Source organism: Apodemus sylvaticus, chromosome 7 (assembly GCF_947179515.1).
Source record: "Apodemus sylvaticus chromosome 7, mApoSyl1.1, whole genome shotgun sequence".
Classification (NCBI taxonomy): Eukaryota; Metazoa; Chordata; class Mammalia; order Rodentia; family Muridae; genus Apodemus; species Apodemus sylvaticus.
The window spans coordinates 72935994-73079622 of record NC_067478.1 but is presented as its reverse complement, the minus strand read 5'-3'; the positions used below and the strand labels follow the sequence as shown (position 1 = coordinate 73079622).

General features: G+C 47.0%; 3 protein-coding genes across 5 annotated transcripts in view; 2 read left to right on the top strand and 1 right to left on the bottom strand.

The window, feature by feature from the left end:
* Positions 1-12306, top strand: part of Rcn2 (reticulocalbin 2) — a 16574-nt gene extending 4268 nt beyond the window's left edge. The window contains exons 4-7 of the mRNA XM_052188285.1: positions 6381-6494; positions 9762-9858; positions 10698-10840; positions 11304-12306. Of these exons, the coding sequence (XP_052044245.1) occupies positions 6381-6494; positions 9762-9858; positions 10698-10840; positions 11304-11456 (507 nt within the window). The 3' untranslated portion in view covers positions 11457-12306. The remainder of the gene's footprint in view (positions 1-6380; positions 6495-9761; positions 9859-10697; positions 10841-11303) is intronic.
* A 30397-nt stretch (positions 12307-42703) lies between these two features.
* Positions 42704-84460, top strand: Pstpip1 (proline-serine-threonine phosphatase interacting protein 1). Of its 3 annotated transcripts, none has more exons than XM_052188283.1 (15): positions 42704-43190; positions 69240-69340; positions 70059-70133; positions 75617-75651; positions 75865-75971; positions 78252-78314; positions 78724-78822; positions 79412-79457; positions 80229-80308; positions 80727-80825; positions 81739-81835; positions 82219-82309; positions 83078-83133; positions 83329-83453; positions 84176-84460. In XM_052188283.1, exons 1-15 carry the CDS (start codon positions 43155-43157, stop codon positions 84305-84307), a joined length of 1242 nt encoding a protein of 413 aa, XP_052044243.1. In that variant the 5' UTR covers positions 42704-43154; the 3' UTR covers positions 84308-84460. The 3 variants fall into 3 exon arrangements, with proteins under 3 accessions (XP_052044243.1, XP_052044242.1, XP_052044244.1); XM_052188282.1 differs by having other exon boundaries at positions 42705-43190; positions 83320-83453; XM_052188284.1 differs by lacking the exons at positions 42704-43190; positions 69240-69340; positions 70059-70133; positions 75617-75651 and having other exon boundaries at positions 75875-75971; positions 78200-78314; positions 83320-83453.
* A 7233-nt stretch (positions 84461-91693) lies between these two features.
* Tspan3 (tetraspanin 3) lies at positions 91694-119924 on the bottom strand. The gene is made up of 7 exons (XM_052188281.1): positions 119674-119924; positions 107229-107420; positions 106915-106989; positions 106315-106416; positions 105580-105732; positions 105309-105392; positions 91694-92539 (listed from the first exon to the last, which is right to left on the bottom strand). Exons 1-7 carry the CDS (start codon positions 119734-119736, stop codon positions 92447-92449), a joined length of 762 nt encoding a protein of 253 aa, XP_052044241.1. The 5' UTR covers positions 119737-119924; the 3' UTR covers positions 91694-92446.
* Between the last annotated feature and the right edge of the window lie 23705 nt (positions 119925-143629).

Here is a 143629-nt window from a genome sequence, read left to right as displayed (position 1 = left end):
TGACTATTTCACTTAAGATAATGTCCTCAAAGTTTATCCATGTTTTAGCATATGTCAAAATTCTCTGTCCAGAAAGGACATATTCTAAAAAGACCAGATAGCTGCCAGGCAGTAGAGGTACAAGCTTTAATCCCAGCACTTGGGAAGCAGAGGCAGGCAGATAGATCTCTGAGTTCGAGGCCAGCCTGGAATATAGCATGAGTTTCAAGATAGTCAGGGTTACACAGAGAAAGCCTTGTAGAAAACAACAATGACAACAAAAACAAACAAACAAACAAACCAAAAAAAAAAGTTACAAAAAGACCAGATATTCAAGTAGGTAGGTAGGGGCATGTGTTTCTCGGCCATATTTTGTTTATCTTCTTGGATTCTTTCTTTTTTATTATTCTTTGAAATTCTCATATACTTATATAATGTGTTTTGACTGCCCACCAATCTTTACCTCTTCCCAACTTCATGCCCTGTTTTTTTTTTTCTTTTTAATCCTGTAATAAGTGTGGTATACAAGTCTCTCTTTTAGATCTTGCTTTTGATTATCTTGGGTAGAGAAGTGAGATTATTGGATTGCCTCTGTTTTTAGTTTTTGAAGGTACTGCAGTGCAGTTTTCCATAGTGTTACATTATTTATAATGGCTCATTTCTGAAGACCCAGTACAGTCTGTTAAGTTTTAATTCTGTTTAAGCAAATATGCAGCTTAAACAGAAATGAGAAGAACTTGTTTGTTTTTGTTTTTTGAGACAGGGTTTCTCTGTGTAGCCCTGGCTGTCCTAGAACTCACTCTATAGACCAGGCTGGCCTCCAACTCAGAGATCCACCTGCCTCTGCCTCCCAAGTTCTGGGATTAAATGTGTGCACCGCCACTGCGGTTATTTTTATTGAGTTTTCAGGAAGAACTTTTCAAGACTTCCAGGAAGTCTGTTAAACCAAAAGTATATCAATATAAATGACTATATGCTTGAGAAATTAATATTTCAAAAACATTTTAAAGGATTTTTTAGTGTAAAAAATAATAAAAATAAAAAATATTTTCTTGTAAATGATCTGTCCCAGAACTCGTTGAGGTACTTGGAAATCATTTGAGCTTTTTTTGCTTCATTTGCATCTGTGCCTCTCAATTTTTATGATGGTTATCATTTACCATTTTATATATAGTATTTATTTTAGAATTGCACTGGCTAGGTGAACTATATAAGCTATTTCTACTCCAGCTTTGTATTTGTCTGCTAATGATTTGGTTTTTGTTTAGATTTTTTGAGACAGTCTTATTTTGTAGCTTTGGCTATCCCAGAATTCCCCATGTAGACCACTCTCCCTCAAACTCACAGAGATCCACCTCCCTCTGCCCTTGAGTGCTAGGATTAAGGAGTATCCCAGCACTCCTGGCCTATAATCACTCTTAACCTGTCCGTATGTCACCTGTGTGCAGGTTAAGGTTTCTAGCCTACAAGCCAGTCTGCCTGGCTTCACGCCCAGCCTTACCACCATTCAACAGTTGCTAAACTTCCCTGGGTTCAATTTCCTCATCTCTAAAAGTGGTATAATCCCCACTGAGGATAGCAATGGTATACAATGGTGTGGGGAAACAATATACAGTAGCACTTGGAATGTTGTTCAGTTCTAGTTGAAAGAATATTGTAAAAGAAGCAGTACTTGGGAGGTGGAAGCAAGAATATCTCAAGTTTGAGGCATGACTGTCTTGGGCCAGTGAGAAGGCTCAGTGGGTAATGTTGCTTGCTGCCAAGACTTAGACCTGAGTTTACTCTCCAGGACCCACATGGTGGATGAAGAGAACTGACTGTCACAGCTGTTCTCTGACCTCCAAACATGTGCTTTGATCCCCCTTCCAAATACATAAATAAATAATGTTTTTAAAATGTAATAAAGAATTAAGATGTGGGTTGGTTGTTAAGACACTGGGTGCTCTTTGAGAGTATACAGGTTCAATTCCCAGCACCCATGTGGTGGCTTACAGCCTTCTACAACTCCAATCCTGGGGCTAGGATGTCCTTTTCTGGCCTCTGTGGATATCAGGCATGTATGTTGTACACTGATATACACGCAAACAAAACACCCAAACATATGGTTCATTTTTAATTTAATGGGGAAAAAAAAAGACCCCGTCTCACACAGAAGAAACATGTACACTTCACAGAAGTTTATATTTAATAAAAGTGTTTAGGCATTTGTTTACTGTATCAGCTTTAAATTAGTAAGAATTTAATTTGTAAGAAGAAGGTAAACTTTTTGCTTCCCTCTTCCTTATTTGAATTTTTATTTTCCAGCAGCCTGAAAGGACTGTAGGTCAGTTTCCATGCTGGATGGTACTCAGGAGAAGACAAGTGCTCAGGAGATTTGTGCACGTTCTCCTCAGCACCAGTAGAGTTCTGAGCTTTGCTAGAACCAGCATGTGCTACTGTGACCTTCCTGAAGGGAAGGGCAGAGACCTTAAATACAGTACTTTAAAATTACTCATTAGGGTATAATTTCCTGCCTGTTTCCTACCTTCCTTCCTCTCTAACTTCTTTTTACCACTCCAGAGAATTACTTTTCCACTAAAAAAGTGCATGTCCATACCACAGAAGGTATATGTGTTTCTGTATTCTTGGGAAGAATTTTATATAAGACACGATGGTCTTTGTTTAAAAGATGCTGACATTAAAGTCTTTGTTTTGAAGGTTATATTACACATTTATGGAAAATACAAATAGTCCTTTTTAAAGATGTGTTGTTCCAATGCTGTTTTCCTCATCAAGTGCTCAGTATATGTTGCTCTAAGTCTGTCTTTTAAGAATAAGCTAGGGGGAGAAATGGCTCAGAAGTTAAGAGCTCTTACTGCTTTTTCAGAGGACCCAGTGTGGGTTCCCAGCAGCCACAAAGGTTTGTAACTCTAGTTTCAAGGGATTGGGTGACTTATTCTGGCCTCTGAGGGCTCCAGCCCTAAAGCACTACACATAAATTCATGTAAGCACACACATATATAAAAATAAATATATGTTAATAAGTACAAGTTTTTCAAAGAATTCATTAAATGAATCTAAGTGTCCAAATGGAAATGATAATAGCCCCAAAGCAAACACTTAACAATAGGAATCCCATTGGTTATTATTTGACTAGGAATATCACTATTTTTTTTTCTGTTCTAGTCATAATTTTTTTAAAGATTTTGATAACTTATAACTTTCAAAAATTGGTGTAGAATATAAAGACAAACCCAGAGAAAATGTGCATTCTGGGTATGCTGGTGTATGACTTCAACCCCAGCACTCAGGAAGCAGAGGTAGACAGATCCCTGGGAGCTCTAGGCAGCCAAGGCTACACAGTGAGAACTGCCTTAACAAATAGACGGTAAAGGATGAGGAGTGACTTACAAACTGAATCAGACAAGAGTAAAGTAGTCATAAACGCATTTATACAAAATAAAGTTCTCTGTATTGAAATCTAGTAGAAAACTAAAATCAAATCGTGCCTAACTCTTATTTTTGATGAGTTACCATATAAAGAATATAGACTACATAGAGTAATTACCTCTTGTGAAATATCTGAAAAAGTGTTTCTGAGTAGTATGAAGAACACAAGTTAGTAATTTAAGCAGAGTAATCGAAGATTGGGAAGCTACCTGGCGAAGTTCAGAGTTGTAATTTTCAACTACTGAATACATGTATAAGCAACATTTATTTATATAAGATAATCATTGCATGCTTATTGTTAAGACCTAGAATTTTATCTAGGATCATAAATTATATTATATCCTCATATAAAATAACATTTGTTTATCCAAAAAATGCAGTTTGTTCTTTATAAATTTCTGTATAAAAAGAAATGATTAATACAGTTTTCTTATTACTGTATTTTATCCTCAAGTATGGATAAAATACAGTAATTTTTATCCATATGGAAGTGGATAAAAATGGAAGTGATTCTCAACTTCCTAATGCTGTGACCCTTTAATATAGTCCTCATATTATAGTGACCCCCAACCATAAAATTATTTTCATGCTATTTCATAACTGTAGTTTTGCTACTATTTTAAAATATAATGTAAATATATTTGCATTAAATAAGTAAGTAACTGATATGAGATCCCTGTGAAAGGGTCATTCATATCCAAGGGGGTCTCTACCCAAAGGCTGAGAGTCACTGCTCTAGTAGAGTGTAAGAAATTTATAAAAAGAAAATAAGAAGGTTGGATTTGTGAAACTTTCATTATTGTTGTTTTTTTAATTTACAATTCAAAAAATATATTTTGACTCATTTAATATGAGGCTCTTTTTTGATAGACTTCAGGATTTTTTAATTTTTTATTTATGGGTATGGGTGTTTTGTTTACATGTGTGTGCCATGTGCCTGCCTGGTGTCCTCAGAAGTCAGGCAAGGCATCAGATTCCCTGAACCTGGAGTCACAGAAGGACGTGAGCTGTCCTACCGGTCCTGGGGATAAAACCTTGGTTTTCTAGAACAGCCAGTGCTCTTAACCCCTGAGGCATCTCTCCAGCCTCAAGAGACATAATCTTAAACCGAAGCCCTGGCTGTCCTCAAACTTGTGATCCTCCTGCCTCAGCTTCCCAAATGCTGGGATTACAAGTGTGTGTCACCATGCCCAGCAGTATGCACTATTACTTAACTGCAGCCAAATGACCACGAAATATGACTCTTCCCAAACTGTTGGCCCTTTTTTCTCCTTCCTGTGCTTTCTCCTTCCCTACCTCTTTCAGCTTGTTGAAAGAGCTTTTCTTTCTATAGGCAAATTTGGCCGAAGTTAGCTCACTCTGCTAAAACTTTTTTTTCCCTCCAAATAGAAGGGTTCTTTCATAAGCAAATCTAAACAGATGGTGTTTTAAACAGTGACTGAGTCAAAAGACTTGGTTGATTCTACACAGGACTTCAAATTTTTATTTATCTACTTCTCCCCATGTTAAACCTGTTAAATGTAAACTACTTGATCTAAAATATTTAAAGTTATGAAACATAAAAGCAGCTATCAGAATCAGCTTTTTAAACTGTTATAATTGAGAGAATATGGCTGGCTTATGGAGTCTAGATGTTTGAAAACCAAATTCTTTAGGGGAGGCATCCAGCCTCTCCACTGGGTGTCAGTAAAATACCTACTGTTGAAGTAAATGACTGCTGACTAAGCTATTTTGGGGGGAAAAAAAACATGGTGGAACACATACAGTAAAAATGGCTAAAAAAAAATTGTTATTATGTTTTCAAAGATGAAGTTTACTACATGCAAGTTCTTTAGCACAGAAGGTGATTCCCAGAAATATTAAAAATTGAAAGTGTGTGGGTTAGTTAGCAACATCATACTGATGGTGTTCAGAGCTGGTGGCCACAGAATCATCCTGAGGCACCCTTAGGCTGAATAGTTTCTATATTTGAACACACTTTTAAAAGGAAAACAAAAAAAAAATGTTTGTTCAACTTCCAGAATAAATAATTAGTAAAGTGGGGAGCCTCCACATATGGTATCCACAGTAAATAAGGGGTCATTTTGCTGAGACATGTTAACATATTTTTGTGTGCCTATTCGTGTTTTTGTTTGTTTTTGTTTTTTGTTTGTTTGTTTGTTTGCTTTTTGAAACAGGGTCTTAATAATATGTAGCCCTGTGTGGCCTGGATCTGAGGGGCTGGCATTAAATCCATAGATATCCATGTGCCTCAGCCTTCCAGATGATATAACATATTTTTGAAAAATCATTTAGAGGACAAGAATCAATTTTTTAAAAAGTCTACCAAGATATGAGTGGTTGTCTTATGTTCATTGTTTTGGAAGCATTCCAAAATTGCTGGGCTGAATTAAATATCTGTGGCTTTTATTAAACCATGGCAGCTCAGTTATTCTGTTAACAGTCTAGGGCTTTATTGTTTTAGGGTTTGTTTGTTTGTTTGTTTTGAGACAAGATCTGGCATTTTAGCAGACTGGCCTCAGAGTCGTAATCTTCCTGCCTCAGTATCTGGAGTGCTAAGATTCCAAGTGTGTGCCATCACCCCTGCCTAATACTTATACTCTATTCAGTACACTTCAGGGTTACTATTTGGATTACATGGTAACAGCTGTCATACAAGCTTCTTAGAGATTTCTTTTTTTTCTAATTCATAGAAGAAGCCAAAGAGGTCAAACAGTTACCCTGCATGCACAGTTAGTGTCTTGCTAGAACCAAGATCAGGCTCTACCTGACTATGGTGCTTCTGTCTCTGTGATGCCTTATATGGATGTTTGTGATTAGCTCCTCCTATTTTCAGAAGGCTATTGTAAAGATAAATGAGATATAAAAATATGTACGTTAAATCTCGTGTAATGCTGCAGTCAGCAGGATCAGGTACTGAGATCCTTAAATTTGTTTTTTTTTTGTTTTTTTTGTTTGTTTTGTTTTCAAAGCTTCATCTAAAGGATAAGAAGCGATTTGAAAAAGCTAACCAGGATTCTGGTCCTGGGCTGAGTCTTGAAGAGTTCATTGCATTTGAGCACCCTGAAGAAGTGGATTATATGACGGTAAGGAACAAGCTTAACAGAATTATTGAGTGACTAAAACCTATATGCCAAGTTGTTTAAAATGAGTTGTAAAACGTCAGAGTGTGGAGACTTAACAGATTCAGAATATTCCAATACTCCCCACATAAGATAGAAGAGGTTCGAGAGGCTTCTGGTAATGGCGAGATGGTGGAGGAAGGAAGGAAGGATGTTGCTTTTCATCTCTGTGTCCGTCAGCAGTCCTGCTGTGGCTGCCTCCTCTGTCAGAAGCATCAAGGCTTTCCATCCTTTGCAGTTTTCAGACAGATCTTTTCCAGGTTTTTGAGATCGAGTCATCTGAGCTCCTGTGTGCTTTCCAGCCTCACTTACGAGAACGCTGGTCTGGAAGAGGGGATTGCATTTTGAGTGGTTTTCATAGGGCGGGAGTGGTGCTGCCATACTTTTGCAGTGTTATACATGGCAAGTCCTCATCCCCCGAGGACCTAAAGAACTGGTCTGGGAATGCCATTCAGAAGCCTGCACAAGGCTGCAGGCCCCAGCACCACAAATAAGTAATGGCTCAGCTCTTTGACCCTGAACAGTTGGATTCTAGTTTAACTATTCTAACACTTCTTGGGAAGCCTTACTTCCCATCACATAATAAGAAAGCTTTAATGGCAGTACATGTATACTGAGCTCTGCTGTGTGGTTTATTTCCTGAGTGTTTTATGGAGGGAGGTGTAGCTTTTTGTTGAGTAGGTAATGACCAGAATCTGCTGTCTTGAATAACAAGCAGTCACATCTTTCTCCATAGCTCAGTGGCAAGGCTGTGCCATTAGTGCCACTTTGCTTGTCATTGTGAAGTTTCTAATTTCTCACTTGGCACAAATGACATGACCTAGTTTAAGGCCAGTGCTAGGTGTAATTTAAATGCCAAAGCTGAGCTGGGCCAAGCTAACTGAGTTCTAGAAAGGCAGGCAGAGGATACTGGACCTTGACTTTTTAGAGAACAAGGAACAGTTGACTGGAGATGAAGAGAGCTGGGGAGAGCAATTAAAGAACAGGCATTATGCAATAGCAGCCTGGCAGGGGACGCACTAGATCATCAGTGCTTTGAAGACCTTGTAATAGCAATGGCAAGAATGTTGGTTTATGGCCGGGCAGTGGTAGCGCACGCCTGTAATCCCAGCACTTGGGAGGCAGAGGCAGGCGGATTTCTGAGTTCGAGGCCAGCCTGGTCTACAGAGTGAGTTCCAGGACAGCCAGGGCTATACAGAGAAACCCTGTCTCGAAAAAAACCAAATCCAAAAATCCAAAAAAAAAAAAAAAAAAAAATAAGTAAAAGAATGTTGGCTTACAAGTATTAAGAGAGAGCAAGGATCCTGAAGTTTTCAGCTTGTGTAAAAGTGTCACGGAGGGATGCAGCAGATGGAGCCCTCCTTGATGGTGCTGTCTGTGCTGTGGTAGAGCTGATGGCAGCACAAGCCATGTGAGCATAGTGTGGAGTCTCACTGAGAGCAGCTTCACTGATTCCTGCTTACTCACCTTGCTTGGTTTTGTACAGCCTTCTCCCCTCTTGTGTTGGGTGTGTTGGATATAGAAAAAGGCAGGGATATAGAATCAGTTACATGATTTTTTTTAATCATGGATTCAAGTTAGAATTTAGTCTGAAAGGTTTGTTCTGTTATATGTTTGTGGTACTGGGAATTGAATGTAGGCTTTTGCATGTTATTTACCTGGTCCTTATAAACTATGTCAGCTAGCCTTGAACTCATTGTGTAGTATGGACAGACCTTGAGCTTTCAATCCACCTGCCTCAGATTCTTTGGTCGCTGTGATTACAGGCCTAGCTTTGAAATATTTTTTTCAAACTAAAATTATTTTTAAAGTATGGCAACATTATTAAAATAAATCTGTTGTTCCCCAAGTATATTGCTTGAATTCATAACTTTAGTTGTATTACAAACTCGTTTCTCCTTTAAAAATATGATCTATATTTTAAAAAAGAATATGGTTTATAAATAAATACACTGTAGCACTATCCCAGAAGAAATGTATATAGACCCACCACCTAAAATATTAGCTTTATGAGATTCTCATGTTTCCTCTAAAACTAATCCTTAGATCTCTACCTAACCTCTTCTATATGCAAAATTTGTATAACTGGATTTTTAATATGTATTTTAATGTTGCTTCATACAGTTGTAGGTGAAACCCTTGGATTTGCCTAGACTGGAGATTTGAGACTGTATTTATTTTCATTACAGCTCAAATTCTAAAGTTTAGATTGAGAGGCTTAGGGAGCAGCAGGGGGTGAAGACATGAGACTAGACAGGGCAGTAATTAGAAGTAAAGCAGAGCTCTGGGGATGAGTCATCTCAGGACAGGAGATGGACCCAAGGAGGAGCGCGCCAGGGACTTGGGTGAGGCAGGAGCTGAAGGGAAGAAACACTCCACAGTGAGGAGGATTGGTTGCTCCGTGAGAGCTTGGTGTGAGTGAGGGACAGATTTAGACTGGAGAATGAATGTAGGCTTAGAAGTAGTAGGGAGACTGAGTTTGGAAATCAAGAGCTGCTTTCCACTCTGGGTGTCAGGGAGTCTAAGGTCATGTTCTTTGAGAGTTCCTACTGCATTGCAGAGCTAGTGGAGGTAAGGGGGCGGGTGGTCAGAAGTGGTATTCTTTTTCTTATATACATCTTTAATAATAAAAATAAATTACTTTTCCCCTTCCTCTTTCTCCCTCTCTTCCTCCAGACTACTCTCCCTCCAACTCCTTCCATGTCCCCCATCACTAAAATGGAAAGCTTCTTTCTTTAATGAGTTATTGTCACATATGTATATGTATGCATAAGTATATAGGTACAACCTGCTGAGTGCCTTTTGGGTGGGGGGGGGGTGTACGCGCGCACGTGCAGTCTCAGGGCTGACCACTCTATTGGATAGTGGTTAAGGTGCTCATCCTTATGAGTTTCTTGTAGCTCTCTGTCTAGCAGGAGACCCCGTGAGACTTTCAGAGATGGCATTCCTGAGAGGGAACAGAATGTACAGAAAGCAGGAGAGTGTGCTTAGTGCTGAGGGTGTTTATGGGAGTGAGATACAACTCTTCACAACACAAAAGAATAAAGATGTAACATTTGAAATTACTCAATACTTGGAGTTTCTTCTTCTGAGTTCTAGAATTTAGAAATTGTTTCCTATAAGTATGAGCGACCAGAATAATTGTTTATGAAAATTTCTGCAATGGGATCAGTCAAGGTGGGATTACAATGTTTGTGACAAGTATCTTTTCTTTGAATGAACATGAAATAGGAGTTCGTCATTCAAGAAGCTTTGGAAGAACATGACAAAAATGGTGATGGGTTTGTTAGTTTGGAAGAATTTCTTGGCGATTACAGGCGGGATCCAAGTAAGTTGCCTGAGGGTGATGGAGGAGGAGTGGGTCAGGGTTAAGTGACCGAGCTTATTGAGTGTGTGTGACAAGAGGGTTTGTCGGCATCACAGTTTATCTGACATGCTGCCTTACTTGGTTTTATTCCATGTACAGTTTCAAACATCATCCGTCCTTTTCTAGCAAATATGCCATTGTCAATTCAAAGAGGAAGGAAGGTTGTCTTTTTAAACAAACTCCTATGCCATTGCATGTAGGTCTTGAGAAAGGACATTATATACTATATATTCGGCTGAAGAGATGGCTCAGTCATTAAAGGCTAAGCTCACAACCAAAAATATACTATATATTAGTGTGTGTGTGATACACACACACACACACACACACACACACACATATATATATATATATATATATATATATATATATATATATATATATACACACACACACAACTGGAAGCAGCAGAATATCAAAGTTATCTTCAGCTGCATAGGGAGTTTGAGACTAGTCTCAACTCAGACCCTGTTTCAAAAAAAAGTTTTTAATTAAAAATAAATATTACCACTTAAAAATTAGGAAAACTGTAAATTGGGATATGTGGCAACACTTAAAAGAACTAATTAAATATGCAATTGTTTTAAAACTGAATTCTTTTATCTAACATCTCACTTTTGGAAATCTTTGCATATTTGTCCTTATTTCAGGACTGTTCTGTTAAGTAGTTCTGTTTCTTGGGTTTCCTTTATAGTAAACTTTATATTCACTTCCTTTATTTTACAGATATATGAAACTCATCACTGGTTTCATGTGATATTCTTATATATTTGTATTTGTTTTTTGCTTTTTTTCTTAAGCTGCAAATGAAGACCCAGAATGGATCCTTGTTGAAAAGGACAGATTCGTGAATGATTATGACAAGGATAACGACGGCCGACTTGATCCCCAAGAGCTGCTGTCATGGGTGGTGCCCAATAACCAAGGCATTGCACAAGAGGAAGTAAGTTATCAGAATTCCCAGTGCATGCTTTGTGTAACTGATAGGAAGGGAAACTGGAACCCGGATCCAAAGAAAGGAGAAATGGAATTATTTAAGATGGATACATTATTTTGTTTTGAATTAAATGATGAAACTCTCTCATATTATCCCCCCAAGGACACAAAGTTAAAGAGTACTAATCTTAGGACACAGTCCATAGGATGACAGCTGTGTCATATCTTTGGAGGCTGTGTTAGCCTTGTATTGACCATGTGTAGAGATGCAGAACCCAGTATAGACTAAATAAGAGAATCATGAGAGAAACAGTAGATAGACACAATGCATGTGTAATGGTTCTAAAACGTGGAACTTACTGAACTCCTATATGGTATACCTTACCTATATGGTTCTGACAAATTACACTAACATGTGAGCATTTTTCTTACAAAGACTGATTCTGGACACCTTTTGGTTTGTTTTAAAGGCTCTTCATCTGATTGATGAGATGGATTTGAATAGTGACAAAAAGCTCTCTGAAGAAGAGATTCTGGAAAACCAAGACTTGTTTCTGACCAGTGAAGCCACGGATTATGGCAGACAGCTCCATGATGACTATTTCTATCATGATGAGCTCTAGCTCCGGGGTGTGCCCGAGCAGGGTGGGCCTTTTGTAGTTTGCTACCAGCTTTCCTTTTATGATAAATATGGATGTTGTATTTTACACTCTTAAGTCTTACTACATCAGATGATCTAAATGTAGATTATAACTTTTGGCCTTTTTGAAGAAAAACAAAACAAGAACTTGTCATTTATTTCAAGACATATTGAAGGAGTAAAACATTAATATTGTGCCATGTGACCACACTCTTTCCTAAGTACTCCATCTGTGTAGCGCTGTGTTGTGGAGTGTGTGAGCTCTGTTCCTGTACTTGAAGACATGGGGGACTTAGATATGTCTCAACAATAGTATTTAAGTAGCACGTGATGAAGCTGACAGCTTTTGTTCTTGTACTAGTAGGCTTTTCAAACTGACAAAGGACAGTATGTTTAGGTTAGTGTTATATCTTCAGACCTTTAAAGGAACCTTCAGAAGGACTTAAACCTCACATAAATGTTGAGAAGTTCTACTTAATTTTAAAATGGTTTCTAAAAAGGGTTTTGTTGTATGAAATAGAACTTTATATTTTTTCATATGTATAGATAGTAATTATATTTAATGTATAACTATAGCATTATGGTGAGTGGAAATTGACATTGTCTAGAACTCTTCACTTTTGATTGACTAAAAATAAACTGTCCTATCTTTTTATATGTTTGGTTTTTTTTTTTAATTTTTTCAGATAAATCTTAAATTCAGCATGGGTTTCGTTATGTTAAACATTATTCATCCCTTTATTAGGTAGTGAATGTTCTCAATTGTTAATTATTCTTGGTACATAGTCTTATTTGCCTTTTTTTTTAATAAAAAGAATTATGTTATAATTGAATGTGCACCTGAGATATTTTCAATTACTTTTATGTTGAGTGTGATTTTTGCATTTTGGTGCTTAAAATAATGCTTTTGCTTTGTTTGAGATGCTAGGTGTCAACCCCAGGGCCTCTGGCATTCTAGAGAAATGTTCTGCTATTGAGATGCAAACCCTCTAGCCCCAGAGATAATCTTAAGCATTATGGAAGCTGAGAGAGGGCCTCACTGAGCACTTATCCACACCCAGACAATTGGGACCAGCATGCCTTTGTTAGAGTGGAGGAAAATAGGTGAGAAATTAACTTTTTGGGCTTGTGACTTAAAAGAGATAGTTCTTCTCTTTGCCTTACATCCCTTTTATTTATGGGTGAAAGTCAGTTGAGAAGTTGTTGGTTATTTTTCAGGTTATCATTCAGATGACACACGGTGTAGCTCACCAAGCCCTTGTGAGTATTTGAGAAACCCCATTCCCCGCCCCCAGCTCTTTTCTGACAGAGTTGACTACCTGCTCCTGCCTGTCTTTGCTGATGTCAGACATAGATGCAAACGGTAAAGTCAGCATTAGTGAGAGGTGTCTCACCCTAGTTTAAGGATAACGGTCTCACCCTAGTAGCTAAGGTTTTCACCCTCACCCACAGCATCACAAACCTCTAGCAGCACAAGAACTGAGTTACTGTCATCACTCGTTTTGTCACTGCTCAGCCTCCCTGACATTGCTTAAGATAGCTGCTCTGGTTATGTTAGTAGATTCTCTAAAGCCCATGTCACAGATATTAGCCTATCATATACAGATTTAACTTCAATCCTTAGCAGAACTGCTTTCACTGAGTTAAGCTAACATTGCCCATTCAGCATAGATATACAGATACAAAATTTTTGGTGATTGTTAGGGCTTACCAATATCTGTACTGTTCTCCTTAGCATAAAGGAAACTGTGATTCGTAACTCTCTTAAGGTAGGCAGTGACTGGCTCCAACCAGCTGAGTATAGTTGTTACTCCCTGACTAGTCAGGGGCAGCCGCTTTCCGCTATGTGGCACTGTGGAAATACTAGAGCCATGGAGTCAAATGTCCTTGATTGTTTAGTGGCCATATGGAGAACAAATGGACCCACAGTCGAAATAAGCTTTTTATATACATAATTTTAATTATGCTAGACTAGAGATTTGGAGAATTTTTTGCTGTTTTTGAACCACAGTAGGACTCAGCCTATCCTAAGTGAAGATTAGCATTGAAGAAGTAACTTCTATAGGCATTTAAGCAAAAAGAATCTATTAAAACAAAATAGAAGCCTGGCGGTAGTGGCGCACGCCTATAATCCCAGCACTCTGGGAGGCAGAGGCAGGCGGATTTCTGAGTTCGAGGCCAGCCTGGTCTACAGAGTGAGTTCCAGAACAACCAGGGCTATACAGAGAAACCCTGTCTCGGAAAAAAAAAAAATAGAACTTTAGTTTGTGTTTATTTTTTTGAGCGAGCACTCCCAGGTAGGCCGTGAGTGTGCCCTCCTGCTCCCCCATACAGCTACACAGGTCTTGCTATCCATGTCTTGTCCTGCAGTAGAGCAGTCAGGACAAGCCACACTTACTGTCATCCAAATCCCCTGTTGTACAGTAAGATTCGTTCTTGGTGTTCTATGTAACACAGCTGTATAGTATGTACCGCAGGAATAGTTTCCTTGTCCTTAAAGATGGTGCTGCAGCAGGGCATAGCAGCACAGGCCTGTAACCCACACTGGTTGGTGGAGTGCCTGCCTGAATATATAAAACACTGGGCTTGATTGATAGCACTACGTTAAGATTGGGAAGGTAGAGGCAAGGGGATCAGAAATTCAGTTTTTATACTCACTACATAGACTGTTCCAGGCCAGACTGGGCTACCTGAGACCTCTCTTAAAAACAAAAACAAACAAAAAAGAGGTAGAAGCCACAACTGCCATTATGAAGTAGGTGAAAGAGATTTTTAAGTCTTCTATGTAGCCTGGAACTTGCTATAGAGACATGCTGTCCTTGAATCGGGATGCTCCTTCATTTCTGCTTCCTATTGACATTACAAGTGTGCAACACCATATCCAACTTCTCACAGCTTTTAATGTTACTTTTTGGGTCTTTAAAAAATAGTCTGCTTTTGTTCTGTGTTCTACGGAGAGTTTTCTGAGACCAGATTCTAAATGAAGAGAAAGCATCAACATTTTGTTGGGTTCTGGGCTTTGCTTGCTAACACAGGGAAAGAGATGGTCCTGCTCCAGGGAAACATTGAAGCATGAATCCCACTCCTGTGTGAACTGCTGGTCTACCTGAACTCTATTTGTTTCATCTACAACAAATGATATCATGCAAGTAGTTTGTGAGCATACATTAACATAAAACATGACTCAAGTTAACCAGGGATCACCTCGATGGTAGTCAGGAGGAAGGCAAGGGAGACTGAGCTATTACTAACATTTTAGTTGATAGTCTTTTGGTCTCTGCTCCTTCAGCCATTCTAGTTTATAATCCCAGCAGAAGTAAACTACCAATAACCCAACAGAGCAAAACAGCAATCACTGGGCACTTGAAGGAGAAGAGATGGGAATGAAAGGTGTTAATGTTACTATCCTGATAACTTAAGACCTGACTTTAAAAATGCCATGTGGCGAAAACAAATAGCATAGAAGCTGAGTTAGAAGTCAGTATAGGTCCCCGTGGTAACGTGGAAAAAACACAAGTTCAACTGGAGGTTCTGCTGTCTTCGCTGTTGCATCTTCCAGGCCCAGGTCCAGGCCCACAATCATGTTTACCCTCCACCCTTGCCACCTACACCCCAAAGAAATTAAAAAATATGAAATAGAATAAAAAAATTCTTGTGGAAGCTATACTGTGTCCCACGACATACCATTTTGTTCACACTTTGCTCGCAAATGTTTGTCACATTGAGTCACTGGTCTGTTTCAAGGCCTCTGGCTTCTGCTCTGCTGTCTATACTAGATCCTCATGGGAACTCCTCCCGGATATCCTGTTGTTGCCCTGTGTCATGGAGATCCTGCAGCTTTGTTTCTGTGGAATAGCCCCTTCACGTGCTCCAGCAGATGAAAGGCAGCTGAAAGGTGGCAGGATCGGCCTGCCAGCTTTCCTTGGCCTACTCCGGAGCTCTCCAGCACCACCCTGGCTCGCTCACCAAATTCTGCAGCCAACAAGGACTAGGGTCAGTTCTGCTCTCATGTCCTCGGGCCAGCTCCCTTGTACCTCTGGTGAGAGCTCTACTGTACTGCTTAGGCAAGGTGCAGGGCCTGCTCTCCAGAATGCTGCAGCCAGAGGCCACGAAGGTTCAAAGCTGAAGGAAGGTATCTTTCCCTTGCCCAAGCCACCCCACAGGAGACTAGGGCCAGCTTTCCTGGACTCACACCTCAAGGGCCAGCTCACCCACTGTCAGTGTTCCCTCTATTGTACTGCCCAGGTGAAGGGCTGGGCCGGCTCAGGCCAGGGACATCTGCATAGCCTTTGGTGGTAACACAGGCCTGGGATATCAACACAGACCCCAGCTGCCATAGGACTACAGACCCAGTCATGGCTTCAGGTGGCAGCACAGACCACTCAGCGTATCATGTCCCTCCTAAGTGGCACAGTTTTTAGATATTCACATGGTCTCCAGTGGCAGACCAGACCACAGACATCCATCAACACAGGCACCAACTGCAGCAGGATCATGGACCTGGACATGGCGCTTGGCGGCAGTCCCCGCCAGGACCTCACCATGGCCTCCTCATATCTGCCTGTTCCTCACTGCCGCCGAGTCTCCAGTTCCACCTTTCTCCACAGTGTATGAAAGCCCTCAGCTTCACTTTCTCTTCCGTCTCTCCACCCCATCCTTCCCATCTCTCCAGCACACATTCGTCCATTGTAGTGGTACCTGCAACAGGTTCCTGGGTGTCTTTCTTCCAGCCTCCCCAGGCCAGCATGGCCAGGGTGCTTGGATGTCTTTCTTTAGGAAGCCCCAGCCAGCATAGCCAGGGCGGTGCTTTGATGTCTTTTAGGTACTGAGGGCCAGCCAGCCTGGGCCTACTATTCTAATGTCTTGGTCTCTAATTCCATGTATGTGAAATGCATAGAAACAAAGTAGATTGGTGTTTGTTGAGGGATAGAAAATGTTTGAAGAGGGTTGGCTAATGAACTTGCTTTTCTGTTGGGGTTGATAAAAATAAAATTATGTAGTGATCAATCTCTGAATGTATCAGCATTTAAAGAGTGGAGTGAAAAATCCCAGTCACTACTTTATAGACAGCCTTACACAGAAAGCCCAGCACTCCTGGTGGATGGGCATTCATATAGGTGAAAAACCTGCTTGTGAACAGCCAAGCCTACTTTAAATGAACGGTTTGGGTTTTTTTTTAAAGATTTATTTATTTTATGTATATGAGTATACTGTAGCTGTCTTCAGACACACCAGAAGATGGCATCGGATCCCACTACAGATGGTTGAGAGTCACCATGTGGTTGCTGGGAACTGAACTCAGAACCTCTGGAAGAGCAGAACGTGCTCTTAAGCACTGAGCCATCTCTCTAACCCTAAATGAATTATTTTTATATAGCTCTGATATATGCCACATTTCCAGAATTTGTCTGCTTTGTAAATCAAAAGAAAGTGACGTTTTATTCAGCCTTTCCCAGTGTTTTTCAGGAAGCCAGGTCACAGATGGCAATGCTGTCCTGGTACAACCTTGTGAAAAGATGATGCTCCAGTCCTTCCTTTGCTTCTCCTTATTACAGCTGGAGCATCGCAATGCTGGGCAGGTCCCCCACGGACTTCTATGTAACAAATGCTACACCATTCACAGATGCAGGCTCAGCTACCCATCCTCATTAGGACAGTTAAACAAGCGGTGGTGAAAGGGGGAGAAAAAAAATAAGACTTATTCAATGGCCAATCGGAAGAGGAGCAAAGAGGTTTGCCAAGGACTCCCAAACCTCCCTCGAGATCTGCAATGAGATTGACATTTAACAGAAGGCAAGAACTGCGTATAAATAAGCATCCCTGGTCAAGGTGTGGACCACTGACCCCATCATTTCTGCTCCAGTCTCTCCTTCAAGGTATGTGGAAGTTTGTCAGAACTATGCAGACTCTTTCCCAGAGACAAGTTTCTCAGCCTGGCACCAGGCTTCAGGCTTTTTCTTTTCTCAGCATGTGACTGATTCCTAGGAAAATTCCCATTACTTGGGGCCTATTATCTCAACAGTCTGCTATCCAAAGAAAGGACACAAATGCCTTTTCAGAATGTCTTCACTCTTGCCAAGACCACTGTAGAAAGATCAAGTCTTGGTTATTTAACAAGTTCCAGGCCGGGCTACAGAGGGTGGTTCTGTGTTGAATGGGGGAAAAATAACATTTTAGAAAATGCAAAGTGGAGAGCTTGGGAAACGGCTTACCAGGGAAAGTGCTTGCTGTCCAAGCACAGAGACACAAGTTCAGGCCTCCAGCACTGCATAAAAGATGGGTGTGGTGGATGTAAACCCCACGCCGCACTGGGGGCAGAAGTCTAGATGGAACTGCAAGTGCCAGGTCGAATGAGAGAACTTTAAAAAAGGAGAACAATAACCAAGCTTCGGCCTCAATATAGGCATATCTGCACTCACAGGTATACAAAAACACCACACACACACACACACACACACACACACGCAAGCGCGCGCGCACGCACGCACGCATGCACGTCTGTATGTACGTAGTACGTGCATACCTACGTGCGTAGGTACGTGCCTACGTGTGTAGGTACGTATGTGCGCGCCATGCGAAATGAAGGAAGGTCATGAGCAAGCTTACCTGTGGCAGGCTCAAGGAGCCCTTGCTTCCTAGTCTCTCTCCCATCACCCTCTTTGCTATTCCACTTCAACCCTTTGCTCTGTTCTTACAACAAATCACCACATGGCCCGGCTTGAGTGGCTCTCCCAGACTGTAAGCTCCCTGAGGTAGGGACTGTATTCACTTCTATGTGTTCTGATTTTCAGTTTCCCTCAGATGTGTGAATGAAGCTAAGCCTTGTGTCTAGTCGCTTGCTGACTTCTTTGCAGTTTGTGGGGTTAAGGAGTGAGTCTCAAAAATGGAGTGTATGAAAGCACCGGAACCGACTCCAAACCACCAGTCAGCCATCACCATTCCTGGAGATTCTGAGCCCGCTGGTCCAGTGCAGCCCAGCTGGACCCAACATGCAGCCAGGAGGGGAGAGCCTGGCTAAGGATTTCTTAGCTCTGTCACTGTAGAGCTTTTGAGCGGAATACATTTTTGTTAGGAGCGTGCAGAGAGCGCTATCTTGTGCATAGGTAGAATGCTTAGTCCCACCTCTGGCTTCTCAGTGGGCGTCAGTGGTCCTTAGCTGTGACAAAAAAGTCACCAGATGTCCAAATGAGGCAAAATCGCACTCAAGTTTTTGTGTTGAGGACTCTCCCCAGGACCTTGATCCTGCTAGGCTTGGCCACTGGTCACTGGATACGTCCCAGCCCTGTGGGGGATTTAGACCCCTGGCCTCTGAGTTGCAATTGAGTTACTCTATTGGTTCAGAAAGCCAATGATTTTGTTTTCCACATCTGCTCTCACAGGAAGCTCCTGGGCTGCCTGGAGAAAGCACTAAGGTTCAACCCCTCTTCCCTTCCATCCTACCACCCCACCCCGCCCCCTTCCCACACGCCTCTCCTGAGTCTATTTACTTAGCAGAGGGCAAGAAATCTTAACTAGTGGATCTTTAAATTTCCTTCCAACTCTGACATTCTGTCTTCATCCACTGCCATCAGCAACTGGCTGTAATAGGATTGGGTTTTGTACTTAGTACATTTATTGAAAAAAAATTCTATTTCCCAGTTAATTAAGAAAAAAAATTAATTAAAGTGCTTTACGGTTGTAACTACTCACCGCACCCCACCCTCCACCCCCAGTGAGTTCCCTGGGCACTCTTCCCCATGGCCCAGCCTCCCAGAGGACAGAGGAAAAGGGCAGCATAACATTGTTTTCATTCCTAAATTACATAACCAGTCTCAGTGCAGACTATGATTTAAACAGACAGGAAGAAACGCTGTTCTTTTGAAATGTCTTTAAAGTGATGATAATGGAATTAACTGTTTAACTTTGGGGGAGGATGGACTGGAGTAGTTGCAAAATGTAGCTTTTTAAAAGTATAATGCTAGCATTAAATGAACATAAATGGTTTCAACTTTGGGGGGTGGTGATTTTAGACAATCCAAAATATCAATTTCCTCCCTCCCTTCTCCCCTCCCTCCTTCCCTTTGTTTTCCTTCTTTTCTCTCCTGCCCTTCCTTTACTGAACTCTTAGAATAAAACATTGGCACAGCTGATGGGCTAGGCTATGAACTGAGTGTCCTGGAGCTAGGGCATCAGAGGAAGCCCTGCCTTATTCCTTGTGAGGGTTTCTTTATGCTTGGGCCAGGGAGTGGCACTATTAGGAGGTGTGGCCTTATTGGAGTAGGTGTGTCACTGTGGATGTGGGCTTTGTACCCTAGTCCTAGCTGCCTGGAAGTCAGCCTTCTTAGAGGCCTGCAGATGAAGATGTAGAACTCTCAGCTCCTCCAGCTTCATGCCTGCCTGGATGGTGCCATGCTCCTGCCTTGGTAATCATGGACTGAATCTCTGAACCTATAAGCCATGCCCAATTAAATGTTGTCCTTTAAGAGTTGCCTTGGTCATGGTGTCTGCTCGCAGCAGTAAAACCTTAACTGAGACACTCCTGTAAAGGACTAAGGGAGAGTCACTGAGGCAGCTTTGGTGAGCAGAACATTTGATGACCTTGTGCTGTGGTTTAGATGTGTGTTCCAGAGATGACCCTCTATTGAAGGACAGGTTCCTCAGCCCATAGTGCTAACCCGAGCTGCTGGGTAAACCTAGTGTATATTATCTAGTCCTATAAAGGCTTCTCTTTGAAGAGCATTTTGGGACTGGGTATCTCCTTGTTCTCATTTCCAGTCATCATGAAGTGAGAAGCCTCCTCCACTACATGTTTCTGCTCAGATGCACTATGCCACCAGACCCTAAGCAACTGGGTCAATGGATCATGGACTGAAGCTTTCAAAACTGTAAGCCAAATTAGATGGTTCTTCCTTTTATAAGTGAATTTGCCTCAGACTCCCTCTCCCTCTCCATTTTCAATCCAGCCACTGTTCCCTGTGTCCATAGCTACTACCTGGACTCATTCAGGTAGTTGCCTCCACTCTGCCCCCACTCCACTTCCTACCCACTCTTCTCTGCAAGGCAACCTCTCCATCATTTGACTCAACATAAAACCAAAACCCTTGCATTACATACAAGGCTAGTTCTAACTGGTTTCCCCCTTCCTTCCCTCCACACAGAACACCACTATGTAGTTCCTTTAAACACAACAGGACGTGTCTTTGCACTGACTGTTCCAACTGCCAAGGACTGTCTTCCCCAGGGACCCATAGGGAAACTCTTTTCCTTCCTTACAAGTAAAGGTCTCTGGTAGCAGCTGACATTAGGAAGAATGCTAATTCCATTCCCTGAAAAACTGTTTGCACAAAAATGTCTGCAAGTTTGTAGTTTCTGGGAACCTGCCCCCAGTTGGTTCTGATTGGTGAATAAAGTTAGTGGAAGCCAATGACTGGGCAGGGCAGACAGAGGCAGGACTTTTAGGATTCCTGGGCTAGGGACAGAGAGGAAGGAGAGGAGAGACACCGCACCTGAGAAGGTGCCTAACAGGGAGGCAAAGCCTTGGGGTAGGAGCCAGGAGAGTGTGGCCCAAAAGGGCTGCCCAACTGGACCCAGGGCAGCCAAGGTAGAATACAGACTGTAGTAAACTGGGGATCATGAGAGGGTTGGGATGTAGCTCAGCCATTGAGCTGTTTAAGGCATATCAAAAACAACAACAACAACAGCAAAGGCTGTGTGTGTCTTTCACTCAGGAATGCCGAACCTTGGGGTGGTAATGGGAAAAAGCCTCTGGGCTTTACTTAAATAATTAATACTACAGTTTCCTGAATTCAGCCTGCTTTCTAATAGAACCCTGGACCACCAGCCCAGGCGTGGCACCACCCACAACAGCCCGTGCCCTCTCCTGTTGACCACGAGTTGAGAAAATGCCTTACAGCTGGATTTCATGGAGGCATTTCCGCAACTGAGGCTCTTTCCTCTCTGATGACTCTAGCTTGTGTCAAGTTGACACAAACATGCCTCTGCTTCACCTCCTGTCTCCTGCTCCTGTTTGAGATCCTGAACTAACTTCCTTCAGCAGATACGCTTCCTAATGTAGAAGCGTAAGCCAGATAAACCCTTCCCTGCCCAACTTGCTTTTGGCTATGATGTTTCGTGGAAGCAATAGCACCATAAATAGGACATGTCGAATTCATCCCTTCCCACTCAGTATCCACTGTTTTGATCCTAGGAGATAGTTCAATACTAACCCTGACAGCTACTGTATCAGCCAGGCACTGTTCTCGACATAGACACTTGTTTAATCTACCCCTGGGGTAAATACATCAACCCCATCTAGTCCCTTCCTCACTAGGTATGGAGTCCCAGCCCCCTACAGATATGCTACATACTGTTCAACCTGAGAATCGAGAGGAGACAAGATCAAATCCATGATTGTCCAACTAAAGCAAGCTGTACGTTGGGAGGCACCTGAGATGGCTGTCTTACCTTAAATTAGGATTTGAAAGAGCAGCCCCTACTGGCCTCTTGAACACCCTTTTATAGGAAAGATAATGTGTTCACAGGGGTGAAAGATCTGTTAAACATTGTTAGAAAGATACAATGAAAGTGAATCATGGGTAAGAATATACATCGCGTGAATGGGGTTAGGGTTGCAAGCAGATTACATCAGATCTAAGAAACAGGAACTTCCTAATTACAAATAGAAACTTAACTTGCATGTACTTAGCACAGGACAAACAGGAACTTATTTTTGACTGTTTTAACTACAAACAGAACCCTTAACCTGCACAGAATATTGTTCCTGATTTGGTCTCCCAGTACTTATGTGTCCTACGGTCCATTTCCCTTCACTGGGATGCAAGATGAATACCCAGGAGGGGATAGCTCTCAAGCACCTATGACTGAAAGATAATAAATGTCCCCAAAAACAATGTGGAAAAAAGGAAGGGAGGGAGAGAAGAAGAAGGGGGGAGGGAGCGAGGGAGCGAGGGAGAGTTGCAGACTGTAAGTCGTTCCAATAATTCCCCTCTATCTACATACATATATAGAGAGATTCCTTCTATGATTTCTGTTACTCTAGAGAACCACGACGAATATATTCATCCTCTGTAGGGAAGCTCCATAAACTCATTATTTCACTAAACTAGACTTGGATGGAATTGTACTTTGTCTGCCATTGATGACCAATCTAAGGCAAGTAGACATTTGTTTACCTCACCACAGGGAAAGTTCACAAAATACTTGGTGTGGTGGTTTAAATAGGTTTGACCCCCCATAGACTCATGTGTGTGACTGCTTGGCCCACAGGGAATGGCACTATTTGGAAGTGTGGCCTTGTTAGAGGAGTTATGCCATTGTGAGGGTAGACTTTAAGGTCTCCTAGGCTTAAGCTCCACCCACTGTGGAATCCCAGTCTCCTCTTGGCTGCCTGCAGGAGACAGTCTCCTTCTGGCTGCCTTTGGGCTGGTGGTCCTGGATACTGTAAGAAAGCAGGCTGAGCAAGCCATAAGAAGCAAGCCAGTAAGCAGCACTCCTCCACGGCCTCTTTATCCACTCCTGCCTCAAGTTGCTGCCCTGAATTCCCACAGTGATAACATGTGACCTGAGGGCTGTAAACTGAAAAAAAGCCCTTTCCTTCTGTGGTGGTTTGAATATGCTTGGCCCAGGGAGTAGCACTATTAAAAAGTGTGGCCTTGGGGCTGGAGAGATGGCTCAGTGGTTAAGAGCACTGACTGCTCTTCCAAAGGTCCTGAGTTCAAATCCCAGCAACCACATGGTGGCTATGAGATCTGATTCCCTCTTCTGTTGTGTCTGAAGACAGCTACAGTGTACTTATAATAATAATAATAATAATAAAGAAAGAAAAAAAAGAAGTGTGGCCTTGTTGGAGTAGGTGTTGTTAGAGGCCAGCTGCCTGAGAGATTCAGTCTTCTGTTTGCCTTTGGATCCAGATGGAGAACTCTCAGCTCCATCTCCAGCACCATGTCTGCCTGCATGCTGCCATGCTCCCCACCATGATGATAATGGGCTGAACCTCTAAAACTGTAAGCCAGCCCCAATTAAATGTCCTTTGTAAGAGTTGCCTTGGTCATGGTGTCTCTTCACAGAACTGAAACCCTCACTAAGACACTTGGGAAGAGCAGCTGAAGTTGAAACAGAAGGTGAGGACATTTGAGTCACAGAACCATCAGTGAGACTAATACGACTTTAATCATTAAGAAGAAAACTTCGCACTAAGTTCCTCAAAGCGAGAGCAGGAAGGCTCTCTCTATTTTCCATCACTAGCGAAACTCTAAGCCGTACGAATCAGACTGAATCATATGCTTAGCATTTAATTTTTAAATAGTTTAATTTTTATTAACAGGCTCTTTGGGCTTATTGCTCAATAGAAGAGTAGACTGTTTTTCTCATGAGAGAATATTTAGACTGTTACCTCCTGGCTAATAAAAATGATGGGGCACTGAAGCTGTTTCTCTAAAGGTTAACATTAAACATGCAGTTCTCATTAAGGCCCCTCTCAGTTCTGATAGGAGCTGATGGTGGTTTGAAGACATTGGCATTTCCAGATTCAGCAAAACGACTTTCTACAACAAAAGGGCAAGCCTTTGATAGGACTTCAAGATGAAATGAGCTTGGAGTGCAGCTTGCCAGAGAAGCTGCCTCTTCTCCACACACTGGCCACCGGCTGACAGCTCTGGCTCTGTATGCTAAATTGCTTTTCCCCTGGGTCCAGGAAATTTCACAGTTACTTGTTAGTCTTTGATACTTAGGCAGTGTTAACTGCTTTAAAGCCTTACAGAGTCTCACACCCCTTTGCCTTGAGAACACCTCAGCTCCCTCCTCTGGTTCCCAACTGGCTTCTCCTTCTCACTAGCCTGCTTCAGGGTTGTCACAACAAGTAGTGGCTGTTGTCGTGGGGTTTTTTTGTTTGTTTGTTTTGTTTTGTTTTTTAAGTAATCGAAATCCCACAGTTCCAGGGAATCATCTTAGAATTTTGCAGGGCCAGAGAAGGGTCAATAGCAGAACACTTGCCTAGCATGTAGGGATGGATCTGGGTTCAATCTCAAGCACTAAAATGAAAGGCAAAGAGAGATGTAATTCTATATTTTTAAGTACTAAGATCTTATATGTGAGGCATATATAAGTATTTTATTTTATTATTTTGGGGGTGTTGTTGTTGTTGTTTTGAGACAAAGTCTTACTATGTAGACCAGGCTGGCCTCAAATTCTCAGAGATCCACCTGCCCCCATCTCAGTTTCCTGAATGTAAAGGCATGCCCAGCCTTATTGATGATGATGATGATACTATTGATTCAAGATCTGGTGCGTGTATGTATATGTAAATATATGTTGTTCCAGTCTCTGATTACTGCCACTTCTGAAAGGAATATCTGTTTGCCTATCCATTTCCTTAGTGGCCAAAATCAAATCCAGAGGAAAGGTTTCCTTTGCTCTTTAAAATAAAATGGCATGCCCAGTACTTCACCTCCACGCCGGAGACCACCTCTGGGGGATGCTGCCAGCAGGGCAGTGGGCCCTGTGGGCCTGTGTAGGCTCAGGCAGCTGCGGGGCATACAAGTCCAGCTACTCACTATTCTACTAGGAAAAACCCTTGTGCCCTTTGACATCTTGCCTTGCTTTTGAGACTACAGTCTTTTAATCTAGTGGTTCTCAAAGTTTAACCAGTCCTAAAATTATTAGCATCACAAGGGAAGAGATGGACCTGTAGACTCTTGGGCCAGCCCCTGACCTCTTGAACCCCCCACCCCCACCACCACCACCTCCTGTACTGGGAGATCTGCGTGACTGCCATGGAAGGTCAGAAAACCAATGTTGTTCCTTTGATGGACCCCACATGGAGTTTTGTCTTTAGCTTTTCTTAGCCAATGTTTTACCAGTAAAGTCTCCTGGCAGGGCTGCTGTGTCCCTGTCTGTAATAGCTCTGATGGGCAGGGAGAAGGCTACGGAGACCTAGGGAGGAAATCTCATACTTTCTTGGACTGCTTTGAATCTTCACACCTTTAAAAGTAGCAAGATCTAACAAATGGGGGGGGGGAGCAGATCTGCTGCGGCAAGCCCAACACCCTTAAAAGAGAAAAACAACTGCTATTTTGAAGGGCAGCACAGCAAATTAAGGTGAAGGTCATAAAACACTTTTACTTCTGAGGAAGGGAATCTCTTTAGGGTAGGTAATGGGGTGTTAAATACCAAAAGAGCAGAGGCAGGGCCTCAGGATAGAAATGTGGAGACAGATGAGGAGCAGGGAGGGAAGAAGTTGCCTCTGCCTTCAGTTAGCCACAGTCCACAGGAAGAGAACCAGGAATGAGACAAAGGCAGAGAAAGTGGTGTCTTGACGATTAGAGATGCCCAGCAGTGGGTGGCATCAGAGTCTCCATGAGTCTCCATGGCCATGTATCAGAGATAGCCCAGTAAAAGCAGTTCTTTTTAAAAACTCTTGAATCACATCCATGAACTATCTACATCTATCATCTATCAATCTATCTATCATTTATCTCTATCATCTATCTACCTATTCATCTATCTGTCATCTATCTCTACCATCCCTCTATGTGTCTGTCTGTCTGCCTATCTACCTATCTATCATCTATTGTATATATGCATGTGTATGCACATGTATGTGGATACACACATGTCATAACGTGCATGTGGAAGTCAGAGGACAACTTGCTAGAATTGATTCTCTCTTACCAAGTGGGTCTCAGGTATTGAACTTGGTTCATCAGGCTTGGCATCAAGCCCCTTAACCCGTTGAACCCTCTTGCTGGCCCAGGCAACTTTTGCATTAGGCAAAGAACTGTACTAAGGTCAATATTTTGCAGATCTTGAACAATTTCAAAACAGAACAACTCTTCTTCTGGTGAGATAGTACGCCATGGCATCTCAACTTAAGAAATAGCAGAACCGCCGGGCGGTGGTGGCGCAGGCCTGTAATCCCAGCACTCTGGGAGGCAGAGGCAGGCGGATTTCTGAGTTTGAGGCCAGCCTGGTCTACAGAGTGAGTTCCAGGACAGCCAGGACTATACAGAGAAACCCTGTCTCAAAAAAACCAAATCCAAAAAACCAAAAAAAAAAAAAAAAAAAAAAGAAAGAAAAGAAAAAAAGAAATAGCAGAACCAAGGAGAGCGATCATTCATGACTCTAACCACCTGGCCTCATCCTCAGGACACCTCTTTAGAATCAATGAGGTGGCAACCACGGGTCGGTCCCTCCCATTGTTAGTCCCTCTGACTCTTCATTTCTCTGGTGGCTTTTCAAAACTGAGCTCTGTTATCCCCTTTTCTCAGCCTTCTCCTGAGGTGCCCATCAGCTTCCTTAGGTTGTGGGGTCGCCAGGATGGCAATGCTCAAGAGGGCTGAAGTGTGTGCTCTGTTGCAATCCAGGCCTCCCAGGCCCCTGAGCAGGGGCGGCACCCAGCCAAGGATCAGCAGCAAGCGGTGGCAAAGGGGAAGGTTAAAGCCTTGATGTGCCCAGCTTTGGTGCAGATGGAGAAGGGATGAAAGAGTGGGCGTACCAAAGCCTTGCCAGCAGGTGGAGTTGGTTTGGCCGTAACTACTTTTATTGTTTGCTTGTTTGTTTTTTTTTTTGTTTTTTGAGATAGGGTTTCTCTGTGTAGCCCTGGCTGTCCTGGAACTCACTTTGTAGACCAGGTTGGCCTCAGACTCAGAAATCTTCCTGCCTCTGCCTCCCAAGTGCTGGGATTACAGGCGTGCGCCACCACTGCCCGGCTTGGGTGTAACTACTTGAAGGTGGTTCTGTGAGCTTCTTCATGGAGTCTCAGAGTGGGCATGAGAACTGTCCCAACTCTCAAGAAGGCCAATCTGAGATGGATGTCTGCAGGCTGTCCTAACAGCAGACCAACCAAGGCCCTCCCTCCCTGCTCAGAATTTGAAGACTCTTGACTTTTTAAAATCCCAACAGAAGCAGACTTTTGGCAGTAGAATTCTTATACTACTTTGAGCCTGTGGATTAAACAGTCTTTCTCCTACCCCTGGGACCACTCTAAGCAGAGAGTCTAAGAGAGGAAAACAAAAAGAATGAAACTGTGGAGATCTGCCTGTTTCCCATTACAAAAGGCCCTGCAATTAATTGCATATTGTATTTCAGTCTGAAACTATTTGGATGTAAATCCTAAACAACTGTGTCATTCCACAGAGGAGACTCCCTCAGGCCCGGATAGAATATATCCGCAGCTCCAGATCATTCTAAGGATAAAGTCCAGATAGCATCCTCCAAGGCCCAGCTTATCTGTCTGCCAAAAGGTCAATCTGATGGGTTAGTCAAACAAACAAAAAGGCAAGCTCATGCAGAAAAAGTACAAGACAGCACTAAAAAAAGAAGAAGAAAGTCTGTCTTCATTGATAACAAATTCTCACAAAAGAAAAAAGTGTGTCTGAATATGTTTAAAAGGCAGATTTGGAAAACAGACAGGGATGGAAGGATAACCCAGGAAGACACCACTATGATGGAAAGAAGGGGGAGATAGAAGTGAAGAGATGAAAAAGAAGCTGAGGGCTGGAGAGATGGTAACCTTAGCATTTTGTCTCAGCTCTGCCCCACAGTTACTTGGCAACAGCCAGGTGCACCTGACTATAGAAGGGGCTGCTTGCCCCTCAGCTCTCTCTTTCTTGTTCTTGCCCTCCTGCTCCCTCTCTGTCCCCTCACCCCTTCCCCCCTCCATGTACTTATGGCCAGCCTCTACTTCTCTGTGCTCTCTCTCTCTCTCTCTCTCTCTCTCTCTCTGTCCATACTATCCTCCTAACTCCCCTCCCCATGCCCAGAATGAACTCTATTCTATGCTATATCATGTGGCTACTCCCTCAGGGGGAAGGGACGCCTCAGCGTGGGCCCACAGAGACAACCCCTCCCCCCATACCTGACTACACCTCCACCAAACATCTTCCTCCTCTCTTTATCTTTTTATAAACACATCAGTAACCACTAGGCTACTGATGTGTTTATAAATTTAGCGGGACTAAGTTTGAATATGTATAGTTTTGTACATTTGACAATGGAACCAAGTAATTATTTTGTGTAAATAAAATTTTAAATTAAATTAGAAAGTGTTGATACCACTAGGTTGAAGAGGCAGCTCAGTGGTTAAGAACACTGTCTGCTCTTCCAGAGGCTGGAAGTTCAGTTCCTAGCACCGCATGGTGGCTCACAACTGTCTGTGAGCCCACTTCCAGGCGCCTACTCAGGCACTGCACAAAGGTACACACAGGCAACACACTCCTAGATATAAAATAAAAATAAATCTTTTAATACCACTAAAATATCCTAAATGCATTTGAGTCTTTAACTTATAAAATATGTAATAAATTGAACAAAGTATTTTGAGTCTAATCTTACGTGCTAGGAAGCCACATATCAATTTTATTAACACCAGAGATAATAACACGATGCCAGATATAAGCTTGTATCTATGCATGTATTTTTAGTGTCCAGCAGTGATGCCTGTCACGATCTCATCTGGTCTCCACCCTTCTGCTTCCATGTCTCATTCACTCCCAGGCTGGCTCGCTCCAGTTGCTTCTCATTCCCCAGCACAGGATACCTGAGTCATGAAGCTCATAAAAAAGGCGTTGGTCTGGAAACGCGTTAGCACAGCAGGCAACCCCTTCTCTGCGCCTGGAAGAGTCATAATTTTGAAAGTTTGAAGAGCCACATGGCCTCCCCATCTTCCTGTGCCTCTCTAGCCTGAACTCGATGGGATTTGAGTAGGAAGGTCAGAGCTGTAGGGCAGCCAGACCATTCCCTCTGCTCTGGAAGAGTTCACCCTGGGGTCCAGTTGAGAGCACTGAGCTCTCCAGAGGATTTGCGTGAAAGTACCAAATACTGAGCTTGCCCCGGGATGGGCAGCTCAGGTTCAGGGCGCTGAGGGCTGAAAAGGGGCGGGCGGAATACGAGGACCGGAGGACCCGGGCATGCTGGCATCATACGGTCTTCTCATCTGTTCCTATCATTTAAGTGTCGGAACAGGAGCAGCTTCACTAGTGAGCAGAAGCCACCACAGGAAGCTCTAGAGTCTTACACCAAACAAAGAATTGATGCTTCCGGGCTCAGGCTCTTGAGCCCTCGGGGTTTCCAGGGTGTTTGTGCTGATTTCCACCGCTGCATCCTATTGACCTCCAGGGGTCGCTGTTCTTCTAACAACTCAAGGCCAGCGCTTGAGCCAAGGTCATCTCCCCGGAGACAGAGACACAGAGAAAGAACAGAGAAAGAACACATAGTTAAGAGCAGAGGAAAAAAACCGTCAAGATGCTGGCTCTGCCTGACTGTAACCCTGGACAGCCTGCCCTCTGGTGTTATAGTCTGGCCGGTTCCAGCCATACTCAGTACCCATCTTTGTCCTAGACTCAGGATTCATGCAGGCCTTCCCCAGTGTGGCCTAGAAGAGATGAAACGCCCCATACCCTGCCTGGCATGGAGGGTCTATCTCCCTTTTGCCTGATTTCGTAAGAACAGAGGCACAGGTTGGCCTTAGCCACAGGTAGAAACAACCACACAACAATTGGTGATGAGGGAGAGAGGATTGTTTTATTTTGTGTGTTTTTTGAGACAGGATTTCTCTTTGCGTGTCCCTGGCTGTCCTGAAAGTCACTCTGTAAATCAGGCTGGCCTCGAACTCAGAGATCCACCTGCCTCTGCCCCCCAAGTACTAGGCCACCACCTCCCTGCTTGAAGGAGGCTTTTCTTTGCCCTCTGTCTCAAGGCCAGGCTCTTCGAATCACTCCTGTCTTTTCCTGGTTCCTAAACAGCTTCCTCTTTCCATTGGTCAGCCAGCCTTTCCTTCAACAGCAGATGCTGCAGCCACTCTCTGACACTTCACTTCCTGAAGTGACAGCTTTTTAACCTTCTGTTATTAAATCCTTACTGGGACCTCATTCTTCTCCTCTGCCCTACTGAACTATAAACTCTCTAAGGGCAAAGACTGTGTCTTGTTCCTACAGCCACACAGCGCCCTGCCTCTGGGAGCAGGGTCAGTGAACGCACAGCAGCAAACGCGCAGCAGCAAGTGGACAAGCACAGTCTGGAGGGGAGGCCGTCTGGGCGAGCCACTTAACTGCTGAGTAGTGGTAGAAAGACTCTCTGTGAGCCCCAGGGCCCCAGACTACCTTCCGGGGATTGGTGGGAGACTGTCCTGGTGAAGGCTGTTATTACAGTGATTTCTTTAGGCAGAGTGTGTGCTGGGGCTGCGGTGGGAAGGGCATATCCATTGTATTCCTTAGATCTTCTTGGTTATAATTGCTGATCAAAGCCAGTGTGAGGCCTGTCTGTCTGTAATCCTCAGATCCCAGGCCAGTGGTTAAGGCGGTGTATGGGGAGGGAGCACGCATTGGCTCCCGATACACTAGTATCTGTGGAAGACTGCATGAGAAAGCCCCAGGCTCTCTGCCAGTGTTGAGGGGCGGCAGCTTTTATCTAGCCCATGGCCACCCACAAGGCGTTAACTGGATGTGGCCTCACATGGGTGCCTCACAGTCTTCTATTCCCCAAGATCCCATGCTGCCTTCAGTGGGGAAGGGGCTATAAATAACAACATTGGGATGCTGTTATTGTCGTGAACTCTCTGGGGAAGGGAACAGCTGGATGCACGGGGCACCAGCAGCCTCGCTTCCCAGAGGGAAGACAAAACCTGACCGGGAGAGGAGACTTGTCCAGTGTCATTTCTGCTGGCCTTCTCAAAGACAAACATGGGTTTTGGAAACAGAGCTTTGAATCCTAGCTCTGAAACTTAACTGGATGTAAGAGCTAGAGCAGATCCCAAGTCCAGAGCTTCCTTTGTGCAACTGTTGGTGGAAGAGCACAGCTGACACTTCTTTGATGCGAGGGTCAGAGGAAGGGACGCACACCAAGGCCCATGACTGAGCCCAACACCGTGTCCCTGCACAAAGTGACGGTGCTGCCTCTTCTGGACGCCTGGCGGCTCAGAGGCAGGGAACAGCTGTGGCCTGGGCAGCAAGGCAGCTAAGGCTAGTGCTAGTCTGGATTACATGGGAATACTCTGTCTTTAAAAAAAAACAAAAAACAAAAAAGATCACTGGGCCTGGAGAGATGGCTTAGCGGTTAAGAGCACTGGCTGTTCTTCCAGAGGTCCTGAGTTCAATTCCCAGCAACCACATGACTGCTCACAACTATCTGTAATAAAATCTGATACCCACTTCTGGTGTACCTGAAGACAGCTACAGTGTTCTGGTGTACATAAAATAAATAAATAATTTTTAAAAATCACACAGTGAGTTCTAGCACATCCTGGAGAGACCCTGTAGAGAGATCCTGTCTTTAAAAACAAAAATCAAACTGCCAGATGGTAGTATAACTTTTTAAAAGATTCAAAAGAGGCTTTGATTCCAGGAAAATTAGTGGCTTAGGGCCTGGACCACATTCCCTGGCCCTCTTCATTCATTTTTTTTCATCTATTGTACAGAAAAGGATTGAGCATCCACACAGGGTCACGTCTGGATGCCGCTCAGAGAGGACTTAGGCCCGGTTGTCCCAGTAGCCAGGGAAGCGGCACGAAAGGCAGTATGGGGGTGAGATGGCTTTGAGCGCTGGCTCTGCTCGCCGTGTTGGGGAGGAAGCAGACCTGCGAAGGACATGCTTTCCTTTTATTTTTAATTACAGACTGTGTTTTTATGGCTGACAACAGTCCACATACATCACTTTATAAGCTAGTGTTTTTATGCGGCGGGATGTCATAAATGTCTGCACTGTCATTATAAAACTCTGTAAATCTTGTCCCTGGCTGTGATGTATTTTCAGTAGAGTGATTCCATTTTTAATTAGGTTTGGACATTTAGGTTATTTTCAGCTTTTTCCTCTGTGATAAATGTTATGGATATTGTTGTAGTTGATTGTTTCTGCTCTTTCTTGTTACTTCCTTCATATAGATTGCTCGTCACGGGGCTCTTGGACATAGTATGCTATCTTTAAAACCTTCTCAATAATTCAGCAATACTTGATGCTCTAAGCGACTTTCTGAGATGACTGCTGGGGTGCCTACAATAGCTGTGGCATTGTGAGTTCTTAAGTCTCTCTCTCTCTCTCTCTCTCTCTCTCTCTCTGTGTGTGTGTGTGTGTGTGTGTGTGTGTGTGTGTGTGTGTGTGTGTAGAACCAAGGCAAGGGTAGGGGACTTTGAATCAGAAGCCTTGGGGCACCAGGCTCAGCCCCTTCACTCTTTTATCCTAGCTATGGCCACATCAGTTCTCCCTTTCGAACCCCACCCCTTCCCCTGCGGCGGGTCCACCCTGACCACTTTTGTGAGGTTATAAGGCAATGAATGGAAACCACACAACTCCAGCTAGAATACAGTAGGAGCATAGTAATTGCAAGTTATAGAATGGCAGCTCCTTGGTTGGCACTAGCATAGATTCTGTTCCTCTGGAAGCTGATGCTTCAAGATGAAACCTTAGCCTATCCGACCCAATGCTGGAAGATCCCAGAAGCTCTGTAGATAATGGGACAAATGGCCAAGATCAAGTCCCAAAGACAGAGAAGACAACAATTGGTTCAAGGTGCAGAAGAGTAGATTGTCAAGCTGTCTGGGATTTAGAGGAAGGAGGAAAATGGAGAGGTTAAGGAAGAGGGGTTGGGGAGCTGTGGAGGAGAGCCAGAAGAGAGGGCTGCCTCTGTCAGTGTCGGGAGGGAATGTGGATGCTCCCAGAACAGGCTAGCTGGAGGGTCTTCTGGTAATCAGCTCAGCACCTAGGTCTGTGACTAACTCACTGTGTGGTACTGGACAGGAACCTTGGCTGGACACTGGTACACCCATCTGTAGAAGAGCCTAGTACCTGTCCATCTTAGGAACCCTCTGGGCTGGCAATGGCCTAAGAAATTAAATTGCTCCTGGGCTGTTCCCCAGAGAAGTGTAAATAAATATACCGACCCAAATGGTTTCTCTTCTGGAGACAGAAGACAAGATCTGCCCTGGGGCTCTTCAGATAGTAGGAAGCCATTTCTAGGACTTAGTAGAACAATTCATTCAAGGGGAAGGGACTTGCTTAAGGAGACAGACCATGGGCAATGCAGGGGACAGGGGAGCACAGAAGTTGCAAGTCAGGCTGGGACACTCCCCCTCCCCCGCCCAGGTCAGGGGTGCTGTTCATATGGACATCAGCCAAGACCACAGAGTGGTAGCCGAGTTAGCAGTCCAAGTTCCTCTCACGGGACTTAAGGGATAGGACCTGGAATTCAGTCCTTGCTCATGCTCATGGCTAGATGTCCTGATGTTGCAGGCTGGGTTCAGTGAAACCAGCACTGACAATGCTGGGAGCACTCAATGCCTGTGAAGGGAGGAGGGTGTTGGGAGCACTTGATGCCTGTGAAAGGAGCTTGCCTTTGTAGCAAAGGAGAGCCAGTCAGGAACACAGGATCCTCAGCGCCTGTCAGTTCCTGGTTTCTGGCCTGACAGTTTGCAATGCCTGGCAGCCTTCTCTCACCACTTCCCTCCCCACCTCCTGCTTTAGCTGTGCTTCTGGTAATGTGCTCTCTGCTGGGTCATAGTGATGGCACGACTTAGTTCTATTTAAGGAAAGGAACACAATTTCCCTTCTTCCACTATTTCTGTGTGATTTGGCTGTAAGGCTTATAGAGTAGAGAGACAGCCGAAAAAGAGACAGGGGCTGAGTCCTTGTAAGGCTCCTTAAGCCAGATGGTGGGGCAGGCCTTTAATCCAGCACTGGGGAGGCAGAGGCAGACAGGTCTCTATGAGTTCGAGGTCAGCCTGGTGTACAGATCAAGTTCCATGACAGCCAGGACTACACAGAGAAACTCTGTTTCGAAAAACAAAACCAAACAAAAGACTTTGAAGTAAATATGCAATCTTATTGCTTACCACAGCTTCTTCTGCACAAGATGGTGACTTTCCAACTGCACTGTGCCCTTTGTGATAAGGCATTTGACAGTATCAGTGTGAACGCGGGAATTTCCATCTCATCCAGTGGGTTCTCCCCCCCCCCTTCCTGGGTGTGTGTGTGTGGTGTATGGTGTATGTAAGTAATGTACATGCTCTGTGGGGCTATGACGGTACATGTGTAAACATGTGTGTACATGTGTGTATGGAGTCTGGAGGTCCATGCAGCGTCCTCAGTAATTCTTCACCTCTTCACCTTCTTTTTTGAGACAGGACTCATTGAACTTGAAGCTCACCAGCTGAGCTAGACTAGCTGGCAAATGAGTTGTGGAGATCCGCCGGTCCCTGCACTCCCTGCTCCCCTGTGCAGGGGACAGACTCATCCTTGCACAACCAGCTTTTGTGTGTGGGGGGGGAGGGAGGGCTGAGAATCTGAATAAACGTTCCCATGCTTGTATGAGGAGCTTTGACCATCTGAGGCATCTCCCCATCCCCCACACAGTGAGGTTTAATGTTGCTACTGTTTTTGTGATGCACAATTTTTCCAGATTTGGCCATTATGAGCCCAACAGGGTACAGTTAGCTCTTTCTCCTTTGCTCCCATTCTTTGCTTCCTGACCCAAGGTCTCTGAGGTAGCTTGTAAATTACCCCATGCCCCTCCCCACACCTCCACACCCCCACACTCCCACCCCAAGCTGTAAAATCAGCTTTCTCTGAGGATCAAGCTTTGGTGCCTTTCAGTGGTAAGTTCAGAATTTCTGTTCTTAAGTCACTGGCTGTCACCTTTTGTCTTAGAAACTGCTTGGGGTATCCTTTGAGGAGAGTGTCAAGGGATTGCATGACAAGAGAATTGTTAAGCTCTAACTCAGGATGAGCCCCGTAGGGTCCATGGTTTGGAGACTCTGGCAAGACCTGAGTCCTATTGCTATTTCACTATGATAATGATACACTTATATCTTCTTACTGACATGGGGGAAGAACAGGTCATGTGACCGTCATGCCAGGCCAGGCCCAGACCTCAAGGGAAGGAAGGGCATTAACAAGGGACTGGAGGCCTGGAAGCCAGAGGGTTTGTTTGTTTGTTTGTTTGTTTATTGTGTTTCAAGACAGGGTTTCCTCTGTGTAGCCCTGGCTGTCCTGGAATTCACTCTGTAGACCAGGATGGCCTCGAACTCACAGAGATCTGCCTGCCTCTGCTGCCCAAGTGCTGGGGATTAAAGGCAAGGCTTGTGCCACCACCGCCCAGAGCTTCCTCCAAGACACTCTTTAACCCCAAAGGATAGAGTAGAATTTTGTGATAAACTAACAGACGTCACCTTTATCGGTTGATCAAAGTTAGCACCCCCACGCTGGGATGAGGTGACACCATGTGCCTCCTGATCTATGCACAGAGAAACACAGCTTCCTGGATGTGGTGTGCCACCCCACACCCACCAGGAACCTAATCACAAGGGAAAGACTACACACAAAGTCAAACTGAGAGATGGTTTATGAAATAACTGACCTGAGACCTTCCAAAGTATCACAGTCACGAACGTCAAAGAAGCAGGGGAGGGCCGACGCATACTGAAGGAGACCAGAAGAAAACGTAGCTTTAAACACCGCCATGCTGGTGGGAGGCAGTACACTGCAGGTTAGAAGTGCTGTTACATAGACCAACGTTAGATTTCTCCTTTGCTTCCTGCTCCTCCCTGTCTCTAATTTTTCTTTCTTTCTTTTTCTCCTTTTTTTTTCTATATTAGGGATTGAATCTTTACATGCTAGTCAACTGTTCTGACAGTGACCTATAACCCCAGCTCAGTGGTAAATTTTCTGATTTTTAATGTGGTGGTATAAGAAAAGTATCTTATCTTTATAAAAACACACAATTGAAAGATTGTGAATAGGTACTGTGTATCTAACTTATCAAAAAATAAAATTAAAAGTAAAGAAACAGTGATAAAACAATAGGAGAAAAAAAAAACACTTCATAATTGTCTTAGTTAGGGTTTTACTGCTGTGAACAGACACCATGACCAAGGCAACTCTTAGAAGGATAACATTTAATTGGGGCTGGCTTACAGGTTCAGAGAGTCAGTCCATTATCATCAAGGCAGGAGCATGGCAGCATCCAGGCAGGCATGGTGCAGGCAGAGCTGAGAGTTCTACATCTTCATCTGAAGGCTGCTAGCAGAATATTGGCTTCCAGGCAGCTAGGATAAGGGTCTTAAAGTCCACATCCATAGTGACACACCTACTCCAACAAGGCCACACCTTCTAATAGTGCCACGCCCTGGGCCAAGCATATACAAATCATCACAATAATTTTGGGTAGACAGAAGAGGACTTTTTGTATTTTTTCCTTTAAGCTTAAAGTTAAATTTTATATAACCAGGGGACCTGAAGCCTTCCTCCGGCCTTTGCAGGCACTGCATATACACGGTGCTCAGACAGTCAGACACATTCGCATACATGTAAATTAAAATAAACCAAAATCTTAAAGAAAAGAAAATAATTCCAAAGTAAAAATTTGCAAAGAGAACGTGAAAAAATGGACCTCTTATAAGAACCTTGAAAAGGGTGCTTTGAGGGCAGGCTTTGGAAGGAACTGGGGGTGGGGGGTCAGAGACCAGCATTCTGGGAAGGTGGTCTATCCTGGGCCTGACGAAAGCTAAGTCTGCTCTGGCTTGCAGCTGCCTTCAGGAGTCTGCAGTTTAGAAGTCTCAGGAATGAAACTTCCAGAGCCTGTGTGAACCAGGCTGGTGATGCTAATGTTACCATGTCTAAGGTACTTGAGGGCTGCTGCCTGCTGGGATACGGGGCTGGTGATGCTAATGTTACCATGTCTAAGGTACTTGAGGGCTGCTGCCTGCTGGGATACGGGGCCTATGTTCCTGTTATCAAGCACCAGTATGGGCACATTATACAATTTTTGCCTAAGTTTTGGGAAAACCCTGCCAAACACCTCAAGTTGACTCTCGGTCAGGTAAGACTGGAGTTCTTTGGTTCAGTTTAGGGCTGGTCCCCCTCCCAAGCTCCAGCCCTATGGACATGCCTGGGTCTGCCCATCCTGGCCTGGGCACATGTTCTTCCTGTTGCCTTCCCCTCTTTGATTCTTAGCTTATCAATCCTATGACTCGGTCAAGACTGAGGGCAAGATCACCTGCCTCTGAGTCTTGGGGTTCATTGACAACTAGACAACGGGGCTTTGTCTTACTGTGAACTGACTATTTTGTAACCAAATTAAAATACAGTCAGCTAAAGAGAGGATGTTGGACAAGTGTGACGGGCTCTTCCAAGAAAGAACAGACCAGAGCTGTTGTGCAGAACTAGAACAGACTAGATAGGGCGGTGGTGGCAGCCTAACAGTTAGCCTTTCCTTCCCTGATGGGTGGCTCAGATCAGCTGATGTGTCTCAATGCTGGGCCTCAGCTCCCTCACAGATGTAAAGAAGATGGCTGGAGTTCTGGCTGGGGACTAAATGTCTGGAACCTAACCTCAATAGGTCTAGGCTGAGACATGGTCTCCTGATGTCTTACTATTGAGAACCTCAAGTGATCTCTACCCTCCTACTAGAGAACTGGGGAGCAGGAGAGACTTGGGATTCACATTCCTCCCTCCGGTCTGCCTTCTAGGGTGCCAACTGCCAATGGGCCACTTTACACACCTCTGGTGGCTTTCACAAACCCGAATGACTGACAGTGCTTGGAAATCAGCTGCACTCTCTGCCACTGCAAGTGAGAACTTCCGGAGACTCGAAGGGCTGTGAACCTTACTTTTGCGCTGGTGTCCCCAAGGCAAACTGAAACCCAGTACTGATATCACAGTCTGAAGGCCAAGGGTCACAACCTCAGCCTCACTGAAGACCCTGGGGCAGCAGCTCCACCTTAGACCCCACCCCTCAGCAGGGCCCTTGGCCTCCTCACTGGCCTCTCAGCTGGGACTCCCTTACTCCTCACTTCTGCCCGTGCCTAGGCCCTGGTCCTTCACACCAGCTCACAATGAGGATGAAAGACCACATTTGACAAAGTGACTCCCACAAGCTGACTGACCTTTCTAAGCCTCCTTTTCTCCTCTGTGGAGTAGGATGAAGGAGGCCTCACAGAGTATGCAACATGCTAAGCTCCAGGCCTGGTGCATGAGAGCTCAGTGGGCCATCCTGTCACTGCTGAACTTCCGGCTCACCTGGTCTCATTAACGAGGTCCCTGCTCTAAGTCTGTGGGCTTCTGGTTTCCCCCTCAGCAGGGTTGCTCTGTCTTGTGCATTCTGCTGTCTCACAATAAGCATCATTTCTGTGGTTCATGTCCCCAGGCAGGAAGGCTCCATTTATTTTCCTGGGTACACTGGAATGGCTCTTCTTTCGGGTTGGGACAGGGCAGAGGATGCCCCATAACATAGAACACGGGCCTTGGGCCATCTAGGATACCATAGGCATCTCCCCCGGGAACAGTGGACCACCTGGATAGCCTGTATTCCAGTCAGATACTGGAATATCCTGGAGCAGCCATAGGCAGCGTCCCCATCCGAGGATCAAACAGCCTATCAGGCATGCCCTGATGGGTAGGCATTTGGGGGATGCTCCACCAGGACAGAGGCTCCCCTCCCTCCCTCCCTCCTTCCCTCCCTTCTTCCCTCCCTACCTCTCTCCAGGAGATGCATTATCAAAGCAACATAAACACCAAAATGAATTCCATTACCAAATTAAATTAGGGCATGGAGATTCAGAGCCTCCTTCTCTCCAGTCCCCTCCCCTCTTCAAGGTTCCAAGCTCTTGCCTCAGACTTTGCCTCTAGCCTGGCATCAGCTTCACCGGTGAGGGCTGCCTCCCTGACAGTGTCCCCTCCCCCAGCCCCTGAGTTCCTCCACACTGATAAAAGTCAGCGTCAGTTCTGCCTGTATTCTGTCGATCTAGTCCATCTCTTGGCTTTCCTGAGGAGACGACAACTGAAGAGAAGTAGGTATCTGGGCCAAGGTTGAGGCTAGGGTGGGGCAGGAAGAACATCCCAAGCAGAGGAGAGAGGTTGGAAAGAGAATCTGAAATACAAGAGAGTGAGGCAAGATGACAGAATGGAAGCCCAGTGGGAGGCAATTATCGAAGAGTCGGCTGGGTTAGGTCATGCGGGGTCTGTAGGCTGTGTAATGTCAATGGCCAGTGATCTAAGAACAACATCCATCACACAGAAAAGTAATAGCCGGGGATGGCCAGATGGGAGTCTGAAGGCATCGCTCTGCTACATGGAAAGCAGCCAGCAGCCAGCAGGGAGAGCTTCACGAATGCACGAGCACAGCCGCACGGGGACCTGATGCTCAGAGACGAGCCTGCCCAGGCTCTGAAGCTCCGACGCTGCCGTTTTGAAATTCCAAATAGCATGATATTATTGTTGGGCATGGTAATACATACCTTTAATCCCACATGTGGAAGGCAGAGGCAGGTGGATCTCTGTGAGTTCAAGGCCAGCCTGGTCTACAAATCAAGTTCCAGAAAAGCCAGGGTTAATAAAGAGAGAAACCCTGTCTTGAATATATCTGTATATATGTTTTTAGATGAATTAATTAATCATGTATAGGTGCGTGTGTATGTGTGTGTGTGTGTGTGTGGTGTGTCTGTGAGTGTTATATGAGAGTGCGGGCACATACCACAGAACATGAGGAAGTCAGAGAATGTTTTATGATAGAAGGTTCCCTCATGCTACCACTGGGTGCTGGGGATTAAACTCAGGTTATCTGGCCTGGTGGCACTCATCTTTATTACCTGAACCATCTTGCTGATCTTTGTGTGATTCAAGAGCAATCTCATATGACAGTGACACACATTTCATGTGGTAGCCTCCCATGGCTTCGCGTGGGCTGCTGCCCTGCCCCTCTCTCCCTACTCCTGCGGAGGTTCCATCTGCCTGCAGCAGGAACCCAGCTGCAGGTTTCTGGAGAAGTCAGGGTTAGGACTAAGCCCACAGCATCTTAGGATGGGCATGGCAGCTGTCCCCGGTTCAGACAGACAACAAATGACATGCTTGGCAGATATACTTCTGTCCCATGTACCTAGTACACCCTGGCCGGTTTGCAACACCCTTGGGGATTGATTGCCTGTCAGTCATGGGCTGAGGCGTCTGATCACGATAAACGGAGATGCCTGGCTCAGCTTACCTGTCTCCAGCAGAACACAGGCCGATCTGGTACCTGGCAGAAAAACTCGGAACTTGATAGTGTTCCGCACTTGTTCCACAATATTCATTGGGGCGGGGGGGGGGGGGGGGGGATTGTAAATAGTAAGTAAAAACACCACAGATATAATAATCCCCAAATGTCTACCACTGGCAATGTTTCTGTTACTTATATGGCTTAAAGGCATAGACAAAACGGCTTTAAGACCCAAGTCCGCCAGGAGGCTCGCTGTAGCAACCAAGGCTGTAATGACTGATTTTGCAATTTATTTTCAGTCCTTGGACCTATGACCTCTTGAATTCTTCAAACACATATATTCAGAATACTATGTCAACCAGTCTGGCCTGGCCTGGGTGGGTTCCCCCTCATAGTGTGGCCTGGGGCACAGCTGCCTAGACATCAAGGCAAATTATGTTCTGAGGCAGCAGAAACAGTGATTAGAGAGCTGTGAGTTTTCAGGCACAGATTCCCCTCCCTGAGGACTGGGTTTGGCGTGGGCGATGGCTGGGGAGGGAGGGAAGAGGCTTCTTGAACATCTCCATCCAGCCCTTTCTTCCCTCTGTCTCCTCTGCACTCCACAGCTCCCCTCGGCCTCCCTGGCAGCACCATCCAGGCCTTTAGCCATCCTTGCAAAACCCCCTCCCTCTTTATTTCCCACCTTCTCATCCCAACACTGTCTTCTGGTTCCATCCAATAAGGAGAGATCTTTCTAGAATGTGAGTGCCTGTAATTCCGTTAGGGTAGAAACCAGATCTGCCTCCCCTCCTGGCAGACCTGTCCCAGCAAGGTCTGACAGAGATGGCCATCAGCATTCCTTGTGGCTCTAAGCTGAGAGGGTCTCATGGTCACAATAACTTTCTCCAGCATCTACGATGGCCCCAGGGGGTCTGCTGTCATGGTGATGATGCAGAGGTATAATCTACTCTTAGCCAATGAAACACCAGGGGAGGTCACCCAAGAGGCTGAGGAACAGGACTTTGGAGAAGAGAGCCTGAATTTTGCCTTTCTTTCTTTGAGGTAGCTGCATCTGGAGGGGTAGGGTCAAGAGAGGGGCTGGACCGACCCAGCAGACAGAGAGAAGGGAGTCCTGGAGAGGTCAGCAGGGAGCCCAGCCTGGGCTTTCCCTGCTCCTTAAAACAGGGCTCCTGGTAACAGAGGACTCTGGCCTGCTCTCTGATTTCAAGGTTTCATCCCAGGCAGATCTGTAACAATAAAAGTAGCTTCAGCACAGGGCCTATGTGTGGGGTTCAGGTGATCTGATGCCCTCTTCTAGCCTCTAGAGGCATCTGTACACGCCTAGCACGCGCACGCGCACCTGCACACACACACACACACACACACAAAACACATAAAAATTAGAAATGAATCTCTTTTTAAAAGATGCCCCAGGATTCTAGAGAAGAGGGCTTCCAGCCCCAGGCCTGCTGTGCCTCTTCTTGGGGTTGTTTAGGGAAGTCTGGGCGTGCCCTCTCTAAGCCCTGGCACATGTAACCCACACTTGGGAGCTCGGCTGTCTGATCAACCCAGCTGGTCCTAAGGTAAGCCCTGGCGAGAGTGGTGATTTGTGGACAGTCCCTGACTCTTTTCACCAGCCCACCCGGGGCTCAGGACTCCCAGAAGCCTCCTCTGGCTGCGTGGGCAAACCATGTCTCTGGATAGTGTTTCACAGGACCTGCCAGTCCTACAATGAGAAATTCCAGAGGCATCCTTGATACGGAGAACTTTCCCAAAGACTGGCAGATCGGGCGGTCTGAGGCTCCAAGTTAGGTCAGTCAAGGTCCTTCCACTACTGCAGGGCAGAGTCCAAATTAGACAAAAGCTGAACCTGGGTCTCCAGACTCCTGTCTCCCTTCATCTCAGATAAGAACTGAAGATGGAACGGGTGAAGATTTGCATGGGGACCAGGACCCATGCCTCATCAGTCTGAGGTTACCTGCTCACTCTACCTCTCCACCCTCATAGACCCTGGACCACAGCTGAGGCTGCCCCATGCTGTGAGCAACGTGAGGGTAGGATCTAGTCTAGGGCATGAGCTGCCAAGGTTGGAAGGAATGGCGGGTATCCTTGACCCGGGTGAGACCCTAACAACTTAACCTCTTGAGGCCTGAGAGAGTAACAGCCACGGGATTCCTAACTTGATGGTTCTCAAGCTAAACTGGGCCAGGATGTGAGCAGGCAGCAGGGTGGCAGGTGGCAGGCGGGGCTGTGCAGGAGAAATGCGGCAGCTCAACTTCCTGTGGGTTAGAGCCCTGCGCCTGCCCTGGGGGGAGGTTGCACAAACCTTCCTGTGCCGGCCTCGGGCTGCCTGCCTGCCTGCCTGGCCTGTGCACATCCTGCCTCTCTCCCAGCCTCTGCCTGCCACCTGGGCTGCCTGCCCTGGGCCTCAGCCTGCGTCCTCCTCCATCACTGGGGCTGGCGAGAACCTAGGCTGGAAATCGTGGCCCACCCTTCCATCCCTGGGCAGGGCTCCTTCCTCATTTCGCTGCCGATTCTAGCCCCAAACAAAACAGGTTGAGCCTTTCTCCTCCCTCCGGCAGTTGCCTCTGGCCTGTGGCTGCCTTCAGAGGTTTCAGACGGCGCCGGCTGGAGGTGGGAGGGAGGGCTGGGCTAGCCGCGCTAGGACTGGGCCGTGCTCCTGGCTCCTGGCCCGTGTTCAGCTCTGCTTGAAGCAGGAGTGGTAGCATTTGACACAACAGACGCTGGAGGATGATGGCCCAGCTGCACTTCCGAGATGCCTTCTGGGTGAGTGGAGTCGACTGGGGGCGGTGAGCTTGCGGAACAGGTCCCGCCAGGCAGGGATCACCTTGGAGACTGACTTACGGGTACTCCCATAAAAATTGTGCCTTGACTTTGGTCTTAATTATCATGGAGGTGGCCTGGGCCACTGTCTCTGCTGACATGAAAGGCAAAAGAGGTGCCCTGGCTGAGATAATGAATTCCTCCTCACAGACATCACCCCAACAGCCAGCAGAGGGACGGCCTCTGTACTCACCGGCTGATTCTCTTCTGGGAAGTGCTGTCCCAGCGGCAGAGCTCGCCAGGACAGCCAACTGGAGGATTTGAGGAGGATTTGTAGGGAAGAGTGTGACAAGGGAGAATTCAGCAGCCCCAGCACCAGGCCAACTTTGATTTGGGTCTCAACTTTGTAGGGGCTGGGTCAGTTGCCGGTTCTCTCTGGGCCTCAATTTCTACATCTGTATAATGGACATAAGTACAGATGTTTGACAGCTGAAAGTGATCCAATGCAGTAAAGCCCTGGTGCTTTGCATTAACTCTCTCTCTCACCCAGCCTCTGAGCTCTGCATTCCTGGGGCTCTTGAGGGAGGCAGCTGGGCTAGGCAGCTTCCTGCTTGCCTTTTCAAATTCAGCACAGGTGTGAATCAAATCTTTTTGCCCATAAGATAAGGGAGCCTGGCCGGCAAGGGCAGTAGAGGCCACAGTGCTTGCCCCTCTCCTGTTTTTCCACTTTTCCTTCGGCTTCCCCTCTACCCCTCCACCCCTGGCCGTCCTTAGGGCTCTTGGAGACACTGGGTTGGGAGCTTCTGGTTAAAGCCGGGGATGTATTTCTCCTGGGGATAACGCTCCAACACCACAGGGGACTCTCAGGACCTCCTACTCACGCGGTTCTGCCCCAGCCTCACCCGGGCCCTCTCCGAGGGCCAGAGCTGGGAGGACGAGGCTCAGTGAGCCGCCCTTCCTTCCTCTCTGGACAGCATTGCTTGGGGTCCATGCTAGAGAACGGGTGCCCTTCCTCCTTTGAAACTGACTTCACAGCGGACAGACAGCCTTACCTGGAGGGCACCTTGTGCCTGTCTGGGCATTTTTTACAAAGTTTCCCATTTTTTACAAAGAAGAGTGTAGGAGCAGTTCAGAGCTGCAGATGAAGGCAGCTGCTTTGGCCGTCTCCTTCACTGGGGTGCTCACTGCCCAAGGTGACCGCCAGAATCCAGCCGCTGCTCTGACTTGAGCCCTGCCACCCAGGAAGGCCAGAGACCCTGACCCATTTTATCCCTAGTGCCTCCATCATCAGCCCGGTGGCAGGGGCCAGGCAGAAGGATGACATAGAAGACATCAGGGTGTGGCAGCAGCGGCAGGACCAGCTCCCCCACGGCTGCTTCCTGGGTGGTGTCACACTGTGCCCTCCCTGTCCTCGCTGCCCCTCTGGGCTGCTGCAGAGTCATGGGCTTCTCGTCACAGCTGGCTCCCTGGGCCTTGGGTGAGAGAAGCTTCCCAGGAAGGCAGAGCAGAGGCGGGGAAAGTGGACAGTGGGGCCCTTTCACGCCGCCCCGAATCCTGCAGCCTGGCAGTACACTCCTTGAAAATAGTCATAGGCCTAGAGTGGTGTCACATGTCTGCAATCTCAGTTTAGGCAGAGAGAAGGGGGCCAACGTGAGCTGAAATGAAGCAAGCCTGGTCTGCATGGTACGAGCTCGTGTCGGATGACGGAGAGGCAGCGGGTGGAGTTAGGAAGAAAGGAAAGGACAGGATATCTAGTTTTGTTTTGTTTTTTAATGAAATTGTATTTGATTATATTTTATGTGTTTGGGTATTTTGCCTACATGTGTGTCTATGCACCATGTGCATGCAATGCCTGTGGAGGCCAGAAGAGGGTGTGGTATCCTCTAAAACTGTAGGTACAGATGGTGTGAGCCACCACCACCTTACTGGAGGAATTAAACCCAGGTCCTCTGGAAGAGCAGCTAGTGTTCTTAACTGTTAAGCCGTCTCTCTAGCCCCAACATCTAGCTTTTAAGTAGTGAAAGGAAACCCCTGAACTGGGTGGAACATTTGTGTCTCAGAACATATCATTTATCTGGCAGCTTTGTCCTGGACATGGGGGTGGGGGTGGGGAAGGGAACCAGCCATACTTCTAACATCAGTTCATAAGACAGAGGGAAGCAAAGGTGTCCTGGAACTAAAGATGTCGAGACTAAGGGCTATCACCAGAGATTAAGAGCTCATATACTTATAGGAGACACCCGAAAGCCGTGTGTGTGTGTGTGTGTGTGTGTGTGTGTGTGTGTGTGTGTGTGTAAGGATTTGTGTGGATGGATGCATGTGTGCCATGGTGTGTGTAGATCAGAGGGTGGCCTCTGGTGTTAGATTCCCTCTCACCTGTTTTGAGGCAGGCTCTCCTGTTTGCTGCTGTGTGTGCGTGGCTTTCTACCTGGGGCTGGAGCTTCCAGGAATCCTGTCTCTCACTCCAGTCTTGCTTTTGGTACTCTGGGATTATTGACTTGAGCTGCGCCTGATCTTATGTGAGTTCTCTGATTCAGACTCAAGTCTTCATACTCACGTGCAAAGTGCGTTACCTACCAGCTATCTCCCCAGCCCTGCCCCAAGATTTTCACAGGCCCCACAGTTTATTGGCCTGAAATTTGAACAAGTAACATAGAGGACTATCCTCCCAGCTAAACTGCCACCACCTACGCGTTCAGCTGGGGCTCGCTTCTATTGGTTCCTTCTCAGAAGGAAGGGCGGAGAGTGCAACGATGCCCTCACCTGTGTATCCAGCTGCCCTCCCTCCCAGTGCAATTTTGCCCTAATTGCACGTGGCCTTGCCTCAGGTTCTAGGGGAAGGGCTACAGCACATATGCAGAGAAGGACTAGGTGAGAGGTTCCTTCTGTGAAGCTCTGGGGGAGATTAGAGTCTGTGCCTAGTACAGACGTTCTCTGGGCTGCTTTAAGGTCATTCGTGCTCCTTCCCATAACCCCTCACTCATCGCTGAGTAAGTAAACTCATTGGTTCCCCATCGTGGACTTCAGTGGACTCGTGTGACAGTTTATCATTGGAACCATGAGAGTAGAAGGTAGATGTTTATGCCTCCATCTAGGGAAGGAATTTTAGCAACAAGTGTGTCCACGGGGCCCTGTAGAAACAGCCATTCATAGGGGCCTGTCTGGGGCTATAGTTGGTGATAGATAAATGTTGGTGGACCTGGCTAGTAGAGGCATTCTCACCTGGTAGCAAAGGAGACAAAGAAATTATAGAAAACAGATATGATAGGCAGGACATGATGGCACACACCTTTAATCCAGTTTTGAGAGCTGGAGGCAGCAGAATAGCAAATTTAGGACAGTCTGGGCTACTGTCCTAAAAGAAGCTGTAGAAGAGCCAGAGATATACAGCAAAGCCCTGTCTCACGTCCTCTCTTCCAACAAAAGCAGATAAAATGACTTAGAAGTAGTGGGGACATTTAGCATGGGAATAGTATAGTCCTGCCCCTCGTTAGCCTTGTATTAAAGTCTGTCTGCATAGCTACACAGTGTGGATGGCCTGATTCTGGCTGTGCAGAGTGTTTCTGAGGCTGGCTGCCAGGGGAGTGGGTTTGGGTGGCTGGCCGCAGTGGGAAGGAAGGGAGACAAGTGTTTTACACACACACTGACAAGGGGCACTGTAGATTTGCTGGTAATTTGTGGCTAAACCTAAGAGCAGGACCTGTCAGGTGAGATCAGTCTGAGGCTGAGAATAGCAGGCTTCCCCCACTGAGAGGGCTTTATACCTTACAGAACCTGCTCAGCACTGGGTCACAAGTTAAAAGAAGGCCCAGGCCATCACACCCCAGATGCCAGTGACCACAAGTGGCCCATGGCCTGTTTGTCTTCCTGAGCTCATTTTCCCTTGGTTTAATTTTATATGGTGTGTGTGTGTGTGTGTGTAAATTACATTTTAATCTGTAGGAGGAGACACCACGGCATGCCAATGTAGGTCAAAGGACATCTTGCAAGAGTCATTTCTCCTTCTTCTACCATGGGGGATGCTGGGGATCAAACTCACGTCACCCTTACCCAATGAACCATCCTACCAGCCCCTCCAGGGTTTTCTAGTGGAATTCTGTGCTAGGAGATCTAAAATGGGCCCTTGAGTTTTATTCCCACACCTAGCTAAATAAGACTATCTTGCCTTCAGGATGTCACAGTTCAGTTGGTCGGACTTGGCAAGGTCTGCTCTAGAACAGCCGAGGCCAGGTGCCCCCTTCCCACCCCGCTCTCTGCTGGCTGGGACTTGTGTAGCCAATGGCCTTGCAAAGGAATTCTTGAGTATTGTTTTAAGAGGGAAAATCTGTTTCTGGGTCAGATTTCCATGAGATCCATCAGATCTCTTTGGGGAAAGCTAAAAGAAAAAATAAAAGTTGGAAGAGGTTGAGGCCCGTATGCTGGCATGGGCCGTCACCTCTTGTTCGGGAGCTACGGGACATGACTAGGCTTTGCCCTCTAGGACACAGTCATCTCTCGTCCTTCCAGGCTGAGCCTGCCCCTTCCTGTGTGTCCCCTGCTGCTAGTGCCTCTTCCCCTTCCCAGTCCCGAGACTCCGAGTTTCCCCATTTAGGCTGAGAGAAGAGACCTAAGGGGGGGGGGGTCTCACGCCAGCATGTCCTAAAGCCACTGTCCTCTCTTGTCGAACCTGTCCACTGTAGTGCCAAGAGAGTCTGCCACTTGCCATGCTGTTGAAAGTCTGTTTTGTCCTGTTAAAGCTAGGAATATATCCTCTTTAAGGAAAAAGAAATATTAATATAAAACTTTCCAAAAAGGAAAGTCAGAAAACGGAGAAAAAGTTAGGAAAGAGTTCCCTTACATTGCACAAATTATTATAATAATAATATCTTGTTATATATGATTAGTTTACATAGGCACACACATACTATGTGCACAATCTTATATTCCCTCTTTTTATGTTTCTACTATTTAAATTGTGGCAAAATACACATATCATAAATAACGTCATTCGGATACTTGCCTCTTGGATATATTCAGCTGAATTTGCATTTGGATATTTGTATAAAACAACTGGGACAAAAACGCAAGACGTTGCATTATATAACAGGAAGTTGTTCTAATATCTCAGTAAAGGGAACTTCAAAGCACTATTTCCAAATCTACTGTGCCGTGCAGTTGGCCGAATATGAAGCAAGTATATGACAATTTACTCACATCAGAGTCTGACATTGCCTTCATGATGATGTACTTGGGAGACTGAGGCAGGAGGATTGCGAGTTTGACTAGTATGGGCGACATAAGGAGTCTGAGTCCAGTTTGGACTGCATAGTGAGACCTGTCTCCAGCAACAGGGCTGAGAGGACATGAAGCAAAGCTGCCATCCCTGCAGCTAACCTGGGCATGCAGGAGCCACGGCGGACTGAATGCTGGTACACACAGCCCAGGAGGGGCCACGGACTGGGGGCCAGGCTGAACTATCCACGGTAGAGCTGACAGCAGAACCTGGGCCTACTGGTTGTCAACAAACTACCACCAGCTGGCTGATGGGTGGTAGCCATGGTACCAAGAGGCTGCATTTCTCTTCAGGGATTTGACCGACAGGGCAGGCATAAATTCTTCAACTGACCCCATATATTTACCATCTTAACTCTCCTCCCCCGTGTTCTGGATCCCCATGAATCCCCTTCCTTTCCCCATCTTAACCATTTTTAAGTTGTACACTTCAGTTGCATCTGAAAGAAACCTCTGCGTTAAGATATAAGTTCCTCCGGTCAGTTCCTCAGCATTGGTGTGAACAGCGACTTTAAGACCTCTAAAGGTCCCCTGGCTACAGTAGGAACCTTTAAACAGCTGCATGGATGATCCGAGTGGCTTGGAAGGGTCTGAGCCTGGGGGGAGGGGGGCGAACCAGAGCCATCTCAGCTTTTAGGAAGGACTTGGAGCAGGGCAGGACTTGCTTACTTAGGGTCAAGGGGCCAGTGGCTCCCTGTGGGCTGGTGGCTAGGAAGCAACAGGGCTTGTAGAGAGTGCAGGAGATGAACCAGGAGGCTCTGGGTGTCTTAGCCTTGGCTGCCACCAGCCACCTTCCGTGTCTTCCTCCATGCAATGTGAGGGGTAAGGGTGGGCAATCTGAACAGGTCTGTGCAGTGTGTGGTGAGCTGGGGACCTGCAGACACAGCATCACAACAAGAGTCTCTAGAAGGCTGCTCTGGATGAATGAAAGAGGTTAGCTGTTGTCAGGTAAGAGGAAAGAAACTGGTGAGGGATAAGGCCAGGTGGCCAGGAGCATTTTGTCATATAAACACGTCTGTCACTGAGTTCTGAACCATGCCTGCTTCATACTCACCGAATTAAACAAGTCAAAATAAGAAAGAGAACATTTGTCTCAAGATCCATGAAGATTTTTCTTAGTCTCAGCTGCTTAAGACATCCCCAGAAGAACATAGCAGCACTTCTTGGTGCTAGCATCAGGTTGGCCACCCCACAGGTGTCCCCAGTTATAGCTACGAGTGGCATCCTGGCTTCAGGAAGCTCCGGACACAGTGGTTCAATGCCCTCTACCTGTGGATCCCAAGAACAGCTTGGCTGGACTGTAATCTTTGTGGGATGGCCTACCCAACCCGTGCCTGGGCTAGCCCTGGTTTCTGTGGGTTCAGGAGAGGTGCACTTTCCCTGCTTTTTCTTATTCCAATGGAGTAAGGGGCATATTTACTCTTCACAATTAAATATAGATTACACACGTCATTTTAAAAAAAAGAGAGAAGATGCTTTTAAACAAAACCAAGTAATTCTGTTTTCAAGGCCAGAAGGTATTTTTAGGCCAAGTTTGTGGTTTGATAGTGCCACCCCTTCCACAGGCTGTGCACGAGAGCTGCCAGAGACCAAAATCTTGGCACGGCTATGTCCATTCAACTGGCATGGCGTGTTGGAAGAGTGCAGAGATTTGTGACTTTGACTGTGCTGCCTCTGCCCTGCCTTTCCTTTCCTTTCCTTTCCTTTCCTTTCCTTTCCTTTCCTTTCCTTTCCTTTCCTTTCCTTTCCTTTCCTTTCCTTTCCTTTCCTTTCCTTTCTTTTCCTTAACTTAACTTAACTTAACTTAACTTAACTTAACTTACAGAGATCCACCTGCCTCAGCTTCACCACCCAGAGGCTATGCTTGGCTGTTCTGGGGACGCCGGCCTATTACCACTCAAGGATATACTTGCTGCAGGATCCACCCTCTGTAAAAAGTCTGAGATTCTTGACAGACACTTTGCACTTTAGGCTCCAGAAACTCAAACATTTCTCAGGCTCTTCTGGCATCTGCATAGAGCTAGGGCAGCCCCTAGCGTGGGGGGAGAGGGGGAATCTGGGAGCCAGGGGGGCAGAGCAGAGGTGTGGAAAGGGGACCAGGCACAGTTGATGTTGTGCAAAGCCCTGTAGGAAGGGAAGCCCGGCTGGGTTGTGAAAGGCTTCTATCCCTATGGGTGGCACACACACTTCCTTTTCTGCCCCTTTCTGTGGTGACTGCAGGCTACAGCTGGACTACCCTCCACCTCACCCGAGCTGGCTGACATCACAAAGCATCTGAGGGGAGGAACTTGCTGAAATGGCGAAGTGGGGAAGCCGAAAATGCCTTGGCTGAGCTACCTATGCCAGGGCTACCCCGGTGATGGCTTTGAAGGCCACTCCCTCACAGGCCCTGCTGTTTACCAGGGCTTTCTTGACGGTTGTCTGGTTTCACCCTCACTTTCTGGGTGAGCCTGGAGGTAGCAGCTTCCCTTTCTGGGCCCTACTTTGCTTATTTATTTTAGAGCGATGTGTCACCGTCACCTACAAACTGGCTTGAGGAAGGGGAGGCTCCAGGAAGTGGTGACGATCATTGCTGGTTCACCACAGGGAGCTGGGCCAGCATGGCTCTCAAGGAAGAGTTATAACCGGACGTGTGTCTCTTGAACATAAATCTTTCTAGAATGCCTCTTTAACCATGTCCAAAATTACATCCCACCACCAGAGAGTTGTCTCTTTGGTTTTAAATCACAAGATGACCCATGCCATCTCCCTCAATTACGCTAATGGTCCCGTGTCATTGCTAGTCATTCTTTTTTAAAATGATTTTCAGTCAGGCACAGTGGTGGATAGGGAATGAAGGGGGGTGGGGTGGGACATAACTATAATCCAGGCACTGAGGAGGCTGAGATAGGAGAATCATGCGTTCAAGACTAGCCTGGACAATATAACAAGATTGTCTCAAAAATAAAAACAAAAACAAACAAAAACCCAAGTTCATTAACTGATATATAACCACTGAGTTGGGGAGATGCTCCATTTGTAAGGCACCTGCTGTGCAAGCACGAGAACCCAAGTTTGGACCCCCAGGACCTGTGGAAAAGCCAGACAGTGTCTGTGAGCACCAGGCAGGGAAGCTGCAGACAGGTGGATCCCCAAAGCTCAGTGGTCAGGCAGCCTATAGACCCTGTCGATCACTCAATCAATAAAACAATGAGGTAAAGAACAACCGAGGGAGGCCTCTGAAAGCTGACTTCTGACCTCCATGTACAGGAAAATGTGCCCACATAATGAACAAATACCAGATACATGCACACACACACACGTGTAAACACACATGAACTGCGCATGTTAATAGAATATCATGAAATGGTTTGATAACATGTTGTATCCACTTCTTTAAACTCTATCATTTCTTCATTGTGAAAACTTCCAAAATTATTTTCAGCTTTTTGGAACAAGTATACAATATTGTCAAGACTCTGCTAGTCATAGTTTAGGTTTGCACAGAGAAACGGTCATGGTGGCACTAGGCACTTGGACCCAGGTGGGGCTTGGCTGCCTCTAGGGTTAGAGAAGCCCTTGGGATTCTGGGATGATGTTTGCTGCGGCCTTGCACCCTGGGCAGTGGGTAATGGAGCACATAGGCAGGCCAGCCGCCATTGGGTGAGAGCAAGTAGCTGCTCCTGTGGGAGGATGGGGCGCCAGATGGCGCCCAGGGCTTCTCCTTCCTGTCGCGATGAGAATGAGAAATGGTCTGTGGCAGGCATCAGCTTGCCATGTTCAAGGGACCACAAGGAGGCCTGTTTGGCCAGAAGGAAAGACTGAGGCACCAGAGGAGATAAGGTCAGAGCTGGAGTAGGACCAGGACTCTTAGAAACCCCAGTGTCTGGCTGCAGACCAATTAAGTCAGATTTTCTGGGGGAGGATCAGGCCTTGCGTGTGTGTGGCCCTGGAGAACGGAGCCCTGGTGCTGAGTCCTGCTACTGCTGGGGCTCGCTCTGCCTTTATCATTTGCTTGGCTTCCTTGGCTCGCCTGAGAAAAGCAGGTGAAGTGGAAGGTTTGGTTTATGTGTGTTGGGCTTTTGTAGTAAGTATGTGTAGCATAAAATTTACTCTTTTACCCGTGTTAAGTGTGTCAGTTGTATTTAGCACACTCACTGTTTCTAGAACTATTTATTCTGAACAGAAACTACTTCCCTTAAATGACAGGATTCCCTTCCTTCCTGCTTTCCCGGGCTGCCACATAATCCCCGAGGAACCAGCTTATGAAGAGGGAAGGCTCCATGGTTTTAAATGGTTTCTTGGTCCCACTGCATCAGTCGTAGTGAGGCAGGGCATCGCTCGAGCAGAGCTGCCCCCTTTACGGCAACCAGGAAGGAAGGTGGTGAAGACTGTGGGAGACGGGTGAAGGGGAAGAAGGAAGTGGAAGGGAAGCAGAGGTAGCAAGAGATGAGGTCGGGGAGGACACCTGGGTGCCAGTACCTTCCTCAAAAGCAGGTCCCTAATGATGTAACTTCCTGTCTTTAGGACCTGCCTTCTGAGGGCTCTGCCTCCCAGCCATAGTGCCGCAGGCAGGCAGGCAGGCAGGCAGGCAGCCAAGCAGTGACTCGAGGACTTCGAAGGACATTCTCTCCTTACCCTGTTCTGCTTGTGTGAGCACTGGGGTGGGGGTGGGGAAGCCCTCTGGGTACTGAACCCAAGGCCTTGCATGTGCAAAGCAGGGACTCTCACCTGGCCCCTGTCACTACCTCTGGCTCCATCTGAAACCATTTGTTGGTTTCAGTTGCATTTGTTGGTTGACAGGTTTCTATATAGCCCAGGGTGCCCTTGAACTAGGCTATCCGCCTCTAGAGTGACGCAGTTGTAGCAGTGGGCACCGCATTCAGCTCTACTGTCTGCCTCTGTGAACTTGACCTATATTCCTACAAGCAGAGCCTAGACTCGTTTATTGTCGTCTGGCTCAATAGACTTGACATAGCATCTGTGAGGCTCAATCGTGCTGTAGTATCTGTCAGGAATTTTCTCATCTTGTATGGCACAATTCTGTGTGTCCCATCGCAGGTCTGGGGTCTCTGAAGATGACCACATGATCTAAAGTATCTTGGCAAAGCAGGAAAGTTTTACTTCTGCAGGAATGAACAGGCAAGCTCCCCCACCGTGTGCTCTGCTGGGGTCGCATTCCTTTTTTTTTTTTTAAAGATTTATTTATTTATTATATGTAAGTACACTGTAGCTGTCTTCAGACGCCCCAGAAGAGGGCTTCAGATCTCATTACAGATGGTTGTGAGCCACTATGTGGTTGCTGGGAATTGAACTCAGGACCTCTGGAAGAGCAGTCAGTGCTCTTAACCACTGAGCCATCTCTCCAGCTCTGGGTTTTCATTCCTAAAGCACAGGGGGCCCTGTGCCTCGCTCTGAGTGGTCTGAGCTTAGACGCACACTCTCACAGGACTCACTGATTTAGAATAATGCAGCTATAAGCATAATAGAATTTTTTAAGCAGAAATGCAACTTTGAGCACTTATTTTGATTTCAAGAAGTGCTGGCCTGGATAAATTGGAAAGTATGCCAAGTAGCTTCTTGTTAAAAATATTTTTTCATGGAATTTTGTTTTATTTGACCATTTTGAAGAACAGACAGCGCAGTTTCTTTATAATTCAGACAGGAGCGAGTGGGCATAAGCCACGGCCGTGCATTCATCGCTGACGGACACTTGGCTGCATCTTCCTTCCTTTTCGGTGTCGTGATTAACGCTGCTTTTCATTCAGGGAGAATCTAGAACTGTGGTTTCTGTATCACATGGTAATGCCATGTTTAACTTTTCCATCACAGTGTTGGGATCAAATTCAGGGCCTCGCACATGTTAGGCAAGTGTTCTGCCCTGAATTACACTGCTGCCTGCTGTCAGCAACATTATGACAAGCTGGTTTTCATACTGACTGACCCATTTTATATTCCCTCAGCATCGGGGAAGGGAGATGATTTTCCACCTCTTTGCTTAGACTTGTTAACTTTTTATCTTCCTTCTCCTCCTCCTCCTCCTCCTCCTCCTCCTCCTCCTCCTCCTCCTCCTCTTCCTCCTCCTCCTCATTATTTTCCTCTTCTTCATTTTGAGTCATGGCAATCCTAGTTGGCATAAAGCAGTCTTACACTGTGGTTTGATTTGCATTTCCCTAACGACTAACAGTGTAGCGCTGTTCCTGTGCTTGCTGGCCACTGGGATACCTTCTTCAGAGACTTGTCTACTCAATCCCTTTGCCCATCTTTGAACCATGTCATTCGTCTTCTTGGCAAATTCTCTCTGTAGACTAGATCTCACTCTTTAACAGGCATGTGATTTTTTATTTTTTTTTTGTTGTTGTTGTTGTTTTTTTGTTTGTTTGGTTTGGTTTTTTGGATTTGGTTTTTCCGAGACAGGGTTTCTCTGTGTAGCCCTGGCTGTCCTGGAACACACTCTGTAGACCAGGCTGGCCTCGAATTCAGAAATCTGCCTGCCTCTGCCTGGGATTACAGGTGTGTACCACCACCGCCTGGTGCATGTGATTTTTCTTTTTTCTTTTTCTTTTTCTTTTTCTTTTTTTTTTTTTTTCTTTGAGACAGGGTTTCTCTGTGTAGTCTTGGCTGTCCTGAAACTCACTCTGTAGACCAGGCTGGCCACAAACTCAGAAATCCACCTGCCTCTGCCTCCCAAGTGCTGGGATTACAGGCATGGGCCTCCATACCTGGCCGCATGTGATTTTTCAAATCGTGCATTCTGTTTTGTGAGTTGTCCTTTTGCTCCCTTGAAGTCGTCCTTTGACACACTAGCATTTGCTCATTTTATTCAAGCCCAGCCTATCTGGGTTTTTGTTTGTTAGTTTGTTTTGTCATGATGTCACATTCAAGATGATACTGGCAAATTCTTTGTCAGGTCACTTTCCTCCTCGATTTTCTTTTTGGATCTTTATAGCTTTAGATCTTACGTTTGTGCCATAACAGATTTTGCATTGACTTTTTCCACATGGTATAAGGTAAGGGTCTGTTTTCATTTCTTTCATATGTGCATATCTGACTTTCCAGCAGTATTTGTGAAAAAGACTGCCATTTCCCAACTGAATGTTCTTGGCACCCGTGAAAAAAACCAATTGACCAGGGGCTGGAGACATGTGTCTTCCTTTTGGCTGTCATGGTTAAGGGTACTTTCTGGTCCTCCAGAGGACCTGCATCCTTGAGAGGCGGCTTATAACCACCCTTAATTTCATCTCCAAGGAACCTCATGGCCTCTGCTGTCCTCTGAGGGGACCTACACACATGTGGCGTGCGCGCGAGCGAGACACACACACACACACACAAACAAATTTGAAGATTTATTCCTGGACTCTTTAATGTGTATGAGGTGCATCTCTGGGTATCACTTGTGTGCCTGTTGCCTGCAGAGGCCAGAGGAAGCCATTGGATCCCCTAGAACTGGAGTTAGGAATGATTGTGAGCTACCGGGCTGGGCATCAAGCCCCATCTTCTAGATCAGCCAGTGCTCTTACCCAGTGACCAATCTCTCCAGCCCCTATTTCTGGGCCCTTTACTCTCTATTCCATTGTTCTATGAGTCTGCCTTTGAACCAGTACCACAGTTTTTATTACTATAGCTCTATAATGGAATCAAAAAAGTATCTTCAAGCTATTCTTTTCTCAAGATGGTTTTGGCTGGTTGGGTCTTTAGTAGTGTGGCTTTGTTCTCATTTAATAGATAAGGAAACTGAGGTCTGGGCCTTCCTTTGGTTACCTTGTGTGGCCTGGTTCCCTACTCATGACCAGTTCTTGCCACATCCCTGCCCTGGGGGTACTATGGAGACCCCCCCCCATAGTGGTTGGCTCTCCTTGGTGGTGTCCTCCCTCTGACTCTTTGGTAGGCTCTTAATTTCCAGCCCTCTTTCAGGCTCCACACGCTCCCAAATTCTTCAAGGAGGGTCTGGGGAATTTTGGCCGCCTGGGTCACTGCCTCCTTCATGGCCCATGGTAGGCTCTGCTGGGAGTCAATGTCCCTGTGACTGCTGCTTGCCTGACCTGTGGGGTCTGTGACAATGTGGCCTTCTAGCCTTTGCTTTAAGAACCCCAGCCTCTGAAGCAAATGATGTTCCCTTCTAAGTAGCTTTTCAACACCTGTCCTTGGACCAGCTCAGGACTGTTCTCCAGGCACAGGGTCTCCAGACCCCAGCATGGATAGCAAGGCTCAGAAGGTCAACTGAAGGCAGTTCAGGCAAGAAAATGTAGGGGTGGTACGCAGGGGTGAGGTGAGCAGGGGATCCTCACAAAATGTAGATCCCCATCCCTGGAGCTGCATGGTGATGGGGTGGGGAATGGGTGGAGCTGTCACACCTTGGCGTGGTATGAAAGGAGGCGTTGTATCAGAATTGCCTGTGGTGACTTTTGATTTGATTCAGAAAAGATTGGAGACTGAACCTGGAGTCCAAGAACTAAGTGTGGCTCAAACTAGTAGCTGAGTGTGAGGTGGGGTCTCCTACCAACCTGTGGGGACTGCATCCCAGCCTTCAGAGAATTCCCAGCTCTACAGGAAGGAATTTGTATGCACAGACTGAGTTGAAACATGCGTGCGTACGTGTGTGTGTGTGTGTGTGTGTGTGTGTGTGTGTGTGTGTGTGTTACAGCTTACTGATTAGACTAAGCTGGCTGGCTAGCAAGCTACTGGGATTCACCAGTCTCCAGTTCTCCAATGCTCGGATTACAACTGCACTTTACCAACCCATCTGTCAAAAGATGAATGCACAGGAGCCGTCAGCCAGCCCAGCTTCCTGGGACCCAGGGGAAGGAAGCTCTTGCTGATTAGAGCCAAAATTTCCCAGGGTGTGGCTCTATGCAAAGAAATGAATAAATGATCACTGGCTGTGTTTGCCAGGGCAAAACAATGTCCTACTCTGACACGGGTCCTTTCCTTAGAGGGTGCTGTTCTTTTTTCTCTTACTCTGGCCTTAGAACCCAAGAATCTACTGTGCTCATGGGTGGCCCTGTGAGCCCTTCAACTTTTTGCACCTCTGGTTTCTTGTCTAGAAAGGACATGGTGTAAATTAACTGCTATGGATAGAAGCTGAGACTGAGAGACTTGTAAAAGGACAAGGAACCTCACATACACTGAAGTACAGAGCCTGCCTAACTCTGAGCCCTGGAAACAGGGGTCCACTCTTGCATCCAGACCCTACTGAGACTGCAGAAGAACCTGACAGGCTTTCTCCAGAGGGAATGGGACAGAAATGGACTCCCCTACAAGTCCACTGGCTCATTTCTGTCTTTTGAGAAAACCCAACCCCCACTGTAATTTGCAGGCACAAAGCAGGCTATCCCCACATCAGCCATGCAGAGCACAAGGTATATGTATTCACCCCAGTTTGCAGATGGAAAAATTGAGACGCAGAGAAGTGCCACAGTGAGGCTCCAACCGCAGTTCTCCTTTTCAGTTTCCTTTCTGTTTGTCCTTTAGTCACTATGCGCTAACCACAATAGCACCATTTTCGAGAAGCTTGTGAGTGCATGGCCTCTTTAATGAGTCATTTATTTCATTGAATTCTCTGAACCTGGAAGGGATGTTTACGCCACTTTACTCGGGGCAGCGGTCTCAGCTCTAGGGGTTAAGAGACAAGCCCAAGGTCATGTAGGTGTTAGTGGGATTCAGCAGACTCGGAACCTTCTGTATCCATTGCAGGACCTCCCTCCCTCCAGGCCAGGGCTCTTCTGAGACATCCTCAGGTAGGAGAGGGGAGGAGCTATGGTACCTGGGGATGGCATTTTCACAGACAGTGTCTGACCCTTTGGTGCCTGGTTCCAGGTACAGAAGTCCCTCTTAGGCTATAGAAATGAGCCCTGTGTGGACCAGTTAAGAGCCTGTCACAAGCAGCGTTTGTTCTTCCTTTGGAGACAGCCTGGGACCTTCCAGGTTGGCTGTCTGTATCTGCTCCTAGTCTCAGGGCCGTGAGGGGAGGCATCAGTCCTGCCTCTCCGAAGCCCCCATCACTTCTTGATGGCCTCGCCCTCGCCCAAGGCATCTGCCTCCTACCCGACTCTCCCTCCGCCAGACCCTGGTGAGCTCCGGAATGACTGCCCATCTCATGACACGGCAGGCTCCCCACAGATGGTGTGTCATTCACCTCGATGACCCTCAGAGCCACCGCACTGTGATAGAGGCAGTCACAGACTGACATGGCATGATCTATGAGGACTAGGAGGGTCCCGTAGCACCTGACTCATGCTGCACCACCCTCCCTCACGGCGCTGGCTTCCTTCTGAATTTGGAATCTGCACCTTTGTGTTCCTAGGAATGATTTGATCCTTCAGTTTGCCTGATGTGATTCTGCTCTGGCCAGCTGTGTGCCACTTCTTTAGGCTCTCTGTTGTCTCTGTCTGTCCCTGCCCTCCTTCCTCCTCCTCCTCTGACTCCTCCTCCTCCCTGTCTCTTTTGGCTGCTACCTTGAAAGTGGATATAAGAATAGACTTCTCTACTCAAGGGATTGATTCATTTCCATCTTGTCCTCTGTCTGCAAGGTCTTCTCTCCCCAGTGTCCCCCACCTCATTCCTAACATTTTGGTTTCATAAATCAGGAGACAGAAGCAGAGGTCAAGTTGAGCCTTTAGACAAGGCAGAGCAGGTGGGGTCACAGCAGCACCTTACAGAACAAGGACCATGTTGACCTGGCTTGCTATTAAAGGGAGTTGTAAGGCAAACTGCTACCCTTGATTCCTTACAACTGAGACCTGTTTGTGTTTGGTTTTGGTTTTCTGAGACAGGGTCTCATATGTAGCCCTGGCTGTCTTGGAACTTGCTATGTAAACCAGGCTGACTTTGAATACAAGAGATCTGTTTATTTCTACCTCTCAAATGCTGGAATTAAAAGTGTATGTCATGCCTGGCCACAGAGGCCCATTTGAAAGCATAAAGCTTGTCAACCAGCGAGGCCTTATCAAAAGTAGGAATGCTCACCCAGCAGAGCAGCCTCCTTCACACCCACTTCCCACATTCTCAGGACCACTCCACAACCCGTGTTCAGTGTGACCGAGTCCATGCACACAGGCCCACTCCCACACTCACATCTCCTCAGGAAGTTCCTGGAAAGGCCTGAAAACTCACAGTGCTCTCTCTCCTTTGGGGTCCTGAGACTGCAGGGTAGCCATCAGCCACAGCCCTGTGGCTCTCCTGTAATTTAAAATGGACCGTGGACCCACCCATGCCCCAATCCTGGCAGGTTAATGAAGCCAGGGAAGGTCCCTACAAGGTCAGAGGAGACCATCAGACTGCAACTTGGTGGGAGCTTCTGGAAACTTCTTTCTAGCCTTAAGCTTTAGTGAGCCCAACTACACACAGAACACTCTCACCTTAAAGGGAATAAGAGCTTATTCTTAAGCCAATTATGAATGACTCTGGCCTCAGGACAAGTTGCCCCAAAAGATAGCGTCCATGTGAAAGTGTTTCATACTTCAAACAGTGCTGGGTGGACACATACACTATTAGTTGCAGAACAAAGGATCTCATAAATCAAGGCATTTACCAGACACATTGGTGCTGATACAGGCAGACGCGTCACAACAAAGGAGGGAAGCCAGCCTAGGTTTTCGATGCTATCTGTTGGCATTCTTCGTTTTGGAATTGGTGGAAGCTAGTGGCCTGCCAGGGCCGCACATTAAAGGCTTTGATAGTCTCAAGGCTATTAGGTCAGACACAGGGGCGGGTAATGAATGGCTTTCAGAAGGACCAGAAGTAGCCCAATATGGTTTGACTTCGGTCTGCAACATTTTAACTCTCCATAATCACTAAGTTCCCGCATTTGGCCTTGTAGATCCTTTTATGCAGCTGTGGCCTTTCTTTGTGTCTGGCAGCTTCAATGTATGCTAAGTTCTCTGAAAAGTAAGTCTGCCTTTACTTTATTGACCCTCTCTCTCCATTCCTAGCCTGAGTCATCTCAGAAAAGCTGCAAAGCACCACTCTCTCAGGATACGTCTCTGTTTGCACAGGGACCCTTGTGGACTGTGCACCAGAGGCCTGGACACAAAACATCTACATGAGCAGATGTCCTCACCCTGAGTTCTCTCTGGGCAGTCCCTGGCCTGCTTGCACATCACTAGCAAAGGGTGTTCCCCACCTGTGTTTGCACGGCACCGCATTTCCAGGCCTACTTGTCTCTTGTCTCTCTTGTTTCTCCTGTCTCTGCCCCAGGGCCTCAAGGCTTGGGCATCTGGAAACGCTGATCTCAGATTTTCCTTCTGCCCCTGACAGTCCCACAAAATCTGTAGGTAGGACAACACCCCCCCACCTTGACGCCCCCCACCTTGAATTTATGAACCTCTTCCTACTTGCCCTTCCCCTTAGACTCTCTAGGCTAGGGACTGGCTCACTCGTTAAAACTTCTGGCCATCAATTGTCTATCAGTTCATCTGTCTGTCCATCTAAGTCAGAATAATTTAGCCTTTACCTTCCTTCATTAACCAATAGATATGGGATTGAGCCCCATCTCAGGGTAGTCACTGGGGCAATGGAAAAGCTTGCTTACAGCATTGACATGTTTCCTATGTACACAGTGGATATCACAATACCAGTCCCAGAACACTGTGGTCAGAATCAGTGGGGACAAGTCTGGCTGTTTAAGGTGGTAAGACTCACTCAATCCACCAGTTGGTGGGTAGCTCCCCTCCTGGGGCACCAGCACTAGTCACAGAGACATGTTCTCTGGAGGGGACCCTTGGTGATTCTCTGGTCCTTCACTCAGTGCATGGTTGAGCACAGGTGCCAGGTACCAGGTCCCTCAGGGAGCCAGGCAACTCGCCGTCCACCTTCCTGGAGTCCACCATTGTCAGGACACGTGTTTACAATGTCAGGCTCCCCAACAGCCTTTGTGTTTGGGTTTCTGAGACCACAGGAGACAAGAAACAGGAAAGGAGTTGTTAGTGTAGGGGAGCACAGTGGCTGCAGGGTCCCTGCTGTCAAATAACTGAGGAAGGAGAGGCGGAACGGGAGGCAGAGGCAGGCAGATCTCTATGGATTCCAGGACAGGCAGGGATACACGGAGAAATCCTGTCTCAAAAAATAAAATCTAAAAACAAGCAAACGAGCCCATGAGACACTAGGAAGGGTTCGTTTGTACGTAAGGTACGATGGGAAGTGTAATACGGTTTTTCTGCCTTGCAGATGTCACATCTCCGGAGCTTTTCTAGCCATTTTCAAATAGAGGCCAGGCGGAGCCAACCTAGTATTCAAATCTTACTGTCTCATGTAAAGTTCCCGCTCTCCCAGCTGGCACGGGAGCCTCTGGTGGAAGAGGGGACAGGGCTGAGAAGCTGTCCCTCACTGGTCACGTTCCTCACTGCTGCCCACTCAGTGGCTTCTGGTGCCTCCGCGCTCAGACTGCAGAGCAGGGGCTCTGAAGGAGTTCTGATGTCCCGGCTGGCACTGTAACTGGTGCTGATGTCCCGGCTGGCAGTGTCACAGGACAGCCACTCTGCCTCTGCAGGTTCTCTGCCTTCCTCACAGTCCCTCTGGATGCCACTGCTTGCTCCCTATAGCAGCCATTACTAGCCTGTCCCAGCGGTTTGTTCCACAAAGCTGCCATGGGTAGGAGGGTGCAGCTCTCCCTGTCAGAACTCCTCCCGGGCAGAGTTAAGCCCCCGCTTGGTTCTTAGTTAAAATAAATTGTTCGTAAGTATGTATGTATGCATCGGGTGCTTTGTGTTCATGTATGTCGCTGTGCCACATGCACGCCTGATGTTCATGGAGACCAGAAAATGACACCAGATCCCCTGGAACTGGAGTTACAGATGGTTGCGAGCTGCCATGTGGGTGCTAGGAATCAAACCCGGGTCATCTGGAAGAGCAGCCAGTGCTCTTAACCACTGACCCATCTCTCCAGACCACTAAGTAAAATTCTGACACAATTCTTGCTGAATGTTCCCAGCATGGGCCCCACTTCTCTCTCCACTCCGTCATCAGCCGCAGCCATACCCTATGCTGAATTGCTAGGGAAGATGAAACCACTGGTCCAACTGATGCCAAAGCTTAGTCTCAGACCAGCACCCTGCTGAGAGCTACTGAAAGTCACTCTCTGTGTCCTTGCCAGTCTGGAAGGCCTGAGGCAGGTGACCAACTCAGCTGTCCACCTTTATTCCTGGTGGATGAAAACTGAAACCAAACCTAGGCCTCTTGCAAGGCTAGAAGTTTTTCTTTGTTCTAGAATTCTATTCAAGGGAACCTTTGAAAATGGCTCTCCCAGACTTCAAGTGGATATGGGATGGGGGAAGGGCAGCGTGACTCATTCTCTCCAACCAGGCCACAAAGCCATGGTATGTGGGAGATTCTCTCTGGTAGAGGGGTGCCGGCTAGCTAGGAGGAGCAGGCATGGGAAGCTAGTGTTGACCAGGCAGCCCAGCCATCATGTGGTTTGTCCTGAGAATGGGGCCTGAGAGAGAGAGAGAGATAGAGAGACAGAGAGACAGAGACAGAGAGAGAGAGACAGACAGAGAGAGAGACAGAGACAGACACACAGAGAGAGACAGAGAGAGATAGACACACACATACACACACACACACACACACACAGAGAAATGAAGGCTTACGACCATGGCGTGGGCCATCTGAGTTTGAATTCTGCTGACTGTGCCTTTCAAGTCATATAACCTGCCTGGGCCCCATTTTCCTTATTTGTAACTAGGGGACGGAGTCACAGTCTGGACCCCAGGACTTGCCTCAGGACTAGTCCTGATCAGTTTGCTCTCCTCACGTGACTCATGTGCTTTTCAGACCAGCTCTGTAGTGAGACCTGGAAGGCCATTTCCACAGGGAAGCAAGTGGAGGCTGGGGACAGCTAGGGCCATGGTGGGTGTCCCCAGGACTAGTCTGTGGAACTCCAGGGGCCGGCACTGATCTCCAGGACCCCGTGAAGGTCTAGCCTACAGAAAGCCTCTTGCCCAATCATCCTGGATGAGGAAAGTAGGCCCAAGAAGGGGAAGTAGCTTGCTCAGGGGGGTTGGTCATCATGGCTAGCCCTCGCAGCCGCCAAGAACGATCTGAGCAGGGAAAAAAGGAAGTTGTAGAGGCGTGGAGGTCATTTCTCCACACAATCAGTGAGGCATGGCCAGTTCTGACAGCTCCCAGGCCTGAAGTGGCACACTCCCCACCCCCACCCCCAGAGGGGTCAGCAGCTCACCCCTGCATAGCAAGGCAACTGGACTTCTTCTATACTCTCTCAAGGTTCTTCCTGCCCTCAGCTTCCCTGACCGTCCTCCTGAAGACCTGGGTCGGTCCCCTGGAACTTAGAGTGACCACACGCCACATGGCAAAGGTGACTCAACAGTTGGCTCAGGGGGGCTTCTAGCTGAAGGCACTGTCTCTACTGACCACCAGAGACCCTGGCCTGACATGAATTATTCCTGGCCACCAGGCTGGGTGTGGCTTCCAGCTGCCTTCACGTGTTTCTTTCCCCATAGACAGGCCGTGCTGCTGTGACCAGCCTGGCACACCTGTGAGCCCATGGCACCTGGGTTAAATCCTGCCATAGAGCCTTGTTTTGAGGTGGAGACAACTTGAATAATCATTTTCCAAAGACGCCTTTGGTTTGGCTCGGGTCCCGGTGCACGGGTGTGCTTAGATTTTGCTGTAGTTTGCTTTGTTTTGCTTTTGGGGGCAGGGTCTCATTCCACAGCTGAGGCTGGACCTGAGCTCATGCTCCCTCCTCCTACCCCAGTCTCCCGAGTACTGGGGTTACAAGCATTGTGTCATCATGTGTATCCCCAAAAGCTATGGCAGCTGCCCAGCAAGCCCCAGGGATCTGCCTGTCTCTATACCCGTGCCAGGTTTACAAGTGGGTACCACCATACCCAGCTTTTAATTTTTATTTTATTTTTTTTAATCATTCTATTTGTTTGCATCTCAAATGATATCCCACTTCCTGGTTACCCCTTCACAAGCCCCCCCATCCCCAAACCTCCCTCTTCTCCCTCCCCTTTGCCTCTATGAGGGTGCTTGCCCACCCACCCCTCCAGCATCCCCCTACACTGGGGCATCAAACCCCCACAGGACTCAGGGCCTCCCCTCCCACTACTGTCCGACAAGGCCGTCCTCTGCTGCCTGTGTATCTGGAGCCATGGATCCCTCCCTGGACACTCCTTGGTTGGCGGTCTAGTCCCTGGGAGCACTGGGTGGTCAGGCCAGCTGATGTTTCTCTTCCTATGGGGTTGCAATCCCCCTCAGCTCCTCCAGTCCTCCTGCCAGCTCCCCCACCGCAGTCCCACAGCTCAGTCTGATGGTTGGCTCCAAGCATCCACACCTACATTGGTCAGTTGCTGGCCAAACATCTCAAGGAACAGCCACACCAGGTTCCTGTCAGCAAGAGCCTCTTGGCAACAGCAGCAGTGTCTGATTTGGTGTCTGCAGACATGATGGATCCCCAGGTGGGCAGTCCCTGGATGGCCCTTCCTTCAGTCTCTGCACCATTTTTTGTCCCTGTTCTTCCTTTGGACAGAAACATTTCTGGGTTACAAACTTTGAGATGGGTGTGTTGTCCTCTGAGCCCTAGATCAACTGGAGGCCGTGCCGATCTACTGGAGGGGTCTCCACAGTAGACCACCCCTTCTTTGCTAAAATTACCCCTGTTGGGTCCTGCATACCCAGCTTTTAAAAATACAGTTGCTAGAGATCAAACTCAGGTCCTCATGATTGCATAGCAGACACTTCATCTCTAATACCAAGAGCTATCTCCACCCACCCCACCTGTACCTCCTGAACAGGGCTTTGTTTTGAGCCACACCAAAAGATATCTGTTTAAAATTATTTTTTTTAAATGCTTAAAAGTGAAATAACTTCTGGGGTGAATGCTCAGTCGCCCTCCTCAGTTTGAATGCCTGTGGAGCTGTGGTTCTGGGGCCCAGCCAGCCTGGAAGACTCCAGGTTCTGTTGAGTTGGCTTGGGCAGACTCCTACCCTCCTTGAGTGTCCTCACTGTCCTCTCTCCCCCCCTGGGTCTTGGCGTTTTCATCAGGACAAAGGCTGATGTTCTGGTGTAGCATCCACATACTATGGGGAATACTCAACAGCGCTTGCTACTACCAGGCTGCTTCCCCCCCAGGGCCCAGCATCCCAGCCACTGAAACCTTTGTTAGGAGTGAATCAAGAGAGACTGAGCCCCACCTCGCACATCCACCGGCTCCCAGGATAGGACTCATGACTGAGTCAGGAAGTAGGCTAGCCCGAGGTAAAGGGAACAGTGACTGGGGGCAGAGTCATCTGTGGTCTGCATTTGTGCAAAATTTATAGCCCTTCATGGCCAGAAAGTGGGGGCCATTAACTTATCTGAGGAGAACTTCAGCTTCTAGAGGTAAAGGGTCACTCAAATGACACCTGTGGAGACTCAGGTGAAGAACAGTGATTTTACACAGAAATGGCCTTCAGGCTTCTGAGTTTGCCCAAGCAAACATAATTTTCATGCCCTGCTCTTCAGTGGTGTCGGCACAGCAAAGTTATCAAGGAAACTGATGATATACAGCTCAGTTGCGTGACCTTTAGAATCGGGAGTTCTAAGGAAAACTAAAAATGGGTGACCAGGGAGGGCACAGGGGCTCAACCAGAGCAGGGAATGGTCAAAGGGCGGCTGAGGGTTGGTCTGTTTGTAAAGCCAAGGATGTTTTGTAGAGCATGGTATGGTGGAGTGGGAGGGGGTGCCTCAGCGGCCCGAGCCAGGCGTCTCTCCCCACACGTGAGGTACCAGCCAGGATGGTCTACTGTAGAACAGGGTTTATTGGGGGGCATGGAAGGGGGTTGAGAAGGGAGTAGACGCAGAGAAAGAGAAAGAGAAGGACAGAAATGGACTACGGGGGTGGGGGGGCTGAGAGGCTGGCTGGGAACATGTGGGGAGGGGGGGAAGGAGAAGGGGAGAGAGGGAAAAGGGGTCAGAGAGAGCAAAGGGAGGCCAAACAGTCCCTTTTATAGCAAGCCAGGCCTACCTGGCTGTTGCTAGGGAACTGTTGGGCAGAGCCTAGAAGGAATGCTAGCAGGCTAACAAGGGTAGATGAGGCTAGGGCCTCTGTTTGCTGGCTGCTGTTTATCAAAGCCAGGCTGTCCTGCATGGCGTCTTGGCAGTGGAGGTCATAGGCTCTGCATGGCTGTGTCTGGGAATGGTTCAGTTCCTGGCGTGCTGCCCAGTGCTGCAGATCCACACTGCCAGCTGAAAGCCCTCCTCCTGGCAAATGCCCAGCAGGTTGTAGTGGATCAGGTAATCTTCAAAATTTCAACCCATTGTCTACGTGTATTTGCGTATGTGCACGTGGGTGTATGTGCACGTGGGTATCTGAAGAAGCCAAAAGAGGGTGTCAGGGTGACAGGGTCCCCGGGGCTGAAGTTACAGGAGGTCGTGAGCCCCCTGGCATGGGTGCTGGGAACTAAACTTGGTCCTCTGCAAGAGCAGTAGTGTTCTTAACCCCTGAGCTGTCTCAAGCCCCACACAGGGCTCTATTTTCATGCTTTAATTTAAGGTACAGTCACAGGGATTTGGTTGACAGGCTAAGGTGTACGGGGGGGTGGGGGGTGTGAGAGAGGAGGAGAAGCTAGCCCCCCCCCCCCGGGAACTCTGCCTTGGGTAAATGGCGGACCTTGAGGCTGAGAGCTTCTTTTCTACAAAGTCTATCCGCTGAGAGGTGTTTGGTGTGGGGGTGAAGGAGGAGGGGAACGGGGTGGCCAGGGATAGGAGGCAAGTCAGGCAGCCCTGAGGGACCTGGCACTTCCTTAGAACAGCTGGGTCACTTGTGACTGTGGCTCATTCCGTCTGATGCCACAGCGGCACACGGGGGCTGGGCGGGAGTCCCGGCCGAGGCAGGTGCCCTGGGGACTGTAGCTCCTGAAGACCTGTGCCACAGGGTGCCTTTCCACCTTTCACGTCCTCCGGCATGGCAGGTGTAAGTTTACTTTGGTTTTCCTTTTCTTCTCTGGGGCTCAGAGGACAAAAAAGATCCTTCTAGAGAGTCAGGACTGGGCATGGGGGCAGGAAACATAGACCCTGGTAGTCCACCCTGTAAGATTTCCTAAGTTTGTAATATGGCTCAGGTAAGCCCCTCCCTCCTTTGGGGCTCCTTTTCTTTTCTTTACTTTTCTTTTCTTTTCTTCTCTTTCTTTCTTTCTTCTTAAAAGTTTATTTGTCTTATGTATATGAGTATACTACTATCTTCAGACACATCAGGAGAGGGCACTGGATCCCATTACAGATGGTTGTGAGCCATCATGTGGTTGCTGGGATTTGAACTCAGGACCTTTGGAAGAACAGTCAGTGCTCTTAACCACTAAGCCACCTCTCCAGCCCCAGGGCTCAGGGGCACTGGACAGATCCTTCACGGTTCTGGGGTCTGTGCTTATATGGCCTGAATGCTTATACTCAGCTCAGTGACCCCACAGGGAAAGGCAGGGTGGGGGTCTGTGGCTTCTGACTCAGTTTATGCTTGCTGCTACAGGCCTTGACCTGGGAGTGCCCAGGGAGGGCAGAGGCCAAGTTATGATCTTAACTCACAAAGAAGTGGCTGCCCTTTAAAAGTCTTTAAAGGGACCTGGCTCAGGATGGTGCAGCCTGGGGGGAGGGGTTAGGTGGGTGGGAGATGCCTGCCCCACATGGCCTGCAGCAGCTTGAAGGGGCAACTCTCTCCGGCTGGTCTCAGCCAGCTGAGGCCTAGCTTCACGTCTCAGTGGCCTGTGGGCAGTGGTCCTGGCCCAGCCCTCTGCAAGGCTGCTCAAGGAAGGGAATGTGAGCTGGGGGGGTGGGGGGAGTGGAGGGGCTGAATCCTCGGAGAGATTCACTGTTTCCAGAGAGCGGAGCTCACTTATGTGTGCCCGCGTCTGTTCTCCTCCCAGCATCCGAGTCTCTGTACCTCAGTGCAAGGCAAGCGCCCCCTGCAGGGAGCCTCCTGGAGCTGTAAGCCGGGCTTCTTGTAAGCTAGGCAGTCAATCACCCTACCTCTAAGCCATACACACCCTCAGCCCCTCTTGTGACTTTAACTCCGTCTGTGCCTCCCACACACGCATAACTTGAGGGAGGCCTGGAGCACAGACAGGAGTCAGGTTAAGTATGGGTGAGCCCTGGAGAGACTCATTGACCTCTGACAGGCTCTGTGGGTGGTTTTGGGTGTGTGTTCAGGGAGGCTGGGGTTCCTTTCTATCACTGGGGCTTTGAGAGGATCTGAGGGAACACAGGTGACAGGCCAGGGAGGTGCCAGATCTCCCCTCTCCACAGAGGGTAGAGGGTCGATGAATATGAGGCCCCGGAAGGGAGACAGATGTCTCCCACTCTCTTCCAGGATTTGTACCCCCCTGCCTGTAGTCAGCCACACACTAGGGACCCAAGAGAGCTGCAGCGGGAGGCCTAGGTGTGGCGGGCTGCAGGAACTTCTGTGAACTTTTTCCTCTGTCCTCTGGTTGCCCACACTTGGCAGCTCAGACATGCTCAGAAGCCACTAGTGGGGGACATGGGTGTCACTTGGACTGTCATAGCAAGGCCTAGGCATTCCCAGAATTCCCAGAGATGCCCTGTCACCCCAGTTAAGAGATGACTCACAGCTGGGGGGTGCAGCAGCCCTTGAGGCAGGCAGCTGGGGCGCTGCGACCATCTGTCTGTCGCTTTTACTTCCTGAACCTGCTTCCCTACTTAGCTACAGTCATAATGTCATATGTCACCAGGCATTCCACTGGAGAACTGGGGCCTGTGGCCATTATGGAGGCCCAGCTGGGTCCTCCTTGATATGGAGGCCAGAGAAACGTTGTTCTCTTCTGGGGCTCTCACCATGTCCCATGTGTGTTTCAGTGCAGGGACTTCACGGCCCACACCGGGTATGAGGTGCTGCTGCAGAGGCTGCTGGACGGCAGGAAGATGTGCAAGGATGTGGAAGAGCTGCTCAGACAGAGGTGAGCGGGCGGGCGGGGCTGCGGGCCAGCGCCGAGGGCGGATTACCTCAGCGTCAGGAGGGGTCAAAGCTAAGATGTTTTCAAAAGCCGAGAGCCAAAGCTGAGAAGGTGGCTCAGCGGGTCAGTCGCTTGTTAAGGAAACATGGGCACCTGAGTTCAACTCCCCTCCTCTAGCAAGAGGGGGATACAGTGTCGGGAGAGTCCACAGAAGCTCATGGGCTGGCTACCATGGTGTATGGTAAGTAACAGAGACCCCCATCTCTGCAAAATATAGTATAGTCACGTATCACATCTTAGAGGGGGTGGGGGAGGGGGTGGGAAAGCTGACCTTTGACTCCACAGGTGCATTGTGCGCTCATGCACACTCATGTGCACCTGCACCTATGTACCTGCACTCTCTCTCTCTCTCCCTCCCTCTCTCCCTCTCTCTCTCTCTCTCTCTCTCTCTCTCACACACACACACACACACACACACACACACACACACACACACACACACAAAGCCAGAGCCCCTTGTTGTCTCCTGTGGCCCTTAGGCCTGTGCCTCCACAGGGGCGTACACCATGCGGTAGCCCTCAGGCCAGGCCCGGTTTCAACTGACATTTATCCCCAGAAGGAGATGGAGCTCGACTCTTCCAGGAACAGTCCTGCCAGCAAAGTATGATGAGAGAACCGGGTTCCGCACAAACAGGACACAGTGCTTGCTCTGTCCTCACAGGGCCCAGGCAGAGGAGAGGTACGGGAAGGAGCTGGTGCAGATCGCGCGCAAGGCTGGCGGCCAGACGGAGATGAAGTAAGAGCGCCAGCGACTCCTGCCCTTCCTCTGAGGAACCTTCTGGACTTCACACAGGGCTGGGGACTTTCTGATGTGGTACACTGGGCAGGAACTGGACAGGGCGGTCTGGACCCGCGTGGTGCCTGAGATCAGGGTCTTGTACTAGTTAGTGCTCTGGGAAGAGCAGGGTACGTAGCACACCTTTACCCAGCCAGGAGGGGCAGGTGACAGGCGCTTTTCCTGCCCTGCAGGGGGTCTGTGTGAGGCATGCTCTGTGGGCTATGAGTCACCTGTGGCTGACAGTGGAGTGGAGATGTCACCAACAGCCAGGACAGTGTGGGTATGAGCCAGGCATCCTGCTAATGGAGGGGGGCAGGCCACAGTCCTGCCTGTTGCAGGAGGATGGCTGTGCGCTCGAGGCTCTGAGTCGGTCTTGCTTTTTTTCTTATAGACGGCTAGAGGGGCAGTGTCTGCCTGCCTTGTTTTGTGTATGACCCCAGGGTAGTCACTCCTTATAGGAGTCCCTGTCTGTGAACGGGGATAGCTTGGTGTGACAAGATGTGCTCAGTGAGCAGTGGGGTCTCTGTCGACTCACCCGCCCCACACACCGGCCCCTCCACACAGCAGATGAACTCTGCTGCTTACTTGGACAGGGGTGTGTCTGCCCTTCCCAAGCTGTTTCCTTCAGGCTGGCCAGTACCGAGGCCCGGGGGAAGCCACACAGTGAGCTGGGCGTCAGGATCCTGGGGTAGGCTTCATGCACAGGAGCAAGATAAAGTGAGCAGGCGGGCCAAGGTCTGGGCAGGAGAGCAGGGCTGTCTGGGGTTCCCTGAGGAGGGGCGGCATTCCTGTCTTGACTACTTGTAGACAAAGGCTCAAAGATACAGCAACATCAGACATACTGATGCCCTTGCACCTGCTGACCCCTTCCCTCAGAGCTGTGCCCCTGCAGGTCCTGCTGATCTCTGCACATGGGTACATCCAGGAGGTGATGTTGCTGTCCCACATGACACTGTTTCTTTAACTGTGGACCAAGCATTTGTCATCTGCCCGTGCCCTCAGTGAGCACTTGTGGCGTATCCGCTGATGTCCTGCTCTGGACTGTCACGGGAGTTTAAGAACTCAAACCACTGTGACCAGCACCTCCGTTAACACTTTGCAGCAGACTCTCCCCACAGGCACTTCCTCCAAGAGGGCCTCCAGGTTTGCCTTACTGTCAAGAGCTTGGTTCAGACAGGGTCATCTTCCTCCCCATTCCCACCTGGAGGGCCCTTGACAGTGTTGTTAGTCTTAGGGGTCTGGGCCAAGTTCATTTTCTTTGGCAGCTAAGAAATTAAAAAGCAGGGTTGGAGAGATGGCTCAGTGGTTAAGAGCACTCACTGCTCTTCTAGAGGTCCCGAGTTCAATTCCCAGCACCCACATGGTGGCTCACAACCATCTGTAATGGGCTCCAATGCCCTCTTCTGGTGTGTCTGAAGACAGCTACAGTGTATACATATACATAAAATAAATAATTCTTTTTTAAAAAAAGAAAATAAATTAAAAGGCAGGGGCTGGAGAGCTGGCTCAGAGGTTAGTGCCCTCGTTGTTCTTCCAGAGGTTCTGAGTTCAATTCCCAGCAATCAAATGGTGGCTCACAACCATCTGTACTGAGATCTGGTGCCCTCTTCTGGCCTGCAGGTATACATGCAGGCAGGACACTATAAATAACAAGTAAACCTTTAAATAAAAAGAAAGACAAGGCAGAAAGAATCTGAAACACAAGAAGTAACAGCAGGGAAAACCTTAGACATGGCAGACAGAATCAGCTGCTACAGGAAGGAGTTTGTTAAGAAGGACACACACAGCAGGGCCAACAGAGAAAACCCAGGCAAAGCAGAGGAAGGTACTCGGGACCAAATCCACTCTCTCACAGGCTGGGGGCCTGAGGGACCTCTCTGGGTCGGTTTAAGCAAAGGGATGGCTGGTAGGACCACGATGCGTCCTGACCCACCCTTGAGCTTGTCGGATGGTCTGCTAGCAGGGGTGGGGGCACACTGGGAAGCCAAAGCCCACCAGGCTGTCGTCTCTGTTTAGGAGGAAGAGGAAGAGGCTGACAGGCTGCTTCCTCACCACCCATCTGGGACCCCCATCTGTGAGCCCTCTCCTTGTCTGCCTGTTAGAGATCTGCCAAACACCTGTCCTTCAGCAGGAATGCGTGTGGGTCCGCAACGCTTGCTCTAGTCGCTTGGGGCTGGGAAGTGTTGGTCCTCAGGGAAGGGCCTGCCTGGCTGGTGACCCCCCTCCAACCTCAGTCCCCCAGGTTGAGGAGCTGCCCCCTCTGTCTATAAGACAGGTTAGAAGAGATGAGTAAACAGTGAGACAGAGGCCTGGGGGTGAAGTGACTGCATGACTAGCCCACACCAAGAGAGCTCTCCTGGCCTCCGCCTCCTGTGCAGCCCCAAACCCCAGCATTCCTGCCTCAGGTCCTGGCCTCACATTAGCTAGGGTCTCCCAGAGTCCACATCCATGACAGGAGGTTGTAGTCACATCTCCGAATGAGTTCTCTCATACCTCACTCTTGTTACTCTAGTTACCTGCCTGGGCCCCTGTGTGGCATGATACATTGTAAGGACAGGCTAAGTATTGCAGGAGCTGTCACTGATACTGTGCACACTGCGACCAGCCTTCCTGTCTGGTCCTCTGCGTCAGCCCAAAAAGCGGTCACCTTGCTCAAGAAGTGCTCACCTCCTCCCCCTCCAGGAGGGATGCTGTGGGTGGCTTGGAGGACGGAGAGGACCTCGGCCAATGTCCTGTGAACCCCTCTGTGGTCACAGGTGAGCAATGATAGCCCATGGGCACCTTAATGCCTACCTCACCTCGCCCTGCCCAAACCTAAATGCTGAGATCATCGCATCAGAGGAGGCATGATGGTGGAGGGCTCCCAATCCAGCATCAGCTGCCCGCAGGCGCAAGGTCTGCTTCTAACTGTGAGATATCAGCTTCCTGGCTGCCGGGTGGCCAACTGTTGGGGATGCTAAGACAGGAGTGGGAACTTAGTACGCTGTATGCTGTCCAGTCGAGGAACAGGTCTACTGTGAAACTAGACTTCAGCCAGAGTTTCCAAGTCTCCAGAGAGCCAAGCCGCAGGCCAGCAGGATGTGTTGCATGAGTGGCTGATGCTGAATGTCAGAATCCTTCTAACCTGGGGTTACCATACCAGAAGCCCCTGCCTTCCTCTGTAAAGCTAGCCTTGACATTTTATCTTTCAGGATTTGTTAAAATGTGTTTGTAGGTCTGCTGTGTGGATGTGTGCAGGGACGTGTGCAGGGGATGCGTGTGTGTGGAGGCAGTGGTGACAGCTAAGGCGGGGGTTACAGGGCTGTGAGCCATCAGATGTAGGTGCTCCTCTGCAAGGACAGAATGAGCTCACCACCTCTGAGCCATCGGTCGGTCCAGCCCTTGGCCTTGAGTTTTGCCTCTTACCACCTGGATGGCTGTGGAGCGTGTTTTTGACCTCCGTGACCCTCAGTTTCCTTACCTGCCAATGGCAATAATCTATATGTTGGCTTGTGGGATCGAGGCGGGAATCACTCAGCTTAGTCATTCTCACCGGAAGGTTAGGACTAAGTGGTCAGCGGGTGGTCACTGCAGAGGCGAGCACATCTGCATAGCTCATGGCTCCGAGCAGTTGCTACTGCTCCGTGATCTTGTCAAGCAAGAAGCCTGGTACTAGGACCCCTTAGTCCTCCTTAGGGCCTGGATCCCCAGGGGTCCTGTCAGGTCACCACTCCTCCTTTGCCTCAGTGTCCCCAACTGTTCAAGGAGGAGAGGAAGTCCCCATGGAACATATTTGTCCAACCCGGAAGCACAGGCCAATGGGCTTCCCTGAAAGGACACCCAGGGAATTGGTAATGCGACAGGTGCCATATGACTGCATTACCACCAGGGGGCAGGAGAGTGCCCTGCAGAGGCGGTGAAAGCTTGCAACAAGGGGCTACTTGCATTTGCTTTTGTGTCCTTAAGAGACTTAGTACCCACCCCTGAGCCCAGGCTGGGAGCACAGAGGCACACGTCCTTCATACGCATGGCCTGATGTCACTCAGCTGCAGGAGGGGCTCCGGGAAAGGACTCTGAGGTAGCCAGGAGAGACTGGAGGAGCTGGGGTAGCCAGGCAGAGACTCCTCCCACCTGAAGTTAAGGCTGCTGCTTCTGGGGAGGGGACCACTGGAAAACTCTTACAAGGGGCATCTGGGGTTAGAGGAGGACCTGGGTAGGCTGCTGGTGCCTGGAGGATGTCCTGGGGACTGGCACTTTGCATGTGTGTGAACGTGACAGGCATGTGAAGCTCCTGCCTTGCACCAGGCCTCAGTGGTGCCGTAGAGTGGCCTATCATTCTCAGAACCACTCTGTGCTGCTAACTGCTTGCCCAGGGTCGCACAGTAAGTGAGTGGCAGAGCCTGGCCATCTGGCTACAGGGTGTGCGGCTGCTGTGTGTGGAGACTGGAGTAAGAGGCCACGGCCGGTTTCCTAGCTTGGTTCCTGTACGGTCTGAGAGGCCCGCTCACAGTCCCTGTATCTGCCCTGGGACTCCTGTTACCCACCAAGAAACAGTGTGCTGGCGCTTCTGCTTGGCCCTCAGCACTGCCATGCTGAGGCTGAACAGGGCTGCCAGACAGAATCCAGGGCGCCCAGTCTGCTGCTTCCCCGTCCACAGTGAGGGCTTTCTAGTCCAGCGCCCACTGTTTGTTATTCAGGGCATGCTTACACTCAGGAAGCAATTTCAAAATAAGGTTCAAGTAAACTGAGCCCAGTGGAGATTTCTGCGGGAAGCGGATGGGAGCAGTTGAGACAGAGTCACCCTGTGTCACTCACGATGACCTTGAGCTTGTGGCCTGTCTGCGTGCTAGGATTCCAGGCTGTGCCACCCCCACCTGCCCAGGGGCTTCCACTTTACCCAGTAGCCTCTCCTGCTTGAGCAGCGCTCCAGCTGCCATGGCTTGAGCAGCCTCTTCCTCTCCCGCCCCTTGGAGCAGGTGCCACGGCTGTCCCTGCCTGTGCCCCTGCTGTGCCCCTGCCCACCGCCCAGCCTTTCCTTATGCCTTCCAGGCCACCTGCTGGAAAGAGCTGGAAAGGCCTTCCCCTGCATCAGACTCATCCAGGCAGCATTGAGTAACCCGGCTCCTGCGTGGGAGTGGAGGTCTCAGAGATGCGGGGAGCTTCCTGTGGACACACCCCTCCTCTGCAAAGATGTGGGGAGTGAGGGAGTGGGGGCGGAGCTGACGTAGCAGGAGGTTTCCCCACCACAGCAAGGTTTCACTGCCTTGTAATTTACAGAGGAAACTGTTTTCCAGAATGCCAGCTTAGGTTCATACAAATGATGATGGATCCAAGGGCCCCTTGCATCCATAGTAGTGAATATGGCATAGGGCCCTCCCTCCAAAATAAAAGTACCACGGGCCAGGAAGGATGTCAGGCTCCTGCAGCATACCTGCTTGCTGACCTAGACTTCTGTTTTGCAGTTCCCTGAGGACCTCCTTTGACTCCCTGAAGCAGCGTAAGTTCCAACCATCCCCACATGGGCAGCAGGGCCATTAGGGGGTCCTGGAAGACCCTCAGCCCTTGTAGGGGTGACTGAGTTAGGAGGTATGTGCACGGGCTGTGGTCCAGCTCTGAGACAGGCTGAGAGGCTGGTGGAGGATGTGAGGGGTGGGGGAGCTAGAGCGAGGGAGACAGGCTGGTCCAAGCAGAGGCCATGCTGTCACCCTAGAAACAGAGAACGTGGGCAGTGCACACATCCAGCTGGCCCTGGCCCTGCGCGAGGAGCTGCGGGGCCTGGAGGAGTTCCGAGAGAGACAGAAGGAGCAGCGGAAGAAGGTGAGGGCGGGGCGGGGAGGGATTGGAGGTTGGGAGGGGGGACCCCGAGGCCACCCACGGTTCTGGGGGCCAGTTGGAAAGCATGGCTTGATGAGAGGGAGAGGGTGTGTGTTCTAGCTTGCTTTCCTGTTGCTGTGGTAAACCGCCGACTTGGGAAGAAAGGTTTATCTGGTGTACACGTTTCAGGTCACAATCCATCACTGAGCATAGTTAGGGCGGAAACCTAGAGGCGGGGACGAAACAGAGACAGGGAATGCTCACTGGCCTCGCCTGCAGCTCATGTTCAGCCGCGTGGCCCAGGCCCACCTGCTTGAGGGATAGTAGCAGCCACAGTGGGGCTGGGCCCTCCTACAGTAATTAAAAATCAAGAGAAATGCCCACAGATCAGTCAAGGGAAGCAGATCCTCAGTTGAGGGTCTCTCTCCCCAGGCGTGTCTGGTTGGCAGCGGAGGCCCACCATGATAATGTGGTGTGCAGTGCGGCTCTGCACCGGAGTGCTCCGTGGAGGTCTGCCACAGAGCTGCCACATGCCGGGAAGAGAACCGATGTGGGGCTTCTGGACTGTCCTCCATCAGAGACCGTGGAGGGTCAGGGACAGCAGCAAGTGTGCAGAGGGGCCCACCTGAGTTGAGTGGCCCCTGGAAGCTGGCTCTGAACTCAAGGGTTAGCGCTACTGGTTCTGGAGACAGGCAGATTTAGGGTCAGTACTCTGCACGGCCGCTCAGCAAGGAGTGGTGGGACCGGTTCAAGGGGAGTGTAGGCTTCAGTCTCAGCTAAGCTTCTGAAGGGACCCATGCCCAGCATGGCTGGCCACACGGGGAGTGGCTGCATAGCAAGGAGTGAGCACCTCATGACCTCACTGCAGACGGTGTGTAAGCACAGTCTGGGGCGCTCTGCGGGGAGGCTTGCAGAGGTGCAGGTAGGGAACTCCTCTCCCCAGCCTGTGACTGTGACCTGGGCTGAGCACTCAGCCCACCTGGAGAGCCAGAGGCTACTTCACAGCGGGGGACCAAGCAGCCCCTTCCCCTTCCTGTGCCTCAGTTTCTCTCTTGTATGAGATACTCTTATTTACCTCCCTTGCTTTGGGAACTTGACCCTTCAACAGGGCCATAGGCAGAAGCTTAGTTCGCTGTCTAGCTGTATACCCTGGCTACCTCAGGCTTACAGGAATCTAAATTGCCTTCCTGAACAGATGAGTCCCCAAAGCTATCCCCCGAATCTACCTGGACTTGCGGGGTTTGAACAGGTGGCTCCTCTGATCCAAGACTTGCTGCAGAGCGCGTGGGAACCTGCAGGTGTCAGGGGACAGGGGCTAGACTCTGAGCTTTGTGGTCAGAAGATCAGAATAGTTCTTCCCTCAGATCAACCAGCCCTCGCCACCAGAGCTGTGATGAGCCTGAGTCTGAACACTGTCCACTAGGAGAGGGACACATGGTGTCCTCAGCTACCCAGATGCACATGCGGGTCTCTGACTGTGCCGTTGCCTCTGTAATCAGGTGGCTTGCCAGAGCCTCCCCAGAACCCCAGGGCACAAAGTGGTTCCAATCCTAAAGCCACAGGCATTATACCCCCAAACCTGCTGTCAGCCTCTGCCCTGGCTGTTCCACTCCCCCATCCAACAGGAAGCCCGGTGGCTGAAGGTCACGTTGTGTCTGAGGTGTGGCTATGAGTATGCATGCGTACATGATGTCTGGCCTGTGGTCATGAACGGGTGAATCCTGGAGTGTGTGGTGTATGCATGAGTGGCCTGTGGGTGTGGGGTATGGGGTATGAACAATCGGGTGATGGGGACTGAGGATGGACTAGGTGTGTGTGTGTGTATGCCAGTGCACACTCAGTGTGGCTTGTGTATGACTCAGGATTCATGCAATGTGTATACGTGTAGGTGGGGATTCTCTGGCTGAGGTCCACAGTTAAGGAAACACTAGACATACCCACTGCCCAAGCTTCTCTTTGCTGTTCTGTTGAGTGTAGGTATTGCAGTTTTGTTTGAGGTCTCACTATATAGCCTTGACTGGCTTGGAGCTTGCTATGTGAACCATGCTGGCCTTACACTCATAGAAATCCTCCTGCCTCAGCCTCCCAGTGCTGGGATTAAATGCCTGGCTGGTATCGTTTTGACGGAGGTATCTAGGAGAGGGTGGACACAGACACACAGACATCTGTGACTAGGACCTTGGAGGGGTGTCATGTTCCAGGGACAAGGACAACCCATCCTCTTGGCCTAGGGGAGCGTCTTGAGGCCAGAGCCCCCAGCTCAGAGCCTCATGTCTCCTGCAGTATGAGGCCGTCATGGACCGTGTCCAGAAGAGCAAGCTGTCACTCTACAAGAAGACCATGGAGGTAAATGGGAGGGCTGTGGAGGCCCCTCTGAGAGTCCTGGGTTGGACTTCTGGGACAGGCTTACCTCAGACCTTGGTCCATTATGGGGACTGTGCTGGATGCCCAGGGCCTGTTTATCATCACACGTCCTTCAGTGCCATGCCTGAAGAACAGAGGACCAGTCCCACTCACAGTAGTCCATGAGTAGCAGGGATAACGGACACACGAGAGGGCAGGCAGAGGAGTCTGGAAGACAGGGCCCAAAGTCTCCATGGGAACGTGCCTCAGCCTCTGCATCTCTGTCTCTGGGAGCGATGCCTGTTCTATCAAAGTCCCCCCACCACCACCACCACCCCTGGGAGGGAGTCTGAGCTTAGGGAGCCTCCCCTGGGGCATGCGGCCCTGCAGACACACCCCTCCACACCTTCAGTCCAAGAAGGCATACGACCAGAAGTGCAGGGACGCAGATGATGCTGAGCAGGCCTTCGAGCGTGTGAGTGCCAATGGCCACCAGAAGCAAGTAGAAAAGGTGTGTACGGGGTGGGGTGGGTGGGGTGGGTGGGGTGGGAGTGGGGGATGTCGGTAGGCAGGGAAGGGCTGCCATCCCTGGGCTGAATTTACATCTGGGACCAGGCTAGCTGCTCACCCTTTTGCAATTCTCAATGTCCGCTCTATGCAGTGGGCATCCTCCAGGACTCTCCTCTAGCACAGGTCCTCGGTAGGACAGGCAACCTCTGGACAGGACAGGGGTGACTGAGCCACCCTTAAACTTAACACCTGTTACACAGACCAGAGGGCTGACGGAGACTGAGAGGGCAGAGGTTGTGGGTGAGTTGAATCCAGGTTGACCAGAGTCCAGGTTCTAAGCAGCGATGCAGCAGGGGCCACACGGCATCTGCATTTTTCGCGTTTCCTGGTGGTCTGCGGGCTTCTGCTTTCGTTTCCCCGGTGTGGAACCGGCCCGAACCCCTCGGCAGCAAGGCTGCTGCTGAGCCATAGAACTCACCCATCCATACTTTGATGCTGGATGGTGGCCAGGGAGGGGCCAGTCACCTCGGAGTAGCTCCGAGGCTAGGATTCCTGGGCTTGGACTCAGTGCCACTCCCCTGTCTCCTCAGAGCCAGAACAAAGCCAAGCAGTGCAAGGAGTCAGCCACAGAGGCAGGTATGTGGCCCTGGCCATCGCCCCGGACTGTCTGGCAGCCCAGCCGGTCCTCTTCCTCCAGCCGGTGCTCTCCCACCTGCCAGCACCGGCCCCGTGGCCTCTCCAGGCAATGCTCTCCAGAGTGCGGAGACCATTCCTCCTTAGCCACTGTATACAGCCATAAGGAAGCGGGCACACCGAGCGGGTGATAAGCTGCCCAGTGGCGCACAGCTGCTGACAGCATTCGAATCCCAGACACTGGGTTTCAGAGCCTCAGATCCACAGGGCCACATCTGTTCATCTCACTCAGAATGACAGATGCTCACACTCGGCCCTGCTGGCTCCTGCCCTTTCCCTGACGGACGCCGGCATCACCATCCTCCCCTCCCAGGGATGGCTTCCTTCTTCCTTCTGTTCCACCCCTCCAGCATCTGCTCCTCCCTCAGCAGGTGCCGGATGACCAAGCCATAACTTCAGCTTGCTAGCTTGTAGCACAACAGTTTACAGAGGTGCCCTCCCTGAGCCTCAGTTTACCACCTGTAAAGTGAGGGGCTTGGAAATGGAATTGGACCTCTGCATATAGAGCTCTGCGCCAGCCCCTGGAGCTCAGAGCATAGTGATAAAGTGGGAAGAGCGGGGCTGTGGCTGTGTGGTGACCGACAGCTAGCCAGGCCCCTGGGGAGGCTGTGCTGGGTGGGTGGCTGCAGGAGTGCAGGACAGAGGCTCTCCTGTCGTGAGAACTGTGGAGGAGATGCGTCACCAGGCCTGCTGAAGGCTCCCCTGTGTTTGTAGAGCGAGTGTACAGGCAGAATATCGAGCAACTGGAGAGAGCGAGGGCGGAATGGGAGCAGGAGCACCGGACCACGTGTGAGGTGAGCGGCCCAGGCAGGCAGCCTGCTCCTCCTCCCGGGAAGCCGGGGCTGCGGCTGGCTCCTTAGGTCCACTTGACACCTGCTTGGCTGGTGCCTACGGTTCCTACCCACGCTCACCTCAGGCCTCATGCCCTGGATCTCTTTGTTCAACCCTGGGACCTGCAGAGTCCTGTGCCTTTCACTGGCCTCCCAGGACCAGCCTCCATTCTAGGACGGGGACTTGATGAGATGCAGGCAGGCGTCCCGTCCCTGACAGCCCGGCCTCCCTCCAGCTGCCCTGGAGGCAGCGCTGCGGACCTGTGGGGGCCTTTGCTTTAGACCTGGCAGCAGCAGAGTGTTCTGCACTGGTCACCTAGCTGAGCGGTGCAGGGCTGCCTGGCCTGGCCCCACAATATTCTCTCCCTTTTCCCCTCAACAGGCCTTCCAGTTGCAGGAGTTTGACCGGCTAACCATCCTCCGCAATGCCCTGTGGGTGCACTGCAACCAGCTCTCCATGCAGTGTGTCAAGGACGATGAGGTGTGTGCTCTGAGAGGGCAGCATAGCAAGCTCAGCAGGTCACAGAGGAGTCCGACACGGCACCGGGGCCAGCCAGCCAGCCCCAGGCCTCTGTAGTTCAGAGGAGTCCGACATGGCACCGGGGCCAGCCAGCCAGCCCCAGGCCTCTGTAGTTCAGAGGAGTCCGACATGGCCTCTGGGCCGGCCTCCAAGCATGGGAACACCATGCTTCTGTAGTTCCCCACCTCTGCCTTTTCCTCCTGCCTCCCACCTCAGGGCTGCGTCCATCTACTCTCCCCAGCACAGCAGAGACTTGCTGCGGGTGGAGGGGCTCTGCTCCAGGCTCAGGCTAGTGGGAGCCTGGCCTAGGTTCTCTTAGACCCCTCCCTCACTTCTCTCTCTCAGGGATGCCCAGGGTACCTCTCTCTCCCTCTCTCTCACCTTACAGAACCCAGTACTCACGGATGCCCAGGGCACATCACAGCCCAGGTTAGGGGGCTACTGCCCACACCAGGAGCCCTGGCTTCTGAACTTTCAGGGCACCTGTGACCCCTCCTGCCCATGAGCTAGCCGATCCTGGTGGCTTCCGAGTGTCAGCAGAAAGCGTGGGCTCTAGATACCCTCACACTCAAAGCCCAGCTTCACCGAGTGTCCTGACCTTAGCATGCCACTTTCCTGTGTTTCATCGTAAAGCAGGTTAGAGCGTGGGCCTCAGAGGACAGGAGTGAGCCGGGGCCTGTCCTCGGGCTCCGAGCTCAGGGCGTCAGGAAACAGGCATCAGCCAGGTCTCATCCCTGACAGGCCTGCCATCCCAAGGTCCCTCTGGCCAGCACCGAGCCTGAAGGCTGAGTCAGGCAGGGCTGTAGCAAGGCTGGGGATCAGGCTGACTTTGGGGTGAAGCCCAAATGCAGCCTTTGCTCACCTCTACCCCCAGCTCTATGAGGAAGTGCGGCTGACACTCGAGGGCTGTGATGTGGAAGGTGACATCAACAGCTTCATCCAGTCCAAGAGCACTGGCAGAGAGCCCCCAGGTAAGGCCCCACCAGACGGCAGCGTCCACAGCCAGGTCTGGCTGGCTCTACACTAGCTGGGGCTGCTCACACCTCCCGATTGGATGGGGGTAGACCAGACTCAGGCTGGGGGACTGGGTAGTTCTACTCTTCCGGAGTTCCCATTCAGTTCCCGGCACCCACACCAGGCACCTCACAACCATCTAACTCCAGAGGACCTGACACCTCTGGCTTCCACATGAATACACACATCAACACATAATTAAAATTAATAAAAAAAAAAAAAAAAGCAAAAGCCAGGCACAGTGTTACATGCCTTTAATCCCTGCACCGGGTGGCAGAGGCAGGCAGTCCTCTGAGTGAGGTCCTCCCTGCTCTGGCCCTCAAGCGTTTCCTCTCTTCAGCTCCGGTGCCTTATCAGAACTACTATGACCGGGAGGTCACCCCAGTGATTGGCAGCCCTGGCGTGCAGCCCTCCTGCGGGGTGATAAAGAGGTGAGCGCTGAGGAACTGTACACGGCCAGAGCACAGCCTCGGGCCAGCCTGCCTTCCACATCTCACGGCTGAACAGGCACTGTGGCTGTTCAGGTGCTGGCCATCCCATGGAGATATTCCAGGATCAGACTACTATCAGGGAACCCCGGGTCCCAGAGGATCTGGGTACTAATTACTCACACTCCAGTTATCCACCAGTGACCATGTGGAGAGTCCTGGGCAAGTGCCCACTCTGGCTTTCTTGTCTGGCCCTCTGTGAGGCAGGGTAGTGGCTTAACTGTGAGGTAGCATGGGTGAGACTCTCCAGGTGGTTTATAAATGGCCCAGAGCCCAGACATTTGGATTCACCAGGCTTTTACAGGGCCATCTCCCTGGCCTGGCTGTAGTCATGTGCCAAGGCCCTAGCCCTGTGCCCTGTGAGTGGCCTGGCCTAGTCACTGTGGGGCCAAGGAAAGGAAGACTTGCTTGGCCAAAGCTGGCTGGGCCTGGCAAGATATGTGGGAGCTGAACTTTAAAGGCAGCTTCTTCCTCCCCACAGAGTCTGGGGTGGGGGGCGGTGTCTAGTGGGGATGGGGCCCTGCTGGCTGCAGGTGCCGAGATGACCAGGACAGTGACCACGGGAGGATGCTGAGAACCAAGGGACTAACGGGAATGGCCTATGGGAGGCCTGTGGTGGCAGGGGTCCTGAAGTGCTGAGAATCCCCAGTTAGTCCCTTTGCTTCCAGAGAGGTAAGGTAAGGCCCACGCCTCTCTCCTCCCTTCCTCCAGGTTCTCTGGACTGCTACATGGAAGTCCCAAGACCACACCTTCTCAAGCTCCTGCTGGTAAATGAGGGGGAAGGACAGTGGGTCAGGGGGCATGTCTCCCACCAGTGGGGAGGAGAGGACTCCTATACAGCATAGATGGAGCACTACTGTCCAAGAGTGTTGATGACACAGGTTTAAGGCCCACCCCAGCAGTCTCCAGGGACCACTGTCCTCAGAAGGGGGCAGAACTCATCCTGCTCTCAGCCTCCACAGAGACTCTGGCTCCCACCCCTGAGCGGAACGAGTTGGTCTATGCGTCCATCGAAGTGCAGGCGACCCAGGGAAACCTTAACTCACCAGGCCAGGACTACCGGGCACTCTACGACTACACCGCACAGGTGAGGGCTTCCCCCTGCGCCTGGGAGCACGCCCGGGGTGTGAGCGCTTCTATAGCACCGGAGACTGGAAGAGTTTGGTGAACATCCACAGCAGACCAGGATCTGCTGTGGACCCAGAGAAGCACAATGACCAAAATCGAGTCCGTGAGCTGCCCTGGAACTATTTTCTGACATACTTGGAGAAGGGTGATCAGGGCGGCCACAGAGCGTCTGTGCTAGAGCTGGGTTGGAATCCAACTCAAGCCCTGGGCTGAAGTGGGGGTGGGGTGGGCTGGGGCTGGGGGGTGAGACCTGGAAGGCAGGCCCTGAACTTAGGCCAATGTACTCACACATAAAGGCAGGCTAGATGGGGCTGTACTGAGGTCATCCAGGGGTACAGATCTGGACAGTAATGGGGTACTCGGGTAGCAGTAGATGGCTGTGGGATTCGTCTAGAGCTTGCCCTTGGGGTGTGACAAGCACCTTTGAGAAGCTGCAGTGGCTGGAGCAGTGAGAGGAGCCCAGGGTAGGAGGTCTCCATGACAAACCTGAGCGTGTTAGGCGGCCAGGTCCCTTGGGGACGCCACAGCCTGTCTGTCTGTCTCCCTGAAGGCCTGAGCATGACTCAGCAGCCTGCTCGCCCTAGGAGACAAACGTGCTACTGCCAGAGCGGGGGCACCAGCGCAGAGCGCGCTTGTCCTGGTGTCCCCTCCTACCTCACGCGCTTGCCATTTCTTGCCCAGAATTCTGATGAGCTGGACATTTCTGCCGGAGACATTCTGGCAGTCATCCTGGAAGGGGAAGATGGCTGGTGGACTGTGGAACGAAACGGACAACGTGGCTTTGTCCCTGGGTCGTACTTGGAGAAGCTCTGAGGAAAGGCCAGCAGCCCCCACACACCTCTGCCCTGACTGTGAGGTCAGGGCTGTTCCCATCACTGCCCAGGCCTCATGGGGCCAGAACCAAGCCTGGTGGCACTGGGGGTGGGCTGGGTGCGGGCTACTCTCAATAAATTTCTCCCAGAAGGAGTACAGGGTCCTTTTCTCTTACCCAGTGCCCAGTGCCGATTCAGAAAGCCAGAGTATACGGAGTCTGGGAGAAGAGAGCGCTGCCCCTTACAGACAGGCCTTCAGGGCAGTCAGACCCAGTCTCAGCCAGGGACAGAGGCGAGGTACCCGAAGCTCCCAGGCTGCCGCAGCTACATTCTGAGACAGCCAGGAAGAGGCAAGTGAGGGGGGCTCGGGAGGGCCACAGAATGAGATAAGGCATCCTGTGGCAGGGAAGTGGGGTGCAGGATGTGGAGAGGCAGCAGCAGCCACGGTAAGGCAAATGTCTGACCACAGGACGACACGGGGATAGGAACACTGTTGGGGATGAGAAACAGCTGGTGGCTCTGGAGACAGCACACTAGGGACAGTCATGGCACACAACCCAATCCTGTGTGTGCCAACTCCGCATCACAGGAGCCGCCTGTGGGCCCACCTGGAGGCCGGCCCTAGAGGCCTGCCCATGTGCCCTGGCAAATGTCAGCTACCAGAGGTGAAACTGGAGCAAGCACTGCCTGGGGTGGAGGCCTGAAAGGGCTGCCTGGGGTGGAGGTCCTGAAAGGGCTCCTCTGTGCTCATCACCAGTGCGGCTTCATTCTCTGATCCTCCTCACTGGAGCAGAAAGGCGGGCTTGGCCAAGCAGCCATGCATGCCGACAAGGCTGGGCCACCTGTGCCTTGTGCTCTCTCACCCATCACGAGGGAGCGTTACAGGCAGGTGTGTGTGTGTGTGTCCAGGCAGGTCCCGGGCTCTGGAGCTGAGGATCAGGCTGGCTGTTCTGAGGAGTCTGCCATCATTGCTTCCTGGTAGACTATGTGGCAGGCAGAATGGGAAAAGGCTCTGAGCGGCTGGAAAGAGCCAGCCACTGACATTGGCATCCTTCTGGAAATGTCATTTTCCTCATGAACGTCCTGTGAGGTGACCAAACACCACACCCATCTGTGACACATCAGATATACACACAGGGATATTTGGAGAGTGACTTAATCCAGGGCTTGGTCCTCTCCCCTGAAGGACAGCAAAGCTAGCAAATAAAAGACTTGGCTACAACAAACCTGCTTGGTCCAGAAAACTAAGGTGTCCTGGCCACCCCTGTCCTATCCTGCCTGGCCCAACCAGACTGCTGCACCTCACTCAACCCAGACATTGATGATTCCTGGACAGTAGCAGGGTTGGTGCTCGCCAAGGTGACCTCCTCCAGGCCAGTGAGGTCAGGGGGAGGTTCCAAAGGCAGGATGAAGGCTGGTCTGCAAAGCGGCAGCTGGGCTAGAGAAATGAATGGGAATAGTAATTTCTGGAGTGTGCAAAAGGGTGGGAGAGTGGAGAGGAGAGGCGTGTGAACTCTGACCTTTCAGGGTGGGCAGGTCTTCCCTATGGAGCAGGGGGCCTGGGGCAGGCAGAGCAAACCAGCAGCCAGACTTGGTAGTGAAGAGGAAAGAGTGGAAAGTTCTCTATCAGAGCTTTTTCTGTTCTTTGAAAACACCCTGTCATCTTGATTGATCATCCCATTCCACTGCAAAGATTTTTAAAAACCTTTGGCTTAGATATTTATCATATCTCTGGCAGGTACTACAGTGTCAGTAGGCCGCACTGGATGATGGGTAAGCACTGTGCAGTAACAGCCCACTCTCCAGGCATTCAGAGAAATGAACAGAGACCCTGGGATCACAATCGGTCCCAGGGGGAAGAAGCCCACGTAAGCTTCCTGCATCCGCAGTGTTCCTGGTCTGTGTATCAGGTCACAATGTCAGTGGCCGGGAACCACATGGGAACAATGCCAGATGGAGGAGGGGCTGGCACAACTGTGTACATAAATAACTATGGCATCTCCCTGAAGGAGGGCAGCTCAAAGTCAGTCAGGGCAGCAGAGGGAAGATTGTAGCCTCTCCTGTCAGAGCGGCAGGCTCTGAGCAGCTTACCCCCAGGCAGTCTCAATCATCTCTGAATACCCATCTCCAGTAGGAGGGGTTCAACAGGTCTTATGCAAGGCACTACTTCAAAGTGTTACTGGTCAAATACTAATTAAAAGCAAGGGGATATCACTTTTTATAGCCCAGCCCCGAGCCTCTGGATCTTGGCTGGAGAAGCATGCTTCCCAGTGGGGACCAGACAGCAGCAGCACCACCACCACTTTCCCCTGGCTGCTCAGCATGACCCTCTCCACGGTCTGGCTGCTTCCCACCATGCTTCCTAAGAGGTCACCACATACAATGCCCTCAGGCACCTCAGGCTGTTGAAATCACAGGAATGGGCTTTTCCAACCCCGCTCAGCAGAGCCCACCACAGGGCCAAGGGAGAAAGTTCAGTCTGCCTCTAGCTGCACTCAAAGCTTACCCACTGGACCAACAGGCTGCTCGGGGAGCGGCCAAGCAGTGATCTGTGCAGTGTAGCCTATATTCCAAACATTTTCCTGGTGATTCCGATGTGTAGTCAAGAACCTCCTGGTTAATGGGCCTTTGGGTAGACTTCTCTCTCACAATCTGAAAACATACTCTATGGTCCACTCTACTTGCCTCAGACCAGGAGTGTCCATCCAGCAGGCGTCAGTCCTTAGGATGCCTCTTCGGTGTCCTAATAACCTTGTCTGTCCTTACTGGATACACTCAGAGCAGAGCATGGTCTGTATGAGTCACCTTCCCCTCTAAAAGTCAGTGGTTAAACTCGGTGGTCCCTCTGAAGCAACCTTAGGAGACCCCAAAGAAACTACAAGAGACAGCTATGGAGGGCACACAACTGTTTTCAAGATTGGCAAGGATGCTGGATACAGGTCATCATTTAAAAAGCGCCCCCCCCCCCCAACAACCACTAGGAAAGTTATTAGCAAACCATGGAGATCTCACGGAAAAGCTGCCTACACACTGTTAAGATCTGCAGAAAACAAAAGAAACCTTATCAAATAAGGTAAGGGATTATGCCCAAAGTTCAGGAGACACATCTTAAAAGAGCCTAGGACTGGCTAACAGCCAGATACACATTTTCACCTACCAGAATAGAAGAAAGATAAAGGCAGGCAACACCCTGAGGGTCAACAAGGGTGTGGGGGAAATGCACATTTATATGCCTGGCCAGTGGCAACATAAACTGGTATAATCTTTTCTGGAAAGCAATGGGACACATCTGTGAAAACTAAATGTGACCTTTCTGGGACAGAATAAATTACTACAATCCTTAATATGCAGAAAAGCCTGACGCAGGATGGAAACTGCTTTGAAACTAGGCCTGTGGTGGCCCTAGGACCCTGGTGTGGCTTAAGCTGGTTCATGCTGTACGGTGTGAGATGGCCTCAGAGGCCTGCCAGCTGTCAGTGTGGCACCTGTTTCCATCAACAACACATGGCACACACAAGATGACAAGGGAGCTGAAAATTTCCCACCACTGGTGACGTAGCAGCAGTCTTCACACTGAGGCACAACATCCCACCATTCTGTTTGTGGCGATACTGGTCTCTGGCTGCCAATCCAACAGAGCACTGCTGTGCACAGAATACAAACTTTTTTTTTTTTTTTTTTGGTTTTTTGAGACAGGATTTCTCAGTAGGCTTGACTGTCCTGGAACTCACTCTGTAGACCAGGCTGGCCTTGAACTCAGAAATCAGCCTGCCTCTGCCTCCCAAGTGCTGGGATTAAAGGCATGAGCCACCACCACCCAAATACAAACTTGATATAAGTGGAAACACTGTACACACAGGCTCAGGAATTGTTTATACTGTACTTTGTAATCATTCCTGTTGTGTATGGTACTGGTGACTACACCACCATGCTAGCAAGTGCCCTGCACCAAGACAGCTTTAACAACAACTAGTTCTGTTTTTTCCTTGTGTGTGTGAGAGGGAGACAGAGTGGGCCAGAGGGCCTTGAGTCCCAGCAGCTGACATTACAGCCATGTATGATTTGGCTGCTGGGAACTGAACAAGAGTCTATAAAAGCCACTCATCAAATTCTTAGCCACAGAGCCAACTCTCCAGTTCTTCAAACCTTCCTTTTACTTTTTGAGATGGGGGTCTCACAAAGTTGCATAAACTGGCCTTCACCTCACTCCATAGTCTAGACAGGCCCTGCCTGAACTTGCAATCCTCCTGCCCCAGATTCCAAGGCAGCCAAACTACAGGACTATATCACCAGGCCTCATCTTTGATTACCTGTTAATATCCACGTGCTTTCCATTTATTAAAACAAAGGCCAGGACTGGTCGTAGATACCTGCAATCCCAGTTCTCAGGAAGAAGGGGGGATCAAGCGAGTATGAGGCCAGCCTGGGCGAAGTAGTGAGTTTAGTCAAACCTTGTCTCCTGTGTTGTGCTACACCAGCAGACGCTTCAGTTGTGGGCTGACTTGACTAACACACTCATGTTTGCACAATGAAAGTAACACGTTCTTGTTGAGAAGCCATGTGTGACGGGGCTGCACGTGGGCAGGAGGTGCTCACCATAGCAAGGCAGAGGCCATCCACCACCCGGTACAGTGGCTAACCATCATCTAAGAAGACCATGATGCAAACACGAACAACTGGCAGATCTACAGTCTAGCCTAAAAAGACTACCATGCCGTGCCGTGAGAGGACAGCAATAGTCTAGAGAACAAAATTCACCTAAGAGCAAAGCCAAAGCCCGCACCACACTGACAGACCGCTTTCCCTTGGGGAATGTTCTTTTAGACTTACATTTCTTAAACTTATTTTTTTTTTTAATTATAAGACAAAAGCTTTGCCAGTGGCATCTGTAGCACCGGCAGGACCACAGCTCCTCAGGCTTTAAATGTTCTTTAAATGTTCCTGTTCACACTGTCTCCTCACCAGGCCAGGGCTCACACACTGACCATCGCAGGCAGTGGGGGCGGGGTGGGGGCATAAGCCCTCCTGTGACACCCAGGTGAACCTGGAGCTCATACTGTCCCTGCCACCTGGAACTCTAAAGCCTCCTCAGGAGGAGGAAACAGGAGATAAGCTCGAACCAAGCAGCAACATTTAAAAGGGGATGAATATATGCATGTATGTATGCATGCACGTATGTATGTATGTATGTATGCACGCATGTATGTATGTATGTATGCATGCATGTATGTATGTATGTATGTATGTTCTGTATAGTCTATGTCAACATCACTTGGGACAGAACTATGAGACCTGCAGAGGAACCGACACTGCAAAGACCCTGAGAGGCCAACTGGTGTGGGAAGGCGATTATTTCATCAGGATTGTAAGGTACCAAATTTGGCATCTGTACCTTTGATTGTCAGACACTATTTTTGTAAAACACGGGCTGGAGTACTTGAGGGCAGTGTCCGTGGAGAGAGTGAGCATGAGTGTTTGCGGACAGGAATGACCCATGAAATAGGGCAAAGGTCAGCAGGCTCACTTGGGTAAAGGACAATTAGGTTTTTCAGGGTTTTTAATTCTTGTAACTTTCTATGGCCTCTGAAATTTATTTCTAAATAAAAATATAAAGGCAAAAAAAAAAAATATAAAGGCAATCGGATGCAGCAATGGTTCTCAACTACAGCTAGTCCTGGACACAGCTAATGGCTTAGGGCCTGGTCTCCATAGCTCTGATTCCACCAGTGCTTCCACTGTGCAGAGCCCCTGAGGTCGTTACTGCAGCAACAGCTCCTTGCCCTCTGAAGAGCAAGCACTGTCCTCTGCCACATGTGGGACCATGAAGACTGCAGGTGTTAAGCAGAGAGTTTAATCGGAAGGGCTCTGGCCAGCAGAGTCCTCTTCTAGTGGTTCTCAAGCCAAGAAAAATCACATGTAAAGCTAGCAAGGGCAGGAACCCAGTGCTTGCCCCCCCTGCCCCCACCCCAGCTCCCCCACTAACACGGCCCTGCCGGCAGAGCACGGGAAGATGGTGCTCTCCAGCCGAGCATCAAAGGTGTGTGAACTGTGTCCCTCGGACAAGTTCAAGGAATGGGTTACCAACTGGCACCCTATCAAAGCAGCTTCCTACTCTAGAGCTAGTTGGGTCATGCAGAAAAGAAGCAACTAATGCTGCTGATGACAAATTGCTGGGCTCAGTCCCAACCTGTGACAGGAAAGCCATAGAATGGTTCTCAGCAACAGCTTTCAGTGAAAGGTCACAAGCATCCCTGCCTACTATGAACAGGCAGAGGTGGGGACGCAGTTCAGGGAGCAATCACCAATGCCAGCAGGTCTGAAGTCGGGCAGCCTGTACCGCTTCCACAGGATTAGGTTCAACCCTCTTCTGTGCACAGCCAGCTCCACTTCAGAAAAACTTAAAAGATATTCAGGCAATTCAACATTAAAAGACCCTAAGCTGAACACGATCTCAACCCTAGATACGGTTCCTATTTGTCCTCTATTTCTGTGACTGGCTGGTTCCCCAGTGGCTGTGGCTGACTGGGCCAGGATTCTAAGGCTCATCTTTACAGTCCTTTCTTCTTCTGTGTCCCACATCAACTCAGTGAACACTGGCTGCCATCTCCTCCTTCTGCTGGTCCCTAATAGTCCTCCACTCTATGCTCCTAGTGGAAGCCTCATCACACTCCCTCCAATCCATCCTCTGAATTGCTACAGGGACCAACCAGGGCAGGCCTGATGCCATCAGTACATTCAGGTTTTACCTGCACAAGTTCTGTATGACCAAAGACGGTCTTTGTTTAACCATGTCTTAACCCCCTTCCCCAGGCCCCTGCAGAGCCTTCCAGCTTCTAGGCTTGGGCATTTCTTCCAGAAGCCCATAAGTGATATCACCAGACCTTCTACACAACGCCACACCCTGACCTCTCTGGGTGCCTCCTCTGGGCCCTGTTCTTTTGTACTGCCACCTCTGCAGTGATAGAAATTACTGGCCCTTGTATGTGTCTCCTGTGTTAGAATTTCAGAGTCCTTGCCGGGCGATGGTGTTACACACCTTTAATCCCAGCATTTGGGAGGCAGAGGCAGGCGGATTTCTGAGTTTGAGGCCAGCCTGGTCTACAGAGTGAGCTCCAGGACAGCCAGGGCTATACAGAGAAATCCTATTTTGAAAAACCAAAAAAGAAAAAAAAAAGGATTTCAGAGTCCTTGGGTTAGGAACAGCACCATCACTGTCTATCCCCTAGGCCTTTGCACTCTGCAGATGTTCTAAATAAGTACCACAGCCTTTAGAATCTGGCAGCAAAATCACAATGAACTGCAGTCAACAGCAGCATCTGAAACATTATCCTGCTGTATACTGCTGCCGTGGAACTGAAATATCCCCAAATAATTAAAAACTACATGGTGAGGACTGATACAGAGTTTATTGAATTAAATTTTTCTATTTACAATTGAGATCACATCTACATACTATTTTGCTAGTCTCCATGGGTACATTATCTCTAACGAGTATAAGACTTACGATGAATGGGTTCAATCATACAGAAACGCACACACTCACACTAACTGCTTTAAAACAGTAGTGCATACATTATAGTCTTCCTATAAAGCCAGCTTTGAATAAAAACCACTAATTTCAAAGATCAGTCTCTGATTTTGAAGATGAACAGACATATACTGTTTGATTCTAAAATCTATATTATCCGTTTTGTACAACTGCTATGTTATTGTACTACAGTGTATATTCTTTAAAAGGACACTGGTGAGTGGCACCAGACAGCTGACGTCCTCCCTCTTACCCCCAAACCTTTGGCCAAGAGTTCTCGTTATGAAGACGAAAAGGGTCCAGTGATATCACAACACAGTCCCATTACTCGTCAGGTGACAGAAGCAGGCCACACCCTCATTTAGCTCTACCACATTACAGAACTTGTAAATGGTTCTGAGATTAAGGGCATGGAGAATCATCTAGAACAAGGGTAAGAAAGCCATAGATGGGCAGGTGTCTGTGGGAATGTGAAATGCCAACCTGCTATCCAACACCAGTGTACGTGTGCTTTGACTAGATGAACTCAGGAACCAACTGCTGCAGGCCTGCCCAATCCACCTTCCAAATCAGAACAAGGATACTACAGATTCGCTCAGACTGTGCTGCCTGCTATGCGTAGGTTCCACCGGTGATGAGCAGCTCATAGGCAGGATCTCGACTCCGTCTGCACAGCACGATGCATGCGCACAGCATGCCCAGCAGCTGCAGGAGGAAAACACTGTGAAAGAAGGCTAACCCCTGGCAAGTGCATAGTTCTTGGCAATGACATTATTTCAAGTTTTAACCCCAAATTGTCAAAAAGCAGTAACAATGAAAAAGGAAGTTTCTTATGAACACACACTATTTAACACTAAGTGTCAGCACCTTGCTTTATATCCAAGAACTCTAAAGCGGGCATGAGCCAAAGCTATCTTTCGGAGAATCCCCACTAACAGCACACAGTGGCACTCCCCAAAGCAGCTTCTATGGTGAAGGAAATGGCCTATGTCTGCACTTGTAGCTCCTAAGCATTTTAGCCAGTGCCACTGAGTTGGATTTTAAATTTTTACTTCAGTCAAATGTGGCTGTGGCTTCCATGGACAGCACAAGCCTAGGGAAGCCTGTTTGACAGTGTCTTTTTAGCCATCTGGATTTTGGGGAGAAAAGTTTCATTAAGAACACACAAAAACTTGTAATAATGGAAAGACAACATTAGTGTCTTTTGAAGGCTTCTGTTTTTATTTACTACCTTTGATTCTGCGGTATTATTGATTTATTTCTTGTCAAGGTCCACTGCTCCTTCCTAATTGTCTATTTTAATCCTTCTGGAGTAGCACATTGGGATAGAGACATGTAATGTTGCTAAGCAAAGGGATTAAACTAGATTATTAAAGAAGGTGATTCTAGAATTCTTGACCCAATCTCTCACAAAATACAAACAGTAACCAACATTACTTTGCTGTTACAAGTCCTCATGGACAGTGAAGGATCTAAGCTATTCTAAGTTATTGATTTTTTTTTGTTGTTGTTGTTTTGTTTTTGTTTTTTCAAGACAGGTTTTCTCTGTATAGCCCTGGCTGTCCTGGAACTCACTTTGTAGATCAGGCTGGCCTCGAACTCAGAAATCCGCCTGCCTCTGCCTCCTAAGTACTGGGATTAAAGGCGTGCACCACCATCCGGCTAAGTTATTGAATTTTAAAAGGCAGGGGACTAACCTACAACTCTGGCTGCTTTCCCCAGAGGGCACATAGGCACCAGGAACCCCAGGTAAAACCCTGCCCTCTGCCTACCAACTCCCATTAAAACATACCCAACAGCCCTAAAGTTCACCCAATGCCCTGGACTCCATATTCACATACAACTACTGAATCTTTCTTGGAGGCCATGACAGCTCTAGAAACCCCAGGGGCAACATTGGCACTCAAAACCTTAGAGGTCAACAGGCCACAAAGACCCCACTGGAGGCACTCCACTGGATCTGAAGACTCACACTGGTCACTAGAATCCCAATCCACTCAGGCTAGAAGATCAGACAAGAAACAGAATCCAAGGGAGAAACACCCAAAAAACACCCAGTTAAACTCAGAAATCAGCACCTAAACCCATAACAACCCCAAACCGAGATAACTAGAGGCCAATGTAAGAAAACAACAGCCAGGGCAATATGGCACCAACCACAATCCAGTTCTCCTACTCCAGCAAGTTCTGGATATTCCAATACAGCTGAAGTACAAGAAAATGACCTTAAATCTAATCTTATAAAGATGATAAAGGCCTTTAAAGAGGAAATGAACATAATAACATCTAAAGAAATCCAGGAAAATACAACGAAACAGGTGAAAGAAAGAAAGAAATTCGTTCAAGACCCAAAAATGGAAACAGATGTAATAAAGAAAACACAAACCAGAGAATCCTTCAAATGGGAAATCTAGGTAAGCAATCAGGTTCTAGCATCACCAACAGAATACAGGAGACGGAGCATATCTAGGTACAGAAGACAGGACAGTAGAAACTGACACATTGGTTGAAGAAAATGCTAAGTCCAAAAATTCCTGACACAAAATATGCAGGAAATCTGGGACACTATGACAAGACTGTTTGGTTTTTAATAAAAGGAACAGAAGAAGATTCCCAACTCAAAGGTCCAGAAGATATTTTCAACAAAGTCATAGAAGAAAATTTCCCTAGCCTAGAAAGAGATGCCTAGTATAAGAAGCTTACAGAAGCAGATGGGTGCAGCCAGGAACACAGGGAACACCCCAGTGTAAGATCACTTGGGACACGGTCTGCCAGGGCCCCACCTGCACCCAGGAGCTGGGCAGTGCCACAGCTGTCTGTGCATCTACCCTGCCAGGGGACATCTGCCCTGCAGGGAGTCCTGCATTTAGAGGGAGTCCCGAGTTTAGGTGTGAGGCTGCCATCTTTGCCCCTGTGACTGAGGAAAAGGGTGCAGGCTGCCATCTTTGCCCCTGTGACTGAGGAAAAGGGTGCAGCCAGGAATACAGGGAACACCTGAGTGTAAGATCACTTGGGACTCAGTCTACCGGGGCCCCAGGAGCTGGGCAGCTGGGAAACTCTGTCCCAGGGGGGCTGAGACAGGCTTGCAGGCACACAGGAGGGACAAGCACCAGCCAGAGACAGCAGGACCAACTAACACCAGAGATAACCTGATGGAAAAAGGTAAATGTAGGAACATTACTAACAGAAATCAAGGCAACATGGCACCATCCGTACCCAATTCTCCCACAACAGCAAGTCCTGGATACCCTAACCCACCAGAAAAGCAAGATTTGGATTTAAAATCACAGCTCATGATGCTGATACAGGGCTTCAAGAAGAACATAAATAACTCCCTTAAAGAAATATAGGAGAACACAAGTAAACAGGGAGAAGCCCTTAAAGAACTACATAAAAACACAACGAAACAGGTGAAGGAATTGAACAAAACCACCCAGGATCTAAAAACGGAGGTAGAAACAATAAAGAAATCACAAAGGGAAACAACTCTGGACAAAGAAAACCTAAGAAAGAAGTCAGGAGTCATGGATGCAAGCATCAACAACAGAATACAAGAGATAAAAGAAAGAATCTCAGAATCTCAGATTCTCATCTTCTCAGATGCTGAAGTTATCATAGAAAGCATTGACACAACAGTCAAAGAAATGCAAAATGCAAAAAGCTCCTGACCCAAAACATCCAGGAAATCCAGGACAAAATGAGAAGACCAAACCTAAGGATAATAGGTATAGAAGAGAGTGAAGATTTCCAACTTAAAGGGCCAGTAAATGTCTTCATCAAAATTATATAAGAAAACTTCCGTAACCTAAAGAAAGAGATGCCCATATATAAGAAGCCTACAAAACTCCAAATAGATTTGACCAGAGAAGAATTTCCTTCTGTCACATAATAATTAAAACGCGAAATGCACTAAACAAAGAATGAATATTAAAATGAGTAAGGGGAAAAGGTCAAGTGACATATAAAGATAGACCTATCAGAATTACACCAGACTTCTCACCATAGACTATGAAAGCCAGAAGAGCCTGAGCAGATGTCATCATACAAACCCTAAGGGAACACAAATGCCAAGCCAGACTACTATACCCAGCAAACCTCTCAATTACCATAGATGGATAAACCAAGGTGTTCCATGACAAAAACAAACTTACACAATATTTTTCCACAAATCCAGCCCTTCAAAGGATAGTGAATGGAAAACACCAACAAAAGAAGGAAAACTACACACTAGAAAAAGCAAGAAATTAGTCTTCTTTCAACAAACCCAAAAGAAGTTAGTCACACAAACATAAAAATTACATAAAAAATAACAGGAATAATCACTATTCCTTAATATCTCTTAATATCAATGGACTCAATTCCCCAATAAAAAGACATAGACTAACAGACTGGATACGTAAACAGGACCCAAAATTTTGCTGCATACAGGAAACGCATCACAGTGTCAAAGACAAATGCTACCTCAGAGCAAAGGTCTGGAAAACAATTGTCCAAGCACATGATCCCAGGAAACAAGCTGGAGTAGCCATTCTAATATCCAGTAAAATAGAATTTCAACCAAAAGTCATCAAAAAAGACACGGAAGGATACTTTATACTCATCAAAGGAAAAATCTACCAAGAACTCTCAATTCTGAACATCTATGCTCCAAATACAAGGGCATCCTCATTCATAAAAGAAATTTTTACCAATGGACAGATCAGGGAAACACAAACTAAACAGAGAACAGTGAAACTAACAGAAATTCTGGACCAAATGGATTTAAAAGATAACTATAAAATATTTCATACAAAATCAAAAGAATATACCTTCTCAGCACCTCATGGTACCTTCTCCAAAACTGACAATATAATTGGTCACAAAACAGACCTCAACAGACATAAGAAGATGGAACTAATCCCACGCCTCCTATCAGATCACTATGGAGTAAGGATGGGCTTCAATAGCAACAAAACAACAGAAAGCCCACAAACACATGGAAGCTGAACAATGCTCTACTCAATGATACCTTGGGTCAAGAAAGAAATAAGGAAAGAAATCAGGGCTGAAATCAACCAAGTAGAAACAAAAAGAACTATACAAATAATCAAGAAAACCAGGAGCTGGTTCTTTGAGAAAATCAACAAGATTGCCAGACTAACCAGAGGGCACAGAGACAGTATCCAATCAACCCTTTGCCAGACTAACCAGAGGGCACAGAGACAGTATCCAAATTAACAAAATCAGAAATGAAAAGGGAGATATAACAACAGAAACCAAGGAAATTCAAAAAATCATCAGATCCTACTACAAAAGCCTATACTCAACACAACTGGAAAATCTGGATGAAATGGACAATTTCTTAGACAGATCCCAAATACAAAGTTAAATCAGGATCAGATAGACCATCTAAACAGTCACATAACCCCTAAAGAAATAGAAGCAGTCATTTAAAGTCTCCCAAGCAAAAAAAAACAAAAAAAACAAAAAACAAAACAAAAAAAAAAACAAAAAAAAAACAAAAAACAAAAAAAAAACAAAAAAAAAAAACAAAAAAAACACCACAGGACCAGATGGTTTTTGTGCAGAATTCCATCAATCAAACCTTCAAAGAAGACCTAACACTAATACTCTCCAAACTATTCCACAAAATAGAAACAAAAGGAACACTACCCAACTTGTTCTATGAAGCCACAATTACGCTGATACCAAAACCACACAAAGATCCTACAAAGAAAGAACTTCACACCAATTTCCCTTATGAATATCGATGCAAAAATACTCAATAAAATTCTTGTCAAATGAATCCAAGAACACATCAAAATGATCATTCACCACGATCAAGTAGGCTTCATCCCAGGAATGCAGGGATGGTTCAGTATACAGAAATCCATCAATGCAATCCACTACATAAACAAACTCAAAGGAAAAAACACATGGTCATTTCACTAGATGCTGAAAAAGCATTTGACAAAATTCAGCATCCTTTCATGCTAAAAGTCTTGGAAAGAACAGGAATTCAAGGCCCATACCTAAGCAAAGTAAAAGCAATATACAGTAAACCAGTAGCCAACATGAAACTAAATGGAGAGGAACTTGAAGCAATCCCACTGAAATCAAGGACTAGACAAGGCTGCCCCCTCTCTCTCCATATCTTTTCAATATAGTACTTGAAGTTCTAGCTAGAGCAATTCGACAACAGAAGGAGGTCAGAGGGATACAAATTGGAAAGGGAGAAGTAAAGTTATCACTATTTGCAGATGAAATGATAGTATACTTAAGTGACCCAAAACACTCTACCAGAGAACTCCTAAACAACTTCAGCAAATTAACTTCATAAAATTAACTCAAAAAAATCTGTAGCCTTCCTATACTCAAAGGATAAACAGGCTGAGAAAGAAATTAGGGAAACGATACCCTTCACAATAGCCACAAACAATATAAAGTCTCTTGGTGTGACTTTAACCAAACAAGTGAAAGATCTGTATGGCAAGAACTTCAGATCTCTGAAGAAAGAAATCAAAGAAGACCTCAGAAGATGGAAAGTTCTCCCATGCTCGTGGATTGGCAGGATTAATATAGTAAAAATGGCCATCTTGCCAAAAACAATATACAGATTCAATGAAATCCCCATCAAAATCCCAAGTCAATTCTTCATAGAGTTAGAGCAATTCTCAAATTCATCTGAATAACAAAAAACCCAGGATAGCTAAAACTATTCTCAACAGTAAAAGAACTTCTGGGGGAATCAGTATCCCAGACCTCAAGCAGTACTACAGAGTAATAGTGTTAAAAACTGCATGGTAGTGGTACAGTGACAGGCAGATAGATCAATGGAATAGAATTGAAGACCCAGAAATGAACCCATACCCCTATACTCACTTGATCTTTGACAAAGGAGCTACAACCATACAGTGGAAAAAAGATAACCTTTTCAACAAATGGTGCTGGTTCAACTGGCAGCTAGCATGCTGAAGAATGCAAATGAATCCATTCTTATCTCCTTGTACTAAGCTCGAGTCCAAGTGGATCAAGGACCTCCACATAAAACCAGACACACTGAAACTAATAGAAAAGGAACTGGGGAAGAATATACACGGGCACAGGGGAAATTTTCCTGAACAGAACACCAATAGTTTATGCTCCAAGATCAAGAATTGACAAATGGGACCTCATAAAATTACAAAGTTTCTTTAAGGCAAAGGACACTGTCAAAAGGACAAAACAGCAACCAACACATTTGGAAAAGATCTTTACCAACCCTACATCCAACAAAGGGTTAATTTCCAAGATATACAAAGAACTCAAGAAGTTAAGACTCCAGAGAGCCAAATAACCCTATTAAAGAATGGGGTACAGATCTAAACAAAGAATTTTCACCTGAGGAATATTGAATGGCTGAGAAGCACCTAAAGAAATGTTCAACATCCTTAGTCATCAGGGAAATGCAAATCAAAACATCCATGAGATTTCACCTCACACAAATCAGAATGGCTAAGATCAAAAACTCAGGAGACAGAAGGTGCTGGTGAGGATGTAGAGAAAGAGGAACACTCCTCCACTACTGGTGGGATTACAAGCTGATAGATACTGGAAATCAGTCTGGCAGTTCCTCCGAAAACTGGGCATGATACTACAGGAGGACCCTGTTATACCACTCCTGGGCATATACCCAGAGGATTCTCCAGCATGTAATAAAGACACATGCTCCACTATGATCATAGCAGCCCTTATTTACAATAGCCAAAAGCTGGAAAGAACCCAGATGTCCCTCAACAGAGGAATGGATACAGAAAATGTGGTATACACAATGGAGTGCTACTCAGCTATTAAAAACAATGAATTCATGAAATTCTTAGGCAAATAGGTAGAACTGGAAAATATACTAAGTAAGGTAACCCAATCATAAAAGAACACACATGGTATGCACTCACTGATAAGTGGATACAAGTCCAAAAGCTCAGACTACCAAGACACAATTCACATGTCAAATGATACCCAAGAAGAAGGAAGAACAAAGTATGGATACTCTGGTCCTTCTTAGAAGGGGGAACAAAATACCCACAGAAGAAGATACAGAGACAAAGTGTGGAGCAGAGTCTAAGGGAAAGATCATCCAGAGATTACCCCACCTAGTGACCCATCCCATATAATTACAAAACCCAGACACTATTATTGATGCCCACAAGTAATTGCTGACTGGAGAAGGATATATCTGTCACCTGGGAGGCTCTCCTAGTGCATGACAAATACAGAGGGGGACACTTTTAGCCAGCCATTGAACTGAGCACAGGGTCCCCAATGGGGGACTTAGAGAAAGGACCCAAGGAGCTGAAGGGGTTTGCAACACCATAGGAAGAACAACAATATGAGCCACCCAGTACTCCCAGAGTTCCCAGGGACAAAAACATCAACCAGATAGTACACATGGTGTTACCCATGGTTCCAGACGCAGAGGCAGCAGAGGATGGCTTTGCTGGACATCAAAGGGAGGAGAAGTCCCTGGTCCTGGAAAGGTTCAATGCAGCAGTATAGGGGAATTCAGGACAGGGAAACAGGAGGGGGTTGATTGGGGAACAGGGAGAGTGACTTATGGGACTTTTTTTTGGGGGGGGGAAGGACCAGGAAAGGGGAAATCATTTGAAATGTAAATAAAGAATATATTTAATTATATATATATATATATATATATATATATATATATATATATATATATAGAGAGAGAGAGAGAGAGAGAGAGAGAGAATATTTTACCAGAAAAATAAAAAAGAAAAAAGCGTATAGAACGCCAAACAGATTGAACCAGAAAAGAAGCCCCCAAATAATAATCAAAACATTAAATGCACAGAACAAAGACTATTAAAAGCTGCAAGGGAAAGAATGCAGGCAAGTTAACATATATAGATAGACCTACTATAGTTATACCCAAATTCCACAATGAAGACTCTAAAAACTAGAAGGACTTGGGCAGATACCTTGCAGACTCTAAAGAGACCACAGATGACAACATAAACTATACTATACCCACTAAAACTTTCAATCACCAAGATGGAGAAAATAAGATATTCCATGATAAAGCCAAATTTCAACAATATCTACCCACAAGTCCAGTCCTACAGGAGATACTAGAAGGAAAACTCCAACCCAAGGAGGTTAGCTACATCCAAGAAATCACAGGAAAATATTTTACACCAGTAAAACCAAAATAAGGGAAGTTTACACACACACACCACCACCACCATGCCAGGAATTAACAATCATTGGTCATTAATATCTCTCAACATCAATGAACTCAATTCTCCAAAAAACAGACACAGACTAAAGACTGGATATGAAAACAAGGTGCATCATTCTGCTGCATACAGGAACTATACCTCAACATCAAAGACAGACATTACGTCAGAGCAAAGGGATGGAAAAACATTTTGCAAGCAACAGACTCGAAGATCAAGCTGATGAAGCCATTCTAATATCTAACAAAAATTAATTTAAAATAAAGGTTGGAGGAGGGACACTCAAAGGAAAAATCTACCAAGAGGACCTCTCAGTTCTGAATATCTATGCCCCACATGCAAGGGCACCATTGCTGAGGCCTCAGCTGGGTAACTTCTGCTGAGGGCCATAGCCTGAAAATGAAACACTAGTGATGAAAGTCTAGTGATGAAACACTAGTGATGAAAGTCTAGCTGCTCTTTTATTTCACTTAAATCAACTCCTAATGACTTTAAAGTAATTTAAAATTAAAGTAATTTAAAAGGCATAACAAAAGTCTACTGATCAGAACAAAACTAACTGCTAAATAAACTGTTCTATGATATTTATATATTTATATAAATATAGAGAGATTTATATTTATATTATATATATATTTTATAGATATATATTTATATATTCTATATTTATATATTTATATAGATTTATATTTATATTTTATATAAATATTTTATATAATTATTTTATAAATATTTATATAAATATTTTATATTTATATTTTATATATTTATATAAATAGATTTATATTTTATATTTATATATTTTATATTTATATTTTATAGATCTACATTTATATATTCTATGATATTTATATATTTATATAAATATAGATATAGAGATTTATCTTTATATTTTATAGATATATATTTATATATTTATATAAATATAGATCTATATTTATATAAATATAGCTATATATAGATAGGTGGAGTGTGAGAAAGTAGGTATTCTTGCACAAAATTAAAAATTTTTTGTAGTTGGGTGTAGTAGTGCATGCCTTTAATCCTAGTACTCTGGAGGCAGAGGCAGGTGGCTCTCCGAGTTCAAGACTAGCCTGTTCTACAGAGCACGTTCCAGGACAACCAGGACTACACAGAGAAACCCTATCTTGAGAAGTCTTTTGTAGTAGTGGGGCGTGGTGGTGCACGCCTGTAATCCCAGCACTTGAGAGGCAGAAGCAGGTGGATTTCTGAGTTCAAGGCCAGCCTGGTCTACAGAATGAGTTCCAGGACAGCCAGGGCTATACAGAGAAACCCTGTTTTGAAAAGAAACCTTTTGTACTGGAAGCATCTTTTACTGAGAAACAATTGCTAAGTACCTATCAAAACCCACTCACATTTTATTTTTTAAAGATTTATTTTATGTATATGAGTACATTGTAGCTGTCTTCAGACACACTAGAAGAGGGCATCAGATCCCATTATAGATGGTTGTGAGCCACCATGTGGTTGCTGGGAATTGAACTCTGGACCTCTGGAAGAGTGGTCAGTGCTCTTAACTACTGAGCCATCTCTCCAGCCCCCACTCATATTTTAACTCTTCAGTTCTATAGCACACATAGCTATATAGCTACTGAGTCATTTAGGTCATTATTACAGATTTCCACACTCAGAACACACCACATCTTGAACATCAACACCTTGAAACATTTACAGGCACCTATTAGAGTTTCCACACACAACTGTGTATCTCCTGCACTGCAATCACTATACAACTCCAAAGCTTTTTCCTTCATTCTAATTGTACAGCTTTGTCATCAAACAAAGTTATTAAAAATGCACAGGCCAGAATTCCACTTGGAAGACTGCTCTATTTTATTGTTTTTGGCTAAACTAATGTGCCTGCATACACAATCACAATGTGGGACACATCCCTGCTAGATTACTACTATCCTGAGCCACAAAGTAAATCTCAGGATGGCAGAGACCATAGCAAATATGGAGCTAGGCTTTCTAATGAATCATTTCATTGCTGTTTGAATACCAGCAAAATAAACAACTGCTGTTTGCTGTGCATTTTAGAGACACATTCCAGTAAATATAGTAGTTTCTGCTCAAATATGCAAAGAGCAGGAAGGCCAAACAACTCACATTTAAAGTAGCAATTATGCTGGCTTTAATGTAACAATTTAAAGGTGTCTTAAAATACATTTGAGGCTAGAAGCCTATTTCAAGAAGTAAAAGCCTTGAAAAATACTCAGAAGCTGGGCTTGGTGGTGTATACCTTTAATCCCAGCACTTGAGAAGCAGAGACAGGTGGATCTCTGTGAGTTTGACACCAGCATGATCTACAAAGTGAGTTCAAGGACAGCCAGGCTGTTACACAGAGGAACCTTCTTGAAAAACAAAAAACAAACAAAACCAAATACACACACAATCAAAAACTGCTCAGACTAGATTTGACAGAAAAGTTTTAGAAATTGATTAGTGAGGGCACCATTCAAAAAAGAAAAAAATTACATTATAGGTGTCTTAGAGTTTTACTGCTGTGAACAGACACCATGACCAAGGACAACATTAGACTCCAAATGTAAACCCACATAACTTGTAAGATATACTGCATACACCCAAGAACCTAGGAATGTGGACATTTAGGCTGCATGGACGGTGTCTGTCCTTCTAACTTAATGGTTTTCCTATGGGGCTAAGAAATGAGGGTGTATGGTTGGCGGAAGGCAATTCAGTAAGCAATGAAGCAAGCACTAGATACTTTTACCAACAAAGATTGTTTCCACTGGCAGAGGAGGGAGAGCAGATGCCAACAATGGACAGCATACCCCGTGTCTGCCCAGTGATGCCCAGGGCTTCTGTTTTGCATGATAGTATGTCTAAATTAACTAAGTCCACAAATACAGAGAAGGCTAGAGCCTCAATTCTCTTACTGGGACATCTTTTCTATAAAGCAATACTGGGACATCTTTTCTATAAAGCAATAAAACTGTTCCTTCTAGAAGAGTCTAGTATTAAAGGTCTTTGTGTATGTGAGAGACAGACAGACAAAGAGAAAAACAATCTCTCTCTCTCTCTCTCTCTCTCTCTCTCTCTCTCTCTCTCTCTCTCTCTCTCTCTCTCTCTCTCTCTCTCTCTCTCTCTCTCTCTCTCTCTCTCTCTCTCCACGGAATCAGGCACAGCATGTGCACCTGTTATGCCAGATAGGCTGAGACTACTTAAGCCCAGAAGTTTGGAGCCAGCCTAGATAATTTATCAAGTGACCACAACAAAATAAACAAATGTAAGCATTACAAGTAAGAGGGAACCAACATGGTGGCACTTAACCACCTATACCTCCAGTCCCAGGGGATCCAGGCCCTCTTCTGGTTCCCACTGGTACCAAGCATGCACATGGTACCCAGACATCCACACAGGCAAAACACTCATATATATAAAATAAGGTGAAACAGAAATAATTTTTAAAAAATTACAAGTAAGGATTTGAAATATATAGTTCAGTGGGAGTGCACTTGTCTAGCAAACATTGGATTCTAGGTTTGATTTCCAGCACAGCAAAAATAAATTTAAAAAGTAAAAACAAAAAGCAGAAAGTGAAACAGTATACAAAAAACGCTCAAGTGAAAGTTTTCTACTTCCAAACTGAAATATACCAGTATTTTAAAGAGGTCTGCAGAGTTCTGTCAAAATACCTTCTGGGGAATACCCCCCACTGTGATGGTTTGTATATGCTTGGCACTATTTGGAGGTGTGGCCTTGTTGGAGTCTACATGTCTCTGTTGGCATGGGCTTAAGACCCTCATCCTAGATGTACAAGTCAGTCTTCTGCTAGCAGCCTTTGGAACGAGAGGTAGAAGCCCCAGCTCCTCCAGCCCCACGGCTGCCTGGACGCTGTCTGTCATGCTCCTGCCTTGATGGTAATGGACTGAACCTCTGACCTGTAAGCCAGTCCTAATTAAATGTTGTCCTTGTAAGAGTTGACTTGGTCATGGTGTCTGTTCACAGCAGTAAAACCCTAAGACACCTATAATGTAATTTTTTTTTCTTTTTTGAATGGTACCCTCACTAGTCAATTCAGGAAAAAAAGGTAAAGAGCCCCCTCACACAATCCCTCCCCATAAAGATCACTAGTTTCTTTAAAGTATTCTTTCTGGGTTTTTGGAAACTGATGTCTGGTACATGAAGATTTGCTCTGCTTAGTAGCTAAAACTATTACAGTTGACACAAGAGGACAAACTACCTCTGACAACAGCTCCTCCGCTAGCCCTGCTCACCTGAATAGCTGCGAAGGCCAGTGCTGCCCAGATCACATGCATCAGGATTTCTTGTAGCTTCTTCACAACAAGAGCCTCACAGCCCTGGAACACACACAGCCCCATTAGACTTGTTTTTAAAGAGAAAGTTGCAGACACAGATTCACTGGCAACAATGGAAATGAGAAATAATAAAGCAATTTATACACACAATTAAAACAAAAGACAACATATTAAAAAGACTGAAAAAGTCTGGGCAGTGACTAGAAAGTGAAAACCAGGTCAAACTCACCTCAGCGTAGAGGTCGGAGGGGTTAGCCAGGCTGCCATTACAGCTTCTGGCAGTCTCTCTGCAGCAGCTAAGAGGAACACTCTGGTTTTTTGTTTCTTTGAACCAATCTGTATTTTCCCAGTCTGAATAGTTATGAATTCCACAACAGTGCAACTGGATAAGAGAGAGATTCCTTAGGTAACGCAGGTGTCTGTTGAGCTCCATGCAGTACAGAACTTTGACAAGCTACTCCACGTCAGTGATCCGCAGCAGAGCTTTCTACAGTGAGGAGCACACATCTGTGCAGGCCAGCAGGTAACACTAGCCACACTAGGGACGAGCTAAACACTTAAAGCCTGGTTAGTGTGCCTGAAGAACTGAATTTTCAAATTCAATTTAAATACCATTAAAGTTCTAGGATCTATACTTGAAAAGTACATCACCTAAAAGAGGTAGTTTCTTAACCACTGAGCTTCTCAGACCCCATACACTCATATCTCACATGTTTAATATTCAGCTGAATTAAATATCATTTCCAATGGCAAAATGCGTAATAAATTTTGTTTGAAATGTGTGTGACTTACTTCAAGAAAATAAAGCAAAAAGAGTTGATATAAGACTGAAAAAGCAATAAATGTGGAGGCAGGGCTGCGGACACACTCTTACAGCTGTGGAGTTCATGCTGGCTGTGCAGGTCCACACAGCCCACATCCCAGGAGCTAGTGTCAGTGTGTGAACAGCACCAGGGAAGCTCACCTGTCTCTGCACATAGTCAATGGCACGGCTGGCAGCGTCGGAGTTGGTTCCGTTGTAGGTCTTATACACTTTCTGAATGCTGCGGTCAACCTCATTCTCCACCTGAGAGTGGAGAATCAAAAGGAAGGAGTGCATCCCTCAAACCACTGTTCACGAACACCAGTGAAGGCACATTTGAAAGTTGCCAGTGTATTCTGTACACTTGCAGTAAGAAAAAGACTTCCTGCTCCACTTAAGAGTCAAACTAGCAGCAAACAGTTCAGATCTATTACACCACACAGCCTAACAGCCTTCAAAGACTACGCAAAGGAATCTAGCATAACAAGCCACTCAAAAGGGACAAGCATCTGTGCACTGGGCAGATGTCCCACATGTAGCTATCAAATGTCTACAAAAAAAAAAAAAGATCTGTCCTCAGCTTTGGCTAATTGAGAAAGGTTTTATAAATAAGTGCCAATTAATCTTAGGTGTATTAAAGCAGCAGTGTCACTGGAATAAGACAATAAAATGCTGACTTTGGTCAAATGAACCTGTTTTACTTTACCTGGAAAGCTTAAGCCAGCTTTCAAAGCACTGGGCAAGGCACTGTGGACAACATACCTTTGCTCTGTACACATATCCCAAAACCACAACAACCACTTCTGTGACGAAAACCAAGAGCAGGATGAAGACAAACTGTAAAGAAACATGAGAAATTAAGAAAATTTTAAAAAGTTCTAAATATTCTCTTCATTTAAAAAAAAAAACAACAAACCTATGGGACAACCTCTAGAAGTTTCAGGCATGTGTTAGTAACTGGTGTAGTTATAAGAGCCAAGACACCCACATCTACAGAACTTCGTCCCAGTTCAAGATAGAAGAGCAGATAACAGCCTGGAGTCTGATGCGTGGAGAGTGAAGTGTTGTTAGCTTACCGTGGCGAGGCCACAGCGGCTCTCCCGGATCGTAGCACAGCAGCCGATCAGGCCAATGATGAAAAGCAAGGCTCCCACAGCTATGATCACCACGGCAGGGAAGAGCGTGTACACATCCTCAAAGAAGTGGTCATAGTCGTCGTAAGTGATGAAGACATAGGCTCCCACATAGCAGAGGATGCCAGCCGCCCCCTGTATGAGCAGGTGAAGACACTGTCTGAGTCCCAACAGCGCAGTGCCTACTCTTTCTTAGGTTAGGCTGAATTTCTACTCTTGTTGCCTCCACTTTCAAGAGTAGGACTACAGTGGGCACTGCCACCCATCTCAGCTTAGGTGGTGCTGGGATCTATCCCAGGACGTGCTCATATTATACACACATTCTACCAACTGAGCTTGTCTTCAACTCGGGGGGTTGTTAATTCCCATCACTCTTAAATCAGTAAAGCTAGAACATTCCTGATTCATTATTAACTCTTTGGACACTCAGGAGTCATGGGTGCAGAAAGTCTTACTCCAGTTCCTGGTCCCTTCCTTCTCCAAGGCCCTGCACACATTCTCTCACCTTTGGTTTCGCTAGCATTAGGCCCCAGCTCTGTGCTCAGATACTGCATACAGACAGACAGACACACACAGATACACACACACACACACACACACACACACACACACACACACACAGTTCCAGGCTACACTAAACTGTTTGCTCTAAGGAATAGAACTCACAGTGCTTTGACACAAGTGTGATTACTTTATCTTTGAAAACTTAAATATAAATCTTCAAGCTAGCACATAGCTCCCACAGAAACATTAACAACTGATCAATTCTCTAAACCTAAAAACTCAGTCTGAGGCTGGGAAGTTCAGTGCCGCAACACCACAGACCTATCACAGCACAGCAGCTCAATCACATCTGGAGAAGGTGGCTCTGGTAACCTCATTTATACACGAACACATGCACACTCACTTGGTTTGTTTTTTGAGACAGGGTTTCTCTGTGTAGCCCTGGCTGTCCTGGAACTTGTTCTGTAGACCAAGCTGGCCTCAAACTGAAATCCCCCTGCCTCTGCCTCCCAGGTGCTGTTAAAGGTGCTGTTAAAGGTGGGGTTAAAGGTGTACGCCATCAGTGTCCAGCTCACACACGATTGTTTTTTAAATGTGCAGAAACTTCAAGCAGTGCTCTAAGTATTGCCTACCCACCACCCTTATTTGTGCCCTCAAACTATTCTTCAGAATTGAATACACTAATTAAGAATAATAAAAATGAGAATGAAGGAGATGTTCTTCACATCCCCTCTCTCCTTCATTCTCTTCTCTTCCCTGGCCTCTCATCATGGAGTCGTTAGCTCAGGGTGCTGCTGTCACGCTTCACTTCTGCCGGAAGTCCCAGCTAACTGGCACTCACTACCCCATGGCACCTTCCGGAAGTACTTGTCTTAACCTGGTCAACCCTCCCTGACTCTCCTCTTATCCCTAAATATATTCTTTATGATAGTTACTGTTAAAAATATGAACAGGGCAAGGCCTAACTTGCATAAAATGAGGATTATGAAAATGTTAATGGTCTACACGGTTTTGTCTGCTTTGCATTCTGAAGGCTTCACCCTCACACACTTCAAACATAACACTGACACCTACACCCCTCTCACCTATACCCCTCTCACTTCTCCACACCTCGGCCGCTGCCTTACTAATCAGAGGCAGCTTAAGGATCACCGCTTCCTCACAGAAGCTAGGCTTCTTTTCCTTTTAAATAAACCCTCTGCATCTTAACTGGTTTTTGATAAGGATTTTTCTTTTTTAAAGATTTATTTTATGTATCTGAGTGCTCTACCTGGGGTGTGTCACTGTGAGATGAGCAAAAAGATGACCTCTAACAGTCTGGAAGTGTATGGAGTCCGTAACAATGAATGCTCTTTTAAAACATTTTCTTAACTACATTTATGTTATATAGTCACAAACATACATATATAATGCATTTTACTAAAACAAATAATTCAGTCTTCAAACTGAATTAAATCTTAAACATGAATTAATTGTGTCTATTGCTTTCATTAGGCAAACTTTACACAAGAACCAATCCTTTAGAGTTATTTCTTAAAAGGCTTGGAGGAAGGGGTGCAGGTGTCGTAGCACATGCTTTTAAGCCCAGAATTCAGGAGGCTGAGGCAGGTAGACTTCTATGAGCTCAAGGCCTGCCTAGTCCACACAGTACTTCAAGGTACGAGAGGGCTACAGTGAGAACCTGTCTCAAAAAGAGAGGGTAGGGGGCTGAGTGATAAATGTGGCAAACATTTCAAAAATAAAACCAAAAAAGTTTAAAAGACCTAAGTACAGTTCCAAGCACCCACATCTCCAAGGGATCCAACAGCCTTCTCTGGACTCGGCAGGCCCCTGGACTTGTGCACATACACATCCATCCTACACACACACACACACACACACACACACACACACACACGCACGCACACAATTTACAAAAAAAATGAATATTGTTCAAAATAAATTCACTAGAGAAATGTGTACTGCATTTCCAGAGGATGACAAGTTTGGTTCTGACAAGTGTAGTATCCACACTGGGTAGCTCAAAACTTTCCATAACTCCTTTTTCTGTTCTGGGCAATCTAGTACCCTCTTCTGGTCTCTACAGGCAACTGCGTCCACACAAGGACACACCCACACACGTGTATATAATTAAAATAAATCCCTTAAAATTAATTCAACTTTTTAAAAGTTTATATTTAAGCATAGTGAACTAACAGATTGTGTCACTGGGCCCAGCTAGTAAATCAAGTTTTAGCCTAGATAAATCTGAATAAAAAAAATGTAACAAGAAGATAATGATATTCCAAAGTTAATATAAATAAAGTTTAGGGTGTACTGAGGAACCACTTGCATTTTAGAAATAAAATGATGAGTTTTCATCCTAAAGAGGTTTCTGTGAAACTCCCACTTAGTATGCCTGGGGACAGGCCAAGTGACATGTCTCTCAGGCTCCTCTCTGACCAGAGTGACGTACCATCTAAAACTAAGTTTGAGATCACAGCAGAGCAAATCAAAATGCAAGAAAGCCAAGGGGAGGAAAGGTATGAGATCCCACTCGTAAATACTGCTTACTGTTTGAAAGATGACAGATTATTCAGTCCATGCTGCAAACCATTCAACAGGTGGTTCTCACAGGAGAGAATATAATAGTGTCTATTCCTCAACATCGGTAGGAAGTAAGGTAGCAGTTAGTCACGCCAAGCGAGCGCTGCATCACTGCTGACAGGACCGCATAAACTGCAATGCTGGTCGCTTCTAAATGACTTTTGAAAATAGAGAGTAATTGCTCATTTCAAGCAGTGGCTGAGTAACAACCGAAATAATTTTAAGTACCTGCCTTAATGACAATCAGAAGAGCTAAACAAACAAGGTAAATAATTTGCATAGTCAGTTGCAGAAGCACTGTAATTCCTCTGGTGATGGGAAGTCTGTAGTCACTTTGACCTTTTTTTTGTTTTGTTTTTTTAAGATTTATTATGTATGTGAGTACACTGTTGCTCTCTTCAGACACACCAGAAGAGATGGTTGTGAGCCACCATGTGGGAACTGAACTCAGGACCTCTGGAAGAGAAGTCACTGCTCTTAACCACTGAACCATCTCTCCAGTCCCCTCACTTTGACTCTTAAGCAGAGTTACATTACTTAAAAAGCAACAGAAAATTAAAAGGGGAGCATGGTCAAATCCTGTTTGCAGGACAATGATGAGATTGGATCAGGACTTTGCCAACAAAGCAGCTACAGAGGCGGAGAGGATGGAGGAGGGGAGGGAGGAGGGGAGGGAGGAGGGGGGGAGGGAGGAGGGAAAGGAGGAGGGTGCAGCAGCAGGCAGAGCAAGGTGGAACTTAGAAGCTGCTGAGTCGTCACAGCTGAGAGGATCTGGGACTATAAGGAGGATCTGTGCCAGGGCAGTGTACTAAAAATAACCATCCTTTTTGCAAAGAAGTTAAGGGAAATTTAGGGGAAAGGCTGAGGTTTTGAAAACAAAAATCATTCTTTCAATTTGCCCACGTTTTAAATTAAGTCATGGAAGTTTAAAGCTTTAGGCAGGCCAGTGTTTTTCTATTAACTGAACTGCTCCTTTATAAACTGAGCTACTGCTTAGTTGGTGTGATTCTTTTTTTTTTTTTCCGGTTTTTCGAGACAGGGTTTCTCTGTCCCTGGCTGTTCTGGAACTCACTCTGTAGACCAGGCTGGCCTCAAACTCAGAAATTCACCTGCCTCTGCCTCCCAAGTGCTGGGATTAAAGGCGTGCACCACCACTGCCCGGCTACTGCTTAGTTTCAAAAACATGACATCATTTGTTTTTTTAGTCTTTCTCTACATCTGCGCAGATGTGAATGTGTTCAAGTAAGAAGTTTAGTTCTTATATAACACTGCTGTCTGGATGTTTACAAACTAAGTTTGTTAGTTTTCCTTTGTCTGGGGGAAGGGTAACTCCTCTATGGGGCATGGAGGAGAGCAAGGGCAGGGAAATCCTAAAACCCACACAATTAGTTCCTTCTTTTTCATCAAGCACTCTGAAACCTGCCTCTGGAAACATGCTGTAGGACACGTCACTGTGGGTATGGTCTACCAAGAAAGATCAGAATCATGTCTATAACTAGCAAAAATGGAGACCAACTCAACTTCACCTCAAAGCCCAGAGCCTAATAATTCTGTGTCCCTGCTTAAACTGTTCTTTCAGAGTGACTTTTGCCTCAAAGAACCAATTGGCAAAGAATAGGAATTTGGGAGGAAGAAATACTGGTTATTTCTTTATCCACACAGCAGTGTTATATAATGGTTCAAGAGAAAAACTGGTTAGAAACTGCTATGTACTCTAAACACTATAGAAAGCAGAAGTTCAAAGCAGAGGAGAATCAGAAACATTCAATACCCCCCCTCCCCCCCGCAACACACACACACACACACTCTTTAAGAATTCTGAGTTTGTATAGCCATATTAGATTTGTATATACCCCACTACTTTCCTACAAGGAATGTATTGGCAATTCTATACAATTTGTTTCCAGAAGAAACTTTCCCAAAACTTTTAACTCTTGCCATTAAGATTACCTAAGAAATCATAAATCTTTGTGTTTTAATCAGTCTTATTACTCTGATAAAAAGGCTTGTGTCACTAAGCACAATTTACCCATTTACTAAGTCTCAGCAGACATATTTCACTTACTTTCTTACCATCTTTCCCAGAACAACCAGGAAAAGACTACCCCAGAGACCTGCAACCCTCTCTGAGAAATCGAGGCCGCCTCTGCACAAGACCTTGTGAAGCTACTGAAATAATGACATTTTCTATTTGACAAGTTGGTCTGTAATGAAGTAAAGCAGGATTCAACTTATACCAGAGGGAGTATAGAGGGTAAAAATGTATCTTTCTGAAAACCAATTGGAACACATATCAACCTTAGCATTTATACCTAGTAACACTTCCAGAAATCTGTAAGAACATAAGATGGAAACAAAGATTTGTACATTTGTCAAACCAACACCACAAAAAGGTAATAGCAAAAGCAAAAATCCAAACTTAAGAGGAGAGCTTGCACTGTAGCCTAGAAACACTGTGAGTCTATAACTTAGTATATTTATAATGGGGAAAAACTACACATCTTAGTGCAAAAACATTTTAAAGAAAAACTATTCTGAGTGATGCAATTGTGTTTAGTTATTTCCAATATATTTAAGTTTTCATATATACACATATTCATACACACTTGCAAAATACATTTCAAATTATGTGTGAAATTAAGACTATATTGTGTGGGTTTTTTCCAGATTAATTCCTAGATCTGTCTGCCCTTAAACACATAAAACAGGTCTTTCAATCTCACATTTTCAGTGCCTGTCAATTGCTTCCATTTATTGCTATTTTTAGGTTTAGCTTTGATTCATCCTTTAGATATTTTCTGATGAATACTTCTTTATCATATTACTAAAAAGAAAACTTTGTCAAAGCCTGCTTGAAGTGTCAATAAGCTACTTTAGCAATCAGTATCACTGACACAATTGCCATTATTCTCAAATATATTAATCCTTTTAAGCTGTTACCTTGATGACATTACAAAAGCCATTATCTTCAATTCTACTGAATTTTTACTTTTCATTTGGTCTTTTATATTTATTGTTGATCCAATTAATCCAGTATATGCCTACCGACAGCTGAAAGCCCCAAGTTTCAGACCGCAATGAAACTGGAGACGGACTAATCGCTGCAGGCTAACGACGGCAAAAGAGTGGAAACTGGCATTTTCAGACCCACAGGCTCCAAGGGCCAGCTGCAAATCATGGAGTTCAACTTGTGTTTTGAGACTCCCAGCTGATGCATCTCATTCTAACTGTATAAAAAGTCAGTTATCACTTTGGGAGTCTGGAGTGCTTAAGCTTTATCACATTAGGGTCTAGCTATGTGTCCACATCAGGAGCAGCAACAATGTAAACTACACAGTGTGGACCACAGTCTTCTTCAAGTAAAAGTGAATACATAAACACAAAAATGTTCTCACCTACTGACTGATAAACTACTTAAAAGGAGATGAGGGAGGAGGGGGAGCAGAAAGAAAAGATTTTTTTTTCAAGCTAAATACTAACTTACAATGAGAAATTGACAATTTATAGTTCTGAATTAATTATGTCTGATAACCATTAAGATCACATTTCTAAAGAAAGACCTACCCATGGATATAAATGGGTGCCCAGAGATAGGAAATTCAGTTATGACTCCCTCCACTCTCTCCATTAGCTGAGCAGCACAGACAGTGTTTTTGTCTTTCTGAGGCAGGTAGAGCAGCTAATACACAACTGCTTTCTGACTACACAATTCTTACGCTGTACCCATTTGGTGCCAAAAAAACCTTATGGAATTTTCTGGGGAAACAAAACAAAACAGAAACACTACCTAGAATTAGATTTTATGGCATAAAATTCATTAAAATACTTCAAAGAACAAGAAGTAGTCTAAGAGATAAAACTTTTGTTGTTTTTTAATTTATTTTTTATTTTTATTTATTCATACAGGGTGTCTCTGTGTAGCCCTGGCTACCAGGCTGGCCTTGAACTCAGAGATCCACATGTCTCTGCCTCCCAAGTGCTGAGATGAAAGGCATATACTACCATCACCCAGTTCTAAAAAGATAACTATTCTAAGAGATGGAACACTCCCTCAAACTGTGATCAGAGACTCCTAAGAGCTCTAAATTCTACCTAAATCATTGGTTTTCAACCTGAGGATCACAACCACTTTGGGGGAGTCACAAACCAGATAGCCTGCATAACAGATACTCATATTACAATTCATAATAGCAGCAAAATACAGTTATGAAGTAGTAACAAACTTAATTCTACGGTGACGGTGACCACACCGTGGGGAACTGTACTAGAGGGCTGCAGCCCTGGGGAGGTTGAGCCCCATTGCCCTAAATGATTGCTCACGCCTGGCCAAAAACCCAGTGGGTCAGAAAGCCTTTCATGTCAACACAAACAAAAAAGTAGAAGAGGATGAGCATAGAGCACACACCTTTAATCCCACCACTAGAAAGGCAGAGGCAGGTAGATTTCTAACTTCAAGATCAGCTTGGTCTACAGAGTGAGTTCCAAGATAACCAGGGTTGCACACAGAGAAACTCTATCTTGAAAAAACAGAAAAAGCGTTATGCTCCATGATTTGCTTCCTGACAAAATTAAACTTCTTTCCTTAACAAACCAAAAACCTATTTTAATAAACAACTTGTTGGTTGAATTGTGTTACAATAACAATCTTTTTAGAGCAGTCACACAGACAGGATGAGCACAGGAAACAGAAATGCACATCAGGATCTTAACATACCCATTTACATTACCTACACAGACACAGGAAATGGCAGAAAACACAATGGGTAAATAATCAAGGTGCTTTGTGACAAGACTGGAAAATATTTTTCTCTTATAAACTTTTTATTTTAAAATTATCTATTTTTATTTTATGTGCAGGTTATTTTGTCTGCATGTATGTCTACGTACCATATGCATGCCTGGTGCCCAGAGGTTAGAAAAGGTCAGTAGAGATATAGAGATATAGTGATGGTTTCAATGCACCATCAGGGTCCTTTACAAGAACAACTGCTCTTAACTGCTGAGCCATCTCTGCAGTCCCTTTCCCTACTTGTTCTTAGCTAAGAGCACCTAAGAGCACTGAAATATAACCCATCTGCCCTTACTTAGGAATTTGAACATGCCAAGTATACCCTGGCTTTATGACCTAGCTACCCCTTCAGTACTGAATTCCCTTACCTCTCTTACAATCGCCCCCAAACTGGCTTCTTCTGTTCCACCCTGAACAGTACTTCTTCAGAGACTGCCAACCTCAGTCAGTCACCAAGTCACAGCCACACCCTGGCTTAACTTGCTGGTACTTTTATTACTTGTCTTGCTCCTTTTGAAAGTTCTGTAAAAACTTTTTTGTAAGAACAGGTGTGCAAATGTTCATATTTACTTAACAAAACAATTCTCCTTCGTTATATACATTCACACAGAAAAAATGCATTATTTTAAAAACCGGGAGACATTTTATATAGCTTCCAGTCTCTCTATACAGAGGTTATTTCCTAGGTTATTACCTAGCACAGGCACTGGACACTCTGGCTGGGCTTCTCCCTAGGCCACAAGCTGTTGTGGTGTTACGATTCCTTCTCATCACAGTTGAAACACAACAAACAGAACACTCAAGCTTAGCAAGTCTACAAGCATGGGTAAAGTTTTCTCTTACAGCCCCTGTAAAGCCTAACAAAGATGTGCATGGTAAATCTAGACTCCTACCTGACCTCTATACAAAGGTGTCAATTACACTGGGATAGCCTCAAACGTAGTCTCTCACCTCACACCCATGTACCCTTTAATGAAGGCTAATGAATCAAGCACTACTACTCTTAGATTAAAAGCTGCACTGCTCCATATAACAGAACATTCTGAATTGGAGACACTGGCTGGTCTCCTAACACCTGAGTTCAATTCCCAGCACCAACAATACAGCTCCCAACTGTCCTGAACTCCTGTTCCAAGGGAGCTGACACCTTCTTCTGGCCTCCATGGATATCCTTCACAGAAGTGGTACAGACATACGTGCAGGCAAAACACCCATACACATAACATTTTAAATGTTTAAAACGTTTTTAAAGTGCTGAGTTGTCATTAAAAAAGAAAAGCCCTTGTCCAAAACTATCATTCAAACTATAACCACTAATATCCTAGGAATTTGCTGAAGAAGAGAATTTTAGAAATAGCCACCAAGACTGACTACCTGTATTCTATTCTTGGGCCCACATGGTAGGAGAGACCTCCTTGCAAGCCGTCCTCTCAACCACACATACATGCTGTGGAATGTACATGTGTTACTGCATGCATGCTCACACAGAAGAAAAAAGCAACGGTCTCTCTTTTAAGAGATACACTGTACAAACTACACTAAATCTACATTAACAGTTTTGCAGTCAGATTATTGAAAGCCCGTGTACTGGCAAGACTGTATTTCCATATCACAAGCCACTGGACAGACTGCCAAAGGAACCAGTATATCAAGATATAAGGCTCTGCCAAAGCAATTAAACTTTAGCACTTAACAAGGATCAGCCAGTACCAGTAGTCAGATTCAGAATGGGCAAGCTGCCCAGAGGAATCTAACTGGACCAACTTGACGTGCTCGGCCTGCACAGAGGATCCTCATCCTTCCAGTTACACACTTCTAGGTTTATAAGGAGGGAGGGGCCACCTTTAAGAACACACTCAATACAAACTGAAGAATGTATTCCAATTTCTCAAGACAAATCTGTTAACAATTCAATGCACTTCCTCCTTGACTTAAACTCTTCAGCAAGTGAGCAGTCTGGTTTAAGTGTGGGTAAAGTTTCTAAACATTAGTGTGAAAGTCAGTATATTTTAGAGAGAAGAGCCTCTAATATGGCCTGGCAACTGTCAGCTCCAAGCCCTTTCCAAGTCTCTTGAAGGCACCACGTCCTCTAACACCACAGGTGCTAGCAATGGGACAAGCTGGGTTTGAACACCGGTGCTGTCACTTCTTGAGTGTGCTGTCTTTAACTCCCTAAGCTCGGCTGTCCCTCACCAGCTTCTTCAAACTACACTCACCTAAGTTATCCCAATAACCAGCAAGCAGAAAGCACTCAATGGTTGTTAGTACTGTCAGATTCCAAGAGTTGAGTTTGCCTACACGCTAATAACGTCAGGAGACAGGCTAAAATACTGCTGTCTCCGTCATACTGCACTGTATTTTCCCCCATTTTCTGCTTAACTTCCCTCTCAACACTCACAAAAGTTTTACTGTTACAAACTCAGATAAAAGGTATACTGTATGAACAATATGATATAGGCCTCAGCAAAAACTGAGAAATTCACAACATAACTTTCACTGGAGTGAATATATTTATACATTTTCCAAAGATTCATAAACAATCTTTCAGAATTAAGACTTAGCTGATATATATTATATATATATATAATATATATATATATATATATATATATAATTTTTATTATTTAAAGAAAACCACTCCTGTATTTCCAGCATTTTCTCAGACTAACACACATAGGCTCTGAGTGTGAACCGCCTAGAGTTCACCTAATAAATATTCTTCAAAACCAAACAGTTAATGCCATAAACCCACAAGGAACTATTATGAATACAAATATCCACCTCAAGCCAGACATGGTGGCACACACCTGATTAGCACTTAGGTGGCAGCGGCAGATGGATTTCTGTGAGTTGGGCACCAGCCTGGTCTACATAGTGAGTTCTAGGGCAACTAGAGCCACAGAATAAGGCCTTAGGAAGGAAGGAAGGAAGGAAGGAAGGAAGGAAGGAAGGAAGGAAGGAAGGAAGGAAGGAAGGAAGAAAGGAAGGAAGGAAGGAAGAGGAAAGAAAGAAAAAACAAAGTTTCTGTCTCTTGAGGGTCTCATTAGCTACTAAGTGTTTTTTCATTTGGGGAATCTCTGAAAATATAGTTTTCCTTTTATATAACAGGCATGCATGTAATTTAAAGTATGAGGAACATCTGTTCTAAATGGGAAATGAAATTTCAGGAATCCCAATGCCACACAGGTGATTTCATGTAGTTCAGTCTGAGGCCAATCACAAAGTCTCCAGCACAGATAACCACAAGTGCCTCGTTATCCAGAACACCCTTTTAAGCTACCAGCAGTTGGGACATGAAAGGTTTCATTCTTTGTTAGAGGCAAGAGGAATGGGAAGACTTTCCAGACTAGATGTGCATACTTTCCGAGCCAGAAGCTGAGTCCATATTTTCCTAGACAGGAGTTGAGTGGGAACTGGTGGGGGTGGGTGATGATACACTAAAGTATGCCCAATGGAATTGTTAAAAGAATATCCTGGGTACTGTGGACAGAGAAAACTGCCCAGGGCAAATGTTTATAATAAAGCTGGGAAAAAGGAAACTTGATCCAGCCTGAGGACCTGAACACCAGTTGTGTGCCCATAACTAATAATTTACCAGAAAACATCCAACAGTAGTGTGTGGGTTATACTGCAGTACACTACCAGACTTTTGGAGTACCAAAGTAAAGAGGTTGAACTGTTCTAATGTTAAGCTGTTTTGTGTTATTTTTTTAAAGAAACAAAAAAGGATGCGTTGGAGAGTATATTTAATTTTTTTTTTTCTGGTGCAAAGTCCAGAAGGATTCAAGACGGAGGAGAAGGCCAAAGAACAACAGGTTAGTACAAAGTTCCTGGTGAGATAAGGACCTGACTCAAGTCAGGACGGTTATAAGCACTTTCTCTGGGGTCGAGTTTCAAGAGCCCCTCCAAAAATGCAACCTTTTATAGAAGTGAATTCGTTGCTTTAAAAATCTCGAAGCAGCTGATACATTTAAAAGGCTTTATAACCTCAGGCTGCCCATGCCCACGATAGCGATTTTCTGGATCAAAGAAATGCTCTGCTGTTTCAGGCTGAATCCTTTCCGTTTTCTGGGCTGGTTACCAGCCAACCAACTCTATACAAGGAGCTCTAAGCCGAAATTCCTGGCCCGGGACTCGACCGGCGTCCCCGCGAAGCTGCTACAGGACCTGGAGACAGCCACTGGCTCTGCGAGGACAAAGACGGCGGACCCGACTCACTGGGGAGTGTCCCATTTCGGGCCTGGCATCCCGACAGACTCAGCCCTGAGAACAGAGCGCCCCGCAGGCTCACGCCGCGGCGACCCGCGTAACCCTGGCACCATGCCAGCGGACCGGAGCCCCCGAGACCTCCGGTCTGCACCGTCCCGGCCTCCGCTGGGCCCTGGAAGGACCCCACCAAGGGCTCCGAGGCCGCAGGGCCCGGGCGACCCCTCGGCGGGCTCCCGCGCCGTCCTGGTCCCCACGCGCCGCACAGAGGCCTCCCCCGGCCCCGGCTGCCCGCCAGCTCACCCAGAAGATGAGGTTGAGGAAGACCAGCACGGTCTTGGAGGAGGTGATGCCGCATTGGCCCATGGTGCCGGCGGCCGGCGGAGGCCCGGCTGGGCGAGCGGAGCGGCGCTCTCCGAGCGAGGAGGCAATGGCGCCGGCGGCTCCGCTAAGTGCTGGGCCTGAGCCGCGTTCCCGCAGACCCCCGCGCCGCCCCAGCAAGCACCTCGCAGCTGCGTGCAGCCCGCCGCAGGCCCCCTAGGCCGTTCCCAGGCAACTAAGTCCCGCGTCTGCGGCCGCTTCAGCCAATCACCGCCGCGGAGAGCAAGGTGGCCGCGCCTCTTAAAGGAGCCGACGCCTCCGCGCCTGTTCTTCTGGCCTCTGACCGTCCTTGAGTGCAGAATCCTCCTTTTGGGAAATTCTGGTGGGACAAACACGTTCCCCTTTTTATCCAGTTGCCTTTACTAGAGCGCGATTGGCGAACCACAGAACTCTGTTCTTTTAGCTACTCTTCCCTAGAAAGGCTCACATCACATGGGGATTTTCGCGACTGCGTGATACCTAAACAGCACCCCATGTAAGTTGGGAAGAAATACGGTGGACCTCAATACCTGATTAGGAAGAATTTAGTACACCAGAAGCTCTGCTAGCTCTGATAAAAATCATCAGGAAAGGAGAAAACACTGGCGCACTAGCAAAGCAGAGATGGTTGGGCAAAGTTAGCCACCCTTTTAGCTCTATTCCGGGTAATACATCTTCGACTTTGATTTGCAGTTACAAATACATCTTCGTACATGTTGACATTTTGCGGTCTTCCCTTTAATCTTAAATGAATGGTAGCAATTAGCACCTAAAGAATAAAAACTGTGAGTGTGTGTGTGTGTGTGTGTGTGTGTGTGCGTGCACCCGCAAACATCCCACAGCACAGAAGTGAAGGTCAGAATACAACTTTGGGAGTCAGTTCTTTACTTCCACCATGTGAGCCCCGGGTCATCAGATTTGGTGGCAATGCCCCCTCCACAGCATGCATATTAGCTTCTTTTATTAGTTCATTCATGCCACCACCCCTGCCCCAGCTTCAGATGGTTGTCAGACTAATTTTATTGGTAGGGTAACAAAGGGTTAGAAAGGATTCCAAACTTGCCTATGGCCACACATAGAAGAGCGATCTAATGCAGAAGCCACACACACTACTTCTGCCACAGTCCTACACTCTCCCTGACTCAGAACCTCTTTACTTCTCCTCAAACATCTCCTTTTCCTGGTTCATCATCTTCTCTGGCGTTCACAGAAATACCCAAACACCTCAGCATCCTACTCATCCGCACCAAACAATGTCCATTTAGCAAACTTTTCCCAAGACCCACCCTGCACCTATTCTAGGTGATGGCATTCCATCATGAGAAAGAAGACAAATTCGTGTTCATGTGGGGCTTTCGTTCCAGTAGGGGAGGGTAGACCGTGAGCAAAGAGGCAAGCAGACATGAGATGCGGTGGATGGTTGGGTCAGACATAGAAAACTGTACCGAGTGACAGGTGCTGCTAAATCCATTCTCTGGGAGAGATATAAATAACATCTACCCCTCCTCCCCAGGTCCCAGTGATACACCAATGCTCACTAATATAAGACTGCCTTGAGGGCTGGAGAGATGGCTTATTGAGTAGGAGCACTGACTGCCCTTCCTAAGGTTCTGAGTTCAAATCCCAGCAACCATGTGGTGACTCACAACCATTTGTAATGGGATCTGATGGCTTCTTTTGGTGTGTCTAAAGACAGCTACAGTGTACTTAAATATAATAATAAATCTTTTTTTTTTAAAGAAAAAGACTTACTTGAGAACAAAGGGTGAGGAGTTATGAACAGCGGAATGGGTGACCTTAAAGCAGCCATTCCAAAAGGTCTCTACCCAGCATGGATAATGCCCCCCAACCCGCACTGAATAGATGGCACCCCCTCCTCTAGTCCTTCCCTAAGGCCACAGTTAAGGTGGAATTGCATACAACTGGTTGGGAAGAGTGACTGGCTGCTCAGGTTCGGGTCCTCTAGCCCTCCTCATTCTTTGAAGGAATGTCAGCTGTGAACAAGCCCAGCGTGATGATCTTTTGTAATAAGGCACAGCTGACCTGATAAAGATGGGGGAGTTTGGCTCAGAAGATAGTCCAGTATCACAGGAGGGCACACTCTGAGGAGAGCACTCCGGGGGAGGATCATATGAAGTGAGGAACAAACCGAGTGATCACTTGGAGAACAGCCCAGAGATAGAAATGGCCAGTGCAAAGGCCCTGGGGCAAGAACACAGTTGATGTGCTTAAAAAACAAACAAACAAACAAACAAACAAAAAACACCAGAGAGCTTAATGCACTGCTGGAGGTCAGCACAGAGAAATAAGCTCGCAAGACCACGTCACCAAGCTGTCTGTGTGATTTGTTTTGTTTTGTTTTGTTTTGTTTTGTTTTGTTTGAGAAAGGGTTATTCTATGTAGCCTTCACTGTTCTGGACTCTCTATGCAGACCTGGCCCAGACCTTACAAAGATCTACCTGCCTCTCCTGCTCTCCTGGAACTTTTTTTTAAAAAAAAAAAACAAAAAAAATTTATTTTATGTAAATGACAAGTACACTGTAGCTGTCTTCAGATACACCAGAAGAAGGCCTCAGATCCTATTACAGATGGTTGTGAGCCACCATGTGGTTGCTGGGAATTGAACTCAGGACCTTTGGAAGAGCAGTCAGTGCTCTTAACCGCTGAGCCAGAAACTTTTAAAAAAGATTTATTTATTTATATGTGCACTGGGTGCTTTGTCTGCATGTATTTCTGTGTGAGGGTGTCAGATACCCCTGAACTGGAGTTACAGTTGTAAGCTGATATGTGGTCTCTGAGAATTGAACCCAGATCCTCTGGGAGAGCAGCCAGTGCTCTTAGCCCTAAGCCCTCTCTCCAGCCCACTATGCTGGGATTAAAGGCATGAGCCACTCTGCCTGGATCCAAGCTGTGTATAAAGAGAAGATACTCTAATACTCCAATGTCTGAGCAGGCCACTGACATTGTCTGATTGAATTTATTAAACTACCATTTTTGCTGCCCCATTATGTGTCCTATTTATTATTATTATTATTATTATTATTATTTTGGTTTTTTCGAGACTGTGTTTCTCTGTGTAGCCCTGGCTGTCCTGGAACTCACTCTGTAGACCAGGCTGGCCTCGAACTCAGAAATCCGCCTGCCTCTGCCTCCCAAGGGCTGGGATTAAAGGTGTGTGCCACCACTACCCAGCCTATTAAAATCAGAAAAATCATGGATATCCGGTATACTTTGTAAGTCGACGTCCTCGATGGCCCAATCACCCACACCCCAACTTCTCTCTGCTTTCCTCTTCCCATCTCTCCTCCTTGCTTCAAACACCCAGTGCATTCACCCATCCTCACCCCACCCTTGCTACCTCTTCAGGGAGGGCCACCTCTTCTCATTCCCGAGGCTGCACCTCCCTCCTACCTGCTTCCTTCCCTGGTTCTTCTTCCTGCCCCCTGCTCCAGGAGAACCACCTGGGCTGTGCAGAAGCATCTCATTAGACTCTCCGAAGGTGGGCGTCAGGGAATCCCTCACAGTTTAGAAGCCCCGCATGTAATTCTAACACTGCTGGGCTGCAAACCACTGTTCTGAGCTGGTAAGCATGGCGATATCACCCATTTTAGAAACAAAAATCTCACTTACCGCTTGATTGTCCTACTCAGTCTCCCCCTCTGCCCATCTTCCCTGAAGCCCATCCCCCAAAGTTCCTGCACAGTGTTTCTGACTTCTCTGGGTGTAAGGTCACTTGAGACTCTGCCATTCAGGGGCAGAGTCTGATTCAGGTTGTCGAGTCCCGCAGCACCCAGGTGGCGGCTGCAAGCGGGACACTGTCTGTGGCAGGTGGCTGCACGCCTGGCTCCGAGTCCCAAGCTTCCATCTGCCCTGGCCCCACTGTGCCACTGCCCCACAGTGTCAAGGAAAGCCCTTGCCAGTTACGAGGGACGGATTACTCTCCTGTGAGGCAGCTGATTTGTCATGGGGTTCATCTTCAACAAAACCCTTCTCAAGATTGCTATTGTGGAAGTGCTGGGTCTTCTGAGTATGTGATGGCGGTGGATGGAGCCCAGCACTGAATTCAAGCTAGGCTTGAATTCTGCCACCCAGCCTTTATTTAGATTTGATACAGGGTCTCTCTAAGTTACTCAGGCAGGTCTTGAACTCAACAAAGTCCTCTTGACTCAGCCTTTCCAGTAGCTGGGATGACAGGGTTATGCCACCGTGTCCAACTATTGGGAGGGCTGACTTAATTCGAGTCTATTTAAAGTGAGTTTTTTATCTCAGAGAGAAGCTGCAGGGCACACCTTCCTTCTGGTGGTACCCACTAGCCCTTCTGTTTCCTGCTGTGAGTTGAAAGAGCATGACATCACAGTAGATCAGTGGTTCTCAGCCTGTGGGCTTCGGCCCTGAGGGGTTGAACGACCCTTTCACGGGGTCATCTAAGACCATCTGCATATCAGATATTTACATTATGATTCATAACAGTAGCAAAATTGCAGCTATGAAATAGCAACAAAAACAATTTTATGGTTGGCGGTGACCACAACACAAGGAATTATATTAAGGGGTCTCAGCATTAGGAAGAGTGAGGTCACTTCAACAGATGAAGCTGGGTCTGAGGCCACCTCACCTTGGTCTCTCCAGCCTTTAGAACTGAGCCAAAACAAACTGTTTTCACCAGGTGTGGTGGCGGGCCAGCCCTCATAAGGCAGAGACAAGTGGATTTTTTTTTTATTTAGTTCAAGGCCAGCATGGTCTATATAGCATGTTTCAGAACAGCTAGGGCTCCACAGCGAGATGCTGTTTCAAAAAAGAAAGAAACACACAACACACAAATCCACTTGCTTTCCTGTATAAATTGCCCAGGGTTGGGTATCTGGTGCCAGCCACAAATGTCCTAAGGAGGACATGTCCTGGTGAAGAGCCCACACCCCACTCATCACAGAGCCCAGGTTCACAATACTACCTTTTCACGAAGCACTCTGGCCTCTCTGTGTCGTTAGGGGAGGCGTGGTGCTGCTGCTGCTGCTGCTGCTGCTGGTGATGGTGATGATGTGCAGCCCAGAGATGCTGTGAGCATTAGGCCGCCCTGTGCAGAGTTCCTGGGACACGGGCTTCACAGGCAGCAGCACTCCTTAGCTCACGAGCTCCTCAGCACTGGACTCCACTGACTTCTGTCTTTGAAGCTCTCTCCTCCCCTCTGTAAACACATCCTGTCTTAGTTCCGTGGTGGCTTCTCCAGCATCTCTCTCCCTCACAGCCCTTTCCCAGAAGTTCAAGCTCAGGTCTTGACTTTTGCAACCCACTCCCCACGGTGCTCTGGATGTGGCTGTGACCAAAGTGTGGGTTCTCCAGAACTAGCACTGTCACACAGGGGCTCCTTGTATCATCTCCTGTCCCTGTAGTTACCGGCCACTGCGCTGCTCTCAGTGGGTTGGTTGGCTTGTTCATCACCTGTGCTGGGAACCATGAGCGGCCTGCAGGGTACAAACAGGGACAGTGAGAAGTAGCAGCTTGGCCCTGGACTCAGTACTTCTCAAATGGAGCCTCTCACTTCCTCTACAGTCTGCACCACCAGCCCCAACTTGAGAGGACAGAGTGGGCATATGTCACTTATTTTATTGACTTATCTGTTGTCCCAGTGAACGATATCCTTGAATTCCCAGTGTGTGAGATAAACAATTCCTTCCCCCCCCAAAGTGAGGGCCCCTCCCCCCTCACCATTATAAAAGCCAGCCAGGCAGTGGTGGCACATGCCTGTAATCCCAGCACTCTGGGAGGCAGAGACAGGCAAATTTCTGAGTTCGAGGCCAGCCTGGTCTACAGAGTGAGTTCCAGGACATCCAGGGCTATACAGAGAAACCCTGTCTCGACAAAAACCAAAACCAAATAAATAAATAAATAAACAAATAAATAAATAAATGCCATCTTTGCTTGCAAGGACTATTGTTTTTTAGGCCAGCTGTGGAGTCTGCATTACACAAAGGCATGCGTATGAAATGCCCTGGAAGCTTTCCCACACTGGGACACCCTTCCTGTTCCCCAGGACCTTCACTGTATGTTTGGGGAAGCCCACACAAAAGCACCAGAATCTTACCACCAGAACACGGGGGAGTGGCTGAGTCAGGTGACCCTGCCCAGACAGCTGACTCGGAGTGAGAAAAAGACTCAAGGGCAGAAGATGTTTATTGTGGCAGTGTGGGCTTGAGAGACCCAGGGGCAGCTGGGGGCCAGCTCCCCTAACAGTCCCCTAGCCAACTTGTCTCTGAGCTCAGCCCTTGCCTATCCTCTCCAGCTGAACTTCCTTTAGCTTCCGATACTCTGCAAACTGTGAGACAGGCCAGTGTACTTACCATAAACCCTCTGCCCCAGCAGCCAGGGTCTGGGTGTTTATAACCAAAATGTGATGGTTGACATCTACACTCAGAAAACAAAACATCCACTAATGCTTTTCACAGTCTTTTATATTTTTCTTTTTTTCTTTTTCTTTTTTTGTTTTTTGTTTTTTGTTTTTTTTGAGACAGGGTTTCTCTGTTTTGGTCTTTCTGTCCTGGAACTCACTCTGTTGACCAGGCTGGCCTTGAACTCCGAAATCTGCCTGCCTCTGCCTCCCGAGTGCTGGGATTACAGGCGTGCGCCATCACTGCCCAGCTAGTCTTTTACATTTTACATATTCTAATAATGTTGTTGTTATGTAATTATATGAAAATGGATGATAACTAATGGCCTGCCCTTGAATTTTATTAAGTGGCAAATAATAGGCTGAGGGAAACCTTTTTTTAACCTTTTATTTAGTGGGTGGGGGGAGAGGAAAAGGAAGTGAGGGGGAGAAGGAGGGAGGGGCAGATGGGGGAGAGAGAGGGGAGAGGGAGGGAGAGGGAGGACAACCAGCTAGAGTCAGTTCTTTCCTTCCACCACGTGAATCTTGGGAATTGAACTCCTTCACCAAGGTTAGAAGCTAGGTACTTAACCAGCTGACATTGCAATACAATGTCGCAAAATTCCCTCTGAGCACTAGACACCAATCCATTTACAAGTGTTTTTAACAGGTAATGTTTAATGAGTTTGTTCTGGGCTGCTTTCACAGCTCTCCCCAGCCCTACACTGGACATACCTGGTAGCCAATTGCTGTCCACTACCCTGGGACTCGATGAAGGACGGAGCTGGCTTCTGGGAGTCCTCTGTCCACTTGGCTGGAGTTTCTCTCTGGGACTAATTTTTGGGGCAGGTCACTTCCCAAGTCCTTTGTCCAGTCAGAGAATAATTGTATACTCAACTGATTTCACATTTTTGCCTGATTTAAATAATGGAATATATTCATTACAGAAAATTCAAAAATGTAGAAAAAGCTCCAATCAGTGATCACTGTTGTTAAAAACTTGGAATAGTTCCTAAAAATGATAGCTGAGAATACTGATTGTTCCCAGTTTTTATGCATAGTTAACTGAGAAACTACCAATTTAGGGGAAAAAAGATATGAAGAGGTGTTAGGGGTAATATCCTCCATTTGCATAATGTATTATTCTTTGCCAATTAAAAAGCCCTAGTGGATTTGGGCTTAAGATGCAGAAAATCATTTCACTTACATCTTGGCAGTGGAAACGTCTATTGTGCTGCCGTCACTACTCCGGTCCTCCTGGGCTAAACAAAAGCCTCGTTATTCCGCTTTTTTCCTAGTTCAGTATCCCAAGTTCTTGAAATTTTGTGCATTTTTGGCAAGTGCCAAACACAATAGGAGTTGTTAGTGTCTTTTGTGCCATCAACCATGGTGCAGATGCGCCCGATAGCGGAACGACTGACTGTGCGGCTGGAGAAACACTTTTCCAGGAACTGAGAAACGAGTGGAGCCGTGGAGCGGAGAAGCAGCAGCTGCCGGCATGACTCAGTGGGGTGGCAAAGAACGTGAGATCGCATCACCCTGCTGAAACATGACTCCAGGTTCTAGTTCTCAGCAAATTGTGTTGTGACATTAACTAAGTCAGATTAGAGTTCCCAGACCCCGATTTCCTCGTCTGCAAAATGGGTAAGATCATTTGCAAACGTTTTCTTCAAAATGGAAATGAGAGTGACTAGGGAAATTGCTCAATGGGTAAAGTGTTTGATGCGCAAGTGTGAAGAGCTAAAAGTCCTGTGAAAAAGCCAGGAAAAGCAGACAGAGCCTGTGGGGCCTTCACTGATGGCGCATGCGCACTCTGGAATGGCGCACGTGGTATTAGTAGTTTTCTACTGTTTTGATAAAACAACGTGACCATAAACAACTTGGGACGGTGTCTTAGTTAAGGTTTCCAACGCTGTGAAGAGATACCACGACCAAGGCAACTCTTATAAAGGACAACATTTAAAACAGGCTAGCTTTCAAGTTCAGAGGATCAGTCCGTTATCAAGGCAGGAAGCATGGCAGTGCCCAGTCAGGCATGCTTCTGGAGAAGGAACTTTACATGTTGTTCCCAAGGCAAACAGATGACTGAATCTTTCAGGCAGCTAGGAGGAGGGTCTCAAAGCCCATCCCCATGGTGACACATTTCTTCCAATACGGTCACACCCACTCTAACAAGGACACACCTCCTAATAAGGTCACACCCACTCCAGCAAGGACACGCCTCCTAATCAAGTCACACCCACTCCAACAAGGACACGCCTCCTAATAAGGTCACATCCACTCCAACAAGGACACGCCACCTAAAAGTGCTATTCCTTGGATCAAGCATATTCTAACCACCACAGGAGGAAAGGGCTTGTTTCAGTTTACAGCCCTCAGGTCACATGTTATCACTGTGAAAATTCAGGGCAGAAACTTGAGGCAGGAGTGGATAAAGAGGCCGTGGAGGAGTGCTGCTTACTGGCTTGCTTCTTATGGCTTGCTCAGCCTGCTTTCTTACAGTATCCAGGACAAGCCCAGGGATGGCACTGCCAACGACGAGCTGGGCCTACCCACATCAATCATAAATCAAGAAACTGCACCACCAGCTTGCCCACAGGCCAATCTCATGGTGGCATTTTCTCAGTTGAGGTCCCCCTGTTCCCAAATGATTGATTAGAGCTTGTGCCAAGTTCACATAAAACTACCCAGCACCCATGTGCATGTACAGGAACAGGTTTACAAATAAAAAAAATCAGCATAATTCCAAGTACCCACAGGGGAGTCCAAAGTTCTCCGCCAGTCTGGGCAACTGAGTAAGAATCAATCTCAAAATAAATAATAAAAGGACAATGGATATAGTTGCAGTTCACTGGAGACCCCGAGTTTAACCTCCTGTATCCCCAAAAGAAAAGGGGTTATAGTGACAAGAATAGCACATATTTCACATAGAACCATTTAATTAAAGAGAACTAAATATATAAAAGTGCTCAGCGCCGCTGAGTATGAGTAACCCATGACCTGGAATTCAACAGAGACACTGAGTTTGAGAAGTCTTTATATCAGAAATTTTCACTTACAAAGTTTTCAGGAAAAAAAAAACTACATTTAAAACACACATTCAGAAAACTATGCAAACTGTAGGTCCACAGCTTGCTTCCTTTTCACTTTGTATTAATTCTTGGTGATTTTGCATTATGCACCCCAAATCCCACTCATCTTCCTGTCCCTTCATATCCAACTTCCACATTGCATGCACCCCTCTCCCAAAAGAAAATAGAAAACAAAACTAAAAACAAACAGTCCTCCTGACCAGTTATATGCAATTCTGCACAACTATGGGGGGCCTCCAGTAGAGGCTAGCGGATATAGGCAGGGAAAGGCTAGAGGGAGGGGGGTCCACCTATGGGGCCATAGGGGAGCCATCCCCAGGGCTTTCGCCTATGGTTGTTTTAAGGCCCTCCGTTGCTCTGTAAGCATGCCTAATAAACTCATTGGTTCCCCAGAGTGAATTCTGGTGGGCTTGGAACTCCTTGTTACTGGAACTTCAGGAGGAAGGGTAGACATGGTTTTTGTCTCCCTGTCTTAGTCAGGGTTTCTATTCCTGCACAAACATCATGACCAAGAAGCAAGTTGGGGAGGAAAAGGTTTATTGAGCTTACACTTCCATGTTGCAGTTCATCACTAAAGGAAGTCAGGACTGGAACTCAAGCAGGTCAGGAAGCAGGAGCTGATGCAGAGGCCATGGATGGATGTTTCTTACTAGCTTGCTTCCCCTGGCTTGCTCAGCCTGCTCTCTTATAGAACCCAAGAATACAGCCCAGAGATGGTACCACCCACAAGGGGCCCTCCCCTCTGATCACTAATTGAGAAAATGCCTCACAGTTGGATCTCATGGAGGCACTTCCCCAACTGAAACTCCTTTCTCTGTGATAACTCCAGCCTGTGTCAAGTTGACACTCAAAACCAGCCAGTACATTCCCCTAGCAACGGAGTATCAGCAGCAGTCTCTCACTGGACAGATTCAGTAGAGCTGATGGGCCAGCCTCAGAGATGCGCAGGTCTCCACCTCTCCACCGCAGACATCACAGGCTCCTGCCACTGCACCCACCTTTTTGCATGGGTCCTGGGGATCCGAACTCAAGTCCTCACACTGTGTGGTCAGCACCATTTCCCAGACTCAGCTTCCAGTTCTCTAGAAATGAAAACAGTAACGAGCCATATACATTCTTCTCTTCTGTGTTTAGCTTCTTTCCTGTTTCACTATGTGAGATTCATTTCCACTCTTAGCAGCACACTTCTTCTTGTGAGTGTTCACATCCAGTTATAGGATTGCATCACTATCAATGAGGAATTGTGGGATTTTTGTCTGGTTTTCAGACTAATTGGAATAGTGATACTTTGAGCATTCTGTATCTTTCAACCATGAATATGGTATATCCTTCTGAAGTTAGGATTTTAAAAATGTCTTTCAATAGCAAAATGTATACACTTATTCAATTTCCCTTAGACTTATTCCTAGATACAATTGTAAAGTAAATGCTAAAGCTGAGACCATTACAGTAACAAAAAGCTACAGTATCTGGTTAGCAGAAATGCAGTTGCTTTTGTGTGTGGACAAAATGTCCAGAGCTGTTCACTAAATTTTACTGATTTTAAAAAAGTTTTCATGGGGCTGGAGAGATGGCTCAGCGGTTAAGAGCACTGACTGTTCTTCTGAAGGTCCTGAGTTCAAATCCCAGCAACCACATGGTGGCTCACAACCATCTGTAATGAGATCTAATGCCCTCTTCTGGAGTGTCTGAAGACAGCTACAGTGTACTTACAAATAATAATAATAAATAAATCTTTAAAAAAAAAAGTTTTCATGAGCCAGGCAGTGGTGGTGCACAGCTTTAATCCCAGCACTTGGGAGGCAGAGGCAGGTGGATTTCTGAGTTCAAGGCCAGTCTGGTCTACAGAGTGAGTTCCAGGACAGCCAGAGCTACATAGTGAGACTCTATCTTACAAGAAAACAAAACACAGCAAAATAAGACAAAGAGATACTTCCTTAGAGTTTGGAAAATCTCGCTAAATCACAAGACTTCTTTTTCTTTCCATAAAGATTTTTTTCATTTTAAAATTCTTTTTTATTTTATTTATTTATTTTTATTTTTTATATTCTTTGTTTACATTCCAAATGATTTCCCCTTTCCCGGTTCCCCCCTCCCCATAAGTCCCATAAGCCATCTTCCCTCTGCCCATTCCCCAATCCATAAAGATTTTTAATAATAAATGCATGTTCCTTAACAATTATAGAACCATTCAGACTTTCCATTGCTTTTAGTGTCAGCTTTGATAAGTTATATTTCCTTTTTCCTTTTAACTTCTTATTGATTCTTTGTGAATTTCGCATCATGCACCTCAATCCCATTCATCTCCCCATCCCTCCATATCTGCCCTCTACCCTTGAAAATGCCCCCTGCCCCCAAAAGAAAACAAAAATAAAATAAAATAGCATCTTGTCATGGAGGCGGCAGTGTGTCACGGTGTGTCACACAGTTCTCCCTTTTGCCAGTTCTTCACTGGATTCCTTCTATTTACTCAGTCTTAATTACATAAATACACCACACACACACACACACACACACACACACCACATTTTGCTCTGTAGACGACATCCCCTTCTGCTCCCATTACATAGTTTCTCCAGTTGCACATGAGTGGAGTGGCCACAAAGCTGCAAGCCACGCGTGTGCTGGCCAAGCACTCTGCTACGAGCTCTGTCCTTAGGCCATTCCCCCCACCCCCCAGACAGGGTTTCTCTGTGTAGCCCTGGCTGTTCTGGAACTCACTCTGTAGACCAGGCTGGCCTTGAACTTAGAAATCCCCTTGCCTCTGCCTCCCAAGTGCTGGGATTAAAGGCGTGCGCCACCACTGCCCAGCCTTAGCCCATTTTTTAAAAACATATGCTCTTTTTAAAATAAATTGTTTGAATGTCCCTTGTACCTTCTGATTGTTACCTTCTTCTCCTCCCAGACCGTAGTAACCTCCATCCTATTCTGTAGCTCCATGGCTGTCTTAGTCAGGGTTCTATTCCTGCACAAACATCATGACCAAGAAGCAAGTTGGGCAGGAAAGGGTTTATTGAGCTTACACTTCCACACAGCTGTTCATCACTAATGGAAGTCAGGACTGGAACTCAAGCAGGTCAGGAAGCAGGAACTGATGCAAAAGCCATGGAGGGATGTTTCTTACTGGCTTGCTTCCCCTGGCTTGCTCAGCCTGCTCTCTTATAGAACCCATGACCACCGGCCTCCAGAGATGGTACCACCCTCAAGGGGCCCTCCCTCTTGATCACCATCCACGAAAATGCCTCACAGTTGGATCTCATGGAGGCACTTCCCCAACTGAAGCTCCTTTCTCTGTGATAACTCCAGCCTGTGTCAAGTTGACACACAAAACCAGCCAGTACAACAGCTTTGTTTTAGCTTTCACATACAAATACCAGCTATGGTATTTATCTTTCTATGATTGGTTATTTTGCTTATCAGTGGTTTTCTAATTTCTCCAGTTGTATGTATATGCCATTTCTTTAACCATTCATATTAGTGGGCTCTCAGGTTGATTTTATTTTTAAAATATTTATTTATTTATTTATTTATTTATTTATTTATTTATTTATTTTGAGTATGTTTTGCTTGCATGTATGTCTATGTACCAGGTACATATAGGACATATAGAGGCCAGAAAGAGGGTGCTGAGTTCTCTGGAATCACAGACAGTTGTGAGTTGAAGTTATAGATAGTTATGAGCTGCCATGTGGTTGCTGGGAATTAAACTCATATTCTCTGAAAAAGCAGGTGGTGTGTGTGTGTGTGTGTGTGTGTGTGTGTGTGTGTGTGTTGAGCAGGTCCATGCAAGCAGCAGGGAAGCAAACCACAAAAAAGCAAGAAAGAACATTCAATTCAGCTTGACTTAGGCTGGATCAAACTTCTAGAGAGTCTGACGCCAGGCAGTTTATTGTAAGCATATTTAAACACAGTACAATTTGGAAAAAAGTTTCCAAATGTAAGACCCTGACCCTTGGCCAGTGGTTCTTACTTTGAGATGCCGTCTAGTGAGAGACAGAGATGTCGCTTGATGATGCAAAAGTAAGAGGTTTACTTTCTGATGCATCGGGGTCAACACTCAATAAGTCCCTGGAGTCGAGTGATGAGAAGCCTGGATGGCTATTACAAGCAGTTTTTATACTTTTTAGGGGCACAGGTTACTTCAGCAAGGTTACAGTTCAAACTTATTGGCTAAGCATATTGACCTTTAAATCTATTGGTTAGCAAGTATGACATACATTTGAACTCTACCTGGGACTTTCTTGAGGGTCAGGTGACTATTAGCACATTCTGAGAATTTTTTACTCAAGAATGTTCCTGTGGGTGGAGAATGGAACCTGGTCTAGCCTTGACCCTAGGTGGGGGCGGGGGGGGGGGGAGCTGTAAGGAGGATGTGGTCTGGAAAAGCCCTTAGGGTTCCTCACAGACAAGAGTCATTCCTGTTCCAGATACAGAATAAAGCTTTAGGCATACTATATAGAAAGTCTTTTGAAACGCATATGTGACCATGAAGATGATTTCTAGAACTTAGGATCTGGTGTGGTCTCTATCCAAGACAGCATGGAGGTCATTAGGCTATAAAGTACAAATAACAGTTCTCCTAAGGATTGGTTTATTGTTTGAGAGCTAAATATAAAGATCTAGGAGAGTCTAGGATAAACATTCTGGGGGATTTGGGTAAGGTCTTGCTCTACAGATAACAAAGGCCACCAGGTCATTAACAACATCCACTCCCAGCCTTCTGGGTGGGTAGAGAACTGTACTCATTTCCTCCTTGGAGGAGACGTCCCTGCATCAATAACATTCCTGGTTTCCCCAGTGATTTGTGAGCAAAAGAACCTCTGTGCTCCAGGTTCCCCAATGGAGGAATTAGAGAAAGGACTGAAGGAGCTGAAGGGGTGTCCAACCCCATAGGAAGAATAACAATATCAACCAACCAGAGGCCCCAGAGTTCCCAGGGACTAAACCACCAACCAAGGAGTACACATGGAGGGACTCATGGCTCCAGCCACATATGTAGCAGAGGATGGCCTAGATTGGGCATCAATGGGAGGAGAGGCCCTTGGTCCTGTGAAGGCTTGATGACCCAGTGTAGGGGAATTGGAGGGCAGGGAGGCAGGTGTGGGTGGGTGGGTGTTGGAATACTTTCATAGAAGCAGGGGGAGGGAGGATGGGATGGGGGGGACCGGGACATTTGAAATGTACATCAAGAAAATATCCAATAATAATTTTAAAAAAGAACCTTTTTGTTCCCAACACTCATGCTTCTAACCACTGAGCCATCTCTATAACCCTAATTTCATAGTGATGACTATTCTGAAGACTGCTACAGGGGACGCAGGATTAAATATGTCTCCCAGACACACTGATTTCAAATCTATGGGTAAACGCTCAGAACTGGAGTTGCTAGGTCATATGGGAATTGTGACTTTTGTGTTTTGAGGAACCCCCTATTCTCTTCCACAACAACTGTTTATGCTTACATCCCTACCAACAGCATACAAGGGTCCCCTTCCCTCCTGTGTTGTAACAAGTGCTTCCCCAAGTCTCTGGCCACGTGTACTCCCTCCAGTTCTCCAGAACAGCCTCATCCTCCCTCACCTGCAGCCTTTGGACACCACTCACTCTTGGGCTGGTAAGTTTTAACCGTCAACTTGACACAACCTAGAGTCAAAACTAGTAAGAGGGTTTTAGTGGGAATTTATCTAGATCAGGCTGGCCTGTGGGCCTATGTGAGGGGACTGTGATAGGATGACCAGTCTGAGGACAGGCAGCATCGTCTCATGGGCTAAGCCCTGAGCTTTGTGAGGGGGGCGAGCTAAGCAGAGCAAATGAGCAAGCATGGGAGGACCTCCCGTCTCTCTCTGCTCTCATCTGTGAATGTGCTATGACTAGTTACTTAAGTTCCTGCCTTGACTTGCCCTCAAAGATGGAGTATAACCTGGAGCTGCCCTAGTGATGGACTGTAAACCTGCAAGGGATCTCAATCGATGGGTTATAAACCTGGGGGTGACCTCAGTGACGGACTGTAACCTGTGAGTGACATCAATGATGGACTATGACCTGTGAGTGACCTTAATGATGGGGTATATAACTTAGGAGTAACTTCAGTGATGAACTGTAACCTGGAATTGCCCTCAGCGATGAACTATAACCTAGAAGTGCAAGCCAAATAAATTCCTTCACCCATAAAGTTGCTTTTGGCCAGGGTATTTCTCACAGCAGCAACAAGGACTCTAGAACAGCTTGGTAAGCCTGCTCCTGACTGTTCATTCTGCATCTCCAGGAAGCATCCTGATCTCCTTCCTCAAGCTGGGTTAAGTTCACTTCTTGAAGATCCTAGGGACCCCCATGCATTCCTCCATCAAACCAGTTACCCCACTCTGTGAGCACCTCTGGAGGAAGGCTGTTTTCAAGCATCTCTCTCTGGCAAGCTGTGCCCTTCTGATTGTGCCCATATCTACACCTGAAAACAGACATTATACCCTGGCCCTCACTCTGCAGGCTCTCTTCTACTCTCCAGGTCTGGCTCTGTTGCACTGAAAATGACAGTGAGTCAAGGCACAGTACCACCGGGAAATCTGACCCTTGGTTCTGTTGGAGCTGAAAGACGACATCTGTGTCATCTATGAAAGCACCCTGACCTTGGCATCAGGCTTTCCTGGAATCAAAAGGTGGCTCTGCACTTACTGTGTGACCTTATGCCATTACACAATCTCTCTAGACCTCACTTTTCTCATCTGGGAGATGAGACTAAGTAACTTGAATGACAGTGTTGAGAAGGAAAAGAGGCAACAATGTATCAACACAATGCCTGGCACATAATAGATACTCAAAAAAATGCTTTTAAAGTTCTCAACATCAGTAAGTTATAAATCTCTGAGGAGGTAAATTTAACCTGAATTAACTAGCAATAACTGACTAAATTAGCAAAAAACATCTTTGTTTTTGTTTTCCAAGGTACAGTTTCTCTGTATAGCCCTGGGTGCCTTGGAACTCACTCTGTAGATCAGGCTGACCTTAAACTTGGAAATCCACCTGCCTCTGCTTGCCAAGTGCTGGGACTAAAGGTGTGCACCACCACTGCCTGGTGTTCGTGTATAGTTTTTACATGTTAGCTAAAAAATAGATGTAAGTGGGCGCGATGGCTCAGACGCCAAGCCTGATGATATGAGATCATACTCCGTGATTCACATTATAGAGGGAAAGAACTGACTCTTCAAGTTGTCCTTTGATCTTCACATGTGCGTACTTGCGCATATACATGCACTAAGAAAGAAAGACAAAGCAATAAAATGTTTTAAAGTTGGCAGTTTGAAGAAACTGGGAAGATGGCTCAATGGTAAGGTATTTGCTAAGCAAGCATGAGGACCGGAATTCAGATCCTCAGAGCCCAGGTAAAATTGGCCCAGGTATTGAAGTATATGTATCTAACCCCAGATGTTATGGGGCACAGACATACCAATTTCGAGGGCTTTCTGGCTAGCTAGGCACGCAGAATGATGGGCTCCAGGCTCAGTGAGAGATACTGCCTCAGAAAATAACATTGAATACAATAGAGGAAGGCATGTATCTAAAATCTGGTCTCCAGCACATGCACACACACATGTACATGCACACACAGACAAGCTTGAAAAATACAGTTAATTATAAAGTTTCACAAGGAACTTAGGCAGTGAAGGGCTGGGCCTGTGTAGCTCATGGAATAGCACTTGCCTCCTGTGCGTGACGCTCTGGGTTCAGATCCTAGTGCTGAAAACAAATCCTTGATCTGACCTTCCAAATATATGTGCCTATGGTAGGCGTTCTCATTCAAACCACCAGCCCCCCCCCCCCAAATCCCATTTGCAGTGATTGTCTTGGTATAGAAGTTAAAATATGGTTCTCAGAGAGGCTCGAGGGAGCAGGGCCCAGCCTCCTGACCATAAGGAGGCCGTTAGCAAGCTGAGTTTCCAGGGAGGCTGGGTAGAGAGCAGCTCTGGACGGGGTGATGGTGGGCTCTTCCCACAGCCAAGCCCAGGTCATGGCTCTGGCTCCTGTGGGCCTTAGTGGAAGCCTATCTCTTCTGGGTTCCTGCAGAAGTTCTAGAACCATCTTGGCTGGTGCAGGCAGGTGGTGGGGTGCCTGCTTCATATAGAAGGCTTCCATTTTGTACAGGTGACCTGGCCTCACGGGCTCTGCTCGCCTCCCACACGGGCTTCCAAGGCACTGATGGTTTTTGACCCCAGGGTTCTCAAGAAACAGGCCTCCACACATGCACTTGGGGTTTACACATAGTAGACGCTCCCCTTTCTCCAAGGCTTTAAGCCCAAGGGACAGTGAGGTTTCATATGCCCAACTAAATATCTGTGAGGAGCTTGCTGCAGCCCAGGGGGTCCTAGCTTGCTATCCTGTTTCTGCCTCCAGGGTACTGGGACCATGAGCACTCTCAAGCCTGACCTTTGCCCTCTGTGTACACAGGATCACAGTCACCTCACTTTCTCTCTCCTCTCAGTCCCTGAAGACTCTGGCTGTACTCACAGCCACCTAGACTTCCTACCTCTGAGCACTGTTATTCAGCAGAAAAGAAGACTTCTGGGACTGAGGAGAAACTGGCATTTCCTAAGGAACTCTGGCTCTTTAGGCTACGGAATCTCAATGATAGAGAGCCCAGGACATCATGATTGAAGTGGAATTTGAAAATGCCTCCTGTCATGGTCCGGAAAGATCTCCAGTTTGGTTAAGTAGCTTTGCAAGGAAGTTCCCTGTGGGCAAAAAGGGGGAGAACTGGAGCTTGAGAGGAGGCTCAGAGGTTAGGAGCACCAGCTGCTCTTCCAGAGGATCTGGGTTGGGTTCTTAGCATTTCGTGGTTGCTAACAATTGTCTGCAACCCTAGCTCCAGAGGATCCAGTGCCCTCTTTGGCCTCCACAGGCACTGCATGCACATGGTACACAGACATGTAGGCAAAACACCTACACACATCAAAAAAGAGCGAAGGGTAAGGATACATATTTATTTATATCTGCCTCAAATAATACTGGAAGAATACAAGGAATGAACAAAAGTGCTTTTCTGCTGGGGAATCAGGGATGGGGGCATGGGGTAGGTGTGCTGTGAGACATTTTGTTTTGATATGTGAACCATATGTATGGCTTTAAAAATTATTCTACAGCATCCAGATTGCATAGGACAAAAGAGACATGTCACTGCAAAGATGAGTTAGAAAATATCAGGAGTGTCGTATCTGTTAGGGCTCATGGGATGGAAGGACAGTGGCTTCCCTGGGTGCCCTGGGTGCTAGTCTGTGCATCCGGCCTCTGTCAGCAGGCTTTGCTGCACTGGCGGGTCTGGGCTAACCCACTGCTGCTCAGGCTGGTCACTGACTCCACCCCTGGGGACAGGAGTGTGACTCATTCCCCTGTCAGCAAGACTCTGTTTGGGCCGGTCTCCCAGAAGAGGACTCAGTGCAGGAAGATTGCAGTTGACTTGCTTGGCTGAGCTGTTGCAAAATGGGTTACTTAAAAGTGGGGGCAAAGCACAGCTCACAATGGGGATCCCTGGGCATGGGGGAACAGACTAAAGATGCCCAAGACAGAAAGGAAGATAAGACCAAGCTGACGGTGGGGTCAGGAGATTTCTCAGCTGACTGTGGGTCTCCTCTTCTGTTCTCTGGGTGTTAGTTTCCTCTCTGTGCAGTGAAGGGTTTGGGCAGTTAGTACTCTGAGATCCCACGGTCTCTGTGCCAGTCAGCTTTCCACGGCAAATGGTACCAACTCCATGTGGGTTTAGCATGTAGCCAAACTCATCTACAAGAACCTTGTCATTTTTCCTGTGGGTGTAGGCAGTAAGGGTGATGGTCAGACAGACAGACAGACATGATGCTGGAGAAGGAGCTGAGAGTTCTACATCTTGATCTGTAGGCAGTAGGAATTGAACTGGAGTGAACTTCTAAGACCTCAAAGCCCACCCCGACAGCAACATATGTCCTCCAGCAAGGCCACACCTACTCTAACAAGGCCACATCACATAATTGTGCCACTCCCTAGCGGCCAAGCATTCAAACACATGAGACTATGGGGGCCATTCCTATTCAGACCTCCACAGTGTGCATGCCCATGAGGAAGCTAGAAGACCACCTCAGGTGTTGGTCTTGGCCTACAACCTTGGTTTAGATAGGGTCTTTTTTTGTTTACCACCACTGTGCATACCAGGCTAGCAGGCCCATGAGCTTCCAGAGATTCTATTTCCTTGTCCCACCTCACCGGAGGAATACTGGGACTGCTATATCCAACTTTATATGGACTCTGGGAATTTGAACTCATGTCCTCAAACTTCTATAGAAAGTGCTTTAACCACTGAGCCACCTCCATCGCAGCCATACAGTTAAATTATTGTTGGCCATTCTGTTTTGGGAATTGTTCCTAGTACATCTCATCCACCAGTATCCACCACACCACTATGTAATGGTGCAGGCCATAGGCCACAGTAAAATATATCTGTGGCAATGCCCAGCACTGGCAGCTGTGGAGGAGAAACTAGACTTGAAAAGTACAAAACTAGAAGCTAGTCTATGAAAAATTCTTCCACAAGAATCTGTTCTCATGAATGACCTGTCAAAACAAGAACTCTCTCCTGCCAACAACACATGTAGCAATGCAGTCCAGGCAGTTATAAATGAATCATACATTTTGTTCCTCTGTAATGGGATTCATCCACATGAAAGTCTATCAGTGTTCCAAGGTCTAGGGCTAGGGTATTAGAGCCCTCTTATAAATGGCAAGTGCTTTTGTGTGTGTGAAGCTGGACGCTTTATGCATCTCAATGTATGGAGCCATTTCTTAGGGTCAGTGATGCGTCTTGTCCTGATGAGGTCTGGCAGTTTCAGATGAAATGGCACACAAAATTGCCACCAGCACAGCAAGATTGCTAAGAGAAAGAAGTGCCTTCATGGTGAGACTCCCACGTGCACCCGTCAATAAGTACAGTGTGTGTAACATAAGAGGGATTTTATTACACAATTATGTGGCTCAGAGCAATGTAGTAGCAATTTAAGAATGCGTCTGAATTGCCCTGGTTAACGAGTGCCATCAATTTAGGGTATTTAAGATAGATCTTGTGCAAATGAAAACTTGAAACACTCTGAAGTCTTATAGTTCATTTATACAAGAAACTTGATGAGGATGTGTCCTAATTTGACAATCCTAAAGATGCTTATGACTTTACCAATTAGTCATAAAAACAAAAGAATTTTTTTACTAAATCATCATTTATAAAAATAACCAATGGCTAATCCAGCTATACCAAGGGAAGCCTCGACTTATCTTTCTATAGTTTCTTGACAGGACACATCAGAATAAAAAGTTGTGTCAGATAATGAGATGATCAAAAGTGCATGGTGAGAAATGAGAGGGGTGGGATTATCATTATAAAAGTATTGGGAGCTGGTGGTGATGCAAGCCAGGAGGTCCAGTACTGGGAAGCTGAGGCAGGAAGATCATGAGTTCAAGGCCAGCCTAGGGCAGAGAGGAAGACTGTGTCTCTGAAAACCAAGGCTGGGAACGCAGCTCAGTGGTAGCACGCTTGGTTTGCTCATCTGGCTGGGTGTGTTAGGCAGTTGATCAAAGTATGCTGATTTGAGTTGATCAGGGTCAGCAGTCCCTACATGTAAGTTATTAGTCACAATGTGTCAGAAACTCCTATTTGTAAGGATTTTTTTCTCTTTAGATGTATTTCTATCTGATTTTATATTGATAGATTTTATGATTTTCTTTGGAAGGCTTCCAAATTGTGTAAGCTTAGAGCATCATAAATCTTGGATCTGCTGCTGATTTGTGTCCCACAAGAGACTCTTGTCTCTCCAACTGTGTCCTGTGACTTGGGCCTCCTGTGGAGGAGATTGTACCCTCCTCACTACACAGCCATGGAGCAGGCAAGGCTGACAGTCTGAGCTAGCCCCAAGCACAGTGGTCACAGCCTCCTCCAGAGGGAAGGAGTCTGCCTGGGAGCCCCAAATCTCCCCACCTCAGGCCCCCAGCACATTCACAGCAGGAAGGGCTGGCATTCGAGCTCTGCTCCCCCCCCCACATTGTTAACATTTTTTCCCCTTTCAGAGTAAACCTGTAAATGGAGAAGCAGGTTTGTGCATGGTCACCCCAGTCAACTATTTAATGTTTTCAGCTTTTCAGATGAGTCTTGGGAGATTTCTAGGAAGACAGACATGCCCTCTGCATGTCATCACGTGATCTGGTCCTTTTTACTGTTTCTACCTCTTTTCCAGCCTGAGGCTTTGTTATTGAACAGCAGCACCAACTCCATTTACTCTAACTTTGGAAAGTGCTCGAGCAGCCAAAATCATCCTCTGCACCTTCCCTCGGGCCAGCCTGTTACCATGCTGGGGGGAAGGGGCAGGAGAGCGGTCTAGGTCCAACAAGATAAAATACCTTCAGCATTTCCTCGGCAGCTCTGGGCCACCCCCAAGGGTTCACTATTCTGCCAACAAAATATACCACAGTAGAATAATGGGAAGGAATAGAGAAACTCATTAAAGATATGTAAATCTGGGTGAAGCACAGTAGGGGAGAAAATACAGACAGATTACAGCTCTCTGGGCTGAGACGTAGCCTGTAGCCTGTAGCCCGTGTTCATTCACTCAGCTTGGGTCCTCAGCTACCCAGAGCAGGGACCAGGGCGGGTCCTAAGATGCCTGCTGTAGCTTTGCTTCATTTCATGTTGGCCATAGTATAGTGATGTTCAAGTTCAAACCGATCAAGATGGCTCAGGACTAGTGGGGCTAGCAGGCAGGGCAGAAGCTTCTACTGTGACTTCTACGTTATGCTCTAAAAGTGTAGGGCAGTGCCATCCTATAGTGTTTTTTTCACGCGGGACGTGCCTGAGTTCACTCTGCTTGGTATGGTAGCTGGGAGCCAACACATGTAGGTGACTGCCTGCTGGCTCTGTGGCCAATAGGCTAGGGAAGTGATTTGACCTACTTTTAATTACTTTTTAAATAAACCAGTCACAGGTGGCTCCTGGCTACCGAACTGGGGAATTCAAGTCTAAATCCGTCATTCTATACAATGGCCGACTCTCTTGCCCACGGCCTGTTCACCCAGCAGCATGGACAACACACGGTAGCCACTTGGCAAGCTAGATTGTCTTCAGCATGGTGCTGAGTGGCCCCATTTTGAGGCTTTGATCTCTTAGCCATCAAAACCTTTAAACCAGCAGATGTTGAGGTGGGAAACAGCAGTCTTTGAAGAAAATTGGGGGCGCCTGGCAAGCTGGCTCAGTGGGGGAAAGCGCTCACGGCCAAGCTCAGTAAACTGAGTTTTATCTCTGGGATCTCCATGGTGAAAGGAGAGACCTAGTTCTTGTGCTTTATCTTTTGATTAATGCCCCCCCCCAACAAATAAATAGAACTGATTAATAGAGAAGGGAATGGGCCACAGGTGTGGCCAGTGGCAGAGAACTTGCCTAGCATGTACAAGGTCCTGGGTGTAAGGCCCAGCACTCGACAGGGTTAAGAGTCTTAGCCCCATACCCACACCTTAGTGCCAGGGTTGAGCTCACATGCCTCACTGCAGAGGACTGTGTCCCCAGTTCACAAGACGTCATCTACTAGGGATGCTACATATGACATCATGAGGTTATTCTACCCTCTGCAGATGATAGGGCAGCAAACCCTAGAACCATCATGGGCCCTCTTCTGCACACAAGAGGCCACTCAGCCCATTTCCTTTTTACCCCAGCCCATGGGATGGGGCCACCCACAGCTAGTGTCCACCAGCCTATAAAGCTCTGAGCTCTGATACTGAGTCCACTCCTTTACCTGCTGTATTCCTAGGCCAGCATGCCAGTGGCGGTCACACTGCAGTGTGACATTTCCAAGGGACCAGATAGGTGCAAACACTGCCCAGGCCTGTCTGACTGTGAGGAGCATCCTAGGAAGCCAGAAGTGGGAGGGAATTGAGTGGGAATGGAAGGAGGACAGGAAGACAATGTGTGAGCTGCTTCCACAGCTGGGTGACTGACAGGGCACCTCACGCCCAAGTGAACGCACAAAGTGCTTCCATCCAGGACGTCCCCCCAGGGCAGTTTGTGCGCGAGCCTTCCTGTTTGTAGTTTTAATTCCAGAGTTCATTGAACATACATATTTTGGCATGCTAGCGTTGCATACAGATCTGTCCACCTTTATGCTCCTCACAATTTATATAACAGTATCCATACCTAACAACTTAAGTGTTAGGGTCTGAACCCAGGGCCTTCCATATACTATATACTAAACCAATTCTCTATCACTGAGTTACACCCTAGCTAAGCTCTGCTTTTAAATCATCTGGCATTTATGGTGAATAGAACCCGAACACATCTTCTTCTTCTTTTTCTTCTTCTTCTTCTTCTTCTTCTTCTTCTTCTTCTTCTTCTTCTTCTTCTTCTTCTTCTTCTTCTTCTTCTTCTTCTTCTGTTACTGGACTATTGGTTTCT

Bases quoted from the DNA above. Each gene is read 5' to 3' on its own strand.
- Pstpip1 (XM_052188282.1), top strand. From the start codon at position 43,155: ATGATGGCCCAGCTGCACTTCCGAGATGCCTTCTGG. The intron at 75,652-75,864 runs GTAAGTTCCAAC...CTGTCACCCTAG, and splicing joins CTTTGACTCCCTGAAGCAGC to AAACAGAGAACGTGGGCAGT. The intron at 80,309-80,726 runs GTGAGCGGCCCA...TCCCCTCAACAG, and splicing joins AGCACCGGACCACGTGTGAG to GCCTTCCAGTTGCAGGAGTT.
- Tspan3 (XM_052188281.1), bottom strand. From the start codon at position 119,736: ATGGGCCAATGCGGCATCACCTCCTCCAAGACCGTGCTGGTCTTCCTC. The intron at 107,421-119,673 runs GTGAGCTGGCGG...CTGCTCATACAG, and splicing joins TCCTCAACCTCATCTTCTGG to GGGGCGGCTGGCATCCTCTG. The intron at 106,417-106,914 runs GTATGTTGTCCA...CTCCACTCTCAG, and splicing joins GATATGTGTACAGAGCAAAG to GTGGAGAATGAGGTTGACCG.